Source organism: Ranitomeya imitator, chromosome 2 (assembly GCF_032444005.1).
Source record: "Ranitomeya imitator isolate aRanImi1 chromosome 2, aRanImi1.pri, whole genome shotgun sequence".
NCBI classification, from domain to species: domain Eukaryota; kingdom Metazoa; phylum Chordata; class Amphibia; order Anura; family Dendrobatidae; genus Ranitomeya; species Ranitomeya imitator.
Genome location: NC_091283.1, coordinates 262283097 through 262427275, shown reverse-complemented (window position 1 = coordinate 262427275; position 144179 = coordinate 262283097). Strand labels below are relative to the sequence as shown.

Genomic DNA, 144179 nt, shown 5'->3' with positions numbered 1-144179 from the left:
GCAAAAAAGACCCACCGTGCCGAACTAACGGCACGGCGGTACACCCTTTGCTTCTCAGAGCTACCAGCAAAACAAAAGACAAGCTGGACAGAAAAAAAGCAACAAAATAGCAAAAAAGCACTTAGCTATACAGAGCAGCAGGTCACAGGAACAAGCAGTAGAAGCTCAGATCCAACACTGGAACATTGACAAGGAGCAGGGATAGCAGCATCAGGCGGAGTTAAGTAACGAAGCAGTTAACGAGCTCACCAGAACACCTGAGGGAAGAAGCTCAGAAGCTGCAGTACCACTTGTGACCACAGGAGTGAATTCAGCCACAGAATTCACAACAGTACCCCCCCTTGAGGAGGGGTCACCGAACCCTCACCAGAGCCCCCAGGCCGACCAGGATGAGCCGCATGAAAGGCACGAACAAGATCGGGAGCATGAACATCAGAGGCAAAAACCCAGGAATTATCTTCCTGAGCATAACCCTTCCATTTAACCAGATACTGGAGTTTCCGTCTAGAAACACGAGAATCCAAAATCTTCTCCACAATATACTCCAATTCCCCCTCCACCAAAACCGGGGCAGGAGGCTCAACAGATGGAACCATAGGTGCCACGTATCTCCGCAACAACGACCTATGGAATACATTATGTATGGAAAAGGAGTCTGGGAGGGTCAAACGAAAAGACACAGGATTGAGAACCTCAGAAATCCTATACGGACCAATAAAACGAGGTTTAAATTTAGGAGAGGAAACCTTCACAGGAATATGACGAGAAGATAACCAAACCAGATCCCCAACACGAAGTCGGGGACCCACACGGCGTCTGCGATTAGCGAAAAGTTGAGCCTTCTCCTGGGACAAGGTCAAATTGTCCACTACCTGAGTCCAGATCTGCTGCAACCTGTCCACCACAGAATCCACATCAGGACAGTCCGAAGACTCAACCTGTCCTGAAGAGAAACGAGGATGGAACCCAGAATTGCAAAAAAATGGAGAAACCAAGGTAGCCGAGCTGGCCCGATTATTAAGGGCGAACTCAGCCAACGGCAAAAAGGACACCCAATCATCCTGGTCAGCAGAAACAAAACATCTTAGATATGTTTCCAAGGTCTGATTGGTTCGTTCGGTCTGGCCATTAGTTTGAGTATGGAAAGCCGAGGAAAAGGATAGGTCAATGCCCATCCTACCACAAAAGGCTCGCCAAAACCTTGAAACAAACTGGGAACCTCTGTCAGAAACAATATTCTCAGGAATGCCATGCAACCGAACCACATGCTGAAAGAACAAAGGTACCAAATCAGAGGAGGAAGGCAATTTAGCCAAGGGCACCAGATGGACCATTTTAGAAAAGCGATCACAGACCACCCAAATGACTGACATCTTTTGAGAAACGGGAAGGTCAGAAATGAAATCCATCGAAATATGTGTCCAAGGCCTCCTTGGGACCGGCAAGGGCAAAAGCAACCCACTGGCACGAGAACAGCAGGGCTTAGCCCTAGCACAAATCCCACAGGACTGCACAAAAGTACGTACATCCCGTGACAGAGATGGCCACCAGAAGGATCTAGCCACTAACTCTCTGGTACCAAAGATTCCAGGATGACCAGCCAACACCGAACAATGAAGTTCAGAGATAAGTTTATTAGTCCACCTATCAGGGACGAACAGTTTCTCCGCTGGACAACGATCAGGTTTATTCGCCTGAAATTTTTGCAGCACCCGCCGCAAATCAGGGGAGATGGCAGACACAATGACTCCTTCCTTGAGGATACCCGCTGGCTCAGATAAACCCGGAGAGTCGGGCACAAAACTCCTAGACAGAGCATCCGCCTTCACATTTTTAGAGCCCGGAAGGTACGAAATCACAAAGTCGAAGCGGGCAAAAAATAACGACCAACGGGCCTGTCTAGGATTCAAGCGCTTGGCAGACTCGAGATAAGTCAAGTTCTTATGATCAGTCAATACCACCACGCGATGCTTAGCTCCTTCAAGCCAATGGCGCCATTCCTCGAATGCCCACTTCATGGCCAGCAACTCTCGGTTGCCCACATCATAATTACGCTCAGCGGGCGAAAACTTCCTGGAAAAGAAAGCACATGGTTTCATCACTGAGCAATCAGAACCTCTCTGTGACAAAACCGCCCCTGCTCCAATCTCAGAAGCATCAACCTCGACCTGGAACGGAAGAGAAACATCTGGCTGACACAACACAGGGGCAGAACAAAAACGACGCTTCAATTCCTGAAAAGCTTCCACAGCAGCAGAAGACCAATTAACCAAATCAGCACCCTTCTTGGTCAAATCGGTCAATGGTTTGGCAATGCTAGAAAAATTACAGATGAAGCGACGATAAAAATTAGCAAAGCCCAGGAATTTTTGCAGACTTTTCAGAGATGTCGGCTGAATCCAATCCTGGATGGCTTGGACCTTAACTGGATCCATCTCGATAGTAGAAGGGGTAAAGATGAACCCCAAAAATGAAACTTTCTGCACACCGAAGAGACACTTAGATCCCTTCACAAACAAAGAATTAGCACGCAGGACCTGAAAAACCATTCTGACCTGCTTCACATGAGACTCCCAATCATCTGAGAAGATCAAAATGTCATCCAAGTAAACAATCAGGAATTTATCCAGATACTCACGGAAGATGTCATGCATAAAAGACTGAAACACAGATGGAGCATTGGCAAGTCCGAACGGCATCACTAGATACTCAAAATGACCCTCGGGCGTATTGAATGCAGTTTTCCATTCATCTCCTTGCCTGATTCTCACCAGATTATACGCACCACGAAGATCTATCTTAGTGAACTAACTAGCCCCCTTAATCCGAGCAAACAAGTCAGATAACAATGGCAAGGGATACTGAAATTTAACAGTGATCTTATTAAGAAGGCGGTAATCAATACACGGTCTCAGCGAACCATCCTTCTTGGCTACAAAGAAGAACCCTGCTCCCAGTGGTGATGATGATGGGCGAATATGTCCCTTCTCCAGGGATTCCTTCACATAACTGCGCATAGCGGCGTGTTCGGGCACGGATAAATTAAATAATCGACCTTTAGGGAATTTACTACCAGGAATCAAATTGATAGCACAATCACAATCCCTATGCGGAGGTAGGGCATCGGACTTGGGCTCTTCAAATACATCCTGATAATCAGACAAGAACTCTGGGACCTCAGAAGGGGTGGATGACGAAATCGACAAAAATGGAACATCACCATGTACCCCCTGACAACCCCAGCTGGATACCGACATGGAATTCCAATCCAATACTGGATTATGGGTTTGTAGCCATGGCAACCCCAACACGACCACATCATGCAGATTATGTAGCACCAGAAAGCGAATAACTTCCTGATGTGCAGGAGCCATGCACATGGTCAGCTGGGCCCAGTACTGAGGTTTATTCTTGGCCAAAGGTGTAGCATCAATTCCTCTCAATGGAATAGGACACCGCAAAGGCTCCAAGAAAAACCCACAACGTTTAGCATAATCCAAATCCATCAGATTCAGGGCAGCGCCTGAATCCACAAACGCCATGACAGAAAACGACGACAAAGAGCATATCAAGGTAATGGACAGAAGGAATTTGGACTGTACAGTACCAATGACGGCAGACCTAGCGGACCGCTTAGTGCGCTTAGGACAATCGGAGATAGCATGAGTGGAATCACCACAGTAGAAACACAGCCCATTCAGACGTCTGTATTCCTGCCGTTCAACTCTGGTCATAGTCCTATCGCACTGCATAGGCTCAGGTTTAACCTCAGGCAATACCGCCAAATGGTGCACAGATTTACGCTCGCGCAAGCGTCGACCGATTTGAATGGCCAAAGACAAAGACTCATTCAAACCAGCAGGCATAGGAAAACCCACCATGACATCCTTAAGAGCCTCAGAGAGACCCTTTCTGAACAAAGCTGCCAGCGCAGATTCATTCCACTGAGTGAGTACTGACCATTTCCTAAATTTCTGACAATATACTTCTATATCATCCTGACCCTGGCACAAAGCCAGCAAATTTCTCTCAGCCTGATCCACTGAATTAGGCTCATCGTACAGCAATCCGAGCGCCAGGAAAAACGCATCGACACTACTCAATGCAGGGTCTCCTGGCGCAAGAGAAAATGCCCAGTCTTGAGGGTCGCCGCGCAAAAAAGAAATAACAATCAAAACCTGCTGAATAGGATCACCAGAAGAATGAGGCTTCAAGGCCAGAAATAGCTTACAATTATTTTTGAAACTTAGAAACTTTGTTCTATCTCCAAAAAACAAATCAGGAATAGGAATTCTTGGTTCTAACATATTTTTCCGATCAATAGCATCTTGAATCTTCTGTACATTTAAAACGAGATTATCCATTGAAGAGCACAGACCCTGAATATCCATGTCCACACCTGTGTCCAGAATCACCCAAATGTCTAGGGGAAAAAAAGAAAATGAACACAGAGCAGAGAAAAAAAAAAAAATGATGTCAGAACTTTTTCTTTCCCTCTATTGAGAATCATTAGTTGGCTCCTTGTACTGTTATGTCTGCTAATGAAAGGTGTAATGAAGGCAATCCAGAGACACAGTGTGCCTAGCAATCAGAGCGCACACAGTGATCTGACAAATACCCAAAAACAAAGAACGAGCTCTGAGACGTGGAAACTCTGTAGACTGCACACCTACCTATCCTAAACACAACTAAAAGCGGCTGTGGATTGCGCCTAGCAACTACCTATGCAACTCGGCACAGCCTAAGAAACTAGCTAGCCTGAAGATAGAAAAATAGGCCTGACTTGCCCCCAGAGAAATACCCCAAAGGAAAAGGCAGCCCCCCACATATAATGACTGTGAGTAAGATGAAAAGACAAAACGTAGGGATGAAATAGATTCAGCAAAGTGGGGCCCGATAATCTTAGACAGAGCGAGGATAGTAAAGCGAACTTTGCAGTCTACAAAAAACCCTAAAGCAAAAACCACGCAAAGGGGGCAAAAAAGACCCACCGTGCTGAACTAACGGCACGGCGGTACACCCTTTGCTTCTCAGAGCTACCAGCAAAACAAAAGACAAGCTGGACAGAAAAAAAGCAACAAAATAGCAAAAAAGCACTTAGCTATACAGAGCAGCAGGTCACAGGAACAAGCAGTAGAAGCTCAGATCCAACACTGGAACATTGACAAGGAGCAAGGATAGCAGCATCAGGCAGAGTTAAGTAACGAAGCAGTTAACGAGCTCACCAGAACACCTGAGGGAAGAAGCTCAGAAGCTGCAGTACCACTTGTGACCACAGGAGTGAATTCAGCCACAGAATTCACAACAGAGAAGTGGCTGCTGTTCCATCCGTCATTCATTATTTGGATGATTTTTTGTTCATAGGTCCTCCTGACTCGAATGTGTGCAGGAATATTTTGGCGGCTATGGAGTGGGTAGCGGATCATTTCGGCGTTCCCCTTGCTAGGGAAAAAACTGAGGGCCCTTGTACTGTGTTGAGCTTTCTTGGAATTTTGATAGACTCGGAAAACATGGAATGCAGGCTTCCGGACGATAAATTGTTGGCGCTGAAGCAGGAGGTGGGTCGCGTGGCTAAGCTCAAGAAGGTGACATTGAAGGAATTGCAGTCTCTGCTCGGTCGGTTGAACTTTGCATGTAGGATTATGCCCATGGGGCGCATATTTTGCCGGAGGTTGTCCAGGGCGACGGCGGGAGTGCGGTCCCCGCATCATTTCATTCGACTTGGTCAAGAGCATAAAAACGACTTGTTGGTATGGCACAATTTCTTGGTGCATTATAACGGACGCTCGTTGATGCAGCAGCAGTTGGTGAATAATTTTGATTGCGAGATCTACACGGACGCAGCTGGAAGTGTGGGTTATGGGGCCTATTGCGCAGGCCAATGGAGTGTTGGAGCTTGGCCTGATTGCTGGCACACGAGTGGTTTCACAAAGAATCTTGCCTTGTTGGAGTTGTTTCCCATTGTGTTGGCTGTATTCATTTGGGGGGACGCGTTTGCAAATCGCAGGATTAGATTCCATTGTGACAACATGAGTGTCGTGTCCATGATCAACTCGCTATCGGCATCGTCACCGCCCGTAATAAAGTTGGTGAGAGAACTTGTCTTAAGATGTTTGAAGATCAATACATGGATTTCTGCGGTTCATGTGCCTGGCGTTCAAAATTCGTTAGCGGATGCATTATCTCGTTTACAGTGGGAGCGTTTCCGGGAGTTGGCACCAGAAGCGGACGCAGCAGGAGCAGTATGCCCTTCGCACTTGTGGCAGATACCTATGGAGGAGCGGGACGGTTGATTCGGGCCTCGGTTACGAGTCAGACTTGGGCGACTTATGAAGCTTCCTGGAATGTTTGGCAGAGTTCTTTGGCGCAGTGGGGGGAATTGGTGTCTGACGAAGACAAGTCATTAGCCGTTTTGTTTTTGGTTGGTAGGGCGGCGGATGCAGGTTGGTCGGTTTCGAAAGTAAATAAGTTTGTGACTGGGTTAACTTTTGGTTTTAAGCTTGAGGGCTCAGTAGATGTGACAAAGAATTTTTTGGTGCGGCAAGCATTGAAGGGTTATAGGAGAGATATTAGACGGGTGGATGGGCGCAGGCCTATATCGTTTCAGGTGCTTGAACGTTTGGGTGGTGTTCTGGGTGATATATGCTGCTCTCATTTTGAAGCGGTGTTGTTTCGGTTGGCTTTTTCCTTTGCCTTTTTCGGGGCGTTACGAATAGGTGAGTTGGTGTCACGTAGCAGGGTTCAAGCGGGTGGTTTATTGGCGCAAGATGTGGATTTTTGGTCGGGGGGCATCGTTTTTTGGATACGATGTTCCAAGATGGATCAGACAGGGGTTGGGAAAAGGGTTGTGTTGGGTAGAGTTTCGGGGTCATTGATGTGCCCTGAACAATGTTTACGTGAGTATTGGTCTTTATGGTCGGGTCGTACGGGACCATTGTTGTGCCATCATGACGGGGTCTTCTTGTCCCGTTTCCAATTTATTGCAATTCTTCATAAAAGTTTGAGGGTTTTGGGTTTTTTGCGGGCCGAATTCGGTTCGCATTCCTTTAGGATAGGGGCAGCGTCAGTGGCTGACAGCCTTGGCTTGGGGCCGGATGTTATCAAGCGTATTGGGCGCTGGAGCTCAAGCCGTTATCGGTCATATATCCCACACTAAAATGGTTGGTTTGTGTAATTTAAGTGGCATTATGTTAACGGTTGCTGTTATTGTATATTGCAGGTCGGGATCCGTATCTTGTCTGGATTTTTGGACATGCTTTTGTCTTTTGGGGGGCACAAGGGGTGGATGCCAGGCCGGACGGTAGGCAATTGGGTTTCAGCCGGAAAGAAGCGGTAGTTCGGTGGCTGGGTTTTTGAGGTATGGTTTGGAGCAGGGCGATTCCTTGTTTTTCCCGTGCTGCCCGTTTGGATAGAGCACCAGATATCGTGGTTTTTCATCTAGGTGGGAACGATTTAGTTTCCAAACCGGTGAGGGAGTTGATACGGGACATTCGTTCCGATTTTCTCCGGTTGTGGACGGCCTTCCCCGGTGTTCTAGCTGTATGGTCAGACATTGTTCCTCGTAAGAAGTGGAGGGGTGCGCGGTCAGTCAAGGGCATCAACAGGGCTCGGGTGAAGTTGAACAGGGCAATTGCCAAGTTTGTAGCCAGAAATGGTGGTATATGTGTTCGGCACTTTGATTTAGAGTCGGGTGTTGGTGAATTTTGGAAGGACGACGGGGTGCACCTGAACGAGGTGGGGATTGATTTATGGGCCTTGTCCATTCAGTAGGGAATTGAACAAGCGTTAGTGTCTTTGGGGCACTCGCGGGCCTGAGGTGTTCAGGGCGGCGAGTTTGTGGCGGGGGTGGGGTTCTTGGAGTTTATGCGGATTCAGCGGCAAAGGAATTTGATGGAAATTCCAGACAGTTAAACGGGTTTGGTGTTCTGGCATTTTGGTTACAGGCTCTGGACGGGGTGTTTACCCTGGGAGCTGGTGGTGGTTTAATTGTTCCCAAAACGGGAATTATGGTGCCCCTGAGCTGGTGTTACAGCTGGGGGTAAATTGAGGTGTCTTACGTTTTTTTGGTTTTGCCAAAATAATTTGAAGCCAGAACTTTTTTCCCGGTGGGCTCCAAGAACCCTCCCCTCGAATTATTTGCATAAAATTATGCTAATGTTTATTTAAATGTTTTTTGTTTGTTTGTTAATAAACTGGCCACTGTGGCCATAATTATCCAAAAGAGAATGGAGTTACGTTTTTATTGGGAATGTTGGTTTGCTTATCGCAATGGTGGTTGGGGGGTTTGGAATCATTATTAAGGGAGCCATATTGGCCATACACAGTCAAGAAGGGGGCAGGAATAGGCGAAGCTAACGGGAGGCCCCTCATGACTGTGCTTGCTCATGGGCTCCAGTTTAAATAAAAATTAGCCGCATTGATTGGCCAATAGTGGGGTGGGAGGGGTTGTGAGAGGGGAGGTGGGGGCTATATAGGGAAAAGTGCGGGAAATTGGGCACACTTTTAGCTGGCAGACCAGGAACATAGTCCCACCCGCCCTCCCCCTTTTTTGGTCTTGTTATAGGTGGTTGGTTATAGTTGGGTTGACGGGGGGCGTTTTGATTTAGAGCAAGGTTGTTAGTAGGGCAGGTGTTAGGGTTATTAATATCTTGTCACAGTGGCAGTGGCGGGGGTGGGGTTCTTGGAGTTTATGCGGATTCAGCAGCGAAGGAATTTGATGGAAATTCCGGACAGTTAAACGGGTTTGGTGTTCTGGCATTTTGGTTACAGGCTCTGGACAGGGTGTTTACCCTGGGAGCTGGTGGTGGTTTAATTGTTCCCAAAACAGGAATTATGGTGCCCCTGAGCTGGTGTTACGGCTGGAGGTAAATTGAGGTGTCTTACGTTTTTTGGTTTTGCCAAAATAATTTGAAGCCAGAACATTTTTCCCGGTGGGCTCCAAGAACCCTCCCCTCGAATTATTTGCATAAAATTATGCTAATGTTTATTTAAATGTTTTTTGTTTGTTTGTTAATAAACTGGCCGCTGTGGCCATAATTATCCAAAAGAGAATGGAGTTACGTTTTTATTGGGAATGTTGGTTTGCTTATCGCAATGGTGGTTGGGGGGTTTGGAATCATTATTAAGGGAGCCATATTGGCCATACACGGTCATGAATTTTGGCACCAAATATGAAGAATGGGAGACAGAAGTATAGGCTGTGCTGAATATGTGCTCTAAGTGCCTTTTAATCATCTCAAACACATTGGTTAACAATAACAGAGTGGTCAATTCCCTTAACATAAAAGGTCCATAACACATTCCCACTAAACATTTTGCTATCGAAATCTATTATTCATAAGAGTCATTTAGTGAAATCCTTTGGTCAATTATGAATAAAGTGCAAAATTTAAGTGCAAATAAAACAAGAAACAAACAAACAAACCAAACAAAACAAACATATATAACCAATCAGTACAACGAATATAACATGAGGTCAGAAAAACAATAAAAAAACAGAGTATTGCACACAATCTATGGAACTGAACCATAATAATAAATACGCATTTACAAAAATTTAAGAACAATCAATAGTGCACACCGAGTTAAGAACTGAGCCCCAATCTTAAAAAAGGGGCAATTATAAATATAAGTAAAACAAACACTGTGCTAATAACTGAGGCCTAACATTAAAGGGCCATTCCAATGTGGAGTACAGATAGGTGCAAATCCCATAACTGAAACATTACTAACTGATACGTTACATTTCTCTAATGTTTATGACATTGGGTCAGTAAACCCACAGTCAGGCAAGGCCACTCATCCATAATAGAGGGGAACATAAGTGGCAATAATAGACTAATGTAACATTGTCTACGTTTACATGTGTGGAACAGGCAGTCGTCTTACCTTGTTTTGCAAAATCCGTTATCAGATCTTTAAAATTCAGGCGTCTGGCAAGCTCATGTTCAATTGATAGAAGGGCTAGGCTGTTCAAACGTTGTTCTGTCATTGTAGAACGCAGATAGTTCTTGACCAATGAGAGTTTGCTAAATGCTCTCTCTCTCTTTCTGCTACTGAAAGTGGTAGGGTGAAGAAAATTCTGAGTGCAATACAAACCTCTCCAAATATTCCTTGAAGCTCAAATTTGTAGATGGCATTTAGCAAATCCAGTGAACTCATGTTGTCTGTAAATGTAGCTTCATAAACTTTCCGAAGATGTTGCAGCTCAGAAAGTAACGATGATGTGAAATCTTCAGGGTATGCAGATATCAATTCTTCAGTGGATGCCACCAGATTTTCTTCACTAATTGTCGTCATCTTAACAACTTGCAGATATCTTCCATCGATCTGAAGCGCTGGTGAAGATCAGAAATTATAGTGTCCATTGCCACAAGAAAGACATTAACTTTGAAGTGCTCTTCAGGACTTGCAGCTTCATGATGCTTTGATCTTCTTTGGCGCAATTGTTGAGCATTCAATAGATCCTTCAGAATGCCCATGCAATCTGCAACCAAACTGGCTTCAGAAATCAGAGTGGGTAACTTTTCTCTAAGTAATTTCATCTCTTTAGAGAGAGCTTTAATGTTGGCAGCTCCAACTTCTAAGGAGACATCTAGATTGTAGTATTTGGTTTCTCTCCTCAAAACTGGGAAGAACTTTTACCCAAAATGTAGCCAAAACCGCTGCCCTGAAAGTTGAAAAATAGTCAGAGGGACTTTAGCTTCTGAATGTACATCATTTGTGAGCTTTCCGGAAGAAAAAACTGGAGCACCCCCAGACGCAGGGCCACGGGTTACTCGGTACCGGTCCTCTCTGTCTCAGTTCTAGGGTTGTCACGGTGGCTGGACATGGTCCGTGACCCTGCTAAGGGCCGTCCATTAAAAGGGGTGATGAAAGTCTGCTAAAGTTTTGTGACGCCACCTGTGGTATTCGGTCAGGTCGACCGACGCTGCTTGGGGCCCACTGGGGTGGTGTTATGGCAGCTAGATGGTGTAACTTCCCACAGGTGAAGTATATCCCCAAGGCTTCCCGGTAGTGTAGGTGGCGATGGTGTGAGGCGCAGTTAATAACGAGGACACAGGGTTGCAGTCTCTTTACCTTTTACTGAAGGCTTCGGGATCCTGAATCCAGAGCACTGTCAACTGGGCTGTCTGAGACTGGCCGGTCCGAAGGCACATCCAGAGTTCCCTTTGCAGGTGGAAATCATTGTCTACCACTAGCGCCTGTGTGTTGTAGTTCTTCCCTGCTGAGCATTCGGGATAGTCCTCACAACTTCTGTTCTCGTTCTTTCTCTTTCTCTCTCTCCGTCCCCCAAGTTTATTTGGCTGGGACGCACCCGTTTGATGGGAAGGCTCAGAGCTATTCTGGGACCCTAGAGATGCCCCTCTCCACGCTTGCCCCCTATGTCTGCTTAGGTGATGTATGGTAGACAGCCGACATATAACACTGGTCAACAGCATTTTTGGTGCCAAAGATATTTCATCGAATTTAGGGTAACTTTGGGGTGCTGATTCTGAATATGTCATCAGTTTTGCCAGATTGGCTCAAGTTTTTGAGATTTTTGGTATCTTATTTATAGCACTTGTTGGTAAATGCGACGCATCATCTCATTAATTTCTTTGGATTAGTACTTGAACTGAGCAGTTCTCAATATAGTTTTGTGTTAATTAGTGTTCTAAAAGTTTGTTCATAGCTTGATTTTTGCACTAACTTTATGTTGTTGTCTGTTTTCCAGTGAAAAGCATGAACTCATCAAGAAGAAGTCTTAACGATCCAGACTCATTCTGTTACATTTGTGGTGAATACACACTGCCAAAACATAGAAGAAACATAACAGACTTCGTAAAAAAAGTGTATTTTGCCTATTTTGGGGTTATGCTTGGGGACCAAGACAAGTTTTGGGCACCACACATAGTGTGCAAAGCATGTATCGAATTATTACGAAAATGGAGCAAAGGACAAAGAAAAAGCTTCAAATTTGGTGTTCCAATGGTGTGGAGAGAGCAAAAAAATCATCATGATGACTGTTATTTCTGTGCAGTGCAAGTGCAAGGATTCAATAAGCATAAGAAACGAAAATGGGAGTAACCTAACATGGAATCTGCAAGAAGGCCTGTCCCTCATTGTGAAGATGTGCCTGTACCTGTGTTTACCATGTTACCTGACCTTCCCCCACCTGATGATGATGAAGTGTGTATTGGCAGTGTGTATTCACCACAAATGTAACAGAATGAGTCTGGATCGTTAAGACAACTTCTTCTTGATGAGTTCATGCTTTTCACTGGAAAACAGACAACAACATAAAGTTAGTGCAAAAATCAAGCTATGTACAAACTTTTAGAACAATAATTAACACAAAACTATATTGAGAACTGCTCAGTTCAAGTACTAATCCAAAGAAATTAATGAGATGATGCGTCGCATTTACCAACAAGTGCTATAAATAAGATACCAAAAATCTCAAAAACTTGAGCCAATCTGGCAAAACTGATAGCATATTCAGAATCAGCACCCCAAAAATACCCCAAATTCATTAAAATATTTTGGACACCAGAAAATTTTTTTTTTTTTTGTTGACCTGTGTAATCAACTGTCCTGCGGTATTTGAAGTAAGGCATAAAGTCAGTTACTTCCTCGGTGTTCCGGTCACCGGCTACGCGCCTCAGTAGGAAGTTGCCGTTCTTGGGGCAAGACTCCTACTGTTCTTCAACTATATCAATAGTAAAAGAATAAAAACTGAAAATGTAGGCCCCTTAAAAAATAGTGAGGAAAGAATGGTTGTAGATGACGAGGAAAAAGCTAACATATTAAACACCTTCTTCTCCACGGTATTCACGGTGGAAAATGAAATGCTATGTGAAATCCCAAGAAACAATGAAAACCCTATATTAAGGGTCACCAATCTAACCCAAGAAGAGGTGCTAAACCGGCTAAATAAGATTAAAATAAATAAATCTCCGGGTTCGGATGGCATACACCCACGCGTACTAAGAGAACTAAGTAATGTAATAGATACACCATTATTTCTTATTTTTAGGGACTCTATAGTGACGGGGTCTGTTCCACAGGACTGGCGCATAGCAAATGTGGTGCCAATATTCAAAAAGGGCTCTAAAAGTCAACCTGGAAATTATAGGCCAGTAAGTCTAACCTCTATTGTTGGTAAAATATTTGAAGGGTTTCTGAGGGATGTTATTCTTGATTATCTCAATGAGAATAACTGTTTAACTCCATATCAGCATGGGTTTATGAGAAATCGCTCCTGTCAAACCAATCTAATCAGTTTTTATGAAGAGGTAAGCTATAGGCTGGACCACGGTGAGTCATTGGACGTGGTATATCTTGATATTTCCAAAGCGTTTGATACCGTGCCGCACAAGAGGTTGGTACACAAAATGAGAATGCTTGGTCTGGGGGAAAATGTGTGTAAATGGGTTAGTAACTGGCTTAGTGAGAGAAAGCAGAGGGTGGTTATAAATGGTATAGTCTCTAACTGGGTCGCTGTGACCAGTGGGGTACCGCAGGGGTCGGTATTGGGACCTGTTCTCTTCAACATATTCATTAATGATCTGGTAGAAGGTTTACACAGTAAAATATCGTTATTTGCAGATGATACAAAACTATGTAAAGCAGTTAATACAAGAGAAGATAGTATTCTGCTACAGATGGATCTGGATAAGTTGGAAACTTGGGCTGAAAGGTAGCAGATGAGGTTTAACAATGATAAATGTAAGGTTATACACATGGTAAGAAGGAATAAATATCACCATTACACACTGAACGGGAAACCACTGGGTAAATCTGACAGGGAGAAGGACTTGGGGATCCTAGTTAATGATAAACTTACATGGAGCAGCCAGTGCCAGGCAGCAGCTGCCAAGGCAAACAGGATCATGAGGTGCATTAAAAGAGGTCTGGATACACATGATGAGAGCATTATACTGCCTCTGTACAAATCCCTAGTTAGACCGCACATGGAGTACTGTGTCCAGTTTTGGGCACCGGTGCTCAGGAAGGATATAATGGAACTAGAGAGAGTACAAAGGAGGGCAACAAAATTAATAAAGGGAATGGGAGAACTACAATACCCAGATAGATTAGCGAAATTAGGATTATTTAGTCTAGAAAAAAGACGACTGAGGGGCGATCTAATAACCATGTATAAGTATATAAGGGGACAATACAAATATCTCGCTGAGGATCTGTTTATACCAAGGAAGGTGACAGGCACAAGGGGGCATTCTTTGCGTCTGGAAGAGAGAAGGTTTTTCCACCAACATAGAGGAGGATTCTTTACTGTTAGGGCAGTAAGAATCTGGAATTGCTTGCCTGAGGAGGTGGTGATGGCGAACTCAGTCGAGGGGTTCAAGAGAGGCCTGGATGTCTTCCTAGAGCAGAACAATATTGTATCATACAATTATTAGGTTCTGTAGAAGGACGTAGATCTGGGGATTTGTTATGATGGAATATAGGCTGAACTGGATGGACAAATGTCTTTTTTCGGCCTTACTATGTTACTAAGTTACTGGCTCTCCTTTGTGCTTTGATCTTTTTTCTCACTTTCCACAATATCCTTCTCTTCATGTCCTTTCTTAGGATACCGCTGCAAGGTAGTGCAGGCGCAGTTCCGTTGCTTTCTATTCTTTCTGCTAGGCCCCTGTCAGGAACCCACCCCTGACAGGTCCTCCCTGGACTCTCTCAGGCTGCGTTCTCATCTAACTTCCTATCCGACCCCTAGTTTTACCAGTGTGAGGAGTGGCCTAATACATAGTGCCTTTTGCTCCCCCTAGTGCCCAGAGTGTGAAGTGTAATGTGTGCTTGTGATACCTGGTCAGGTGAACTCCTTTAGTGCAATCAGACATAACATCACTCCCCTTAGTGGCAGAGTGACATTACTGCAACGACCAGGACTCTGGGGCGCTGCACAACTTTATGAAGAGCCTTCAAAATACTTGGTAGACTTTGAGCAATGGGACGTACAGCCTCTATTCTATTCTATCCACGCAAAGACCTTCCAACTACTTCAATCAAGGTGTTCCATCTCTCAGGGCTGTTGCTAAACAGAATATATAGCCGGTTTACACTTCCAAAAAAAGTTTTCATTTCAGGGCAGCTTGCAGCAGCATGAACACACACGAGGTTTAAAGAATGGGCAGCACAAGGAGAAAAGAGAGCTCTTGGAATTTTTTCTAGAATTTTGGCCCTCACACCTTAATCCTACCAGACATGTTTGCCCCATTATAATATCCCTGGCCTCTGCAGTCTTTGTGGTCAATGGCATGCTCATGTCTGCAATTTGTTCTCCCGTCTTCTGAAAAAATAAAAAAATTCCAAAAACCTTTCTAGCACATGCCAAATTCCAGTTTGGGGGTCTCTGGATACATACCTTAAAACTATATCATTCTGTTCAGTGTGTGAGACATCTGGAGTTTCATCACAAATAACAGAAAAATAAATTGCTTCTTTCCTTTCTGAAAGTATGGCATCCAGGCAGGGCCGGCGTAAGCACCCGGCGTACCCGGGCAAGTGCCGGGGCCCTGGCAAGACAGGGGGGCCCATTCAGGGCTGGCGTTAGGGGCAGGCTGCCCGCATGCTGCCCCTGAGGCAGGCATCTGCGGTCCGAGGTGCACGCTAGAAGAGAGGAGGCAGCACGGAGCTCTGGGACTTTTGCAGGCTGCAGCTGCTGGAGAGCCGCCCACAATCCGTCGCCATTGATAGCCAGAGCAGAGTGACTTCCGACCTTCCAGTGCCCGGAGAATGAGCCGAGCGTCGCCAAACAGGAAGTGTGCAGCACCTGCCACCTAGAACAAAGGATTGTGGGGGGATGCAGAGCCTGGCTGGGAGGTCAAGGTATGGGCTCTTATATACTGGTTGGGCTGTGTTATATACGTGGGCTGCTTTATACTACATGGGCTGCTATATACTACGTGGGCTGCTATATACTACGTGGGCTGCTATATACTATGTGGGCTGGGCTGCTATATACTACGTAGGCTGCTATATACTACGTGGGCTGCTATATACTATGTGGGCTGGGCTGCTATATACTACATGGGCTGCTATATACTACATGGGCTGCTATATACTACGTGGGCTGTGTTATACTACGTGGGCTGGGCTGCTATATACTACATGGGCTGCTATATACTACATGGGCTGGGCTGCTATATACTACGTGGGCTGCTATATACTATGTTGGCTGCTATATACTACATGGGCTGCTATATACTTCGTGGGCTGCCATATACTACATGGGCTGCTATATACTACGTGGGCTGCTATATACAACGTGGGCTGCTATATACTACGTTGGCTGCTATATACTACATGGGCTGCTATATACTATGTGGGCTGGGCTGCTATATACTACATGGGCTGCTATATACTATGTGGGCTGGGCTGCTATATACTACGTGGGCTGCTATATACTACGTGGGCTGTGTTATATACTATGTGGGCAGTATTATATACTATGTGGACTGTTATATACTATGTGGGCAGTGCTGTATACTACTATGGGTAGTGCTGTATACTACTATGTGGGCAGTGACGCCTCCTGAAGAAGCGGTGTGAAACGCGCGTTGGGGCAGAGGGACGCAGAGGCTGATCCCCACCAGGCTGACTATAAGGTATATGTCTTACAATATGGATGTTTTGCCTACTTATTAAAACATATAGCCCGCTGGGTAAATTGGAGGATTAGTATATTGCTACCCCGTTATGTTCATATTTACAGCCAGGCAGGCTTGTGTAGTTCTTTAGTCCATCGGTTAAACATTATGACATTATATCCTTATAATATATGATACATTATTACTAGACCAGTCAGTCGATTGTTTAGGGATCACCTATGGCAGAAATGTCCCTTGTTTTGTGGTTCCAGTACCCTGTTCTATTATTATTTATTGTTGTCTTTTAGATTATTTAATAAATATGCTTTTATACTGTACCCTGGTGAGATCAGTTCTTCATGATATGGTCACACCTTCAGTGATATAGTCTATGTGGGCAGTGCAGTATACTACTATGTGGGCAGTGCTGTATACTACTGTGTGGGCTGTGCTATATACTACTGTGTGGGCTGTGCTATATACTACTGTGTGGGCTGTGCTATATACTACTGTGTGGGCAGTGCTGTATACTACTATGTGGGCTGTGCTGTATACTACATGGCTGTTCTATAAACTACGTGGGCCGTGTTATATACTATGTGGCTGTGCTATATACTATATGGGCTGTTATATGATACGTGGGCTGTTATATACTACATGGCTGTGTTATATGCTATGTGGCTGTGCTATATACTACATGGCTGTGTTTCTATGCGATCATGAATCGTGGTATGTGTTAAAGGGGGGGCCCACTGAGACTCTTTCGCCCGGGGCCCTCAAAAACCTGGAGCCGGCCCTGCATCCAGGACATGTGTTCCACAAATATTTATAAATTCGTTTTGTGTTGCCCAAGATAGATAATGAGCTGGCATTTTTTTCCCTTTTCTTGACTAACCTTGACCTTTTCTAGGTGCTCTTTTAGAACACTGTCATATCGGGACAAGATTTCCAATGTTCCAAGAAAATTGCCATTATGTAGGTCTCCAATTCTCTGTGACGTTCCCCTGAAAGCCATGTTTCGTGAAGCTAAATGCAGTGTCACATCCAAAAGTCTTTCTAGAAAAGCCACATGCCTCTCTGCTTCCTTTGCTAAACTTCTTTGCATCTCAAAGGCAACACCATGGCCAACTTGGGACTTTTGGCGTGTTCTCCAACTCCAGTAGTGCTTCCTGTGCAGTGCACTATGTTCATGCTCTGGTAGCTTGAGGTACAGACGATGCCATTTGGAAACCATAGGATTAAAACCTTCTTTCCGGCAAAGGATGCTCTCAGTTTTGATTCTTTTATCATCTGAAAATGCCATACATGTTACACAATACATTACCTTCCTACTTGGGCTCCATCGTAGCCAATCCCTTATAAATTTTTCAAGCCCATTAGATGATTTTGCGTATAGGAGAAAGTCAGTAAAGGAACGGTCATCAACATCCTTAGGCAAAGATTGTACCGTCTGCTTCAATTCTTCTTCATTAGAAAGCCCTGAAAGAACAATCTTCTCCCGCTCCTTATCCTTGATGACATCTGGCCACATTGCTTGGTCTTTCCAATTAATTTCTTCTTCTCCTTCTCCTTTTCCATCTTCTTCTCCTCCTTCTTTTTCTCCTTCTTCTCCTCCTTCTTCTCCTCCTCCTCCTTCTTCTTCTCATCCTTCTTCTTATGTTATCCGAGTGCACTTCTCTGGAGAAAGAGTCTCTGCACTCCGGCCGCAAGATGGTTCTTCATACACATGTTCTAAAATGGAACTTGAACATGAAGGCATTTCCTCTTCTTCCATCTGTATACAAACAGTGGAAGGGAGCATTTTGTGCGAAGGACTGGGAAAAGGTGATGTGGTTGTGGACCTGGACCGTGTTTCTACAGATTCTTCTGTTTCCACATCAGTTGGCATAGTTTCAGCCTCTTCTTGCATTACAGAAGAGGCACCCGGTTCACCAGTGTCATCATCACCTCCTTTGGTGCTTTGTGGCTTTTTAAAGTACTGAGATGAAATGCTTTTCTTTTTAAGCTTTTCCTCCTCTTCATCACGATCCCATTTCTCCATTCTTTTTTGAGAGCCTGATTTATGTTTGTACATCTTTCTTGGTCTATGTACACACAATTACAGTTGCAAGGTAATTTGTAAATGAGGATTACTTAAGTATATAAGAATGCCAAATCAGAATTAGCTTGGAAATTGCAACACTACATCATCATACTGGTTCGGGGATGTCAAATAAGATTTAAATAACAGTCTAAAAGAGACGCTTTGGTTTTTAGAAAAATATTTAGAATTGAGAGTTCTCAGTGGTTGATAACTTTTAATGGCTAACTGAAAAGATGGTAACAAATTGCAAGCTTTCGAGACTACACAGGTCTCTTCATCAGGCAAAGACTAAAACAAATTCTGAAGAATCACATATTTATGCACAACATGGCAAAGAAAAAAAAAGAGGTGGGGTGGGGAAGCCAGGTGACATGAAGCAGAACTACCATGGGTGATAAACAGTTACGTCCATAAATATTGGGCCAGCTCTTAGATAAGGATTTTTTATTGTCCTGTGATTAGGGTCTCTGTTGTGATGACCCCACATGGTCTGAGGGGCAAGTTCCTTAGTTGATGTAAAAAGACATAAATCCTTGCGACACATTTATTCCTGCAGTGTGAGTGTCAAAGGTCGTCATCAGTTTATATTCCCAGACTCTTCTGTCTCTCTGAGATTTGAAGCTACCTTATCACAAGTAATTTCATGTCCATAATGTTATGATTTGGGAGACAGAAATGTATTGCCACAGGTAGATCCATTCTTTTTTCTCTTATTGTATGGCGGTGAGAGTTCATTCTTGTTCTCAGTTTCTGCCCTGTCTCCCCCACATACAGACCCCCAGTTGGACATTTGGTACAAATAATTAGGTACACCACATTAGAAGTGACGCAGCTGAAAGTTCCTGGCATCTTGTAGTCCTGATGTGAATTGGGGATCTTTATCTTGTCCGTGGTCATTATAAATGGACAGGTTTTACATTTTTTCTGGTTGCAAGGAAAGGTTCCTGCAGCTGTTGGAGAGGACAGGGAGCTTCTGACAATGATGCTTCTTAGATTTGGGGGCTGCCTAAAACACAGCAGTGGGGAGGGGGGGGGGGGTTGGGGGTCTGGAAAAATGGATAGTAAGCGGGCATATTTTTGCAGTAAAGGTTATAATTTCCGTGCAGCTCCCCTTAGCACCTCCAGATTTGGATTGTAGGTAACCACTAGAGGCACCCAGTTATTTTCTTCTTTAGCTTTGTAATGTAGCAGGTGATTCCTTGATATTCTGATGGCTCTTGTGATCTGATTTTCAATTGTTCTTGGATGGTAGCCCTGATTCAAAAAGGTCTTTCTGAGGCGACCAAGGTGTTCATCCCTATCCATTGGGTTGGAACATATACAATTGTATCTGATGGCTTGGCTGTAGACAATAGTTTTTTATGTGTTTTGGATGGAAACTGTCCCATTTAAGGTATGTTGGATGATCAATTGGCTTCTGATACAGGGATGTCTCTATTTTATTGTTCTGCAGCTTAATGATGGTGTCCAAAAAGTTAATTTCAGTGCCGGAGTAGTTGAGTGTCAAGTTGATGGTAGGATGAAATTGATTAAACTGTTCATGGAACGTCTTTAGCTGTGGCTCAGACTCCGTCCAGATGATTAAAATATCATCAATGTAGCGGTAGTAGGCCAGAGGCCTGATGGGACATGAGGACAAAAAGTCACTTTCAAGCTTGGCCATGAAAAGATTTGCATACTGTGGGGCCATTTTACTTCCCATTGCTATGCCAGTCTCCTGTAGATAGATCTTCTTGTCAAACACAAAGTAATTGTGGGTGATGAAGAATTTTATAAGTTTCACCACAGAATTTGCATCAGTCCCTGTATTTTTCAGGAAGAATTTGCAGGCATTTAATCCATCCTGGTGTGGGATATTGGAGTACAAAGATTCCACATCCATGGTGGCCAGGATGGTTTCTTCTGGTAGAGGACCTATTGCTGATAGTTTATTCAATAGGTCAGTTGTGTCCTGAATGAAGCTGGGTGTATCTTTTACCAGGGGTTTAAGAATACCCTCTACCCATCCAGATACCTGCTCAGTAAGGGTGCCCACACATGAAATAATTGGTCTTCCTGGGTTTCCAGATTTGTGGATTTTGGGAAGCATGTAGAATGTCCCTGTTCTTGGACTTCCTGGTATCAGGTCATTGGTTCTTATGGATTCGTCAGGCAGACAAGATACCAACTTGTTTAGTTCCTTGTAATAATCCTGTGTAGGATCCGACTCCAATTTTTTGTAGTAGTGTGTGTCCACACCAGTGGTCCCCAACTCCAGGCCTCAAGGGCCGCCAACAGTGCAGGTTTTCAGGATTTCTTTAGTATTGCATCGGTGGTAATGTGATCGTCTGCACAGGTGATGATTCAAACCCCTGTGCAATACTAAGGAAATCCTGAAAACCTGCACTGTTGGCGGCCCTCGAGGCCTGGAGTTGGGGACCACTGGTGTTGTGAATTCTGTTATCGAGCTCCCTCCTGTGGTCATGAATGGTACTTCGGCGAGTTCTATTCATGGACTCCCTCTGGTGGCGGTGAGTGGAGCTGCTGCTTCTGAGGTTCCTTCCACAGGTGACTTTAGTTGTTCTTTAGTTGCTGCTCTATTTAACTCCACCTTGACCGTTACTCCATGCCACCTGTCAATGTTCTAGTACTGGTTTAGTTCGCTCCTGGATCTTTCTGGTGACCTGTCTACTCCAGCAGAAGCTAAGTTCCTGCTAGTTAATTATTTGTTTACTATTTTTCTTGTCCAGCTTGCTATTTTGATTTTGTCTTGCTTGCTGGAAGCTCTGGGATGCAGAGTGGCACCTCCGCACCGTGAGTCGGTGCGGAGGTCCTTTTGCACACTCTGCGTGGTTTTTGTAGTTTTTTTGTGCTGACCGCAAAGATACCTTTCCTATCCTCTGTCTGTTTAGTAAGTCGGGCCTCTCTTTGCTGAAATCTATTTCATCTCTGTGTTTGTGATTTTCATCTTAGCTCACAGTCAATATATGTGGGGGGCTGCCTTTTCCTTTGGGGAATTTCTCTGAGGCAAGGTAGGCTTTATTTTTCTACCTTTAGGGCTAGTTAGCTCTGAGGCTGTGACGAGTTGCATAGGGAGCGTTAGGAGCAATCCACGGCTATTTCTAGTGTGTGTGATAGGTTTAGGGTTTGCGGTCAGCAGAGTTCCCACTTCCCAGAGCTTGTCCTGTATTGTTTTAACTATCAGGTCGTTCCGGGTGCTCTTAACCACTAGGTCCATTACAGTCCTAACCACCAGGTCCATAACAGTACAGGTGGCCCAAAGTATTAATGCATCTCAATAGAGGGATAAGAGAAGTTCTGAGACCATTTTTTTTCCTCTGCAGTGTGTTTTGTCTTTCTTTTCCCCTTAACCCCTGGGTGGTTCAGGACACAGGTGTAGTTATGGACATTCAAGGTCTGTCCTCTTGTGTGGATCATCTCACTGCAAGGGTACAAAACATTCAAGATTTTGTGGTTCAGAATCCGATGTCAGAGCCTAGGATTCCAATTCTTGATTTGTTTTCTGGGGATAGATCTAAGTTCCTGAATTTCAAAAATAATTGTAAACTGTTTCTTGCTTTGAAACCTCGCTCCTCAGGTGACCCTGGTCAACAAGTAAAAATCATTATTTCTTTGTTACGTGGCGACCCTCAAGACTGGGCATTTTCCCTTGCGCCAGGAGATCCTGCATTGCGTGATGTAGATGCGTTTTTTCTGGCGCTTGGATTGCTCTATGATGAACCAAATTCAGTGGATCAGGCAGAGAAAATCTTGCTGGCTTTGTGTCAGGGTCAGGATGAAGCGGAAGTATATTGTCAGAAGTTTAGGAAGTGGTCTGTGCTTACTCAGTGGAATGAGTGTGCCCTGGAGGCAATTTTCAGAAAGGGTCTTTCTGAAGCCCTTAAGGATGTCATGGTGGGATTTCCCATGCCTGCTGGTCTGAATAAGTCTATGTCCTTGGCCATTCAGATCGATCGGCGCTTGCGTGAGCGCAAAGCTGTGCACCATTTGGCGGTATTCTCTGAGAATAGGCCTGAGCCTATGCAATGTGATAGGACTATGACCAGAGCTGAACGGCAAGAACACAGACGTCGGAATGGGCTGTGTTTTTACTGTGGTGATTCCACTCATGCTATCTCCGATTGTCCTAAGCGCACTAAGCGGTTCGCTAGGTCTGCCACCATTGGTACGGTACAGTCTAAATTTCTTTTGTCCGTTACTCTGATTTGCTCTTTGTCATCCTATTCTGATATGGCATTTGTGGATTCAGGCGCTGCCCTGAATTTGATGGACTTGGAGTTTGCTAGGCGCTGTGGTTTTTTCTTGGAGCCCTTGCAGTATCCTATTCCATTGAGAGGAATTGATGCTACGCCTTTGGCCAAGAATAAGCCTCAGTACTGGACCCAATTGACCATGTGCATGGCTCCTGCACATCAGGAGGAGATTCGCTTTTTGGTGTTGCATAATCTGCATGATGTGGTCATTTTGGGGTTGCCATGGCTACAGGTCCATAATCCAGTATTGGGTTGGAAATCTATGTCTGTGTCCAGCTGGGGTTGTCAGGGGGTACATGGTGATGTTCCATTGCTGTCAATTTCGTCTTCCAATTCTTCTGAAGTCCGAGTTTTTGTCGGATTACCGGGATGTATTTGATGAGCCCAAATCCAGTGCCCTACCTCCTCATAGGGATTGCGATTGTGCGATTAATTTGATTCCTGGTAGTAAGTTTCCTAAGGGCTGACTGTTCAATTTATCTGTGCCAGAGCACGCCGCTATGCGGAGTTATATAAAGGAATCCTTGGAGAAAGGTCATATTCGACCGTCGTCATCACCATTGGGAGCAGGGTTCTTTTTTGTGGCCAAGAAGGATGGTTCTTTGAGACCTTGTATTGATTACTGCCTTCTTAATAAGATCACAGTCAAATTTCAGTACCCTTTGCCGCTGCTGTCTGATTTGTTTGCTCGAATTAAGGGGGCTAGTTGGTTCACCAAGATAGATCTTCGAGGGGCGTATAATCTTGTGCGTATTAAACAGGGCGATGAATGGAAAACAGCATTTAATACGCCCGAGGGCCATTTTGGGTACCTGGTTATGCCATTCGGGCTTTCTAATGCTCCATCAGTATTTCAGTCCTTTATGCATGACATCTTCCGAGAGTACCTGGATAGATTCCTGATTGTATATTTGGATGATATTTTGGTCTTTTCGGATGATTGGGAGTCTCATGTAAAGCAGGTCAGAATGGTGTTCCAGGTCCTTCGTTCGAATTCCTTGTTTGTGAAGGGGTCAAAGTGTCTCTTTGGAGTTCAGAAGGTTTCATTTTTGGGTTTCATTTTTTCCCCTTCTACTATCGAGATGGACCCTGTTAAAGTCCAGGCCATTTATGATTGGACTCAGCCGACATCTGTGAAGAGCTTGCAGAAGTTCCTGGGCTTTGCTAATTTTTATCGTCGCTTCATCGCTAATTTTTCTAGTGTTGCTAAACCGTTGACTGATTTGACCAAAAAAGGTGCTGATGTGGTCAATTGGTCATCTGCGGCTGTGGAGGCTTTTCAGGAGTTGAAGCGTCATTTTTCTTCTGCCCCTGTGTTGTGCCAGCCAGATGTTTCGCTTCCGTTTCAGGTCGAGGTTGATGCTTCTGAGATTGGAGCAGGGGCTGTTTTGTCGCAAAGAAGTTCTGATGGCTCGGTGATGAAACCATGTGCCTTCTTTTCTAGAAAGTTCTCGCCTGCTGAGCGCAATTATGATGTTGGCAATCCAGAGTTGTTGGCCATGAAGTGGGCATTCGAGGAGTGGCGACATTGGCTGGAAGGAGCCAAGCATCGCGTGGTGGTCTTGACGGATCACAAGAATTTGACTTATCTCGAGTCTGCCAAACGGTTGAATCCTAGACATGCTCGATGGTCGCTGTTTTTCTCCCGTATTGATTTTGTGGTTTCGTACCTTCCGGGCTCTAAGAATGTGAAGGCTGATGCCCTGTCAAGAAGTTTTGTGCCTGACTCTCCGGGTGTTCCTGAGCTGGCGGGTATTCTCAAGGAGGGGGTGATTTTGTCTGCCATCTCCCCTGATGTGTGGCGGGTGCTGCAGAGGTTTCAGGCTGATAGACCTGACCGTTGTCCAGCGGAGAAACTGTTTGTCCCTGATAGATGGACTAGTAGAGTTATCTCTGAGGTTCATTGTTCGGTGTTGGCTGGTCATCCTGGAATCTTTGGTACCAGAGATTTGGTGGCTAGATCCTTTTGGTGGCCTTCTTTGTCACGGGATGTGCGTTCTTTTGTGCAGTCCTGTGGGACTTGTGCTCGGGCTAAGCCCTGCTGTTCTCGTGCCAGTGGGTTGCTTTTGCCCTTGCCGGTCCCGAAGAGGCCCTGGACGCATATTTCTATGGATTTTATTTCAGATCTCCCTGTTTCTCAAAGGATGTCGGTCATTTGGGTGGTTTGTGATCGCTTCTCTAAGATGGTCCATTTGGTACCCTTGTCTAAGTTGCCTTCCTCCTCTGATTTGGTGCCATTGTTTTTCCAGCATGTGGTTCGTTTGCATGGCATTCCGGAGAACATCGTCTCGGACAGAGGTTCCCAGTTTGTTTCGAGGTTTTGGCGATCCTTTTGTGCTAGGATGGGCATTGATTTGTCTTTTTCTTCGGCTTTCCATCCTCAGACAAATGGCCAAACCGAACGAACTAATCAGACTTTGGAAACATATCCGAGATGCTTTGCTTTTGCTGATCAGGATGATTGGGTGTCCTTTTTGCCTTTGGCTGAGTTCGCCCTTAATAATCGGGCCAGCTCGGCTACTTTGGTTTCGCCTTTTTTCTGTAATTCTGGTTTCCATCCTCGTTTCTCTTCAGGGCAGGTGGAGCCTTCAGACTGTCCTGGTGTGGATACTGTGGTGGACAGGTTGCAGCAGATTTGGACTCAGGTGGTGGACAATTTGACATTGTCCCAGGAGAAGGCTCAACGTTTCGCTAACCGCCGGCGCTGTGTTGGTCCCCGGCTTCGTCTTGGGGATTTGGTTTGGTTGTCGTCTCGTTATGTTCCTATGAAGGTTTCCTCTCCTAAGATTAAGCCTTGTTTCATTGGTCCGTATAAGATTTCTGAAGTTCTCAATCCTGTGTCATTTCGTTTGGCCCTTCCAGCTTCTTTTGCCATCCATAATGTGTTCCATAGGTCGTTATTGCGGAGATACATGGCGCCTATGGTTCCCTCCGTTGATCCTCCTGCCCCGGTGTTGGTCGAGGGGGAGTTGGAATATGTGGTGGAGAAGATTTTGGATTCTCGTATTTCGAGACGGAAACTCCAGTACTTAGTCAAGTGTAAGGGTTATGGTCAGGAAGATAATTTCTGGGTTTTTGCCTCTGATGTTCATGCTGCCGATCTAGTTCGTGCCTTTCATTTGGCTCATCCTGGTCGGCCTGGGGGCTCTGGTGAGGGTTCGGTGACCCCTCCTTAAGAGGGGGGTACTGTTGTGAATTCTGTTATCGAGCTCCCTCCTGTGGTCATGAATGGTACTTCGGCGAGTTCTGTTCATGGACTCCCTCTGGTGGCTGTGAGTGGAGCTGCTGCTTCTGAGGTTCCTTCCACAGGTGACTTTAGTTGTTCTTTAGCTGCTGCTCTATTTAACTCCACCTAGATCGTTACTCCATGGCACCTGTCAATGTTCTAGTACTGGTTTAGTTCGCTCCTGGATCTTTCTGGTGACCTGTCTACTCCAGCAGAAGCTAAGTTCCTGCTAGTTAATTATTTGTTTACTATTTTTCTTGTCCAGCTTGCTATTTTGATTTTATCTTGCTTGCTGGAAGCTCTGGGATGCAGAGTGGCACCTCCGCACCGTGAGTCGGTGCGGAGGTCCTTTTGCACACTCTGCGTGGTTTTTGTAGTTTTTTTGTGCTGACCGCAAAGATACCTTTCCTATCCTCTGTGTTTAGTAAGTCGGGCCTCTCTTTGCTGAAGTCTATTTCATCTCTGTGTTTGTGATTTTCATCTTAACTCACAGTCAATATATGTGGGGGGCTGCCTTTTCCTTTGGGGAATTTCTCTGAGGCAAGGTAGGCTTTATTTTTCTACCTTTAGGGCTAGTTAGCTCTGAGGCTGTGACGAGTTGCATAGGGAGCGTTAGGAGCAATCCACGGCTATTTCTAGTGTGTGTGATAGGTTTAGGGTTTGCGGTCAGCAGAGTTCCCACTTCCCAGAGCTTGTCCTGTATTGTTTTAACTATCAGGTCGTTCCGGGTGCTCCTAACCACTAGGTCCATTACAGTCCTAACCACCAGGTCCATAACACACTGGTCCACACACTACTACACGCTTTGGTTTTTGTCACCATTGACTCAACGGTGACAAGAACAAGCGAAAGTGCTGTTGTTTAACTCCGCTATGCAGTGCAGTCATTTTGACAGGCCAAACAAAAGAAAAGATTTGTGGACCATTTTTTGGGGCTGTCAAAATGAAGAGTCACCTGGATTGATTGCTGCCCTGGTTCCAGGAGAGGGATTCCTGGAGTCAGCAAAGGCCTGTGGCCAGAAGTAAGTGGTAGAGTTGAGCGACTTTTACGATCGAGTCGGGTTTCGCGAGATTGGCCGATTATTGCGAAAAGTCGTGGATCGACCGAAACACGAAACGCAATGTAAGTCAATGGGGAATCAAATTCGGCAGTGAGTGGAGGACAGGAAAACACCTACAGTGCCCATTTTAATGTTAAAAACATCAATTCTTGTTATTTAAGCTTGTCAAACTTAATTTACCTTATAATAATAGTTAGTCATTGAAAATTTGGGGTCATTTGGCTAAAGTTGTGGGGGGGTAGGGCTGGTTCAAGTTTTTCGTGGGCCCAGGAAACGCGGACTACGTCACGGTAGAGGAGCAGGGAGAGGTAAGTATTTAAACTTTGCAAGTGCTGTGATCCTGAGCAAGCGGGGGGCCCACTCATTTGCATTGGCACTGGCACAGGGCCCCTCAAAGTATGGCGGTGTGTTTGACGGCGGGGGCGCCTCCCACCGGCAGAGACACTTTTGCGTACTATGAGGGGCCCTGTGCCAGTGACATCGCCAACGAGTATGCCCCCCCACCTGATGAAGGAACCTACACTTTCATCTGCACCTTCCTCTTTGTCCCCGTGTAAGGTGGTATAGTATGCGGGAAAGGGAACCTGACTTTCAGCAGGGTCAGATTCTGGCTGTGTAGAGTGCATGGGGAATGTAGTGGTCTGGGTCAATGTACCAGCAGACTCATCTAGCAGTGGCTGGGCAATGGGCAGGATGAGGAGGAAACACAGATATAGGCCCAAATAATAAAGTGGGCTAAAAGCATTTCAAAATTGGTAACAGGAATAAACAGGCAGCATTGCTTTGTTCAGTGGAGGACAACTAATGAGTGGCAGACAGTTAGTACATACTTACATAGTTATTAAGGTTGAAGGAAGACTATAAGTCCATCTAGTTCAACCCATAGCCTAACCTAACATGCCCTAACATGTTGATCTAGAGGAAGGCAAAAAAACCCATGTGGCAAAGAGTAAGCTCCACATTGGGGAAAAAAATTCCTTCCCGACTCCACATACGGCAATCAGACTAGTTCCCTGGATCAACGCCCTATCAAGGAATCTAGTGTATATACCCTGTAATATTATACTTTTCCAGAAAGGTATCCAGTCCCCTCTTAAATTTAAGTAATTAATCACTCATTACAACATCATACGGCAGAGAGTTCCATAGTCTCACTGCTCTTACAGTAAAGAATCCGCGTCTGTTATTATGCTTAAACCTTTTTTCCTCCAAACGCAGAGGATGCCCCCTTGTCCCTGTTTCAGGTCTATGATTAAAAAGATCATCAGAAAGGTCTTTGTACTGTCCCCTCATATATTTATACATTAAAATAAGATCACCCCTTAGTCTTCGTTTTTCCAAACTAAATAGCCCCAAGTGTAATAACCTATCTTGGTATTGCAGACCCCCCAGTCCTCTAATAACCTTGGTCGCTCTTCTCTGCACCCGCTCCAGTTCAGCTATGTCTTTCTTATACACCGGAGACCAGAACTGTGCACAGTATTCTAAGTGTGGCCGAACTAGTGACTTGTATAGAGGTAAAATTATGTTCTCCTCATGAGCATCTAAGCCTCTTTTAATGCATCCCATTATTTTATTTGCCTTTGTAGCAGCTGCCTGACACTGGCCACTAAATGTGAGTTTGTCATCCACCCATACACCCAGGTCTTTTTCATTGACGGTTTTGCCCAGAGTTTTAGAATTAAGCACATAATTATACATCTTATTACTTCTACCCAAGTGCATGACCTTACATTTATCCCCATTAAAGCTCATTTGCCATTTATCAGCCCAAGCTTCTAGTTTACATAAATCATCCTGTAATATAATATTGTCCTCCTCTGTATTGATTACCCTGCAGAGTTTAGTGTCATCTGAAAATATTGAAATTCTACTCTGAATGCCCCCTACAAGGTCATTAATAAATATGTTAAAAAGAAGAGGGCCCAATACTGACCCCTGTGGTACCCCACTGCTAACCGCTACCCAGTCCGAGTGTGCTCCATTAATAACCACCCTTTGTTTCCTATCTCTGAGCCAGCTCTCAACCCACTTGCACATTATTTTCCCCTATCCCCATTATTCTCATTTTATGTATCAACCTTTTGTGTGGCACCGTATCAAAAGCTTTTGAAAAGTCCATATACACTACATCCACTGGGTTCCCTTGGTCCAATCCGGAACTTACCTCTTCATAGAAACTGATCAAATTAGTCTGACATGAACGGTCCCTCGTGCTGATACTGGGTCATGAGGTTATTCCTCTTCAGATACTCCAGTATAGCATCCCTTAGAATGCCCTCCAGGATTTTACCCACAGTAGAGGTTAAGCTTACTGGCCTATAATTTCCGAGTTCAGTTTTTGTCCCCTTTTTGAATATTGGCACATTTGCTATACGCCAGTCCTGTGGTACAGACCCTGTTATTATGGAGTCTTTAAAGATTATAAATAATGGTCTATCAATGACTGTACTTAATTCCTGCAGTACTCGGGGGTGTATCCCATCCGGGCCCGGAGATTTGTCAATTTTAGTGATTTTTAGACGCCGCCGCACTTTCTGCTGGGTTAAGCAGGTGACATTTAATGGGGAATTTTTATCACTAGTCATTTTGTCTGCCATGGGATTTTCTTGTGTAAATACTGATGAAAAAAAGTCATTTAGCATATTGGCTTTTTCCTCATCCACCATTTCACCCAGACTATTTTTAAGGGGGCCAACACTATTATTTTTTAGCTTCTTACTATTTATGTAGTTCAAGAATATTTTGGGATTATTTTTACTCTCTCTGGCAATGAGTCTCTCTGTCTCAATCTTTGCAGCCTTGATTTGCTTTTTACAGAATTTATTTAATTTTCTGTATTTATTTAATGCCTCCTCACTACCTACTTCCTTTAATTCTCTAAATGCTTTCTTTTTGTCACTTATTGCGCCCCTTACAGCTTTAGCCATATTGGTTACCTCCTATTTCTAGTATGTTTATTCCCATACGGTATATACTGTGCACAGGTCATATGCAGGATGCTAATAAACGTCTCCCATTTTCTTTGTGTATTTTTGTGCCTCAGGATATCGTCCCAGTTAATTGCACCAAGATCATCTCTCATCCGTTGGAAATTTGTCCTCCTGAAGTTTAGTGTCCTTGTAACCCCACTACTACACATCTTATTAAAGGATACATGAAAACTCATTATTTTGCGATCACTATTCCCCAAGTGACCCCCAACCCTTATATTTTCTATGCAGTCTGGCCTGTTGGTTAATATTTGGTCTAGCAGTGCCCCCCTTCTTGTTGGGTCCTGAACCAGTTGTGAAAGGTAATTGTCTCTCATAATTGTCAGACACCGATTATCTTTGCTGGAACTGCAGGTTTCTGTTCCCCAATCTATTTCAGGGTAGTTGAAGTCCCCCATAATAATGACTTCCCCTTGAGTCGCAGCTTCATCTATTTGCTTTACGAGGATATTCTCCATTGCTTCCATTATTTTTGGAGATTTATAACAAACCCCTATCAGTAATTTATTATTTTCCCCCTCCCCTTATCTCCACCCACAGGGATTCTACGTTTTCATTAGATTCACCTATATTATCACGCCGCATGGGTTTTAAGGATGATTTTAAATATAGACACACCCAACCCCCTCGCTTATCTGTACGGTCATTTCTGAACAGGCTATAGCCCTGCAAGGTAACAGCCCAGTCATGGCTCTCATCCAGCCATGTCTCAGATATCCTCACCATGTCATAATTATGTTCCAACAACATTAGTTCTAATTCGTCCATTTTGTTGGCAAGGCAAAATTAGTCTGGCATTAGTATGCATGCACTTGATGTTCCTATCTGTACCTCTATTCTTTCTTAAATTATTAACTGTTCTAACCCCACCCCCCATGCTACTGCCACCCCAACTTCCTTATTTGTGCCCAGGTCTTTATCTGCACTATCTTCCCCTCCTATAAAAAGAATACCCTCCCCCCAATCCCTAGTTTAAGCGCTCCTCCAACCTTCTAGCCATTTTCTCCCCCAACACAGCTGCACCCTTCCCATTGAGGTGCAGCCCGTCCCTAGCGTAGAGCCTGTAGCCAACTGAGAAGTCGGCCCAGTTCTGCAGGAACCCAAACCCTTCCTTCCTACACCAATTCTTGAGCCACTTATTAACCTCCCTAATCTCCCGTTGCCTCTCTGGCGTGGCACAGGCAGTATTTCGGAAAATACCACGTTGGAGGTCCTTGCTTTCAGCCTAATTCCCTGAAATCATCTTTAAGGACCTTCCACCTACCTCTACCTTTGTAATTTGTGCCAATGTGCACCATGACCGCTGGGTCCTCACCAGCCCCTCCCAGTAATCCTTCCGCACTGTATCCCTCTGCCGCTGTGAGAAATAGCTCCTACTCTCACTTGCGACACTGCTGTGTGGGAAAATTCCCACGCAGCTTTGCCATAAAGTGAGAGCCTGAACTACAGTAACCTCTTCAGTGATACACTGACAGGAGATAATGGCTCCAGCAGTACGTCACTTGAGGCCCTATAGAGCGGTGACATCACCCGATGTCACTGTTCTATAGGGGAGATCGTTGTCGGACACTCGTTATTAATTGGACTGCGTCGGACAGGAAGTATACGGTTGGTTTATTATTTTTACTTTTTTTTTCAGGCGATCGAGTAGTAAGTATGGTGAAATTAAGAATATTAAAATACTTTTTTCTGGCTGTGTCTTTTTTAACTTTCACTACTATAGGATTAATAATGGATAGGCGTCTTAATGATGCCTCTCCATTATTAACCGGGCTTAATGTCACCTTACAATACAAAGGTGACATTAACCCCTTATTACTCCATATCCCACTGCTACATGGGAGTGGGAAGAGAGAGGCTAAGTGTCGGAATTGGTGCATCTTAGAGATGCGCCATTTCTGGGGCGGCTGGGAGCTGGTATTTGTAGCTTGGGGGGGCAAATAACTATGGACCATCTCTAGGCTATGAATATCAGCCCGCAGTTGTCTGCGTAGCCTTTCTGGCTATAAAATATAGGGGGAACCCACGTACTTTTTTGGGGGTCCCCCTATTTTAAGAGCCAGTAAAGGCTATGCAGACAGCTGCGGGCTGACATCATAGCCTGGGAAGGGGCCATGGGTATTACCCCATTCCCAGGCTACAAATATAATGCCCCAGGCCGTTGGCTTCCCCCTCTGGCACAGAAAATTGTGCGGGAGCCTACAACATTTTTTTTCCAAAAATAAAACATTGTTCATTAATAAACATCGGTCTTGCTATTACATATCTATGGATATATCTATAGAGATAGATATGGATAAATCTATCTATCCATAGATCTATCTATAGATATATTTATAGATGGACAGATATATCTATAGATACTTAGATATATCTATCCATATATCTATCCATAGATATATCTATAGATATATGAATAGATCTATCTATCTCATTCCTTCTATCTATCTATCTGTGTATAATAGAGTGTGGGTTGGACAAATCTAAAAGAGGTTGGACAAGAAATTACATCACAAATATATATTTTTTAAATAATTGATCTTTATTTAGCTTTCAAAAACGCATACAAATCAGCATGAAAAAACGCATCAAACACACGGCAAAAACGCAGCAAATCCGCACCTGCGTTTTCTGGCAAGAGAGGGAAGAATCTGCACAGAAAATTCCACAGGCAAATCTGCTATGTGTGCACATACCCTTAGTCCAGGTCTGGGAGGAGAGCCCTCAGGAGACCATCCGCCGCCTCACCAGGAGCATGCCCAGGCGTTGTAGGGAGGTCATACCGGCATGTGGAGGCCACACACACTACTGAGCATCCTTTCCTTGTCTTGAGGTATTTCTACTGAAATTGGATCAGCCTGTAATTTGATTTTCCACTTTGATTTTGACCCATAATTCCAACTCCAGACCTCTGTGGGATATTAGTTGTGATTTACATTGATCATTGTTAGGTTTTACTGTTCTCTGCACATTCCAATATGTAATGAATAAAGATTTAAAATTGGAATATTTGATTCAATGATATCTAGGATGTGCTATTTTAGTGTTCCCTTTATTTTTTGAGCAGTATATATAAATATATATTTATTATACGGGGCTTTGTGTGTGGAGTGAGCATGGCTATGTGGAGTGGGCGTGGCTTCATACATACACACACACATATATATATTTATGTATACACGATTGATTACCACTTCTGTCTCTGTAAAAACAATCCCCTTTAACCCCTTTCCAACATCAGGTGTAAATGTATGCCGATGTCGGACTCCTTTCCTTTGATGTGGGCTCCAGCGCTGAGCCACATTTTTTCTGACACATGTCAGCAAGCGCAACGGAAATCCAGCCCATCAGTGACTCAGTCACATGATCACGGGTCACCGATTGGTTGGCATGACAACCAGAGGTCTCCAGCAGAAGTTTATGGTTGTAACTGCTGGATTGCTATGAGCACCGCCCACCAGCCAAAAACGCAGGGACCAGGGATCGTCTCGCAGAACTCCCGCTCTCCTTTTAACATGGGCAAAACGCTACTCAGGCAACACAGGGTGAGGGTAAAACAGTGTGGCATAGCTTTATTGTACCACAAAACAGGCAGATAACACATAGAACAGTCCCAGCAGTACCCAAGATGGTGCACATTACAGAGTCTCGCCCTTCCACTGACTCTCCGGGATAATAGCAGCTGTGACTTCAGATCATCCAGGGTCGCTAACTCACCTGTGGCACGCACACAGAGAGGAGGTAATGACAAGCATAGGAAGATGACAGTCCATGCAAGGCCAGTTTATCTGAGGATCACAACCTGGCTTCATATTCCAGGGTCGGTTACTCCGTGGCACGCACACAGACAAGAGGTAACGACAAGCGTAGGAAGAATACAGTGCATTGAGTCTATACAAGGTACAAGACCAGTTGATCTGAGGATCACATCCTGGCTTCTCCAAACGTATCCATGGTTCAGCGATGGTCAATGGAGCAGATCTGTATTCTTCCAACCGAGGCTGAAAACCCCTAGGTTGTTTCCTATAGAATGATAGATCTGTGTCCCTCGTAATGGAGCCATGACGTTCCCGCCAGCTCCTGTTCCCAGTGATGCTTTGCAGCAATGACCTGTGATAACGTAGCGGTCTTGCGTGATCCTACGTCATCTGGGGTTATTTTGCCAGGCATCACTGGGAATGGAAGCATCGCAAGGATCAGGAAGGCTATGGGGGCCACCAGAAGGTGAGAATAGCACAATTTTTTATTTTTGTTATTTTTAACATTATATCTTTTTACTATTGATGCTGCATAGGCAGTATCAATAGTAAAAAGTTGATCCCACTTGTCAAAATGGGCCCCCCGTCTCACTAGGGCCCCGGCACTTGCCCGGGTGCTGATGCCGGCCCTGGCATCACATGATGGGAACTTACAGCACAGGCGCCGAGGACGTTAATGAAGGCAGAGGAGGCAGCGCCCAGTAGGGGCCGAGTGATGGCTGGGAGGCGTTTGTGTTCGGGGGGAAAGACATGCCCCCCGCACAGAGGACAGGTATAGCGGGCAAATAAAAAAAAATAATTTTGCAGTGTTGGAAGGGACCCCGAATAAAAGAGCCACCTTGACAAAATGCAGCATCCGTGCTGCACAAGTTGGCTCTTTTAGTTAAAAACGCCCAATCAGCGCTGACGTCACTGTCCCCACCTTCGGACAAATCAAGCATCATGAGGCAGTCAGAGAGCAGCCGCGGCCCTGGCTTCCTGTTCATGTTCAATACGTCCGAAGGAAGGAGCAGTGAAGCTACCGCTGATCGGGTGCAGGGCTCGTGTGATGCAACAACCTCACATAAGCTCCGGGACAGTGAGACTCGACCCCGCTGAAGTGGAGCCGGACGCCAGAGGAGTACGAGTATCTTTATTTTAATGAGGCCAAACATGAGGAAAGAGTTCACTGAGAAAAAAAAAAAAAAAAAAATATATAATAATAATAATAATAATATAATATATATATATATATATATATATATATATATATATATATATATATATACATACACACACACACACTGTATTTTTAGGACTATAAGATGCACCTAGGTTTTAGAGGAGGAAATTAGGCAAATAAAAAGCAAAAAATGTGGTCAATTCTGTACTTAACCCCTTCATGACCCAGCCTATTTTGACCTTAATGACTTGGCCATTTTTTGCAATTCTAACCAGTTGTCCCTTTATGAGGTAATAACTCAGGAACGCTTCAATGGATCCTAGCGATTCTGAGAATGTTTTTTCGTGACATATTGGGTTTCATGTTAGTGGTAAATTTAGATTGATAATTTTTGCGTTTATTTGTGAAAAAATTGGAAATTTGGCGAAAATTTTGAAAATTTAACAATTTTGAATTTTTATTCTGTTAAACCAGAGTTATGTGATAAAATAGTTAATAAATAACATTTCCCACATGTCTACTTTACAACAGCACAATTTTGGAAACAATTTTTTTTTTTTTGTTAGGAAGTTATGAAAGGTTAAAAGTTGACCAGCGATTTCTAATTTTTACAACAAAATTTACAAAACCATTTTTTTTTTTTAGGGACCACCTCACATTTGAAGTGACTTTGGGGGGTCAATATGACAAAATACCCAAAAGTGACACCATTCTAAAAACTGCACCTCTCAAGATGATCAAAACCACATTCAAGAAGTTTATTAACAATTCCGGTGTTTCACAGCAGCAGAAGCAACATGGAAGCAAAAAAGGAACATTTAACTTTTAGTCACATAAAGGATATTTTAGCAACAATTTTTTATTTTCCCAAGGGTAAAAGGAGAAAGTGGACCGCAAAAGTTGTTGTCCAATTTGTCCTGAGTACACCGATACCCCATATGTGGGGGTAAACCACTGTTTAGGTGCACTGCAGGGCTCGGAAGGGAAGGAGCCCCATTTGACTTTTTGAATGGAAAATCAGCTCCAATCTTTAGCGGATACCATGTCGCGTTTGGAGAGCCCCTGTGTGCCTAAACATTGGAGCTCCACAACAAGTGACCCCATTTTGGAAACTAGACCCCCAGAGAACTTTAGATACATAGTGAGCACTTTGAACCCCCAGGTGCTTCACAAATTGATCCATAGAAATGAAAAAGTACTTTTTTTTTTTTTTTCACAAAAATTTTCTTTTAGCCTCAATTTTTTCATTTTTACATCAGCAACAGGATAAAATGGATCATAAAATTTGTTGGCCAATTTCTCCTGAGTACACCGATAACTCATGTGGTCATAAACCACTGATTGCGCGCACGGCAGGGCTTGGAAGGGAAGGAGCGCCATTTGACTTTTTGAATGGAAAATTAGCTCCAATCGTTAGCGGACACCATGTCGCGTATGGAGAGCCCCTGTGTGCCTAAATATTGGAGCTCCCCAACAAGTGATCCCAGGGAACTTATCTAGATGTGTGGTGAGTACTTTGAACCCCCAAACTTCACAGAAGTTTATAACGCAAAGCCGTGGAAATAAAAAATCATTTTTTTTCCTCAAAAATTATTTTTTTTAGCCCGCAATTTTTTATTTTCACAAGGGTAACGGGCAAAATTAGACCCCCAAAGTTGTTGTGCAATTTTTCCTGAATACGCTGATGCCCCATATGTTTGGGTAAACCACTGTTTGGGCGCACGTCGGGGCTCGGAAGTGAGGGAGCAAAATTAGACTTTTTGAATGCAAGTTTGGCTAGAATCAATGGTGGCGCCATGTCGCATTTGGAGAGCCCCTGATGTACCTAAACAGTGGAAACCCCTCAATTCTAACTCCCCCCTATCCCTAATCCGAACCCTAACCATAGCCCTTAACCCCAACACACCCCTAACCACAACCCTAAACTTCAACACACCCCTAACCATTACCCTAACCACAACCCTAATCCCAACCCTAACCCCAACACACCCCTAACCCTAACTCCAACCCTAATTCCAACATAACCCTAACCCTAATTCCAACCTTAACCCTAATTCTAACACTAATTCCAACCATCACCCTAATTCCTACCCTAATTCTAACCCTATCCCTAATTCTAACCCTAACCCTAGTGGAAAAATAGAAATAAATATATTTTCTTTATTTCATTATTTCACCTACCTATTGGGGGTTATAAAGGAAGGGGGGTATTTAATATATTTTTTTTATGTTGATCACTGTGATAAGATTTATCACAGTGATCAAAATGTTCCTGGAATGAATAAATGAATCTGCCGCCATTTTGGAAGATGGCGGCGCCCATAAGGGAAGATGTATATAAAGGCACGGATGATTGACCTCGTGGAGACCAAAACATCCAACACCGCGGAGGCACCATCACGTGTTTCTCAACACAGTGATCCAGAACACTGCCTCCAAATATGCAAATGCATGTAAAGGAGCTGTGGAGACACCATCACGTGTTTCTCAACGCAGGCAGTGAATAGCCAGGCCTTTCCCCGGGAAGGAACAACCAAGGGAAGGGCAGCATCCAATAAAGGAAAACATCCAATAAAGGAAAACCACCTATACCAAGCATGGTATCCATCCACAGACAGCTGTTTTGGGGTTTTTGCCCCTCATCAGTGTGGAGTAGGAAACTGCCTTTATAGACTTTCTACTAGGCACTGCTCCTGATAGCCAGTTTCCTACTCCACACTGATGAGGGGCAAAAACCCCGAAACAGCTGTCTGTGGATGGATACCATGCTTGCCAAAGGTGGTTTTCCTTTATTGGATGCTGCCCTTCCCTTGGTTGTTCCTTCCCGGGCAAAGGCCTGGCTATTCACTGCCTGCGTTGAGAAACACGTGATGGTGTCTCCGCAGCTCCTCTACATGCATAAGGGAAGATGGACGGACATCGGGAGGGACACCGGGACTCGGGAGGTACTGGAGTGTGGGATCGGACCGCGGGGGGCGGAGGACAGGTCAGAGGGGAGAGGAGGGCAGTGGAGGACAAGACGGAGGGGAGGAAAGACTAACGGCGGCGGCAGATCGCTGACGTCAGTCGGTGGTGGGGGGCAGATCAGGGTCTCCAGCATGATATTGCAGCATCGGCCATGGCTGGATTGTAATATTTCACCAAGTTTCATTGGTGAAATATTACAATTACTCTGATTGGCTGTTGAAAGTGAAACAGCCAATTAGAGCGATCGTAGCCACGGGTGGGGGGGAAAGCCACCCCCCTGGGCTCAAGTACAATTCCTCCTGTACCTGCAGGTCAGGTGACATTTGAGTTAACCCTTTCACCCGACCTGCAGGAACACGATCCCACCATGATGTCACATAAGCGTCACAGGTTGGATTGGCACTGACTTTCATGATGCCTACATAGCGTCACAGATCGGGAAGGGATTAATATCCCCTATCCTGATACACATGGCCCCTCATCCTTAGCCTGGTATGCATGTCACCTCATCCCTATCCTGGCAGGAATGATCGCCCTCATCCCTATCCTGGTATGCATGGCCCCATCCCTATCCTGGTATGCATGGCCCTCATCCCTATCCTGGAATGCAGGGCCCTCATCACTATCCTGACAGGAATGATCGCCCTCATCCATATCCTGGTATGCATGGCCCCATCCCTATCCTGGTATGCATGGCCCTCATCACTATCCTGACAGGAATGATCGCCCTCATCCATATCCTGGGATGCATGGCCCCATCCCTATCCTGGTATGCATGGCCCTCATCACTATCCTGACAGGAATGATCGCCCTCATCCATATCCTGGTATGCATGGCCCCATCCCTATCCTGGTATGATTGGCCCCCATCCCGTTCCTGTTATGCATGGCCCAATCCTTATAACTCCCCCCACACCCATCCTGGTCTGCATGGCCCCATCAGAAACCATTAAAAAAAAAAAAGCATTACACTTACCTACCCGGCGCTCCCTTGCAGTGTCCTGCTCCGATGCCAGCAGCTGCTTTATGCTTGTAAGCAGCACATGGCAGGGACGTCACAAGCAGAGCACAGCTGCCAGAGAACTCACAGAGACTGTGCACAGAGAGTGGTGAGTATTCATTGCTCTTCAGTAGTGCGCAGTGTCAGCCACCGGCTTCCTGCTGCTACCGGCGGTCACGTGTGCCGCTACTTAAGAGAAATGAATATTTATTGGATTCATTCATCAGAAGACTATTTAATATTGAACTATATTCAAGCGGGACTAGACGAAGAAAACCCTAAAATCATGTATCATGTTATCCGAAACAGTCAGAAAACCAGCTACATATTGGCAGACCCCAGACCTCAAACTATATACTTCGTAAGTTTATAAGCCACTCCAGTGTCAGGAATAAATATGTGAAAATACAGTATATACCGCTCAGGGAACACTTAATTTCCATATTCATACTAAAGAATGGCACAGATCTTCCAGACACTATGATTGCACACATCCCTTGTCTTTATAACGATATTGCACTCATTCCTTGACAGACCGCAGCATGGCCATTAGTTAAAAGCTGCTATTGATCTTTGGAGCAGCTAAGTTTTCCCTGAGTGGTAGGTACTTTTTGGGCCGTTTGAAAACGGAGTTTAGTCTAGGACAATTTGTCTGCACTACTAATTAACAGCTGTTACAATACTAAACTAGGGCAGTCCCTATAGGAGAAAAACACAAGAATTATACTGTATTTTCACATACTATCTATTCCTGACACTGGAATGGCTTATAAACTTACAAAGTATATAGTTTGAGGTATGGGGTCTGCCAATATGTGGCCGGTTTTCTGACTGTTTCCAATAACATGATACATGATTTTAGTTTTTTTTTTGTCTAGTCTCACTTGAATCTATATTATAGATAATTATAGATATAATTATATTTAATTATATCTATTATTAAATAGTGTCCTGATGAGTCGCCTTTGGTGAGGACGATGAAACCTGTAGAAATGAGAGGCGTGGAGAGTGAGTATGTATACGTCACCTCACCCTATATACTGAACTGTGGGGTACACATTTTTTCTATTAGTCACCTACTAACCTACCTACAGGGGGGGAATTATGGATATAGTTTTACATTTGGAATTAATAAAGTTTAGTTTTATCCTTTTGTCAGCAAACATGAAGAACGACAAGAGACAACCCATTTAGGAAGATTCAATTGTATTTAAAAACTATTCCAACATTATGAACATAAAAAGGCTTCTCCCCTATGTGACTGACATCTCTGATGTTTATTAACAGTTGATTTCCAAGTAAAATATTTCCCACATTAAGAAAATGAAAAAGGCTTCTCCCCTGAGTGACTGCTCTGATGTCTAACAAAAAGCGCTTTCCTGTTAAAACATTTCCCACATTCTGAACAGGAAAAAGGCTTCTCCCCTGTGTGAGTTCTCTGGTGACTAACAAGACTCCCTTTGCAGGTAAAACATTTCCCACATTCTGAACAGGAAAAAGGCTTCTCCCCTGTGTGAGTTCTCTGGTGACTAACAAGATTCCCTTTGTAGGTAAAACATTTCCCACATTCTGAACAGGAAAAAGGCTTCTCTCCTGTGTGGGTTCTTTGGTGTTCATCAAGATTCCCTTTGTAGGTAAAACATTTCCCACATTCTGAACATGAAAAAGACTTCCCTGTATGAGTTCTTTGGTGACTAACAAGATGCCATTTCTGGTTAAAACATTTCCCACATTTTGAACAGGAAAAAGGCTTCTCCCCTGTGTGAGTTCTCTGGTGATTAACAAGATGCCATTTCTGGTTAAATCCTTTCCCACATTCTGAACAGAAAAAAGGCTTCTCTCCTAAGTGAGTTCTCTGGTGGGTAACCAAACATGATTTCTGGTTAAAACATTTCCCACATTCTGAACAGGAAAAAGGCTTCTCCCCTGTGTGAGTTCTCTGGTGACTAACAAGATGCCATTTCTGGTTAAAACATTTCCCACATTCTGAACAGGAAAAAGGCTTCTCTCCTGTGTGAGCTCTCTGATGTCTAACAAGATGCACTTTCCATTTAAAACATTTCTCACATTCTGAACAGGAAAAAGGCTTCTCCCCTGTGTGAGTTCTCTGGTGATTAACAAGATGCCATTTCTGGTTAAAACATTTCCCACATTCTGAACAGGAAAAAAGATTCTCTCCTATGTGAGCTCTCTGGTGAGTAACCAAATATGATTTCTGGTTAAAACATTTCTCACATTCTGAACAGGAAAAAGGCTTCTCCCCTGTGTGAGTTCTCTGGTGAATAACAAGATACCATTTCTGGTTAAAACATTTCCCACATTCTGAACAGAAAAAAGGCTTCTCCCCTGTGTGGGTTCTCTGGTGCTTAACAAAATTCCTTTTGCAGGTAAAACATTTCCCACATTCTGAACATGAAAAAGGCTTCTCTCCTGTGTGAGTTCTTTGGTGTTCATCAAGATTCCCTTTCTGGCTAAAACATTTCCCACATTCTGAACAGGAAAAAGGCTTCTCCCCTGTGTGAGTTCTCTGGTGACTAACAAGATACAATTTCTGGTTAAAACATTTCCCACATTCTGAACAGGAAAAAGGCTTCTCCCCTGTGTGAGTTCTCTGGTGTGCAACAAGATTTCCTTTTTGCGTAAAACATTTTCCACATTCTGAACAGGAAAAAGGCTTCTCCCCTGTGTGAGTCCTATGGTGATAAACCAAATCTGATTTCTTGTTAAAACATTTCCCACATTCTGAACATGAAAATGACTTCTTTGCTTTAGGAGCAGTTTGTTTTTTAATGCCTCTTTTGTGGCTTTGATTTTCCTTAGTAGTCAGTAATGAATCAGAAGATGGGACCTGTTTCATAGGATCAGATGACAGATCTTTGCTGTGAATGGATGATGATATATCTGGAGTAACAGCAATCACTTCAGTTGTATCTTGTAGGATTGAAGATGTCAGCTGTCCCTCTAATCTCCTGGTACAGTCATCTGCTAAGATAAAAAACAATTTTTTTTTTTAATAAAGTATCCTTGAGTTTTATATTTTTGAACATTTTTACTTAAACTGTCCATAAAAATGGCAAGCTATGTAATAAACTTTAATTATTTACCAAGACAATGACAGTTCACAGTCTAATAGAAAACAGTGTTGGATGAGCCAGTAGTGCGTGATGTTTAACTGTTTGTTCATTCTGCCTCCCAAATATAGAATAAAAAGAAACCAATCAATGTTATGTAGGTGAAAATAATAGCACTGGGCGGCCCGCCTGTATGTGCATTAGTAATAGGTTGTAAACCAGATGCTCTGCATTGCATGTGTGAACAATGCCACATACAGACTATTATCTCTTATCTTTTTGTGCACTAATACCAAACAGCCAACACTGGATTGAAAGTGGTTGTTTCATCGGTATTTTTTGCTCCTGTGTTTTTGCCATCATTAATCGGGTCCGCTGCACCCATACAGTGCATTTGTTTGGAGGCTTCAGCAGGTAATCATCTCTGCTTTTTTCTCTGTGACTTTTTTTTAGGCGAAAATAATACCAATTCTCATCTCACAAAAAACAAGTCCCCACTCAGGTCCATCATCTGTCAATGGAAAAACAGAGGTTCCCACAGTATTAGTGGCTCAAAGGCTGTTGAAAAGCAACAGAGTTTCTATAAACCAATCCAGCAAAATCCGCTCTCACTTCTGAGTCTTGCAGTGTGCTCAAACAACATTTAGGCTATATCCACAATTTGCGGATTTGGCTGTGGAATTTTCTGTGCAGATTCTGCATTTCTTGGCAGAAAACACAGGTCAGAATCTGCACGTTTATTCAGCTTTTTTTTGCGCATTTGCTGCGGATTTCAGGTGTTTTTTACCCCTGCAGATTTCTGTTATTGAATGGGTGCAGAAACGCTGCAGATCAGCAAAAAGAATTGACATGGAATCTGCTGTGTTTTCTGTGTCGATTTTTCCACCCCATTAGCACAGCATTTTTTTTCCCATTGATTTACATTGTACTGTAAATCACTTGTGGATCTGCAGCGTTTCTGCATGGAAAAAAATGCTGCGGATCTGCAGGAAATCCACAACATGTGCATATACCAATAAGATCCCTAGATTTAGCAATATTAGAATGATCAGAATCCACTTAATTTGCAGTGTGTGTCTCCCGAAGCACAATCTGGGCACTATGTGCTGGGTAATAAAATGGAAAATATGTAATTTTCACTCTCCAACATCCACTTTGTTTTAATTTCCAGAAAGTGGCTGTGGAGTCAAAATATTCATTCCACCTACAGTACATACGTGGTCAAAATTGTTGGTACCCATCGTTTAATGACAGAAAAACCCACAATGGTCACAGAAATAACTTGAATCTGACAAAAGTAATAATAAAAATGTATGAAAATGAAAGTCAGACATTGCTTTTCAACCATGCTTCCACATTTTTTTTTTTTTAAATAAAAAACTCATGAAATAGGCCTGGAGAGAAATGATGGGACCCTTAACTGCTTCGTGATCGCCAACGGTAGATAAATGTCGGCGCTAGCAGGGCTTTGTGCAGCACCGACATTTCTCTATGGATGGCGGTTTTGTGCTCATCAGGACCCCCATGTACCTTATAACGCTTCCTCTGACTTTATCGAGACCTGATTGGTTCAGGTCCTGATGATGTCAGCATCACAGAAGCCAATGAGACATCACTAGGAAACTTTGTTATAGCAACAAACTTTCCCGGGCGATCTGCCTCATAAAAACGCTGTTTCTCCTCAAATCTCCTGTGAGAGATTAGTGGAGAAACAGTGTTACAAGAGCTGCTGGCAACAGCTGTGTCAGTCAGCGATCTTGTTATAAAGTAAAAAAAAAGATAAGGCAGGTTAGGGTAAGTGCTATAGTTAAGGTACCGTCACATTTAGCGATGCTGCAGCGATATAGACAACGATGCCGATCGCTGCGACGTCGCTGTGTGGTCCCTGGAGAGCTGTCACACAGACAGCTCTCCAGCAACCAACGATGCCGAAGTCCCCGGGTAACCAGGGTAAACATCGGGTTACTAAGCGCAGGGCCGCGCTTAGTAACCCGATATTTATTCTGGTTACCATTGTAAAAGTTAAAAAAAAAACAAAAACAGTACATACTCACATTCCGGTGTCTGTCACGTCCCCCGGCATCAGCTTCCCTGCACTGTGTCAGCGCCGGCCGGCCGTAAAGCAGAGCACAGCGGTGACGTCACCGCTGTGCTCTGCTTTACGGCCGTCCGGCGCTGACAGTCAGTGCAGGGAAGCTGACGCCGGGGGACGTGACAGACACCGGAATGTGAGTATGTACTGTTTTTTTTTTTTTTTTAACTTTTACAATGGTAACCAGAATAAATATCGGGTTACTAAGCGCGGCCCTGCGCTTAGTAACCCGATATTTACCCTGGTTACAAGTGAACACATCCCTGGATCGGCGTCACACACGCCGATCCAGCGATGACAGCGGGTGATCAGCGACCAAAAAAAAGGTCCTGATCATTCCCAGCGACCAACGATCTCCCAGCAGGGGACTGATTGTTGGTCGGTCACGCATAACGATTTCGTTAACGATATCATTGCTACGTCACAAAAAGCAACGATATCGTTAACAAAATCGTTATGTGTGAAGGTACCTTTAGTGTTGGGGCTAAAGCTAGCGTTGCTGTTAGGCTAAAGTTAGCTTTGTTGTTTGTGTAGTAAGTTATCTTTAACCCCTTTCTGACATTAGACGTACTATCCCGTCGAGGTGGGGTGGGCCCCTATGACCACCGACGGGATAGTACGTCATATGCGATCGGCAGTGCTCACGGGGGGGGGAGCCGCCGATCGCAGCCGGGTGTCAGCTGCCTATCGCAGCTGACATCCGACACTATGTGCGAGGAGCGGTCACGGACCACCCCCGGCACATTAACCCCCGGCACACCGCGATCAAAGATGATCGCGATGTGCCGGCGGTACAGGGAAGCATCGCGCAGGGAGGGGGCTCCCTGCGGGCTTCCGTGAGCCCCCCGCAGCAACGCGATGTCATCACGTTGCTGCGAGGGTCTTACCTCCCTCCCTGCCTTCTCCTGCCCCGGATCCAAGATGGCCACGGATCTGGGTCCTGCAGGGAGGGAGGTGGCTTCACAGAGCCTGCTCAGAGCAGGCACTGTGAAGCCTGCAGTGCTGTAAGTCAGATCGGTGATCTGACAGAGTGCTGTGCAAACTGTCAGATCACCGATCCGTGATGTCACCCCCTGGGACAAAATAAAAAAGTAAAAAATTTTTTTTCCAAATGTGTAAAAAAAAAAAAAAATATTCCCATAAATACATTTCTTCATCTAAATAAATATAAAAAAAAAAACAATAAAAGTACACATTTAGTATCGCCACGTCTGTAACGACCCGACCTATAAAACTGTCCCACTAGTTAACCCCTTCAGTAAACAACGTAAGAAAAAAAACGAGGCAAAAAACAACGCTTTATTATCATACCGCCGAACAAAAAGTGGAATAACACGCGATCAAAAAGACAGATATAAATAACCATGGTACCGCTGAAAACGTCATCTTGTCCTGCAAAAAACAAGCCGCCATACAGCATCATCAGCAAAAAAATAAAAAAGTTATAGTCCTGAGAATAAAACGATGCAAAATTATTATTTTTTCTGTAAAATAGTTTTTATCGTATAAAAGCGCCAAAACATAAAAAAATTATACAAAATGAGGTGTCGCTGTAATCGTACTGACCCGAAGAATAAAACGGCTTTATCAATTTTACCAAACGCGGAACGGTATAAACGCCTCCCCCAAAAGAAATGAATGAATAGCTGGTTTTTGGTCCTTCTTCCTCACAAAAATCGGAATAAAAAGCGATCAAAAAATGTCACGTGCCCGAAAATGTTACCAATAAAAATGTCAACTCGTCCCGCAAAAAACAAGACCTCACATGACTCTGTGGACCAAAATATGGAAAAATTATAGCTCTCAAAATGTGGTAACGAAAAAAATATTTTTTTTGCAATAAAAAGCGTCTTTCAGTGTGTGACGGCTGCCAATCATAAAAATCCGCTAAAAATCTCGCTATAAAAGTAAATCAAACCTCCCTTCATCACCCCCTTAGTTAGGGAAAAATAAAAAAAAATGTATTTATTTCCATTTTCCCATTAGGGCTAGGGTTAGGGCTAGGATTAGGGCTAGGGTTAGGGCTAAAGTTAGGGTTAGGGTTTAGATTACATTTACAGTTGGGAATAGGGTTGGGATTAGGGTTAGGGGTGTGTCAGGGTTAGAGGTGTGGTTAGGGTTACCGTTGGAATTAGGGTTAGGGGTATGTTTGGATTAGGGTTTCAGTTATAATTGGGGGTTTCCACTGTTTAGGCACATCAGGGGCTCTCCAAACACGACAAGGCGTCCGATCTCAATTCCAGCCAATTCTGCGTTGAAAAAGTAAAACAGTGCTCTTTCCCTTCCGAGCTCTCCAGTGTGCCCAAACAGGGGTTTACCCCAACATATGGGGCATCAGCGTACTCAGGACAAATAGGACAACTTTTGGGGTCCAATTTCTCCTGTTACCCTTGGGAAAAAAAAACTGGGGGCTAAAAGATAATTTTTGTGGGAAAAAAAAGATTTTTTATTTTCACGGCTCTGCGTTACAAACTGTAGTGAAACACTTGGGGGTTCACAGCTCTAACAACACATCTAGATGAGTTCCTTAGGGTGTCTAGTTTCCAAAATGGTGTCACTTGTGGGGGGTTTCTACTGTTTAGGTACATTAGGGGCTCTGCAAACGCAATGTGACACCTGCAGACCATTCCATCTAAGTCTGCATTCCAAATGGCGCGCCTTCCCTTCGGAGCCCTCCCATGCGCCCAAACAGTGGTTCCCCCCACATATTGTGTATAATCGTACTCAGGACAAATTGGGCAACAAATTTTGGTGTCCAATTTCTCCTGTTACCCTCGGGAAAATACAAAACTGGGGGCTAAAAAATAATTTGTGTGGGAAAAAAATGTTTGTTTTATTTTTACGGCTCTGCATTATAAACTTCTGTGAAGCCCTTGGTGGGTCAAAGCGCTCAAAACACATCTAGATAAGTTCCTTAGGAGGTCTACTTTCCAAAATGGTGTCACTTGTGGGGGGTTTCAATGTTTAGGCACATCAGTGGCTCTCCAAACGCAACATGGCGTCCCATCTCAATTCCTGTCAATTCTGCATTGAAAAGTCAAACGGCGCTCCTTCCCTTCCGAGCTCTGTCATGCGCCCAAACAGTGCTTTACACCCACATATGGGGTATCGGTGTATTCAGGACAAATTGTACAACAACTTTTGGGGTCCATTTTCTCCTGTTACCCTTGGTAAAATAAAACAAATTGGAGCTGAAGTAATTTTTTTGTGAAAAAAAGTTAAAGGTTCATATTTAAACATTCCAAAAATTCCTGTGAAGCACCAGAAGGGTTAATAAACTTCTTGAATGTGGTTTTGAGCACCTTGAGGGGTGCAGTTTTTAGAATGGTGTCACACTTCGGTATTTTCTATCATATAGACCCCTCAAAATGACTTCAAATGAGATGTGGTCCCTAAAAAAAAAAAATGGTGTTGTAAAAATGAGAAATTGCTGGTCAACTTTTAACCCTTATAACTCCATAACAAAAAAAAAATTTTGGTTCCAAAATTGTGTTGATGTAAAGTAGACATGTGAGAAATGTTACTTATTAAGTACAGGTCCTTCTCAAAAAATTAGCATATAGTGTTAAATTTCATTATTTACCATAATGTAATGATTACAATTAAACTTTCATATATTATAGATTCATTATCCACCAACTGAAATTTGTCAGGTCTTTTATTGTTTTAATACTGATGATTTTGGCATACAACTCCTGATAACCCAAAAAACCTGTCTCAATAAATTAGCATATTTCACCCATCCAATCAAATAAAAGTGTTTTTTAATAACAAACAAAAAAACCCATCAAATAATAATGTTCAGTTATGCACTCAATACTTGGTCGGGAATCCTTTGGCAGAAATGACTGCTTCAATGCGGCGTGGCATGGAGGCAATCAGCCTGTGACACTGCTGAGATGTTATGGAGGCCCAGGATGCTTCAATAGCGGCCTTAAGCTCATCCAGAGTGTTGGGTCTTGCGTCTCTCAACTTTCTCTTCACAATATCCCACAGATTCTCTATGGGGTTCAGGTCAGGAGAGTTGGCAGGCCAATTGAGCACAGTAATACCATGGTCAGTAAACCATTTACCAGTGGTTTTGGCACTGTGAGCAGGTGCCAGGTCGTGCTGAAAAATGAAATCTTCATCTCCATAAAGCATTTCAGCCGATGGAAGCATGAAGTGCTCCAAAATCTCCTGATAGCTAGCTGCATTGACCCTGCCCTTGATGAAACACAGTGGACCAACACCAGCAGCTGACATGGCACCCCACACCATCACTGACTGTGGGTACTTGACACTGGACTTCAGGCATTTTGGCATTTCCTTCTCCCCAGTCTTCCTCCAGACTCTGGCACCTTGATTTCCGAATGACATGCAAAATTTGCTTTCATCAGAAAAAAGTACTTGGGACCACTTAGCAACAGTCCAGTGCTGCTTCTCTGTAGCCCAGGTCAGGCGCTTCTGCCGCTGTTTATGGTTCAAAAGTGGCTTTACCTGGGGAATGCGGCACCTGTAGCCCATTTCCTGCACACGCCTGTGCACGGTGGCTCTGGATGTTTCCACACCAGACTCAGTCCACTGCTTCCTCAGGTTCCCCAAGGTCTGGAATCGGTCCTTCTCCACAATCTTCCTCAGGGTCCGGTCTCCTCTTCTCGTTGTACAGCGTTTTCTGCCACATTGTTTCCTTCCAACAGACTTACCATTGAGGTGCCTTGATACAGCACTCTGGGAACAGCCTATTTGTTGAGAAATTTCTTTCGGGGTCTTACCCTCTTGCTTGAGGGTGTCAATGATGGCCTTCTTGACATCTGTCAGGTCGCTAGTCTTACCCATGATGGGGGTTTTGAGTAATGAACCCGGCAGGGAGTTTATATAAGCCTCAGGTATCTTTTGCATGTGTTTAGAGTTAATTAGTTGATTCAGAAGATTAGGGTAATAGGTCGTTTAGAGAACCTTTTCTTGATATGCTAATTTATTGAGACAGGTTTTTTGGGTTATCAGGAGTTGTATGCCAAAATCAGTATTAAAACAATAAAAGACCTGACAAATTTCAGTTGGTGGATAATGAATCTATAATATATGAAAGTTTAATTGTAATCATTACATTATGGTAAATAATGAAATTTAACACTATATGCTAATTTTTTGAGAAGGACCTGTATTTTTTGTGACATATCTCTGTGATTTAATTGCATAAAAATTCAAAGTTGGAAAATTGCGAAATTTTCATAATTTTCGCCAAATTTCCGTTTTTTTCACAAATAAACGCAGGTACTATCAAATAATTTTTACCACTATCATGAAGTACAATATGTCTCGAGAAAACAATGTCAGAATCACTGGGATCCGTTGAAGCGTTCCAGAGTTATAACCTCATAAAGGGACAGTGGTCAGAATTGTAAAAATTGGCCCGGTCATTAACGTGCAAACCACCCTTGGGGGTAAAGGGGTTAATGGTTTCAAACATTACAATTAATTAATACTAATTATTGATATACTGATATGGTTTCAATCAGTTCTAATATTCAGTATATCCTTACTGTATGGAGTTTGCATAAGGTCATTGAAGTTTAAATGTCCAACCAGATGACCCATACATCGTAACATAGTAACATAGTTAGTAAGGCCGAAAAAAGACATTTGTCCATCCAGTTCAGCCTATATTCCATCATAATAAATCCCCAGATCTACGTCCTTCTACAGAACCTAATAATTGTATGATACAATATTGTTCTGTTCCAGGAAGACATCCAGGCCTCTCTTGAACCCCTCGACTGAGTTCGCCATCACCACCTCCTCAGGCAAGCAATTCCAGATTCTCACCGCCCTAACAGTACAGAATCCTCTTCTATGTTGGTAGAAAAACCTTCTCTCTTCCAGACGCAAAGAATGCCCCCTTGTGCCCGTCACCTTCCTTGGTATAAACAGATCCTCAGCGAGATATTTGTATTGTCCCCTTCTAGCAGAAGATCATTTGTTGTTTAGTAACTGACAAGTTAGTTGTTATTAGTGAATGTATTTGTTGTTTGTAACTGACCAGCTACTTGTTGTCAGTAACTGACTGGTTTAACCCCTTCCCGACCTGTGACACAGCGTATGCATCATGAAAGTCGGTGCCAATCCAACCTGTGACGCATATGCTGCGTCACAGAATGATCGTGTCCCTGCAGATCGGGTGAAAGGGTTAACTGTAATTTCACCCAACCAGCAGGGACAGGGGGAGTGGTACTTCGCCCCCTCCTCCCCCCCTGTGGCTACAATCGCTCTGATTGGCTGTTGAAGGTGAAACGATCAGAGCAATCTGTAATATTTCACCAATGAAAATTGGTGAAATATTACAATCCAGCCATGGCCGATGCTGCAATATCGGCCATGGCTGGACACCACGATCTGCCCCCGCCACCGCTCTCCTCCCCTCTGTCCTGTCCTCTGCTCCCCTCCGTCCTCTCCCCCCGCCGTCCAATGTCACCCCCCCATACTTACCGAGTTTCGGTGTCCCTCCCGGTGTCCGTCCGTCTTCTCCATGGGTGCCGCCATCTTCCAAAATGCGCAGTGCGCCCGCCGAATCTGCCGGCCAGCAGATTCATTCCAGGTACATTTTGATCACTGTGATAGAACCTATCACCGAGATCAAAATAAAAAAATAGTATATCACCCCCCCACACTTTATCACCCCCATAGGTAGGGAACATAATAAAATAAAGAAAATATATTTTTTTTTATTTTTCCACTAGGGTTAGTCTTAGGGTTGCAATTAGCGTTCGGTTTGCTATTAGGGTTAGGGTTGCAACTAGGGATAGGGTTAGGGTTAGAACTAGGGTTAGGGTTGCAACTAGGGTTAGAATTAGGCTTAGGGTCAGAATTAGGCTTAGGGTCAGAATTAGGCTTAGGGTCAGAATTAGGCTTAGGGTCAGAATTAGGCTTAGGGTCAGAATTAGGCTTAGGGTCAGAATTAGGCTATGTGCACATGGTGCGGAATTGGCTGCAGATCCGCAGCGGATTGGCCGCTGCGGATTTGTAGCACTTTTTCATCACGTTTACAGGACCATGTAATATCCAGATATAAATCACTGCACTCGTACTATGGAAAATGCTTGTTGCAGGTGAAAAAGTTTATTGAAACCAGTGTTGCAGTAAAATACAGAGGTGAAGCGATAGGCATAAGACATTTCGGCCAGCTCGTGGCCTTGATCACAGTATCGCTGAAATAAATGACATAAAAACAAATGAGTAACTATATACAGATCATATTTACATATATACAATTCGGTGAAACAATGTCAGAAAACCAAGTCAAAAACAAGTTGAAAATGGAACAAATGATGTCAGTGCTCCTAAGATTTGAGGACAAAAGAAACAAACAATCGGGAGGTATGGAGATAGGTATGGCATGCGATGGAGCTAGAGGATGAGACGATAAAGATGCTAAAACATACCCTAGTGGGAAGTTCCTAGTTTACTGCTGCACTACAGTGTTGCTGAGGATATCAGCCAGAAATAAATGTCCTAAAAGAATGATGGGACATGGAAGGTAATGAGAGATAATTAAGAATATCACCAATGGCTACAATGTATCTAGGTGGAAAAAGGCTATAACATACTTGCCAACCTATGTTTTTACTGCTAATCATAAGAGTATAGGGAACCAATTGTCGCCGTATCGTGGAGCATGCATATAGGTGTGGCTGTAGGAATAGATAAAAGTGAGTTATCTGTTAAGTCTGTATGGGGTGGGTGGTAAAAAGTTGGACTGTGTTATACTTGCCAGTTTAGTATTTCCGTTGTACACAGTGTGCCAGGCCAGTCGGCGTAGTATGGAGCGCACATATAAGACTAGCTAAAGGAGATATTTGAAATAGATCTATGAGTTAAATCTATATAGAGTCCATATAGAGTATAACCAGGTAACGAAAATATACTTGCCGATTTGAATGTAGTACTAATCAAGCAAAAATACACCAAATGTCCCCAGAATATGGATGGTGCACATGGATATAGCTGTGGGAACAGACGTATATAGGGTAAGTGGATTGTCAGGTAGGTCTATAGTGGGTAATTTTGTAATGGATGCGCTACCTGCCAGTGTATAGATACAGTCCCAATATAGCTATACAGGTCCAGTATTCTAGATGTAATGAGGGCAGTGGTGTACCAAGATTAAACTGTAAAAGAAACTGGTGTAAAGATATAGTATAATGGGGACGCTGAGTCACTTATCTGATAGATGGTGTTCTCACATCCGCAGTCTGCTGGTAGCGTTCGTGGTTGGGGGGGCCGGCGTTGGTGGCCAAGTGGTAGAAGCAGACACACACCGTGTCTTTGCTAAAGGAGCGGCTGCCATGACAATACTAGCAGCGCTGTATAAAGCCCCGGCCGGTCAGGTGACCGGATGTGATGCAGGACGCCCGCACCTGCGCAGTCGGTGTGGAGAGTCCACAAATGCCGACGCATGCGTAGTGCCTGAAGGACCTGTGTGCACCCACATACGATGCCGACATCAGCGTCTATGCTGTGTGCATCGGACCCGCAAGATGGCGCCCGCGCATGCGCAATGGAGCTGGACAGAAACCCAGTGTAGCAGCGTAGTGAAATGTGTGTTCAAATTCTACCTCTCTAGGTAGAAGGGACGCATAAGCGTTATAGAAAAAGAGAGCGCCTCAGCGTTACTAAAAGACCCATGGAAACTGTATAGGTCTTCTAACTATAACTCTATAGCAGACAGCTAGGAACGCCCCAGCATAACTAAATAGGGAAAGAAGGGAGCGCAACAGCGTTACTTAGAGGACTCTTGTAGGGTGTATAGAGAGATGTGCTGTAATATGCTGTGGGGTGCTGATCCTTAGAAAACACTGCAGATATATAATGCATATATACATTTGTACATACATGGTAGGAGTCCAAACTGAAATAAAAGAAAATAAGAAATAAGGAAAATAATAAAGTAAATAATAACGGAAAAATAAAGGGAAAAGGAAATGAAAGTCCCCTTGGGGAAAAGGAAATACTGGGAAAAATATAATAATAATAATAATAATTGGAAAAAATGAAAAAAATGAAAATAAAAATAAAAATTGAAAAATGATAAAAAAATAAAAATAAAAATTAAAAATAATAATGATAAAAAAAATAGTTGGGGAAGTTCCCTAGTTGGGGAAACCAGAATACAGGAAATGGCCAATAAATTTGAGGCCCGCAATTACCCAACCAATCTCCTCCATATGGAATCATCCCGAGCCATCAGTGACCCTAACGATGGGGCGGTCAGCATTGTAAAAAACCCACGACTCCCCTTTGTGCACAACCATCACCCCACGATGCACAAAATACATAATCTCATTCGTGGACATTGGCCCCTTCTCAGCAAGGCCTACCCCAGTATCCCTATTTTTAGAGATCCACCGCTAATGTGTACCAGAAGACCCAAGAACATACGGGACAAGTTGGTAAGAGCGGACCTAGGGTCACATAAATCACCACTAACCAGGACCCTGACTGATCAAAAAAGAACGGTACCTTTCCTTGCTTGAATTGTATGAGTTGCTCTAATATCATCAAAGGGAACGAGGTAGTGCATCCACGAACTGGGAAATCATATCCCATTAGGGATTACTATACTTGTGCAACGAGCTTTGTGGTATACGTTATAAAGTGCCCATGTGGGCTGTTATACGTGGGTGAGACCACCCAGGCAATTAGGGATCGAATCTCCAGCCACAAATCTACCATCAGGCGTGAGAAATTATGGCTACCGCTACCATCACACTTTAAAGAAGCGAGACACAATATTGCCCAACTGAGGTTTCAAATAGTGGAAAAGGTACCTCGTCCGAGAAGGGGAGGTAATCATATTCAGCTTTTAAAACAAAGGGAAACTTTTTGGATTTATACCCTAGACACCCTCCATCCAAGGGGGTTAAATCGTGAGATTGACTGGCTAACATAAACCTGTTTTTTTTCTAGACGAATTGACCCACTGCACTAGTAGCCTCAACCGCATGCACTTTCGAGACGGTAAGCTTTATACCCTCTGGTTCCTTAACCAGCTTCCCGTTTTTTATTTTTATTGTTTATTTTTTTTATCATTATTTTTTTTAATTTTAATTTTTTTATCATTTTTCAATTTTTATTTTCATTTTTTTCATTTTTTCCAATTATTATTATTATATTTTTCCCAGTATTTCCTTTTCCCCAAGGGGACTTTCATTTCCATTCATTTCCTTTTCCCTTTATTTTTCCGTTATTATTTACTTTATTATTTTCCTTATTTCTTATTTTCTTTTATTTCAGTTTGGACTCCTACCATGTATGTACAAATGTATATATGCATTATATATCTGCAGTGTTTTCTAAGGATCAGCACCCCACAGCATATTACAGCACATCTCTCTATACACCCTACAAGAGTCCTCTAAGTAACGCCGTTGCGCTCCCTTCTTTCCCTATTTAGTTATGCTGGGGCGTTCCTAGCTGTCTGCTATAGAGTTATAGTTAGAAGACCTATACAGTTTCCATGGGTCTTTTAGTAACGCTGAGGCGCTCTCTTTTTCTATAACGCTTATGCGTCCCTTCTACCTAGAGAGGTAGAATTTGAACACACATTTCACTACGCTGCTACGCTGGGTATCTGTCCAGCTCCATTGCGCATGCGCGGGCGCCATCTTGCGGGTCCGATGCACACAGCATAGACGCTGATGTCTGCATCGTATGTGGGCGCACACAGGTCCTTCAGGCACTACGCATGCGTCGGCATTTGTGGACTCCACACCGACTGCGCAGGTGCGGGCGTCCTGCATCACATCCGGTCACCTGACCGGCCGGGGCTTTATACAGCGCTGCTAGTATTGTCATGGCAGCCGCTCCTTTAGCAAAGACACGGTGTGTGTCTGCTTCTACCACTTGGCCACCAACGCCGGCCCCCCAACCACGAACGCTACCAGCAGACTGCAGATGTGAGAACACCATCTATCAGATAAGTGACTCAGCGTCCCCATTATACTATATCTGTACACCAGTTTCTTTTACAGTTTAACCTTGGTACACCACTGCCCTCATTACATCTAGAATACTGGACCTGTATAGCTATATTGGGACTGTATCTACACACTGGCAGGTAGCGCATCCATTACAAAATTACCCACTATAGACCTACCTGACAATCCACTTACCCTATATACGTCTGTTCCCACAGCTATATCCATGTGCACCATCCATATTCTGGGGACATTTGGTGTATTTTTGCTTGATTAGTACTACATTCAAATCGGCAAGTATATTTTCGTTACCTGGTTATACTCTATATGGACTCTATATAGATTTAACTCATAGATCTATTTCAAATATCTCCTTTAGCTAGTCTTATATGTGCGCTCCATACTACGCCGACTGGCCTGGCACACTGTGTACAACGGAAATACTAAACTGGCAAGTATAACACAGTCCAACTTTTTACCACCCACCCCATACAGACTTAACAGATAACTCACTTTTATCTATTCCTACAGCCACACCTATATGCATGCTCCACGATACGGCGACAATTGGTTCCCTATACTCTTATGATTAGCAGTAAAAACATAGGTTGGCAAGTATGTTGTAGCCTTTTTCCACCTAGATACATTGTAGCCATTGGTGATATTCTTAATTATCTCTCATTACCTTCCATGTCCCATCATTCTTTTAGGACATTTATTTCTGGCTGATATCCTCAGCAACACTGTAGTGCAGCAGTAAACTAGGAACTTCCCACTAGGGTATGTTTTAGCATCTTTATCGTCTCATCCTCTAGCTCCATCGCATGCCATACCTATCTCCATACCTCCCGATTGTTTGTTTCTTTTGTCCTCAAATCTTAGGAGCACTGACATCATTTGTTCCATTTTCAACTTGTTTTTGACTTGGTTTTCTGACATTGTTTCACCGAATTGTATATATGTAAATATGATCTGTATATAGTTACTCATTTGTTTTTATGTCATTTATTTCAGCGATACTGTGATCAAGGCCACGAGCTGGCCGAAACGTCTTATGCCTATCGCTTCACCTCTGTATTTTACTGCAACACTGGTTTCAATAAACTTTTTCACCTGCAACAAGCATTTTCCATAGTACGAGTGCAGTGATTTATATATGGATATTGCATGGGACTATTGGTTCCGTTCACTTGCACCGTCATACCCACAAATAGTCGAGTGCTAGCCTTCGTATTCTCTACAGGACCATGTAAACCTATGGAAAACCAAATCCGCTGTGCCCATGGTGAGGAAAATACCGCTCGGTATTTTCCGCAGCATGTCAATTCTTTGTGTGGATTCCGCAGAGTTTTACACCTGTTCCTGTATAGGAATCCGCAGGTGAAATCCGCACAAAAAACACTTTCAAAAACGGTGCGAAAAATCCGCAACGTGGGCACATAGCCTTAGGGTTGGAATTAGACTTAGGGTTGGAATTAGGGTTAAGATTAGGGTTAGAGGTGTGTTGGAGTTAGGGTTAGGCTTGTGGTTAGGGTTATGGTTGGGATTAGGTTTAGGGGTGTGTTGGGGTTAGGGTTGTGGTTAGGGTTGTGATTAGGGTTAGGGGTGTGTTTGGGTTAGGGTTGTGGTTAGCGGTGTGTTGGGGTTAGGGTTGTGATTAGGGTCATGGTTAGAGTTGGGATTAGCGTTAGGGGTGTGTTGGGGTTAGTGTTGGAGTTAGAATTGAGGGGTTTCCACTGTTTAGGCACATCAGGGGGTCTCCAAACGTGACATGGCGCCACCATTGATTCCAGCCAATCTTGCGTTCAAGAAGTCAAATGGTGTTCCCTCCCTTCCCCGATGTGTACCCAAACAGTGGTTTACTCCCACATATGGGGTATCAGTATACTCAGGACAAACTGGACAACAACTTTTGGGGTCCAATTTCTCCTGTTACCCTTGTGAAAATAAAAAATTGTGGGCTAAAAAAATAATTTTTGAGGAAAGAAATTATTTTTAATTTTCGCGGCTCTGCGTTATAAACTTATGTGAAGCACTTGGGGGTTTAAAGTGCTCACCACACATCTAGATAAGTTCGTTTGGGGGTCTAGTTTCCAAAATGGAGTCACTTGTGGGGGGCTTCTACTGTTTAGGCACATCAGCGGCTCTGCAAACGCAACGTGACGCCCACAGACCATTCCATCAAAGACTGCATTTCAAAACGTCACTACTTCCCTTCCGAGCCCCGACGTGTGCCCAAACAGTGGCTTACCCCCTACGTGTCAGCGTACTCAGGACAAACTGGACAACTTTTGGGGTCCACTTTCTCCTCTTACCCTTGTGAAAACAAAAAAAATTGTGGGCTAAAAAGTCATTTTTGAGGAAAGAAAAATTATTTTTTATTTTCACGGCTCTGCGTTATAAACTTCTGTGAAGTACTTGGGGGTTCAAAGTGCTCACTACACATCTAGATTAGTTCCTTGGGAGGTCTAGTTTCCAAACTGGGGTCCCTTGTGGGGGAGCTCCAATGTTTAGGCACACTTGGGCTCTCCAAACGCAACATGATGTCAGCGAACGATTGGAGCTAATTTTCCATTCAAAAAGTCAAATGGCGCTCCTTCCCTTCCGAGCCCTGTCATGCGCCCAAACAGTGGTTTACCCCCCATGTGAGGTATCGGTGTGCTCAGAAGAAATTGCCCAACAAATCCATATTATCCTGTTGCCCATGTGAAAATGAAAAAATTGAGGCTAAAAGAAAATTTTTGTGAGAAAAAAGTACTTTTTTCATTTTTACGGATCAATTTGTGAAGCAAATTTAAAGTGCTCACTATGCATCTAGATAAATTCCTTGGGGGGTCTAGTTTCCAAAATGGGGTCACTTGTGGGGGAGCTCCACTGTTTAGGCACACAGGGGCTCTCCAAACGCGACATGGTGTCCGCTAATGATTGGAGCCAATTTTTCATTCAAAAAGTCAAATGGTGCTCCTTCCCTTCCAAGCCCTGTCGTGCACCCAAACAGTGGTTCCCCCCCAAATGGGGTATCGACATACTCAGGACAAATTGGACAACAACTATCGTGGTCCAGTCTCTCCTTTTACCCTCGAGAAAATAACAAAAATTGTTGCTAAAAGATCATTTTTGTGACTTAAAAAGTTAAATTTTATTTTTTCCTTCCATGTTGCTTCTGTGAAAAACCTGAAGAGTTAATGAACTTCTTGAATGTGGTTTTGAGCACCTTGAGGGGTGCAGTTTTTAGAATGGTGTCTCTTTTGGGTATTTTCAGCCATATAGACCCCCTTAAACTGACTTCAAATGTAATTTTGCTGTAAAAATGAGAAATCGCTGGTCAACTTTTAACACTTATAACTTCCTAGCAAAAAAAATGTTTTTTTCCAAAATTGTGCTGATGTAAAGTAAACATGTGGTAAATGTTATTCCAGGTGGCATTAACCCTTTATTACCCCATATCCCACCGCTACACGGGAATGGGAAGAGAGTGGCCAAGTGCCAGAATAGGCGCATCTTCCAGATGTGCCTTTTCTGGGGTGGCTGGGGGCAGATGTTTTTAGCCGGGGGGGGGGGGGGCAATAACCATGGGCCCTCTCCAGGCTATTAATATCTGCCCTCAGTCACTGGCTTTACTACTCTGGCGGAGAAAATTGTGCGTGAGCCGACGCCAATTTTTTCCGCCATTTAACCCTTTATTTTAATAGTTAGAACGGCCAAATTTTGCACATACACACTACTAACAATAGTGGTGTGGAATATGCAAAAAAAATGGTGATATGAGATGGTTTACTGTATGTAAACCATGTCTCATATCATGTCGGGTTTAGGAAGGAGAAAGCAAAAGCCGGTAATTGAATTACCGGCTTTTCTCTCTAACAGCGCTGCGTATTCCTCGCAAGTCACACTGCTGGTCCGTGTGTAATCCGTATTTTTGGGGCTTCCATAGACTTTCATTGATGTTTTATTTGCACAATACGGTGACAAACGCAGCATGCTGCGATTTTCTACGGCCGTAGAAAGCCGTATAATACTGATCAGTTTAATACGGCAGATAGGAGCAGGGGCATAGAGAATAATTGTGCCGTATTTTTTGCGAGTTTTACGGACGTAGTTTCTGCGCTTTTACGTCCGTAAAACTCGCAAGTGTGACGCCGGCCTTATAGTGCAGAGGAGGCTTATGCACTTTTTTTTTTTTCTGACAGCGAAGAAAGTGCAGTGCCAGATGGCGATGTGGATTTCGAGGGCTTTAGTAGCAGCGACAGTGATAGCTCAGAAATGAGCAGTGATTCTGGTCCATCCTCACACACAAGGACCAGTACAACAAGAAGGATAAATAGCGCTTCTGGAGAAATGTCTCCAACTCAGGGAACAATGCCCAGTACTAGCGCTGTCCCTAGTGCTCGTGAATTGGCGCACACCAATGTCCAAGGGGTTTTGCCTCTTGATGTAGCATTTCTCAGATGGGAGGCTTTGGATTCGGCTACTCCATTTATCCTTAATTTTAATGCCATTCCTGGTATAAATGTGGAGGTGGAAAATTTTGGACCAGCTAATTTTTTTAATTTGTTTTTTGACAGATAGCTTGCTAGAGCAAATTGTCCTACAAACAAATTTATATATGTCCCAATTCATCAGCTAGAATCCACGATCCTATTATGTTAGGTCAAATTTATGGACACCAACTAATGTCCTAGAAAAGAAATATCGCTTCTCCTTGCGGAGATAGACATGCTAAGCATGCCGAGATGAGGAGACTTAAAGCCGCAATTCTCCTCTGGGTAATATGCTAATTATGCAAATTGTCTCTTCAGAGAGGAAGAGCTCAAACTCTAGTGCCACCTATTGGAAGGCAGCAATCCTACAAGTCAATGTTGACCCTTTAATGAGCCTTGTGTTAGGGCTGGCGGAACGCACAGAGTAAATATAATGATAGTAAAGGTGCGTTCGCAGCCCAGGGTCCACCGTGCAGGAGTGGGACCTGCTGCTAGTAAATGGCGGCGCTATATGGTGGTACTACGCCAGAATAGACACGGGTTCAGTCATCCTGTCTGTATAGGAGCAAACTCTGTTGCTTCACAGAGTCGCCGGGAATAAAGGTAATGCTGTGCCTTGTTAGCAGACACAGGGTGCAGCAAATGGATACTAGTGGGATCCCTGCAATTCACCCTCACTATGCTGCTGGTTGATCCCGCTCTGCTCCTCGGTGGCTTTTGAGCCTGCGCCTGAGGACGCCCAGAGTCAGATGCTGGGATCAAGCGGGAGTTCCCACCCTACACTGACGGTTTGTCACGAGCAACAGGAGATAGCCGCACAGAGTGCATACAGCACTGCACTGGTGGACACTGCTGGTTAGACTCAGTATAGATAGTGCCATCCAGCACCAAGCACAATCTGGCGCTAGACAGCTCCAACATTCGCAAACATTCGTCAACTCTAGGGATGGAAATGATTTGGAGCTTTCACCAGAACAGGCATACATCCACACACACAAACAAGTACTGATTTATACTAGCGCATGGCCGAGCAGCCATGTGAGCCGTTTATAGATGTAGCCTTCCAGGACAATGCTAGTGGTCCAATTGGAGCCGCTACAGGCTACCTGAGCATGTGACCTCCGAACTCCAATGAGAGGTCGTCCCATGGGCATGCACAGTAGATGAAAAGCAGGACTTACTCCCTGGAACGTCTGCTCGCCGCTGATCAATGCTGGTTACAAAGGCTGAACCTGGGGCGGCAGCTGTAACCAGCTGCACAGTATCAGCTTGAGCCAGATGCTGGGACCGACGTCTCTGCTGAGCAGGCTCCACTGCAGCTGGAGAAGAATGGGAGACCGCAGTGGAGGTGGTTCAAGATTCCCCCTGTGCATTACTCCCCTCTCCTTGGACCTCGCTACGCTCGAAGGCAGCAATGAGCTGCGGAGCCCGAATGTGCTCAGCAGGCTCCCAGGACCTTTCCTTTGGGCCATTACCCTTCCAATCCACCAAATAGAATTTTTTGCCACGTACCACCTTATAATCAACAATAGCATTCACCTCGTACTCTTCCATGGACGAGCTCGATGTCCCAGCAGATGACTCAGAAAACCGGGACATGTTAACGGGTTTTAGGAGGGACACATGAAAGGTGTCAGTGATACCTAGGCATGGAGGAAGGGCCAACCGATAGACCACAGGGTTGACTTGTTCCAGGACCTTGAAGGAACCAATGTGTAGAGGCGCAAATTTAGTGGACTCAACTCGCAGCCTGATGTTACAGGCGGAGAGCCACACTAAGTCGCCAGGAGCAAAGGTCGGAGAGGGGCGCCGATGTGCATCGGCGGAGACCCTCATTCTCTCCTTGGAGGCGCAGATGGCATCCTTTGTGGGGTCCAAAATGTCACGTGCCTTCACCACCCAGTCTGCCACCCTAGAATCGGTGGATGACATGGGCATGGGCAAAGGGACACATGGATGCTGGCCGTAGTTAAGGAGAAATGGAGTCTGACCAGTGGAGTCGGCTACGGCGTTGTTCAGTGCAAACTCTGCCCATGGTAGCAAGGATGCCCAGTTATCCTGCCTGGCCGAAACAAAATGTCGCAGGTATGTGACCAGAGTCTGGTTGGCCCTCTCTACCAACCCATTCATCTCGGGATGATACGCTCAAGAGAGATTCAGCTCAATGCTGAGTAGACGCAAACTGGAGACCCCGGTCACTGACAATTTTGTCTGGCATACCATGTAGGCAGAAAACATGCTTAATAAACAACACCGCCAAGGCCCATGCAGAAGGTAGCCGTGGAAGAAGCACCAAGTGCATCATTTTGGAAAAATGATCGGTGACTACCCAGATAATGCTGCAGCTACGAGACTTGGGTAAGCCCACCACAAAGTCCATCCCGACCATTTCCCAGGGCCTGTCTGCCACCGGAAGGGGGTAAAGTAGCCCAGCAGGCCATTGCCGAGACCGATTCTTGGCGCCGGAGATACACGCCCAAATATAGTCTCCGACGTCACGGGCCAAATGCGGCAACCAGTACGTCCCCGCCAGGTCCCAAAATGTCCACCCACCCTGGAGGAGTGGGCCCAAGAGAACCTATGGTCGCAAATTAGGTGGAACAAAAGTCTTGCCTGGAGGAACAGACTCTAGCGAAACCGGGGCCACAGTTCTCAGGCTCTCTGAAGGGACAATAAGCCAAGGCTCCTCCTCCTCTGATGACAATAAGAAGCGGGAGAGAGCATCGGCACGAGTGTTCTTCTCCCCGGAGAGAAAATGGAGGGTGAAGTGGAATTGGGAAAAGAACAGGGACCATCTGGCCTGGCGAGAGTTTAGCCGCTGGGCGGTTTGTAAATATACCAAATTTTTGTGGTCAGTGAATACTTGGAAGGGATAGCGAGCCCCCTCCAGGAGGTGTCTCCACTCCGAAAAGGCCAACTTCATGGCTAGCAACTCCCTGTCCCCGATGCGATAATTCCTCTCCGCCGGTGAGAAGGTCTTGGAGAAGAAGAAGGATGCTTCCGACCTTCAGCATCCTTCTGGAAGAGGACTGCTCCAGCACCGACAGAAGAGGCATCCACCTCCATGATAAATGGTTTATCGACATCGGGGCGATGCAAAATGGGAGCGCTAGCAAAGTGTGACTTGATAGAGAGGAAGGCCTTGGAGACCTCCTCTGACCACAATTTGGGATTAGCTCCCTTCTTGGTGAGGGCAACCATGGGAGCTACCAAGGTTGAGAATTGGGGAATGAACTGGCGATAATAGTTGATGAACCCCATAAAGCGCTGCACCGCTTTGAGAGAATGGGGCTCCTGCCAGTCCATCACAGCCTGTAGCTTGGCAGGATCCATGGCCAACCCCCGGGCGGAGATGATATAGCCCAGGAAAGGCAAGGACTCGTGCTCAAACACACACTTCTCCAACTTGGCATAGAGGGGAGGGGCATAAGAGGTCAAAGACTTTGCAAACATCTCTCCGGTGGGAGTCTATATCTGGAGAGCAGATGAGAATATCATCCAGATAGACTACGACCGAGGTGGAAAGCATATCCCGGAAGATATCGTTCACAAAGTTTTGGAAAACGGCAGGAGCATTACAGAGCCTGAAGGGCATCACCAGGTATTCATAGTGCCCGTCCCTGGTGTTAAATGCCGTCTTCCATTCGTCCCCCTCACGGATGCAAATCAGGATGTAAGCACCCCGCAGATCAAGCTTAGTAAATACCCTTGCCCCCCCACAACCTATCGAAGAGCTCAGATATAAGCGGCAGAGGGTACTTATTCTTAACGGTTATGGCATTAAGACCCCTGTAGTCTATGCAGGGACGTAATTCTCCATTCTTCTGCACGAAGAAGAACCAAGCCCCTGCGGGTGACACTGACATCCTAATGAATCCTCTTGCCAGATTCTTCTGGATGTATTGAGACATTGTCTCCGTCTCCGGGAGAGATAACGGGTAGACTCAACCCCGGGGAAACTCAGCACCAGGCAAGAGGTCAATAGGACAGTCATAGGGGCGGTGAGGTGGAAGGGTCTCCGCAGCCCTCTTGGAGAACATGTCCGCATAGGGCCAATAGTACTTGGGGAGAGAGGAAAGATCTGTGGGTACCTCAGTAGTAGCAACCTGAATGCACTCCCTCTGACATCTACCCTCACAAGACTCACTCCATCCCAAAATTCTCCCGGTGGACCACTCAATATGAGGGGAGTGGAACCGTAGCCAAGGTATCCCTAACAGGACCTCATCAATTCCCTTGGGAATGACAAGTAAAGAGATAATCTCCTGATGGGATGGCGACATAGAAAGAGTAAGCAGGATGGTCTGGTGTGTTATCAGTGAGGGCAGTGGCGACCCATTCACCACTCGTACGGTCACTGGTTTGGCGAGCATCACCAGGGGTATTGCGTGCCGTTGGGTGAAGGCAGAAGACATGAAGTTGCCCTCCGCCCCGGAATCCACGCAAAGCTCTACCGTATGAGTGGATGGGCCTATGGTAATTGTCCCCTTAAAGGACAATTTGGAGGAAAATGTCGCCGTGTCTAGTGTACCTCCTCCTACAACCACTAGATGCTGACGTTCTCCGAACCGCTGGGGACATTTTTTGGCATAATGTCCCGACTGCTGGCAGACAGGACAGACCTTGAGTGCACGAGCGGTCCGGGACTTAGACCTCGCTCGTGTCACCTCCATGGTCTTATGTGGCTCAGACGCCTGGACTGGGGATTCCAGAGGTTTGGTGAAGGTGGGAGCCAGCCGAAACCTCTGCCTACACTGGGCTCGTTCCAACCTTCGCTCGTTAAAACGGAGGTCAATGCGGGTAGATATTGCTATTAGCTCCTCCAGTGTGGCAGGAATCTCCCTAGTGGCCAAGGTGTCCTTCACATGGTTAGCTAGTCCCCTCCAGAATACAAGGATGAGCACTTCATCTGGCCACTCCAGCTCAGATGCCAAAGTCCGGAAGTGGACAGCAAAATGGCTGACCATGGACGAACCCCGAGTCAATGCCAGCAGTTGGAGCGCCATATCATTGGTGACACGACGTCCCAAAAAGACCTGTTTCAGAGTGCTCAAGAACCGCGGAGCACTCTGCACAACATGATCGTCGCGCTCCCACAGCAGCGTAGCACACTTCAACGCCCTGTCCGACAGGAGGGATATAATAAATCCCACCTTAGCCCACTCTGTGGGAAAACGTGCAGCCAGGAACTCAAGATGTATTGCACACTGGCTCACGAATCCCTGATACAGCTTACTGTCACCAGCAAACTTGTCTGGCAAAGGGAGACGGGATAATATGAGGAGGGGTGTCAGTGGACAAACTAGATGCAGCCAAGCTAGCAGCCTGAACAGCAACTGCGGTAACATCCACAGCTGAGGTTGTGCGCTCGAGAGCCGCCAACCTGCCCTCCAGCTGCTGGATGTACCACTGCAGTCGCTGTTCGTCCGCCATTACTAACCAGACCCTGGCGCTAGTATACTGTTAGGGCTGGCGGAATGCACCGAGTAAATATAATGATAGTAAAGGTGCGTTCGCAGCCCGGGGTCCACCGTGCAGGAGTGGGACCTGCTGCTAGTAAATGGCGGAACTATATGGCGGTACTACGCCAGAATAGACACGGGTTCAGTCACCCGGTCTGTATAGGAGCGAACTCTGTTGCTTCACAGAGTCGCCGAGAAAAAAAGGTAGTGCTGTGCCCTGTTAGCAGACACAGGGTGCAGCAAATGGATACTAGTGGGATCCCTGCAATTCACCCCCACTATGCTGCTGGTTGATCCCGCTCTGACCTTCGGTGGCTTTTGAGCCTGCGCCTGAGGACGCCCAGAGTCAGATGCTGGGACCAAGCGGGAATTCCCACCCTACACTGACGGTTGTCAGGAGCAACAGGAGATAGCTGCACAGAGTGCGTACAGCCGATGGGAATGATTCGTAGCTTTCACCAGAACAGGCATACATCCACACACACACACACAAGTACTGATTTATACTAGCGCAGGGCCGAGCTGCCCTGCGAGCCTTTTATAGATGTAGCCTTCCAGAACCTTCCTAGTGGTCCAATCGGAGCCGCTACAGGACCTGAGCATGTGACCTCCGAACTCCAATGAGAGATCGTCCCATGGGCATGCTCAGTAGATGAAAAGCAGGACTTAGTCCCTGGAACGTCTGCTTGCCGCTGATCAATGCTGGTTACAAAGGCTGAACCTGGGGCGGCAGCTGTAACCAGCCGCACAGTATCAGCTTGAACCACGGACGGACATCTCTGCTGAGCAGGCTCCACTGCGGCTGGAGAAGAATGGGACACCACAGCGGAGGTGGTTAGAGATTCCCCCTGTGCAGAGGCGGGAACTCGACACCTAACACCTTGTCACGTGACTTAGGATAATAGCCAAACCAGAATCTCAATTTGCAGACACTGTTTCGGGGTACTGCCCCTCATCAGTGCAAAGCAGAGATCTGGTTTGGCTATGCGAGAGGAGTCAGAGCATTGCGGCTTTAAGTCTCCTCATCTCGGCATGTTTAGCATCTCGATCTCCGCAAGGAGAAACGATACTTATTGGATAACTGTCTGACGCCTCTCGCACAGCCAAACCAGATCTCCGCTTTGCACTCACGAGGGGTAGTACCCCGAAATGCAGTGTCTGCAAATTGAGATTCTGGTTTGGCTATGACAGAAAAGTTTTTAAAGCTTTACACCCCAACAGAAAACATCTCCATTGAGGAGTCCCTTGTAAAATTCAAAGGAAGACTGCACCTCAAGCAAATTATTCCTTCTAAGAGGGCAAGGTTTGGAATAAAGCTCTATAAAATGTGCGAGAGTTCAACCGGATACACATCAGCTTTTCGCATTTATGATGGGAAAGATAGCCAACTAAACCGACCAGGATGTCCTACTTAGCTGGGGACATCTGAAAAAATCATTTGGAAGCTAATAACTCCATTTTTACAAAAAGGCTACAATCTGTATGTTGACAACTACTACACCAGCATGCCCCCATTTAAAAGTCTGGTTGAACATAACATGGGGGCTTATGGGACCATTCACAAAAACCATCAGGGGTTTCCACAATCATTGGTCAATGAAAAGTTCCGAAAGGGGCAGTCAGGAGCTTTACGCAATGGAGAGCTGCTTGCCCTTAAAGGGACACTGTCACCTGAATTTGGAGGGAACAATCTTCAGCCATGGAGGCGGGGTTTTGGGGTTTTTGATTCACCCTTTCCTTACCCGCTGGCTGCATGCTGGCTGCAATATTGGATTGAAGTTCATTCTCTGTCCTCTGTAGTACAAGCCTGGGCAAGGCAATCTTGCCTTGCGCAGGCGTGTACTATGAAGGACAGAGAATGAACTTCAATCCAATATTGCAGCCAGCATGCAGCCAGCGGGTAAGGAAAGGGTGCATCAAAAACCCAAAAACCCCGCCTCCATGGCTGAAGATTGTTCCCTCCAAATTCAGGTGACAGTGTCCCTTTAAGAATAAGGATTAAGATATTTTTATCCTGAGCTCGATCCACACAGATGCAACAAGGGTCACTGCGGACAACAGGGATCCACTACTCCAAAACCTGTTGTCGGTCATTGACTACAACAAATATATGGGGGGTGTGGATCTCGCAGATTAGGTTCTACAGCCATACCAGGTATCAATAAAATCATATACCTGGTAAAAAAAATTGTGTCATTTTTCAGGTGGCCTCATATAATTCTTTTGTGTTACAGGAAAAAGCCGGAAATGCAGATACTTTCCTTGATTATCAAGAAAAGGTCATTGAAAATCTTGTTTTTGAAAATGTCCCCGTCAATCCTTTACAATCTGAAGATGTCAGAAGACTCACTAAGCGACATTTTATTGCACTCTTTCCAGCAACTGAAACAAGAAAGAACCCCCAGAGAAGATGTCGTGTACGTTCCAAGAGAGGAATGAGGCATGATACCCGCTATTATTGCCCACAATGCCCATCATTGCCGGCCTTATGCCTCCATGACTGGTTTATAATCTTCCATACAGAGCCACGTTTTTACACTGTTTTGACATTCAAGTATTTGGTTTATTTAGTGACAGACACATGTGAGTAGAGCTGACTTAATTCCGGGGGTAGACGGGGGGATGTCTCCAGAGACACAAGCTGGGCACAATATATTGGGCACTACAATGACAATTTTTGTTCTAAAACTTCCACTACATGTTTCTGGAAATCATCCATGTAGTGAAAATGGTCAATATATCCATAGATGAATAACCAGAGGGGTGTCATTTCAGGGGCATTCTGTTGTTCCGGCACTTAGCGGCTCTCCAAAGTGCCATAACAGCAGAATCCCCCCTGAAGTGACCCCATTTTGGAAATGACACCCCTCTGGGAATTGGAAATGACACCTCTCTGCGAATTCATCTATGGGTGTAGTGACATTTACATATCTACCTGTTTACCAATGTAAATTCTGTGGTTAAAACAACATCTTAGTGGTAAAAATTTAATTATTTTTTCTTCACTGCCCAATGGTGTAATTTTCTATGGAACAGCTGTGGTGTCAGTATGCTCACTGCACCACTAGAAGAATTCATTCAGGGAAGTATTTTGTAAAATGCAGTCACTTTTGGGGGCTTATGCTGTTCTGGCACCTCGGGCTCTTACAATGTGACATGTCGCCCACAGATAATTCCAGCAAAATCTGCTCTCCAATATGGCGCTCCTTCCCTTCCGAGCTGTGCCATGCGCCAAAACAGTGGTTTACCCCCACATATGGGGTGTCAGCATACTCAGGACAAATTGCACAACAACTTTTGGGGTCCAATTTCTCCCGTTACCCTTGTGAAAGTAAAAAAAAAAAAAATTAGGTCTAAATGAAAATTTTTGTGAAAGAAAAGTAAATGTTTATTTTTTCCTTCCGCATACTATTCATTCCTGTGAAGCACCTGAAGGGTTCATAAAGTTCTTGAATGTGGTTATGAGCACCTTGAGGGGTGCAGTTTTTAGAATGGTGTCACTTTTGGGCATTTTCTGTCATATTGACCCCTCAAACTCACTTCAAATGTGAGGTGGTCACTAAACAAAATGGTTTTGTAAATTTTGTTGTAAAAATCAGAAATTGCTGGTCAAATTTTAACCCTTATAGCTTCCTAACCCAAAAAAATGATTTCCAAAATTGTGCTGATGTAGAGTAGACATGTGAGAATTGTTATTTATTAACTATTGTGTGCCAAGACTTTCTGATTTAAGATTATAAAAATTAAAATGTTGAAAATTGTGAAATGTTCAAAATTTTCGCCAAATTTCCATTTTTTTAACGAATAAACGCAAGTTATATCAGAGAAACTTTACCACAATCATAAAGAAAAATATGTCAAAAGAAAACAGTCTCAGAATCACCAGGATTCATTGAACTGTTTTAGAGTTATAACCTCAAAGTGACACTGGTCAGAATTAAAAAAATGTGCAAAAACAGGCCCAAGTGTGAAAGGGTTAATATTTTGCTGCACAACCTTTTGAGGTAATCACTGCAATCAAACGATTCCTGTAACTGTCAATGAGACTTCGGTACATCTCGACAGGTATTTTGGCCACTACTCAAGAGCAAACTGCTCCAGTTGTCTCGTGTCTGAAGGTTGCCTTTTCCAGACGGCATGTTTCAGCTCTTTCCAAAGATGCTCAATAGGATTTAGGTCAGGGCTCACAGAAGGCCACTTCAGAATAGTCCAATGTTTCCCTCTTAGCCGTTCTTGGGTGATTTTAGCTGTGTGTTTTGGGTCATTATCCTGTTGCAAGACCCATGACCAGCGACTGAGACCAAGCTTTCTGACACTGGGCAGCACATTTCTCTCTAGAATCCCCTTATAGTCTTGAGATTTCATTGTACCCTGCACAGATTCTAGACACCCTGTGCCAGATGCAGGAAAGCAGCCCCAGAACATAATAGAGCCTCCTCCATGTTTCACAGTAGGGGCAGTGTTCTTTTCTTGATCTGCTTCATTTTTTCCATCTGTGAACAAAGAGCTGATGTGCCTTGCCAAAATGTTCAATTTTTATCTCATCTGGCCATAGGACATTCTCCCAGAAACTTTGTGGCTTGTCAACATGTAGTTTGGCAAATTCCGGTCTGGCTTTTTTATTATTATTTTTCAACAATGGTGTCCTCCTTGGTCGTCTCCCATGAAGTCCACTTTGACTCATACAACGATGGATGGTGCGATCTGACTCTGATGTTCCTTGAAGTAGAGAATGACAAGGCACTCAACAAAAAATGACTTGTGGATGGTGCTCAAGTAGGGTATCAACCCGTAATCTAAGCAAAAATAAACTTGACATTCAAAATGATGAAGTCCTCCTGTCCAGCTCCCAGGACCTCCACACACGCAGTACTTTAAAGCAGCGACCAGCCTCACATGGATGCGCTGCACATAATCTGATCTACATATACAGCAACCAGCACTTGGTCATGGCGATAGTAATTACCTATAAAGGACATACTGAACTGAATTCTGATTCCCCACGCAGCATCCAGTACTCTACCACAGCGACGGCAGTCGCTATTTATGGACGTGCTACATTTAATTTAGCCACATTTAATTTTGCGCCTTAGGCTATGTGCACACGTTCAGGAATTCATTCAGAAAATTCCTGTGGAAATCCGGATATTTCTGCCAGATTTCTGCAAGAAATCTGCATGCGTTTTTTTGCGCGTTTTTTTCCGAACATTTCCCAATGCATTAGACAGTGGGAAATTCAGGAAAAAAACGCAAAATTAATGAACATGTTCATTACACAGGTCAACAAAAAAAAAAAATTTTTTCTGGTGTCCAAAATATTTTAATGAATTTGGGGTATTTTTGGGGTGCTGATTCTGAATATGCTATCAGTTTTGCCAGATTGGCTCAAGTTTTTGAGATTTTTGGTATCTTATTTATAGCACTTGTTGGTAAATGCGACGCATCATCTCATTAATTTCTTTGGATTAGTACTTGAACTGAGCAGTTCTCAATATAGTTTTGTGTTAGTGTTCTAAAAGTTTGTTCATAGCTTGATTTTTGCACTAACTTTATGTTGTTGTCTGTTTTCCAGTGAAAAGCATGAACTCAAAGAAGAAGTTGTCTTAACGATCCAGACTCATTCTGTTACATTTGTGGTGAATACACACTGCCAATACACACTTCATCATCATCAGGTGGGGGAAGGTCAGGTAACATGGTAAACACAGGTACAGGCACATCTTCACAATGAGGGACAGGCCTTCTTGCAGATTCCATGTTAGGTTACTCCCATTTTCGTTTCTTATGCTTATTGAATCCTTGCACTTGCACTGCACAGAAATAACAGTCATCATGATGATTTTTTTTGCTCTCTCCACACCATTGGAACACCAAATTTGAAGCTTTTTCTTTGTCCTTTGCTCCATTTTCGTAATAATTCGATACATGCTTTGCACACTATGTGTGGTGCCCAAAACTTGTCTTGGTCCCCAAGCATAACCCCAAAATAGGCAAAATACACTTTTTTTTACGAAGTCTGTTATGTTTCTTCTATGTTTTGGCAGTGTGTATTCACCACAAATGTAACAGAATGAGTCTGGATCGTTAAGACAACTTCTTCTTGATGAGTTCATGCTTTTCACTGGAAAACAGACAACAACAAAGTTAGTGCAAAAATCAAGCTATGAACAAACTTTTAGAACACTAATTAACACAAAACTATATTGAGAACTGCTCAGTTCAAGTACTAATCCAAAGAAATTAATGAGATGATGCGTCGCATTTACCAACAAGTGCTATAAATAAGATACCAAAAATCTCAAAAACTTGAGCCAATCTGGCAAAACTGATGACATATTCAGAATCAGCACCCCAAAGTTACCCTAAATTCGATGAAATATCTTTGGCACCAAAAATGCTGTTGACCAGTGTTATTTTTCCGCAATGCGTTTTTAGTGCGGAAAAAATGCACATCCTGTGCACAAAAATTGCGGATTCCATTATAAATGATGGGATGCTTAATGTATGCTCATTATTTGCGGTTTTATAGCGTTTTTATAGCGCAAAAACGCTAAAAAACCACAAATAATCTGCAACGTGTGCACATAGCCTCAAACAGCATTCAAGCATTTTCCTCTTATCATCCTTCAAGCTTATTTGAAGCACACTGTCTTATCTTGCTGAACCAGCAAGATGCTCTGATGAAGGTCCAATGTGAGACCGAAAACGTTCAGTTATTTCTTCTGTTTTTGTCTGGATGCAAAATAAATGAAATTTCCTAATCTTTCATCATTCTGAGTGCCAAGTTTATTTTTGCACTGATGTTCCTTGAGCTTGAAGTTCACCTTTAATCTGTTTAGAAGTTTTTCTGGGCTCTTTTGTTACCATTCGTATTATCCATCTCTTTGATTTGTCATTAAAATTCCTCCTGCGGCCACGTCCAGGGAGATTGGCTACAGTCCCATGGATCTTACATTTCTGAATAATATGTGCAACTGTAGTCACAGGAACATCAAGCTGCTGGGAGATGGTCTTATAACCTTTACCTTTAACGTGTTTGTCTATAATTTTCTTTCTAACCTCCTCAGCCCTATATACCGGCCCCTCACTGATTCCAAGACTGTAGACCCCTGTGATGCTACTTAGTGGACACACCACAATTTATCATGTCCCTTTTGTTACATTATTTTCAGGGGTACCATCATTTATGTCCAGGCCTATTTCATGTGTTTGCTTTTCAACCATGCTTCCACAGAATTTCCTAAAAATAAATGTCTGACTTTCATTTGTTCATTTTCATAGATCTTTTATTTCTTATTACTTTTGTCAGATTCAAGTTATTTTTGTGACCATTGTGCGTTTTTCTGTCATTAAACGAGGGGTACCAACAATTTTGATCACATATGTATAGATTATAACCCTCAGTGAATTAATTTATAAAATGGAATCACTTTATGAGGATTTCGACTCTTCTGGTTTTCTGTCATTTAGTCATATTAGGGCTTCTGCATATGGTGTGTCCAATCTTATCTGGGATCTGTTCCTGCTGTCCAGCTGGAGTAATCTGCTCCCTACTTCAGCCAATTGGAAAGTACCACACCCTACTAAAGCTCAAAGCACATGGCCGGAATCTGCCAGAAACAGCGTTGTTCTCCTCTGGTTCACTCCTCTGTGCTCAGCTTGCGGCTTGTGTATTTGTTTCCTGGTGTGACCGTGGCCCGTTTACGGACTACTCGTGTCTTCTGATTCTGTATTCTGTCCTTCTGGTTCTGACCCAGCTACCTGACTATTCTTCTTGCCATCTAATACCACAGAATAGCAGGTAACACCACGGTCCAAGCCCAGGGGTCCCAGTGTAAGTCCAGATCCATGTAATGGTGATAAAGGGCGATGAGCAAGGCGATCCTTGGGATATGGAAAGTAGAGAAGATAGTGCCAAGCATGTTCATGGTGGAGATCTTTTGAGCTGCCAGTTGACCACAAACATTGCTCCCAATACATTGTGTCTGCAAACTATTCCAGCTAGATCTGCATTAAAACAGCTAAATGGCGCTCCTTCCCTTCTGAACACGGCCGTGTGCCCAGAGAGTAGTGTACAATCGTATGTAGGGTATTGTGAGAAGCTGGAAAATAATTTGTAAGATCCATTTGTTTTCTATTATCCTTTGTGAATAACTCCAAAGTTATCACCACATAAAGTGACACACGTCAGATTGTAAAAATGGGGCCTGATTAAGAACACAAAACTGGGGGGGCGTGGCCTGAACGTCCATGTGAACGGACGTGTGGCAGAGCGCTCCCGCTACTAACGCTGTAATTATCCTCATAAGCCGCAGCTGAGCGGCGATTCAAGGCGCTTACCGGCTGCAGGAGAGTCCCGGGAGTGCGGCGGTGAACAGCGGCGGCCCCGAGGTCGGCAAATATGACCAGGAGGAGGCAGAGAGACGCAGGAGCCGGCGAGGCTGGGACCGGCCAAGATGGCGCCGACGCCAGGGAGAAGGCGGAAAAGGACAACGCGGCATGCCAGAAGAGAATGGCGGCGGCGGCAAAGCTCCAGCAGTTTGCTAGAGTGGAGGCCGCAGGGAGCGCAGAAAAAGCAGAGGAGGACGCCGGAGCAGACACAGACACAGAAGGAGAGGAGGAAAGCCCAGCAGAGGAGCAGGAGGTACAACAGGGGAGCAGGGATGGTGACATGGCGGTGGTAGTAGGGAGATCTGAAGATAAGGAGCCAGGAGCAGAGCCCACCCTTAAGGCCCCTTCACATTAAGCGACGCTGCAGCGATACCGACAACGATCCGGATTGCTGCAGCGTCGCTGTTTGGTCGCTGGAGAGCTGTCACACAGACCGCTCTCCAGCGACCAACGATGCTGGTAACCAGGGTAAACATCGGGTAACTAAGCGCAGGGCCATGCTTAGTAACCCGATGTTTACCCTGGTTACCATCCTAAAAGTAAAAAAAACAAACAGTACATACTTGCCTACCGCTGTCTGTCCCCGGCGCTCTGCTTCTCTGCACTCCTCCTGTACTGTCTGTGTGAGCACAGCGGCCGGAAAGCAGAGCGGTGACGTCACCGCTCTGCTTTCCGGCTGACCGACGCTCACAGCCAGTGCAGGAGGAGTGCAGAGCACAGCGCCGGGGACAGACAGCGGTAGGTAAGTATGTAGTGTTTGTTTTTTTTTACTTTTAGGATGGTAACCAGGGTAAACATCGGGTTACTAAGAGCGGCCCTGCGCTTAGTTACCCGATGTTTACCCTGGTTACCAGTGAAGACATCGCTGGATCGGTGTCACACACGCCGATCCAGCGATGTCCGCGGGAGATCCAGCGACGAAATAAAGTTCTGGACTTTCTTCAGCGACCAACGATCTCCCAGCAGGGGCCTGATCGTTGGTCGCTGTCACACATAACGATTTCATTAACGATATCGTTGCTACGTCACAAAATGCAACGATATCGTTAACAATATCGTTATGTGTGAAGGTACCTTTAGAGACGTTTTTGCACTGGTGTCATCATGCAAACAATCCCTGACCCAGCAGTTACAGGAGGTCAAGGGGGATACAGCCCAGATAAATGCAGCCCTGCAAAAGATTGACAAACGTGTGGGGGCTGTGGAGGAAAGAGTGAGCACGGCAGAGGACCATATAGTGCAGCTGCAGAAAGCGGAGAGGAAGTTTACTCAAGCAATATCGGAGCTAGCTGCAAAAAATGAGGATCTGGAAAATAGGTCCAGAAGAAATAACATTCGTATAGTGGGTATCCCTGAAAAAACTGAGGGGAGGAATCCCACGGAGTATATTGAAAGCTAGCTCCTTGAGACTTTTGGTGATGCAGCACTGACAAAAGTATTTGCGGTAGAAAGAGCCCACAGGGTCCCACCGAAACCACCTGTCCCTGGAGCAAGTCCCCGTACCATGCTTGCCAAAATCCTAAACTACAGAGACAGAGACATTATCCTGAGGAAGGCTAGAGACATGACGGATCTGACAATTGGAGGTCAAAGAATCGCTATCTACCCTGACTATTCCGCCCTGGTACAGAAACAACGGATGATGTTCACGGGCATCAAGGAACGGCTGAGGGAACTGGGAGTGCAATACTCCATGATGTTTCCGGCACGACTGAGAGTGGTAGCGTTGGATAAGATTCATTTTTTCCAGACGCCGGAGGACGCTACCCAGTGGATAGATCTTAATGCTAAAAGGCTTAAAGGGAAAGGAGATTGAAAATACGGGGTGGGTCGGTCGGGAGGTACTTTACTGTCTTTAAAAAGGGGAAAAAGAGATTGACTGACAGTACATTGGTAATTGAGATGTGAAGGTTTGAGGGTGGAGCTGGGCATTACGCAGGGAACGCCCTGGGAGTGCTGATGCGGCGGAGAAGTACGAGGGAGGAAGGGTGTGCAGCGTACTAAAAGTTTATTTAGTTTCTTGCAGTTGTAAGTTAATACATGTTGAAATATTTTCTTCCTTTAAGAACTGCGCCGAATTCTATTATAAACGGTAGCGGGAGGCGGAAGGAGAAGGTTACGTTAACAAGAGTGTTCGCAATGGGTGATGGTGCCCCACTCTTGATAAGAGGCAGAATGTGAGAGGTCTGGCGGATAAGTCTAGGAGAGCTGCGAGCTTGCAGTATGCGAAGGATCAACGGGCCTCTATTATATGTTTGCTAGAGACGCACTTGATACAGGAGAAGGTGGACGTACTAAATAGACGATGGATTCAGAAGGGGTATCACTCTACCTTTTCGACGTACTCAAGGGGTGTGTCAGTGTTGGTGCCGGTGGGAGTGCTGTATGAAGAGGTGAAGGTATGCGTGGATGCTGAGGGTCAGTATGTGGTGATACAATGTATATTGTATGGAGTGAGAGTGTGTGTTGCGGCAATGTATATTCCACCCCCATATTCAAGTAAGAAGATCAGGGAGGTGTTGGAGAAGGTGGAACGATGGGGACCGCTACCACTTTTAATTATTGGGGATTTGAACAATATTTGTGACGACTTTTGGGATAAAAATAAGAACACCCAGAACAGGTCGGAGGGGCACACTACAACATTTGGTACCTATGTGCGTGAAATAGGCATGATTGATCTATGGAGAGTTAGACATGTTGGGGAGAGAGGGTACTCGTGCTACTCGCCGGCTCATGCTACGTTATCCAGAATTGATATGGCGCTGGGTAACCGCCTGTTAGACACAATGGTGGGGGAGGTCTGTTATCTGCCGAGGGCCCTTTCGGATCACAGTCCAATTGAGGTGGAGGTCAGGTTGTTGGGGACACGGACCGCAAGCGGGAGAGAATGGAAGATCCATCCTAACTGGTTACAGAGTATTGACTTGGAGGGTATAGGGAAGGAGGTGACGGAATTCTTTGCTTTAAATGATGGGAGTACAGATGCCCTAACTGTTTGGGATGCAATGAAAGCGTACCTGAGAGGGCTACTATTTAGAGACATTAGTAGGTGTAAGCGGAAGACAAGGGAGGCAGAGAGAGTGGCGGTGGAGGAGCTGAAGGCTGCAGAGGACGAGATGGTAGTGTTGGGGACCTCCGAGGCAGAGAAAAGGTTGAGAACAGCGAAAACTCATATGGAAAAGATTTTGCTGGGAAAAGCTGAAAGGAAGCGGGAGTTTCAAAGGGTGACTTATTTTCAGGAGGGAGAAACAGTGGGACACATGCTATCGGTGGTAGCTTCTGCTCAGCGTAGTACCTCGTATGTACATTCGTTGGTTTCAGATGGGGGGAGCAGGATATCTGAAACACCTGAAATTATAAAGGTCTTTGCGGACTTTTGCGCGGACTTATATTCCTCCAGGGTCAATGAGTCAGTCGGAGATACGGAGACTTTCCTGGAGAGTCTGGGTCTCCCGAAATTGAGTGAGGAGGATAGGGTGAGCCTCGATGCCCCTATCACCGAGGAGGAACTGAGTCGGGCGCTGAAGTCTATGGCCAATGGGAAGGCACCTGGAGTGGATGGGTTACCAGCCGAAATCTATAAAAGCTTGGGGGAAGTGTTGATTCCCAGATTAAAGTTAGTACTGGAGGAGGCTGGATGCCAAGGGTATCTCCCAGCATCTATGAGGGAGGCTATTATAGTGGTTATTCCGAAGGAGGACAAGGATCTGGGGAAACCTGAGTCATATCGCCCAATCTCTCTGTTAACCATCGATGTCAAGCTCTTGGCCAGGGTGTTAGCCTCCCGTCTGTCCAGTGTCATTACTAACCTTGTACATCCGGATCAGTCCGGCTTTATGCCTGACAGGTCTACAGCGGTTAATCTGCGGAGGCTGTATATGAATCTGCAGCTGAGGTCTGACAACTGTGGCCGAAGGGTCATTGCATCCTTGGATGCCCATAAGGCGTTTGACAGTGTGGAGTGGGGATATCTCTGGCGGGTGTTGAAGTGTATGGGTATTGGACCGCAATTTGTGTCGTGGATTCAACTGTTATATTCATTACCAACAGCTAGAATCAGAGTGAATGGGGAACTTTCTCAGCCTATAAAGTTGGCCAGAGGTACGAGGCAGGGATGCCCACTGTCACCCCTTCTGTTTGCTTTAGCTGTGGAGCCACTGGCCGCCAAGATCCGACAGTCGGATGAGGTCCCTGGGTTCAGATATGGGAGTGTTGAGGAGAAGATTGCGTTATATGCAGACGACATTTTACTGTTCCTGGCGGACCCGGACGACGCCTTGAAAGGGGCCATCGAGATCATTAAAAATTTGGAGCCTTGTCGGGACTGAGGATAAATTGGGATAAATCGGTCCTCTTTAAGGTGGACGGGGTGGAGGAGAGTGGAAGTGAGCCATTGGGAGAGGGGGGTGGCTTAAGGTGGCATCCCTTTTCAAATACCTGGGAATATGGATCTCGATGCCAGTTACAGAGTTTTTGTATAGGAATTTGACTCCTCTCATGGGCGTCCTTAAGGCAAAAGTAGATGCGTGGAATAAATTACACCTATCGGTGGTGGGTAGGGTTAATCTTATTAAAATGGTTTTGATGCCCAAAATACTCTACGTCCTACATAACGCGCCAGTTTGGATTCCACATGGGAAGTTCCGGCAGATTAATGCTCTTTTTAGAAGCCTGATATGGGGGAGGCAGCACCCATGTATTGGCCTGGAGACGCTTCAGCGACCCAAGGAAGATGGAGGGTTGGCTTTGCCCAACCCTGAGTTATATTTTCTTGCAGCCCAGAGTCAGCATCTGAAGGGCTGGGCGCGGGAGGCGTCCTCCAGTGCGGTACAACACTTGATGGAGGGGGTGACAAACCGACGACCGATGGTGCAGTGTTTGGAGGATGGCTCCTTGGGCGTATTGGGGAAATTGTATCCAACTATGTTTTTGATACATAAACTATGGACCAGACTGCGACAGATTCAGGGGGTTAAGGGACTGACTAAATTTACACTGGTATGGCTCAATAATAATTTGGTTGAGTTTGCGGCTCTTGGAGTGCTGACAGAGTGGCAGGCCAAAGGAATCCATTTGGTTGCTCAGATAATTCAACAGCGAGTGTTTAAGTCCTTTTCGCAGCTGCAGGGGGAGTTCAGACTGAGACCGACTGGGGAGTATCAATATGCCCAGATGAAACACGCTTTTAAAGCTCAAAACAAGGGCGATGGTATAGAGATTCAAGAGGATATAGTCCTGGAATACGTGTGTGGGGAAGGGTCCACAAGGGGAGTCATTTCCACCCTTTATAAGGACCTACTGCATGCATATTTGCTGGATTTCCCTCTAAAAGCGAAAGCTAAATGGGAAAGAGACTTAGGCCCAATGGAGAATGAAACCTGGGAGTCGGTGTTGGAGTGGGTTCCACGAGTGTCACTAAGTGAGCCATATAGATTATCGCAGCTGTACATCTTGCACAGAGTCTATAAATCACCGGAAGTGTTGCACAGAGCGGGGTTGCGTGCTGACTCTGAATGCCCGAGATGTAGGACTGAGAATGCAGGAATATATCACATGATGTGGACATGCCCAAGACTGGTTGCCTTTTGGCTGGTGGTACTGAGCCGTGTGGAAGGGGCGTATAAATGCAGAGTGCCGAGAGATCCGATGGTGTGCCTACTGGGATATGTGGAGGAAATTAGAGTGGATAACACCTGGAAGATAGCAATAGCTAGGCTATTACATATGGCTAGGAAGGTGATAGCAAGGAACTGGATCAAGGAGGAGCCGCCTACGAGGGGTGAATTCCTGAAATATGTTAAACATGGTCTCAGTCTGGAAAAGGGGGTCTACAAAAGACGTGGGAAAGCAGAAATGTTTGACAAAATGTGGTCTCCGTGGCTCGAGCTGGGATAAGTAGGTATGGGAAATGGGAGGATGAAGACCTTTGAAGGGAGGAGATTGCTAGAGGAATAAGCGGTCATAAGTGAGTCAAGCGGCTCAAAGAGCCATCAATACTGGTAATAAAAGTATAATTGGGAAGGAGCTGTCATGGGAGGGGGAGGTTTGGGGTTTGTTGGGATTGTTGGGGGTTTGGAAAATGAAGAAACTTTGTAATATACTGGAAAATGCATAAAATGTAATGTTCATGTTTACTTTCAATAAAAATCTATTTAAATAAAAAAAAAGAACACAAAACTGGAAGAGGTTAAATCAGAGGATTCTGGACACTACTGTAATCAAAAACTGAGTTTTTTTTGCATAACAACCAGATGTCTCCTGAAGACCTCTATGGTTGTTGATGCCAGATTGCTGTGAGCGCCACCCTGTGGTCGGGGCTAATAGGAATACTGTAATTGAGATACATAGAGGTGATCTGAGCATCGCTCCTATGTAGCAGAGCAGCTCAGGCTAAGCCAGCTTCTAGTCTCCCATGGAGGCTATTGAAGCATGGCAAAAGAAAAAAAAAATTAAATATGAAAAAAAAAATAAATAAAAAGTTCAAATCACCCCCCTTTCCCCCCATTCAAAATAAAACAAACAAACAAAAAAAAAAATCAAACCTACACATATTTGGTATCACCGCGTTCAGAATCGCCTGATCTATCAAAAAAAAAAAAATTAACCTGATCGCTAAACGGCGTAGCGAGAAAAAAAAAATCCAAAAGCCAGTAATACTTTTTTTGGTCACTGCGACATTGCATTAAAATGCAATAACGGGAGATCAAAAGAACGTATCTTCACCAAAATGGTATCATTAAAAACGTCAGCGCGGCACGCAGAAAATAAGCCCTCACCCAACCCGAGATCACAAAAAATGGAGACACTACAGGTCTCTTCTAAAAAAAAAAAAAAAAGAAAAAATTGCGCAATTTTCAAAGTTTGGAATTTTTTTTTTTACCAATTACATTAAAACCAGACATGTTTGGTGTCTATGAACTCGTAATGACCTGGAGAATCATAATGAAAGTCAGCATTAGCATTTAGTGAGCCTACCAAAAAAGGCAAACAAAAAACAAGTGTGGGATTGAAATATTTGACAATTTCACCGCACTTGAAATATTTTTTTCCTGTTTTCGGGTACAAGACATGGTAAAACCAATGATGTCGTTCAAAAGTACAACTTGTCCCGCAAAAAATAAGCCCTCACATGGCCATATTGATGGAAAAATAAAAAAGTTATGGCTCTGGGAAAGAGGGGAGAACGAAAAAAGCTCCAGGGGTTAAGGGGTTAAAACTGGGACCTGATTAAGAGCACAAAACTGGCTGCAGGAAGAGGATAAATCAGAGTATTATGGACTCTATTGTAATCAAAAACTGACTATAGACAATAACATCTACTGAAATGCTCCAACTGAACAGTCTACATCAGTAATAAATGAGCAGCTAGTGGTGAAACCTCTCTGGAGGAATTAGAGCACGGGGCTCGGTGACTTCACAATCTAAACTATCGGAAGCTCCAATATTTTCTGTCAGATGAGTTTCAAGAAGAAATATTACACATTTAAAGAGAACTGTGTATAATAGTGCAGAGCGGAGAAGTCTTAAAGGGAACCTGTCAGCAGGATTGTGCTCAGTAACTACAGACACTGTCAGGTCGGTGCCGTTATACTGATTACACTGATACCTGGTGATGAAATCCGTCTTGTGGTTGTTGTTTAATCTGTATTTGTAGTTTTCAGTTAGAGATTCTTGTGCTCTGGGGTGGTGCTGTGGGAGGAGCTTTGTGGTGCTCTGGGGCGGGGCTGTGGGTGGGGCTTTATGTGGTGCTCTGGGGCGGGGCTTTATGTGATGCTCGGATTACATATTCATCTGTATTGGCTTATAACAGATCATAAGGTCAATGGCGGTGCCTGCGCAGTAGCATCTGTAAATAAGAGAGTAACCACCGATTGACCAAACCCCTACATGACCAGCTCTATCCTCGCCTACTGTATCCTCACCCACCCCTTGTAGATTGTGAGCCTTCGCGGGCAGGGTCCTCTCTCCTCCTGTACCAGTTATGACTTGTATTGTTTAAGATTATTGTACTTGTTTTTATTATGTATACCCCTCACATGTAAGGCACCATGGAATAAATGGCGCTATAATAATAAATATTATTATTATTATTATTAAGAGATAAATGCTACTGGACAGGCGCCGCTGGTGCCATTTTGCTGCATGTAATTTTTTTTCTAAGCCTCACAATAGCCACAATATTATAGGTTTTATCAACAATAATTCAACACTATTATATGTATTATGTAAAAATGGGGGCAGGTCAGTGAGGGATCAGCGACCTGTCATAGACCAATACAGATGAATATGTAATCAGAGCAGCACATAAAGCCCCGCCCACAGCCCCGCCCCAGAGCACGAGAATCTCTAACTGAAAACTACAAATACAGATTACACAGCAGTAAATCAGAGTTGCATTCATTTATGGTGGACCATTGGAGCTACTATGAGTCCTGACCAGAAGATTAGAGGAAATAATATTGTTCCCCATTTTGAGGAGAGATTGTGCAGTAATCTGAATTTCTTAGGATAAAACAATGTAATTTATGAGGTGGAGTGAATCCATGAAACCAGGGCTGGAGCCAACACATCTCCTGCAGGCGGGAATAACTGTATATTACAGCCATCAGCCACACACAGTGTAACATAATATCCCTTAAAAATATAGTTTTAATCAGATAATATTAAAAATACCACTTCCCAGTGAAAACAACAAAATGAACAACAGAATCTATTTGTGCACCTGGCCTACTAAAATAACCCTACGCTTGCCTGCTATCCCTTCCTAACAGTGGAGGTTGGCACCCTGATAGATTATTTGGCGCCCCCACTCCGCGGCGGCTGTCACCTGCTCACCCTAGTGAGTAACTATCAAACTATAGGAGGGAAAACAATAAGCAATTAAAAGAGATGAAGGAAGACGTAAAGAAAAAAAGACTATGGTGCACAAATATAATATATCAACCTCCTGCAATGGAATCCCGTGTAGGACAGAAAAAAACACTAGAAAATTTTTTAAATAAATGAGCAGAAAAAAAAAAGGTTTATATGCTCATAGCGTTTTTATATATAACAGTCCTCCTGCACACCTAAAAATACAACTGTGTGCATAGATTAACGAGATAATGATAGCAAGGGAGATATATATAAATAGATGACCTGGTTTTGTTTCAGATAAACCTTGTGCATGGCAGCACCCCCCAGATAACAATAGGCAATAGTCATTATCAGTGTATCAAAATATTACACAATCTTAACCATCTCAGTGTAGCCACTGGCATCTTATACGCACACATAAGTTCATAGTGCCAAAAAGAAATAGTATACGTAAGCAATAACAGGTGGACACTGATGACTAATGGTAGGTGGTTGTACTCATGCAAAATCAAGTGGACACAGATACATAGTTCCACAGACAGCAAACAAGAGGGGGTGTTAACCCCAAAAAGGACACTTAGCTGTCAGTAAACGCCCCGACGCGTTTCCCCGTCATACGGATCTTCAGGGGGCAAGAGTGATAAACCGGAGGTCAAAAGATGCAGGTGCCCTGATGCCTGGGCAGACCTGATTAGATCCCAAGGAAGGCGCTTATATAATAGAATGTACTACCTACTGACCAATAGAGCCAAGAGGCAGGAAGCCACCCCCCTAAATTACCGGAAGTACCGGGTGCAGTAAACAAAAACCATAGTCCAAAGGTGCGGACTAATAGATAAATACATGTCCATAGTAGTGTGGGGTTCCCACCCCCCAAAGACAATAAAGGATCATCGGTTGAGAGTCAGATGTAACACATACCGCAACGAAGACACATCCACGAAACAATACGCCGCCGCATGGCGTATACTGGGCGCCGCCATATTGGATAGAAAATGCCCAACTGCGCGTGCGCCAGAGACCGCAGCCAAGATCGAGGGCCGGCGCGCGCACTACCCACTAGATAGATAGAGAACCAGTGCGCACGCACAACCCACCAAAGGGCAAAACAGCAGTGCGCTTACACTCAAAATAACATAGATAGCCGCACGCACACGCCCCCCACCCAGAGGGGCAAGGGCAGCGAGACCAAAGGAGGGCACATGGGTTAGATAGTGAAAAGAAAGAAAAATGGCCATTATAGCAGGGCGCTCATATAATGAACATATGTAAAGCACGCCCTAAAGTGGCGGGCAGACCCCCCCCATACAAATAAGCATATGAGAGAACCATTTGGCTGATGAATGATATTTTTGGAAGGATAGACTCCCTAGGGAAGAACCACTATGATAAACCACTATAGATACAGAATAATAAAGAATGATAAAAATATTCTTATATCAAACACGGTGCGGTTTACGGGGGGTATTGTTATGGCTGGCAATCAGGCAACACAGCGTGCAGTAATCAGCGCACATACAGAGATCTGGCAAAAACCCAAAACAATAGGACGAGCTCTGAGACGTGGAATCTCTGTAGACTGCAGTACCTGAACTGTCCTCACACAACTGGAAGCAGCAGTGGATTGCGCCTATCACTACCTATGCAACTCGGCACTGCCTGAGGAGCTGACTAGCCTGAAGATAGAAATACAAGCCTGACTTACCTCAGAGAAATACCCCAAAGGAATAGGCAGCCCCCACATATAATGACTGTTAGCAAGATGAAAAGACAAACGTAGGAATGAAATAGATTCAGCAAAGTGAGGCCCGATATTCTAGACAGAGCGAGGATAGCAAAGAGAACTATGCAGTCTACAAAAAACCCTAAAACGAAAACCACGCAAAGGGGCAAAAAAGACCCACCGTGCCGAACTAACAGCACGGCGGTGCACCCCTTTGCTTCTCAGAGCTTCCAGCAAAAGATAATAACAAGCTGGACAGAAAAAACAGAAAACAAACTAGAAGCACTTATCTAGCAGAGCAGCAGGCCCAAGGAAAGATGCAGTAGCTCAGATCCAACACTGGAACATTGACAAGGAGCAAGGAAGACAGACTCAGGTGGAGCTAAATAGCAAGGCAGCCAACGAGCTCACCAAAACACCTGAGGGAGGACGCCCAGAGACTGCAATACCACTTGTGACCACAGAATTCACAACAGTACCCCCCCCTTGAGGAGGGGTCACCGAACCCTCACCAGAACCCCCAGGCCGACCAGGATGAACCACATGAAAGGCACGAACAAGATCTGGGGCATGGACATCAGAGGCAAAAACCCAGGAATTATCTTCCTGAGCATAACCCTTCCATTTGACCAGATACTGGAGTTTCCGTCTAGAGACACGAGAATCCAAAATCTTCTCCACAATATACTCCAATTCCCCCTCCACCAAAACAGGGGCAGGAGGCTCCACAGATGGAACCATAGGTGCCACGTATCTCCTCAACAACGACCTATGGAATACATTATGTATGGAAAAGGAGTCTGGGAGGGTCAGACGAAAAGACACCGGATTGAGAATCTCAGAAATCCTATACGGACCAATAAAACGAGGTTTAAATTTAGGAGAGGAAACCTTCATAGGTATATGACGAGAAGATAACCAAACCAGATCCCCAACACGAAGTCGGGGTCCCACACGGCGTCTGCGATTAGCGAAAAGCTGAGCCTTCTCCTGGGACAAGGTCAAATTGTCCACTACCTGAGTCCAGATCTGCTGCAACCTGTCCACCACATAATCCACACCAGGACAGTCCGAAGACTCAACCTGTCCTGAAGAGAAACGAGGATGGAACCCAGAATTGCAGAAAAATGGAGATACCAAGGTAGCCGAGCTGGCCCGATTATTAAGGGCGAACTCAGCCAACGGCAAAAATGACACCCAATCATCCTGGTCAGCGGAAACAAAACATCTCAGATATGTTTCCAAGGTCTGATTGGTTCGTTCGGTCTGGCCATTAGTCTGAGGATGGAAGGCCGAGGAAAAAGATAGGTCAATGCCCATCCTACCACAAAAGGCTCGCCAGAACCTTGAGACAAACTGGGAACCTCTGTCAGAAACAATATTCTCAGGAATGCCATGTAAACGAACCACATGCTGGAAGAACAAAGGCACCAAATCAGAGGAGGAAGGCAATTTAACCAAGGGCACCAGATGGACCATTTTAGAAAAGCGATCACAGACCACCCAAATGACAGACATCTTTTGAGAAACGGGAAGGTCAGAAATGAAATCCATCGAAATATGTGTCCAAGGCCTCTTCGGGACCGGCAAGGGCAAAAGCAACCCACTGGCACGTGAACAGCAGGGCTTAGCCCTAGCACAAATTCCACAGGACTGCACAAAAGCACGCACATCCCGCGACAGAGACGGCCACCAAAAGGATCTAGCAACCAACTCCCTGGTACCAAAGATTCCTGGATGACCGGCCAGCACCGAACAATGAAGTTCAGAGATAACTTTACTAGTCCACCTATCAGGGACGAACAGTTTCTCGGCCGGACAACGATCAGGTTTATTAGCCTGAAATTTCTGCAACACTCTCCGCAAATCAGGGGAGATGGCAGACACAATGACTCCTTCCTTGAGGATACTCGCCGGCTCAGATAACCCCGGAGAGTCGGGCACAAAACTCCTAGACAGAGCATCCGCCTTCACATTTTTAGAGCCCGGAAGGTATGAAATCACAAAATCAAAACGAGCAAAAAATAACGACCAACGGGCCTGTCTAGGATTCAAGCGCTTGGCAGACTCAAGATAAGTAAGGTTCTTATGATCAGTCAAAACCACCACGCGATGCTTAGCACCCTCAAGCCAATGACGCCACTCCTCGAATGCCCACTTCATGGCCAGCAACTCTCGGTTGCCCACATCATAATTACGCTCAGCAGCAGAAAATTTCCTGGAAAAGAAAGCACATGGTTTGAACACTGAGCAACCAGAACCTCTCTGTGACAAAACCGCCCCTGCACCAATCTCAGAAGCATCAACCTCGACCTGGAACGGAAGAGAAACATCAGGTTGACACAACACAGGGGCACAGCAAAAACGACGCTTCAACTCCTGAAAAGCTTCCACGGCAGCAGAAGACCAATTAACCAAATCAGCACCCTTCTTGGTCAAATCGGTCAATGGTCTGGCAATGCTAGAAAAATTACAGATGAAGCGACGATAAAAATTAGCAAAGCCCAGGAATTTCTGCAAACTTTTTAGAGATGTCGGCTGAGTCCAATCCTGGATGGCCTGAACCTTAACCGGATCCATCTCGATAGTAGAAGGGGAAAAGATGAACCCCAAAAATGAAACTTTCTGCACACCGAAGAGACACTTTGATCCCTTCACAAACAAGGAATTAGCACGCAGTACCTGGAAAACCATTCTGACTTGCTCCACATGAGACTCCCAATCATCTGAGAAGATCAAAATGTCATCCAAGTAAACAATCAAGAATTTATCCAGATACTCACGAAAAATGTCATGCATAAAAGACTGAAAAACAGATGGAGCATTGGCAAGTCCGAACGGCATCACCAGATACTCAAAATGACCCTCGGGCGTATTAAATGCCGTTTTCCATTCATCTCCCTGCCTGATTCTCACCAGATTATACGCACCACGAAGATCAATCTTAGTAAACCAACTAGCCCCCTTAATCCGAGCAAACAAGTCAGAAATCAATGGCAAGAGATACTGAAACTTAACAGTGATCTTATTAAGAAGGCGGTAATCAATACACGGTCTTAGCGAACCATCCTTCTTGGCTACAAAAAAGAACCCTGCTCCCAATGGTGACGACGATGGGCGAATATGTCCCTTCTCCAGGGACTCCTTCACATAACTGCGCATAGCGGTGTGTTCAGGTACGGACAAATTAAATAAACGACCCTTAGGGAATTTACTACCAGGAATCAAATCGATAGCACAATCACAATTCCTATGCGGAGGAAGGGCATCAGACTTGGACTCTTCAAATACATCCTGAAAGTCCGACAAGAACTCTGGGATGTCAGAAGGAATGGATGACGAAATAGACAAAAATGGAACATCACCATGTACTCCCTGACAACCCCAGCTGGTTACCGACATAGAGTTCCAATCCAATACTGGATTATGGGTTTGTAGCCATGGCAACCCCAACACGACCACATCATGCAAATTATGCAGTACCAAAAAGCGAATAACTTCCTGATGTGCAGGAGCCATGCACATGGTCAGCTGGGCCCAGTACTGAGGCTTATTCTTGGCCAGAGGTGTAGCATCAATTCCTCTCAACGGAATAGGACACCGCAAAGGCTCCAAGAAAAATCCACAACGTTTAGCATAATCCAAATCCATCAGATTCAGGGCAGCGCCTGAATCCACAAACGCCATGACAGAATATGATGACAAAGAGCACATTAAGGTAATGGACAAAAGGAATTTGGACTGTACAGTACCAATAACGGCAGAGCTATCGAACCGCCTAGTGCGTTTAGGACAATTAGAAATAGCATGAGTAGAATCACCACAATAGAAACACAGTCTGTTCAGACGTCTGTGTTCTTGCCGTTCTACTTTAGTCATAGTCCTGTTGCACTGCATAGGCTCAGGCTTACTCTCAGACAATACCGCCAGATGGTGCACAGATTTACGCTCGCGCAAGCGACGACCGATCTGAATGGCCAAGGACATAGACTCATTCAAACCAGCAGGCATAGGAAATCCCACCATTACATCCTTAAGAGCTTCAGAGAGACCCTTTCTGAACAAAGCCGCTAGTGCAGATTCATTCCACAGAGTGAGTACTGACCATTTTCTAAATTTCTGACAATATAGTTCTACATCATCCTGACCCTGGCATAAAGCCAGCAGATTTTTCTCAGCTTGATCCACTGAATTAGGCTCATCGTAAAGCAATCCCAGCGCCTGGAAAAATGCATCAATATTACTCAATGCAGAATCTCCTGGTGCAAGAGAAAACGCCCAGTCCTGTGGGTCGCCGCGCAAAAAAGAAATAATAATCAAAACCTGTTGAATAGGATTACCAGAAGAATGAGGTTTCAAGGCCAAAAATAGCTTACAATTATTTCTGAAGCTCAGGAACTTAGTTCTGTCACCAAAAAACAAATCAGGAATCGGAATTCTTGGTTCTAGCATCGATTTCTGATCAATAGTATCTTGAATCTTTTGTACATTTACAACGAGATTATCCATTGAGGAGCACAGAGCCTGAATATCCATGTCCACAGCTGTGTCCTGAAGCACTCTAATGTCTAGGGGAAAAAAAAGACTGAAGACAGAGCTAAGAAAAAAAAATGATGTCAGGATTTCTTTTTTCCCTCTATTGGAAATCATTGAATAGGCTCCTTGTACTGTTATGGCTGGCAATCAGGCAACACAGCGTGCAGTAATCAGCGCACATACAGAGATCTGGCAAAAACCCAAAACAATAGGACGAGCTCTGAGACGTGGAATCTCTGTAGACTGCAGTACCTGAACTGTCCTCACACAACTGGAAGCAGCAGTGGATTGCGCCTATCACTACCTATGCAACTCGGCACTGCCTGAGGAGCTGACTAGCCTGAAGATAGAAATACAAGCCTGACTTACCTCAGAGAAATACCCCAAAGGAATAGGCAGCCCCCACATATAATGACTGTTAGCAAGATGAAAAGACAAACGTAGGAATGAAATAGATTCAGCAAAGTGAGGCCCGATATTCTAGACAGAGCGAGGATAGCAAAGAGAACTATGCAGTCTACAAAAAACCCTAAAACGAAAACCACGCAAAGGGGCAAAAAAGACCCACCGTGCCGAACTAACAGCACGGCGGTGCACCCCTTTGCTTCTCAGAGCTTCCAGCAAAAGATAATAACAAGCTGGACAGAAAAAACAGAAAACAAACTAGAAGCACTTATCTAGCAGAGCAGCAGGCCCAAGGAAAGATGCAGTAGCTCAGATCCAACACTGGAACATTGACAAGGAGCAAGGAAGACAGACTCAGGTGGAGCTAAATAGCAAGGCAGCCAACGAGCTCACCAAAACACCTGAGGGAGGACGCCCAGAGACTGCAATACCACTTGTGACCACAGAATTCACAACAGGGTATATCCGTGCGGTATCCAATATAGGGAAATACTCAATATACAAAATGCAGGTCACAATCGACATCTACAAAAATATGTAGAATTTGGCATGACGGCTCCAAAATTAGGCACCCCATTTATCGATGTAAGCTGAGACAGGGGCAAAACACAGTTTTAAAATGTATAACAGGTAAATGAATATGCTATGTTACAAAAAGCATGTATATGTCAATGATTCATTCAGTCCTCGTGGTGATACGGACTGCATGCGGAAAATCCATTCAGCTTCTCGTTGTAGGAGGGCCTTATCAAAGTCACCTCCTTTTATCTTTGGTTTAAACAATTCAATCAATCATACAGAATGTGATCCCATCCAGGGCACCCCCGTGCACCTGATTGATGTGCCGGGCAACCGGGGTGTCCCTGTTATGCCTAATGTCCCCGAGGTGCTCACCAAATCTTGTTCTAAGCTCCCTTGTGGTTTTGCCTATTTAATCAAGGGGACAAGGGCAGGTAATCTTATACACCACTCCTGATGACTTACAGTTACCAAAATCTCTAATGTCGAAGCATCTGCCATTCGCCGCACTCCTGAATTGTTTAGTCTGTCTGACATATTGGCACTTCGAACAGTTGCCACACCTGAAGAAACCAAGGGGTCTTCTCTCAAGCCACGTACCTGCTCCCTGTGGTCTCTGATATAGGCTATGTACCAACCTATCCCCAATTGATCTCCCCCTTCTATAGGTGATACTGGGTGTAGGGGAGATAAAATCTTTTAGGCCCGGATCCGCCCGGAGGACCCCCCAGTGTTTTCTCATAATCTGATATATCCTATCAGATTGATTATCAAAAGTCCCTATAAGTCTGACCAGGTCAGAAGTATCCCTGGATTTTTCTCAAGTTCTAAGGCTGGGTTCCCATTGCGTTAATGGGACCGCGGTAACGGACAGCGTTGCACGGCGAAATTAACGCCGTGCAACGCGTCCGTTAGCGCGCCCATTCACGGCAATGGGAACGCGCTTCACTAGCGCGTGCCATGTTCGGCACGCGCTAGCAAAGCGCCGGTGTTTTCTGGCGCGCCGCGGACGCTGCTTGCAGCGTCCGAGGCGCGCCCGCGGTCCGTTCCCCGCTCTCGCAGATCGGAGATCTGCGAGAGCGGGGACGTTACCGCGACCCCTTTATATCACATTGCGTTAGCGCAATCCGCTAGCGCTAGGCGCTAAACGGATTGCACTAACGCAATCTGAACCTAGCCTAAGTAACACAGACCTGTCACTCTCGAGTGCCTCCCTATAGGACTTAGTGAGAATCTCTGGGGGGTAACCTCTCTCCCTAAAACGACGACGTAGCTCACTGGCCTGATGTTTAAAAGTGTCTACCTCAGAGCAGTTTCTACGAATACGCAGAAACTGCCCTTTTGGTATCCCCCGTTTCAGGGGGGTGGGATGGTGGCTCTGCCACTGGAGCAGGCTATTCGTTGCAGTTGGTTTACGGTAGGTATGTGTGCTAATGCCCCCATCGCTGTTTTTTGAGATTGTGAGGTCTAGGAATGCAATGGTGTGTTCCTGATATTCGGACGTGAATCTCATTCCGATATCGTTAACATTAATTTCCTTCACAAACCTCTCAAAATCTGCCCCTGGGCCAGACCACAAAATCAGATCATCATCAATATATCTGGCCCAGAAGCAGATATGGGGCTGCCACCATCTCTCATCCTCCGGGAAAAATATAAGTTTCCTCCCACCAGCCCAGGAACAAATTTGCATACGTGGGGGCACAAGGGCTCCCCATCGCTGTGCCCCTGAGCTGGTGGAAGTACTTACCATTAAAGATAAAAAAATTCCGGGTAAGAGTAAAAAAGAGAAGTTGTTTAACAAGATTGTTATGCTCGACGCATTCGACCGCTCGCGTCCTCAAAAAGTGGTCAACCGCCTTCATGCCAAAATTGTGGGGGATGCTGCTGTAGAGCGCCTCCACATCAATGGAGGCAAGTATAACATGGGGCTCCACAGCGACATCCTCCAACATACCCAAAAGGTGAGATGTATCCCTAACATACGAGGGAAGTGATAGTACAAAAGGCCTCAAGATATGATATATATATATACCAACGTTTTGAGTAATTGAATCAATTCCTGCCACAATCGGGCGGCCTTTTAACGGGACAAAGCCCTTATGCACCTTCGGGAGGGCATAGAACGTTGGCACAGTGGGTGTAGTTGGAGCAAGGAACGTGTACTCGTTCTTAGATATGAGTCTACTGTCTACAGCCCTAGCCAGTATATCCATAAGCTCATCAGAGTAGGCCCTGGTAGGGTCTCCTGGTAAGATTTCATAAGTTTGGTTGTCGTTGAGGAGTAGGTTACACATCTCAAGGTACTTAGGATGATCTAAAATGACAAGATTCCCACATTTGTCAGATGATTTAAAAATCAAGTTGGTATTCTTTTCTAACCTCTTTAGAGCTAGTGACTCATTAGTTGACAGATTATGGTCACTACCAAGATGGTTATTAGAAATTTTGCATAGATCTGCTTCAACCAGTTTGACAAAAATGTCCTCACTAGTGACATCACTAATAGGTGGCATCTTTTTACTCCTCTTCCTCAGAGATGTAAAAGGTCCTTCCCCCTACCTCTCTCATTCTCTCGCAGGAGACCAACCAGGGCATTATACCCCTCAAAATCTTCCTCGCTCAAACCCAGATCTCTACACTTCTCCCAATCGTTTTCAGCCACGCACAGCTCAGAGATATATCATGGCACCGGTGTGATGGGTTTATGGAGATTATCACAATCCTCATGGAAGTTAGTCGGTTTTAATACAAATTGAAAAGTCCGGATAAAGGGAAACTCTGTTATTGTCCAGAAATTCACACTTGGCCTCACTGCACATTTAATGTTGTGGATCATAAAAGCAAAGTTTGGCCAGAAAGACGGGACCTGGTCTTGTAGGGACCATATGATCACATTCAGCAGCACAGAAGGGAGAGAAGGGAGATTCATCCGATAAGATCTCAGGGTTCTAGGAAGCCAACAGCATCATTACCCTCCGCTTTCTCTTACAGGCCCATCAGAATATTTTTCATCAAGTGATTTTCTATCTTGTCAGCACATTCTACGTACGCTGTCATTTGGCTTTGTAGTTTTCAGATCTGGGCAGGTAACAGCGTCTCCTAAACCCAGGGGGTAGGTGGATCTACCAGGCTGTAAGTTGTATAGAAAAGGGCTTTCAATGCCCAAAGTTACCGTATTTGAACATTTTTTTGGTGGAGAATGTTGTGGTCTAGAGGCAAAATGGTGATCATGGTAATACGGCCGGACTACACCACCGATAAAGCAGTCACAGCCGGTGATGAGAAGAATCTGTGACTTCTCTGCATTTAGTGGTCACTACTCACCTGGGTAGTCATATGTGGGAATCTCCTCTTTACACCACTCATCCCCCCTCACATATGTCTCTGTAGTATTAATATGGGTCAGATCTTCACCCTGAAACAAATAATGTAAAAGTCACCGACAGATGGAGAAGTCACATCTATGATCAGCTCTAATCCTGCCATCTCCACCGTTCACATTACACAAGTATAAAACATAGAATACTGGTGGATAAAACAAGACTGAGCACAAGACCTTCACCGGCGTCTACACATCATAGGGGAGATCTCCTGACACCTTCTCTCCATCTACCTGATGATCCTGAGGAGCATTGGGATCTTCTTGGTTACAGTCCTGTGGAAGAAGAGGACGGGGACATCTCTCTGGTGTTGTCCTCTTACTGGATAGATCTGGAGGAAACACATACAGGGAGTGAATTCATTCTTTACATACAGATAATTATAGGCCGTGTGTATTTAGTCCTGTCTATTACCTGGAGATGTGAGGGGCTGGGGAACCTCCATTATGACGTTCTTGTACAGATCTCTGTGTCCTTCTAAATACTCCCACTCCTCCATGGAGAAATAGACAGCGACATCCTGACACCTTATAGGAACCTGACACATACAATGATAGCGTCATCCCCCGATCCCTTCATAGTGTTACTGTATAATGTCCCAGCATTCCCAGCAGTGTCACCTCTCCAGTCAGCAGCTCAATTATCTTGTAGATGAGTTCTAGAATCTTCTGGTCATTGATGTCCTCATGGATCAGGGGGTGAGGTGGAGGCCCCGTGATTGGGCTCAGGGGTCTTTCCCATCCCTCAGACATAGGGTCCTGACAGCGATCACTAGAGGTCTTCTTCACCACTGTGTAATCCTGGTAATGGAGAGACACATTAATAAATCTCACTACAGACATTGCCAGAGTCCTCACCTCTCCAGTTCTGTCCATCTGTTATTCCCATAGATAAGAATGATGTAATGTGACGTCATCAGAATCTCTCACCTCTCCAGTAAGCCGGAAGAGGATCTCTAGGGTGAGGTGTAATATCCTCTCTGCCATCTTGTCTCTGTCCATTTCCATCTTTGATGGGTAAATCAGGAAAATGTTCTTTGTAGAAGATCTTCACTGAGAGGATCCGATATTGTAGAGACCTGAATGAGAAGATGAGCCGATGTAACATCATAAGAATCCTGTGTAATAATACAATTACTGGAGATAATAAGGGAAACATATGAGGAGATTTATTATTTTACAGTATTTAGTTTCCTTCTTTACATCTACTAATAAATCCTATATATTTAGGCCACAGACAACAAGCAGTTTCTTCCTCGGAGTCGACAGCTGAATACGTTTCTCATAGACTCATCTTCCATAACGCTAATTCTCGTCTCATTTACCGACCCTGGAATCGGCATTAGCAATACTGCAGGAGATATTCATTACATGCGACATGAGAAATAACTACTTCATGATGAGGACGACATCATCTTCTACTACGGCTCTAGAGACAGATTTGGCCAGAGTCGGTCACTGACTCCATCACCACCGGCCTCTATATGAAGGTTTCCCGTCTTCCCCGCACTGTAATCTTCTATCTATAGGGACATTACTAATATATTGGGCATATAGGGGACATTTCTAATCTATGGGGGCACACGGAGTCCAGCAGTAATATATGGAGGCACACGGGGGCCAGCAGTAATATGTGGGGGCACACGGGGGCCAGCAGTAATATATGGGGGCACACGGGGGCCAGCAGTAATATATGGAGGCACATGGGGGCCAGCAGTCATATATGGGGGCACACAGGGGCCAGCAGTAATATATGGGGGCACACGGGGGCCAGCAGTAATATATGGAGGCACATGGGGGCCAGCAGTCATATATGGGGGCACACAGGGGCCAGTAGTAATATATAGGGGGGGTACACAGGGGCCAGTAGTAATATATGGGGGGGGCACACAGGGGCCAGTAGTAATATATGGGGGCCAGTAGTAATATATGAGGGCAAACAGGGGCCAGTAGTGATATATGGGGGCACACAGGGGCCAGTAGTGATATATGGGGGCACATGGGGGCTCACGGGTGCCAGTAGTAATATATGGGGGCACATAGGGTCCAGTAGTAATATATGGGGGCACACAGGGGCCAGTAGTAATATATGGGGGGCACACAGGGGCCAGTAGTAATATATGGGGGCACACAGGGGCCAGAAGTAATATATGGGGGCACACAGGGGCCAGTAGTAATATATGGGGGCACACAGGGGCCAGTAGTAATATATGCGGGTGCAGCCCCTAACCAGGAGCCCCAATGTTATATACAGGCTCCCAATACACTGTAACATAGGGCACAAGCCCTTCTAGTGCGGCCGCTCACTGTATGAAAGCACAGCAGGCAGAGTCTACATTATGTCTGCATACTGTTCCCATACAGCACATCCCTTGCTTCTGAGCATGCTCAGTCCCACACAACGGATCCCTGCACATGGAAGCACACGTGTTGCCCTGGATCCGTGCTCCATAGAGCTCCATGGTAATTCCGGACATGTAGCCACGGATCCGTCCGTGTCCCTGTGCTTGCGTTTTTCAGATGACACGAAACTGCAACAAGTTGCATTTTTGTGCATCAGGTAAAACATGCAGACACACGGATCTGTGGGAAAACTGTGATAACTGGATGCACACGCAGGACCCATCTGTCACCACTGAAAGTCAATGGAGACAAAAATGGATCTGTGTGCAGCCATTGTCACACAGATTGCAGAATATGCAAGTGTGAAACCAGCGTAACTCTATATGATTGGAGCTGTACTAGATCTCACCACAGGTTCCGCCTAAAATCACTTAATATTACCCAAAGCAGCAACAACTGATCAATCCTCCTCCCTGTATGTTCCTGTCCAGGACTAACACTATGTTACCAACCTGCTGAGTCCTCCTCCTACACACACCATATACAGTATAGGTCATGGATGAGGCCAGTGTATCTTTATTTTGGACTAAGTTAACTCACATCCTGACTCCAGCACTGAAGCACGGTGTAACATTAATGCCTGCAGTCTGGGGGCACTGAAGGGTTAACACTAGGAAGCCCTTGTTTCTCTTCCCATCCACCCAGTCCTGTGCTTGTCTGCACCATTTCTACAGTCCTCACCTGCATTTACTGACAGTCCACCTCTCTCCTCACTGCTCCTCCCAGTCAGTCACTACCCCGAGTCTGATAAGCTGCAGGCCCCAGCGGTCACTCACACAGCAGAATCCTACCAGTCACAGTCACTACCCCGAGTATGAGAAGCTGAAGGCCCCAGCGGCCACTCACAATGCAGACTCCTCCCAGTCACTACCCCGAGGCTGAGAAGCTGCAGGCCCCAGCGGCAACTCACACTGCAGACTCCTCCCAGTCACAGTCACTACCCCGAGTCTGAGAAGCTGCAGGCCCCAGCGATCACTCACACTGCAGACTCTTCTCAGTTACAGTCACTACCCCGAGTCTGAGAAGCTGCAGGCCCCAGCGGCCACTCACAATGCAGACTCCTCCCAGTCACAGTCACTACCCTGAGTCTGTGAAGCTGCAGGCCCCAGCGGTCACTCACAATGCAGACTCCTCCCAGTCACAGTCACTACCCCGAGTCTGAGAAACTGCAGGCCCAGTAGTCATTCACACTGCAGACTCCACCCAGTCACAACCTAAAGTCTGTGAAGCTGCAGGCCCCAGCAGTGGTTTCACACTTGCGTTTTTGTCTGCAGCGTTTTTTGCAAAAAAAAACCGCATGCTTTTTTTCCTATATTTAACATTGAAAACGCATGCGTTTTTTTGGTGTACGCATTTGCATGCGTTTTTGAATGCATGCGTTTTTTTACTGCATGCGTTCATTTTCAGAAATGCAACTTGTAGTATTTTTGAGAGGCGTTTTTTGGACCAAAAAAAACGCATGCGTTTTCATGCGTTTTTTTGGGGTCAAAAAATACATTGGAGTCAATGGGGACGCATGCGTTTTTTTGTGCATGCGTTTTTTTGCGTTAAAAACGCATGCGGTTTTCTATTAAAAAACCAGAAAACACACTGATATGCCACCCCCCAACATAAAGGTGATAAAGGGATCCTAAACCTACCCCTAAGGGATCCTAACCCTAACCCTACCCCTAACCCTAAGGGATACTAACCCTACCCCTACAGGATCCTAACCATAACCCTACCCCTACCCCTAATCCCTTTAGGGTTAGGGGTAGGATCCCTTAGGGTTAGAGGTAGGGTTAGGATCCCTTAGGGTTAGAGGTAGGGTTAGGGTTAGGATCCCTTAGGGTTAGGGGTAGGGTTAGGATCCCTTAGGGTTAGAGGTAGGGTTAGGGGTAGGGTTAGGATCCCTTAGGGTTAGGGTTAGCGGTAGGGTTAGGGTCCCTTTAGGGTTAGGGTTATGATCCCTACCCCTAACTATTTCTGTTTATAGTGGGTTTTTTACTTTATTTTGATGATTGGCAGCTGTCACACATTTCTCAGCATGCGTTTAAAAAACGCAAACGCATGAAAAAACGCATGGAAACGCGTCAAAACGCCGCGTTTTTTTCACCACATGCAAAAACGCATGCGTCAAAAAAACTCCGCGTTTGCACGCGTTTACATGCGGTTTTTGCATTTTTTACCGCAAAAACGCACACAAAAAAAAACGCAAATGTGAAACCAGCCTAACTCAAACTGCAGACTCCTCCCAGTCACAGTCACTATGAGTCTGAGAAGCTGCAGGCCCCATCAGTTACTCACACTGCAGACTCCTTCCAGTCACAGTCACTACCCCGAGACAGAGAAACTGCAGGCCCCAGCGGCCAATCACAACGCAGACTCCTCCCAGTCATAGTCACTACCCCCCGAGTCAAAAAAGCTGCAGGCTCTAGCGGTCACTCACACCGCAGACTCCTCCCAGTCACAGTCACTACCCCGAGACAGAGAAACTGCAGGCCCAGCGGCCAATCACACTGCAGACTCCTTCCAGTCACAGTCACTACCCAGAGTCAAAAAAGCTGCAGGCTCTAGCGGTCACTCACACCGCAGACTCCTCCCAGTCACAGTCACTACCCCGAGTCTGAGAAGCTGCAGGCCCCAACGCCCACTCACAATGCAGACTCCTCCCAGTCACAGTTACTACCCCGAGTCTGAGAAACTGCAGGCCCAGTGGTCATTCACACTGCAGACTCCTCCCAGTCACAGTCACTACCTGGAGTCTGAAGGCCCCAGCGGTGACTCCCACCGCAGACTCCTCCCAGTCACAGTCACTACCCAGAGTCTGAAGGCCCCAGCGGTGACTCCCACCGCAGACTACCCTCAGTTACAGTCAATACCCCGAGTCTGGGAAGCTGCAGGCCCCAGTGGTCACTCACAATGCAGACTCCTCCCAGTCACAGCCACTACCCCGAGTCAGAAAAGCAGCAGGCTCCAGCGGTCACTCACACCGCAGACTCCTCCCAGTCACTACCCCAAGTCTGAGAGGCTGCAGGCCCCAGCGGTCACTCACACCGCAGACTCCTCCCAGTCACTACCCCGAGTCTGAGAAGCTGCAGGCCTCAGCGGTCTCTCACAACGCCGACTAATCCCAGTCACAATCACTACCCCGAGTCTGAGAAGCTGCAGGCCCCAGTGGTCACTCACACTGCTGACTACTCCCAGTCACTACCCCGAGTCTGAGAAGCTGCAGGCACCAGCGGCCGCTCACACCGCAGACTCCTCCCAGTCACAGTCACTACCCCGAGTCTGAGAAGCTGCAGGCCCCAGCGACCACTCACACAGCAGACTCCTTCCAGTCACAGTCACTACCCCAAGTCTGAGAAGCTGCAGGCCCCAGCGGCCACTCACACAGCAGACTCCTCCCAGTCACAGTCACTACCCTGAGTCTGAGAAGCTGCAAGCCCCAGCGGTCACTCATACTGCAGACTCCACCCAGTCACTACCCTGAGTCTGAGAATCTGCAGGCCCCGGCGGTCACTTACCCTGCAGACTCCTCTCAGTCACAGTCACTATCCCGAGTCTGAGAAGCTGCAGGCCCTAGCGGCCACTCACACCGCAGACTCCTCCCAGTCACAGTCACTACCCTGAGTCTGAGAAACTGCAGGCCCCAGCGGCCACTCACAATGCAGACTCCTCCCAGTCACAGTCACTAACCCGAGTCTGAGAAGCTGCAGGCCCCAGCGGCCACTCACAATGCAGACTCCTCCCAGTCACAGTCACTAACAAGAGTCTGAGAAGCTGCAGGCCCCAGCGATCACTCACACCGCAGACTCCTCCCAGTCACAGCCACTACCCCGAGTCAGAAAAGCTGCAGGCTCTAGCGGTCACTCACACCGCAGACTCCTCCCAGTCACAGTCACTATCCCGAGTCTGAGAAGCTGCAGGCCCCAGCGGCCACTCACAATGCAGACTCCTCCCAGTCACAGTCACTACCCCGAGTCTAAGAAGCTGCAGGCCCCAACAGTCACTCACCGCAGACTACTCTCAGTTACAGCCACTATTCGAGTCTGAGAAGCTGCAGGCCCCAGCGGTCACTCACACCTCAGACTCTTCCCAGTCACAATCACTACCCAGAGTCTGAGAAACTGCAGGACCCAGCAGCCACTCACACTGCAGACTCCTCCCAGTCACTACCCCAAGTCTGAGAAGCTGAAGGCCTCAGCGGCCACTCACACTGCAGACTCCTCCCAGTCACAGGCACTACCCTGTTATGAAGGCAATCCAGTGACACAGTGTGCCAGAAGTCAGAGCACATACAGTGATCTGACAAAACCCAAAAACAATAGAACTAGCTCTGAGACGTGGAATCTCTGTAGACTGCAAACCTGAACCTATCCTAAACACAACTAAAGGTGGCTGTGGATTGCGCCTGAAACTACCTATGCAACTCGGCACAGCCTGAGGAGCTGACTAGCCTGAAGATAGAAAAACAAGCCTGACTTGCCTCAGAGAAATACCCCAAAGGAAAAGGCAGCCCCCCACATATAATGACTGTTAGCAAGATGAAAAGACAAACGTAGGGATGAAATAGATTCAGCAAAGTGCGGCCCGATATTCTAGATAGAGCGAGGATAGCAAAGAGAACTTTGCAGTCTACAAAAAACCCTAAAGCAAAAACCACGCAAAGGGGGTAAAAAGACCCACCGTGCCGAACTAACGGCACGGCGGTACACCCTTTGCGTCTCAGAGCTTCCAGCAAAACGAATTTACAAGCTGGACAGAAAAAGTAGCAACAAAAGCAAAGAAGCACTTATCTAAGCAGAGCAGCAGGCCACAGGAAAGATCCAGAAGCACAGATCCAACACTGGAACATTGACCAGGAGCAAGGAAGACAGAATCAGGCGGAGTTAAATAACAAAGCAGCCAACGAGCTCACCAGAACACCTGAGGGTGGAAGCTCAGAAGCTGCAGTACCACTTGTGACCACAGGAGTGAATTCATCCACAGAATTCACAACAGTACCCCCCCCTTGAGGAGGGGTCACCGAACCCTCACCAGAGCCCCCAGGCCGACCAGGATGAGCCACATGAAAGGCACGAACAAGATCTGGAGCATGGACATCAGAGGCAAAAACCCAGGAATTATCTTCCTGAGCATAACCCTTCCATTTAACCAGATACTGGAGTTTCCGTCTAGAAACACGAGAATCCAAAATTTTCTCCACAATATACTCCAATTCCCCCTCCACCAAAACCGGGGCAGGATGCTCAACAGATGGAACCATAGGTGCCACGTATCTCCGCAACAACGACCTATGGAATACATTATGTATGGAAAAGGAGTCTGGGAGGGTCAGACGAAAAGACACAGGATTGAGAATCTCAGAAATCCTATACGGACCAATAAAACGAGGTTTAAATTTAGGAGAGGAAACCTTCATAGGAATATGACGAGAAGATAACCAAACCAGATCCCCAACACGAAGTCAGGGACCCACACGGCGTCTGCGATTAGCGAAAAGTTGTGCCTTCTCCTGGGACAAGGTCAAGTTGTCCACTACCTGAGTCCAGATCTGCTGCAACCTGTCCACCACAGAATCCACACCAGGACAGTCCGAAGACTCAACCTGTCCTGAAGAGAAACGAGGATGGAACCCAGAATTGCAGAAAAATGGAGATACCAAGGTAGCCGAGCTGGCCCGATTATTAAGGGCGAACTCAGCCAACGGCAAAAAGGACACCCAATCATCCTGGTCAGCAGAAACAAAACATCTCAGATATGTTTCCAAGGTCTGATTGGTTCGTTCGGTCTGGCCATTAGTCTGAGGATGGAAAGCCGAGGAAAAAGATAGGTCAATGCCCATCCTACCACAAAAAGCTCGCCAAAACCTAGAAACAAACTGGGAACCTCTGTCAGAAACAATATTCTCAGGAATGCCATGCAAACGAACCACATGCTGGAAGAACAAAGGCACCAAATCAGAGGAGGAAGGCAATTTAACCAAGGGCACCAGATGGACCATTTTAGAAAAGCGATCACAGACCACCCAAATGACTGACATCTTTTGAGAAACGGGAAGGTCAGAAATGAAATCCATCGAAATATGTGTCCAAGGCCTCTTTGGGACCAGCAAGGGCAAAAGCAACCCACTGGCACGTGAACAGCAGGGCTTAGCCCTAGCACAAATCCCACAGGACTGCACAAAAGTACGTACATCCCGTGACAGAGATGGCCACCAGAAGGATCTAGCCACTAACTCTCTGGTACCAAAGATTCCAGGATGACCAGCCAACACCGAACAATGAAGTTCAGAGATAACTTTACTAGTCCACCTATCAGGGACGAACAGTTTCTCCGCCGGACAACTATCAGGTTTATTCGCCTGAAATTTTTGCAACACTCGCCGCAAATCAGGGGAGATGGCAGACACAATGACTCCTTCCTTGAGGATACTCGCCGGCTCAGATGAACCCGGAGAGTCGGGCACAAAACTCCTAGACAGAGCATCCGCCTTCACATTTTTAGAGCCCGGAAGGTACGAAATCACAAAATCGAAGCGGGCAAAAAATAACGACCAACGGGCCTGTCTAGGATTCAAGCGCTTGGCAGACTCGAGATAAGTAAGGTTCTTATGATCAGTCAATACCACCACGCGATGCTTAGCTCCTTCAAGCCAATGACGCCATTCCTCGAATGCCCACTTCATGGCCAGCAACTCTCGGTTGCCCACATCATAATTACGCTCAGCAGCCAAAAACTTCCTGGAAAAGAAAGCACATGGTTTCAGCACTGAGCAACCAGAACCTCTCTGTGACAAAACCGCCCCTGCTCCAATCTCAGAAGCATCAACCTCGACCTGGAACGGAAGAGAAACATCTGGCTGACACAACACAGGGGCAGAACAAAAACGATGCTTCAACTCTTGAAAAGCTTCCACAGCAGCAGAAGACCAATTAACCAAATCAGCACCCTTCTTGGTCAAATCGGTCAATGGTTTGGCAATGCTAGAAAAATTACAGATGAAGCGACGATAAAAATTAGCAAAGCCCAGGAATTTTTGCAGACTTTTCAGAGATGTCGGCTGAGTCCAATCCTGGATGGCTTGGACCTTAACCGGATCCATCTCGATAGTAGAAGGGGAAAAGATGAACCCCAAAAATGAAACTTTCTGCACACCGAAGAGACACTTTGATCCCTTCACAAACAAAGAATTAGCACGCAGGACCTGGAAAACCATTCTGACCTGCTTCACATGAGAGTCCCAATCATCTGAGAAGATCAAAATGTCATCCAAGTAAACAATCAGAAATTTATCCAGATACTCACGGAAGATGTCATGCATAAAAGACTGAAACACAGATGGAGCATTGGCAAGTCCGAACGGCATCACTAGATACTCAAAATGACCCTCGGGCGTATTAAATGCAGTTTTCCATTCATCTCCTTGCCTGATTCTCACCAGATTATACGCACCACGAAGATCTATCTTAGTGAACCAACTAGCCCCCTTAATCCGAGCAAACAAGTCAGATAACAATGGCAAGGGATACTGAAATTTAACAGTGATCTTATTAAGAAGGCGGTAATCAATACATGGTCTCTGCGAACCATCCTTCTTGTCTACAAAAAAAGAACCCTGCTCCCAGTGGTGATGATAATGGGCAAATATGTCCCTTCTCCAGGGATTCCTTCACATAACTGCGCATAGCGGCGTGTTCAGGCACTGATAAATTAAATAATCGACCTTTAGGGAATTTACTACCAGGAATCAAATTGATAGCACAATCACAATCCCTATGCGGAGGTAGGGCATCGGACTTGGGCTCTTCAAATACATCCTGATAATCAGACAAGAACTCCGGGACCTCAGAAGGAGTGGATGCCGAAATTGACACAAATGGAACATCACCATGTACCCCCTGACAACCCCAGCTGGATACCGACATAGAGTTCCAATCCAAAACTGGATTATGGGTTTGCAGCCATGGCAACCCCAACACGACCACATCATGCAGATTATGTAGCACCAGAAAGCGAATAACTTCCTGATGTGCAGGAGCCATGCACATGGTCAGCTGGGTCCAGTATTGAGGCTTATTCTTGGCCAAAGGTGTAGCATCAATTCCTCTCAAGGGAATAGGACACCGCAAAGGCTCCAAGAAAAACCCACAACGTTTAGCATAATCCAAATCCATCAGATTCAGGGCAGCGCCTGAATCCACAAACGCCATGAGAGAATACGATGACAAAGAGCATATCAAGGTAATGGACAGAAGGAATTTGGATTGTACAGTACCAATGACGGCAGACCTATCGAACCGCTTAGTGCGCTTAGGACAATCAGAAATAGCATGAGTGGAATCACCACAGTAGAAACACAGACCATTCAGACGTCTGTGTTCTTGCCGTTCAACTCTGGTCATAGTCCTATCGCACTGCATAGGCTCAGGTTTAATCTCAGACAATACCGCCAAATGGTGCACAGATTTACGCTCGCGCAAGCGTCGACCGATCTGAATGGCCAAAGACATAGACTCATTCAAACCAGCAGGTATAGGAAAACCCACCATGACATCCCTAAGAGCCTCAGAGAGACCCTTTCTGAACAAAGCTGCCAGCGCAGATTCATTCCACAGAGTGAGTACTGACCACTTCCTAAATTTCTGACAATATACTTATATATCATCCTGACCCTGGCACAAAGCCAGCAAATTCTTTTCAGCCTGATCCACTGAATTAGGCTCATCGTAAAGTAATCCGAGCGCCAGGAAAAACGCGTTGACATTACTCAATGCAGGGTCTCCTGGCGCAAGAGAAAATGCCCAGTCCTGAGGGTCGCCGCGCAAAAAAGAAATAATAATCAAAACCTGTTGAACAGGATTACCAGAAGAATGAGGTTTCAAGGCCAGAAATAGCTTACAATTATTTTTGAAATTAAGAAACTTAGTTCTATCACCAAAAAACAAATCAGGAATAGGAATTCTTGGTTCTAGCATAGATTTCTGATCAATAGTATCTTGAATCTTTTGTACATTTATAACGAGATTATCCATTGAAGAGCACAGACTCTGAATATCCATGTCCACACCTGTGTCCTGAAACACCCAAATGTCTAGGGGAAAAAAAAAAATGAACACAGAGCTGAGGAAAAAAAAATGATGTCAGAACTTCTTTTTTCCCTCTATTGAGAATCATTAGTTTGGATCCTGGTACTGTTATGAAGGCAATCCAGTGACACAGTGTGCCAGAAGTCAGAGCACATACAGTGATCTGACAAAACCCAAAAACAATAGAACTAGCTCTGAGACGTGGAATCTCTGTAGACTGCAAACCTGAACCTATCCTAAACACAACTAAAGGTGGCTGTGGATTGCGCCTGAAACTACCTATGCAACTCGGCACAGCCTGAGGAGCTGACTAGCCTGAAGATAGAAAAACAAGCCTGACTTGCCTCAGAGAAATACCCCAAAGGAAAAGGCAGCCCCCCACATATAATGACTGTTAGCAAGATGAAAAGACAAACGTAGGGATGAAATAGATTCAGCAAAGTGAGGCCCGATATTCTAGATAGAGCGAGGATAGCAAAGAGAACTTTGCAGTCTACAAAAAACCCTAAAGCAAAAACCACGCAAAGGGGGTAAAAAGACCCACCGTGCCGAACTAACGGCACGGCGGTACACCCTTTGCGTCTCAGAGCTTCCAGCAAAACGAATTGACAAGCTGGACAGAAAAAGTAGCAACAAAAGCAAAGAAGCACTTATCTAAGCAGAGCAGCAGGCCACAGGAAAGATCCAGAAGCACAGATCCAACACTGGAACATTGACCAGGAGCAAGGAAGACAGAATCAGGCGGAGTTAAATAACAAAGCAGCCAACGAGCTCACCAGAACACATGAGGGAGGAAGCTCAGAAGCTGCAGTACCACTTGTGACCACAGGAGTGAATTCATCCACAGAATTCACAACACTACCCCGAGTGTGAAAAGCTGCAGCCCCAGCGGTCACTCACACTGCAGATTCCTCTCAGTCACTACCCCGAGTCTGGGAAGCTGCAGGCCCCATTGGTCACTCACACTGCTGACTACTCCCAGTCACTACCCCGAGTCTGAGAAGCTGCAGGCCCCAGCGGCCGCTCACACCGCAGACTCTTCCCAGTCACAGGCACTACTCCGAGTCTGAGAAGCTGAAGCCCCAGCAGTCACTCACACTGCAGACTCCTCTCAGTCACAGTCACTACCCCGAGTCTGAGAAGCTGCGGGCTCCAGCGGTCATTCACACTGCAGACTCCTCCCAGTCACAGTCACTATCCCGGGTCTGAGAAGCTGCAGGCCCCAGCGATCACTCACACTGCAGACTCCTCTCAGTCACAGTCACTACCCAGAGTCTGAGAAGCTGCAGGCACCAGCGGCCGCTCACACCGCAGACTCCTCCCAGTCACAGTCACTACCCCGAGTCTGAGAAGCTGCAGGCACCAGCGGCCGCGCACACCGCAGACTCCTCCCAGTCACAGGCACTACCCCGAGGGTGAAAAGCTGCAGCCCCAGCGGTCACTCACATTGCAGACTCCTCCCAGTAACAGCCACTACCACGAGTCTGAGAACCTGCAGGCCCAACGGTCACTCACACTGCCGACTACTCCCACTCACAATCACTACCCTGAGTCTGAGAAGCTGCAGGCCCCAGCGACCACTCACACAGCAGACTCCATCCAGTCACAGTCACTACCCCAAGTCTGAGAAGCTGCAGGCCCCAGCGGCCACTCACACAGGAGACTCCTCCCAGTCACAGTCACTACCCTGAGTCTGAGAAGCTGCAAGCCCCAGCGGTCACTCATACTGCAGACTCCACCCAGTCACTACCCTGAGTCTGAGAATCTGCAGGCCCCGGCGGTCACTTACCCTGCAGACTCCTCTCAGTCACAGTCACTATCCCGAGTCTGAGAAGCTGAAGGCCCTAGCGGCCACTCACACCGCAGACTCCTCCCAGTCACAGTCACTACCCCGAGTCTGAGAAGCTGCAGGCCCCAGCGGTCACTCACACCGCAGACTCCTCCCAGTCACAGTCACTACCCCGAGTCTGAGAAGCTGCAGGCCCCAGCGGCCACTCACAATGCAGACTCCTCCCAGTCACAGTCACTAACCCGAGTCTGAGAAGCTGCAAGCCCCAGCGGTCACTCATACTGCAGACTCCACCCAGTCACTACCCTGAGTCTGAGAATCTGCAGGCCCCGGCGGTCACTTACCCTGCAGACTCCTCTCAGTCACAGTCACTATCCCGAGTCTGAGAAGCTGAAGGCCCTAGCGGCCACTCACACTGCAGACTCCTCCCAGTCACAGTCACTACCCCGAGTCTGAGAAGCTGCAGGCCCCAGCGGTCACTCACACCGCAGACTTCTCCCAGTCACAGTCACTACCCCGAGTCTGAGAAGCTGCAGGCCCCAGCGGCCACTCACAATGCAGACTCCTCCCAGTCACAGTCACTAACCCGAGTCTGAGAAGCTGCAGGCCCCAGCGATCACTCACACCGCAGACTCCTCCCAGTCACAGCCACTACCCCGAGTCAGAAAAGCTGCAGGCTCTAGCGGTCACTCACACCGCAGACTCCTCCCAGTCACAGTCACTATCCCGAGTCTGAGAAGCTGCAGGCCCCAGCGGCCACTCACAATGCAGACTCCTCCCAGTCACAGTCACTACCCCGAGTCTAAGAAGCTGCAGGCCCCAACAGTCACTCACCGCAGACTACTCTCAGTTACAGCCACTATCCCGAGTCTGAGAAGCTGCAGGCCCCAGCGGTCACTCACACCGCAGACTCCTCTCAATCACAGTCACTACCCCGAGTCTGAGAAACTGCAGGCCCCAGCGCTCACTCACACCGCAGACTCTTCCCAGTCACAATCACTACCCCGAGTCTGAGAAACTGCAGGACCCAGCAGCCACTCACACTGCAGACTCCTCCCAGTCACTACCACGAGTCTGAGAAGCTGAAGGCCTCAGCGGCCACTCACACTGCCGACTCCTCCCAGTCACAGGCACTACCCCGAGTGTGAAAAGCTGCAGCCCCAGCGGTCACTCACACTGCAGATTCCTCTCAGTCACAGTCACTACCCCGAGTCTGGGAAGCTGCAGGCCCCATTGGTCACTCACACTGCTGACTACTCCCAGTCACTACCCCGAGTCTGAGAAGCTGCAGGCCCCAGCGGCCGCTCACACCGCAGACTCCTCCCAGTCACAGGCACTACCCCGAGTCTGAGAAGCTGAAGCCCCAGCGGTCACTCACACTGCAGACTCCTCTCAGTCACAGTCACTACCCCGAGTCTGAGAAGCTGCGGGCTCCAGCGGTCATTCACACTGCAGACTCCTCCCAGTCACAGTCACTATCCCGGGTCTGAGAAGCTGCAGGCCCCAGCGATCACTCACACTGCAGAATCCTCTCAGTCACAGTCACTACCCAGAGTCTGAGAAGCTGCAGGCCCCAGCGGTCACTTACACAGCAGACTCCTCCCAGTCAGTCACTACCCCAAGTATGAGAAGCTGCAGGCCCCAGCGGTCACTCAGATGGCAGACTCCTCCCAGTCACAGTCACTACCCCGAGTCTGAGAAGCCGCAGGCCCAAGCGGTCACTCACACCGCAGACTCCTCCCAGTCACTACCCCAAGTCTGAGAAGCTGCAGACCCCAGCGGTCACTCACACTGCAGATTCCTCCCAGTCACAGTCACTACCCCAAGTCTGAGAAGCTGCATGCCCAGTGGTCATTCAGACTGCAGACTCCACCCAGTCACTACCCCAAGTCTGAGAAGCTGCAGACCCAGTGGTCACTCACACCGCAGACTCCTCCCAGTCACAGTCACTACCCCGAGTCTGAGAAGCTGCAGGCTCCAGCGGTCACTCACACCGCAGACTCCCCCCAGTCACTACCCCAAGTCTGAGAAGCTGCAGGTCCCAGCGGTCACTCACACTGCAGACTCCTACCAGTCACAGTCACTACCCCGAGTCTGAGAAGCTGCAGGCCCCAGTGGTCATTCACACTGCAGACTCCTCCCAGTCATTACCCCGAGTCTGAGAAGCTGCAGGCCCCAGCGGCCACTCACACAGGAGACTCCTCCCAGTCACAGTCACTACCCTGAGTCTGAGAAGCTGCAAGCCCCAGCGGTCACTCATACTGCAGACTCCACCCAGTCACTACCCTGAGTCTGAGAATCTGCAGGCCCCGGCGGTCACTTACCCTGCAGACTCCTCTCAGTCACAGTCACTATCCCGAGTCTGAGAAGCTGAAGGCCCTAGCGGCCACTCACACCGCAGACTCCTCCCAGTCACAGTCACTACCCCGAGTCTGAGAAGCTGCAGGCCCCAGCGGTCACTCACACCGCAGACTCCTCCCAGTCACAGTCACTACCCCGAGTCTGAGAAGCTGCAGGCCCCAGCGGCCACTCACAATGCAGACTCCTCCCAGTCACAGTCACTAACCCGAGTCTGAGAAGCTGCAAGCCCCAGCGGTCACTCATACTGCAGACTCCACCCAGTCACTACCCTGAGTCTGAGAATCTGCAGGCCCCGGCGGTCACTTACCCTGCAGACTCCTCTCAGTCACAGTCACTATCCCGAGTCTGAGAAGCTGAAGGCCCTAGCGGCCACTCACACTGCAGACTCCTCCCAGTCACAGTCACTACCCCGAGTCTGAGAAGCTGCAGGCCCCAGCGGTCACTCACACCGCAGACTCCTCCCAGTCACAGTCACTACCCCGAGTCTGAGAAGCTGCAGGCCCCAGCGGCCACTCACAATGCAGACTCCTCCCAGTCACAGTCACTAACCCGAGTCTGAGAAGCTGCAGGCCCCAGCGATCACTCACACCGCAGACTCCTCCCAGTCACAGCCACTACCCCGAGTCAGAAAAGCTGCAGGCTCTAGCGGTCACTCACACCGCAGACTCCTCCCAGTCACAGTCACTATCCCGAGTCTGAGAAGCTGCAGGCCCCAGCGGCCACTCACAATGCAGACTCCTCCCAGTCACAGTCACTACCCCGAGTCTAAGAAGCTGCAGGCCCCAACAGTCACTCACCGCAGACTACTCTCAGTTACAGCCACTATCCCGAGTCTGAGAAGCTGCAGGCCCCAGCGGTCACTCACACCGCAGACTCCTCTCAATCACAGTCACTACCCCGAGTCTGAGAAACTGCAGGCCCCAGCGCTCACTCACACCGCAGACTCTTCCCAGTCACAATCACTACCCCGAGTCTGAGAAACTGCAGGACCCAGCAGCCACTCACACTGCAGACTCCTCCCAGTCACTACCACGAGTCTGAGAAGCTGAAGGCCTCAGCGGCCACTCACACTGCCGACTCCTCCCAGTCACAGGCACTACCCCGAGTGTGAAAAGCTGCAGCCCCAGCGGTCACTCACACTGCAGATTCCTCTCAGTCACAGTCACTACCCCGAGTCTGGGAAGCTGCAGGCCCCATTGGTCACTCACACTGCTGACTACTCCCAGTCACTACCCCGAGTCTGAGAAGCTGCAGGCCCCAGCGGCCGCTCACACCGCAGACTCCTCCCAGTCACAGGCACTACCCCGAGTCTGAGAAGCTGAAGCCCCAGCGGTCACTCACACTGCAGACTCCTCTCAGTCACAGTCACTACCCCGAGTCTGAGAAGCTGCGGGCTCCAGCGGTCATTCACACTGCAGACTCCTCCCAGTCACAGTCACTATCCCGGGTCTGAGAAGCTGCAGGCCCCAGCGATCACTCACACTGCAGACTCCTCTCAGTCACAGTCACTACCCAGAGTCTGAGAAGCTGCAGGCCCCAGCGGTCACTTACACAGCAGACTCCTCCCAGTCAGTCACTACCCCAAGTATGAGAAGCTGCAGGCCCCAGCGGTCACTCAGATGGCAGACTCCTCCCAGTCACAGTCACTACCCCGAGTCTGAGAAGCCGCAGGCCCAAGCGGTCACTCACACCGCAGACTCCTCCCAGTCACTACCCCAAGTCTGAGAAGCTGCAGACCCCAGCGGTCACTCACACTGCAGATTCCTCCCAGTCACAGTCACTACCCCAAGTCTGAGAAGCTGCATGCCCAGTGGTCATTCAGACTGCAGACTCCACCCAGTCACTACCCCAAGTCTGAGAAGCTGCAGACCCAGTGGTCACTCACACCGCAGACTCCTCCCAGTCACAGTCACTACCCCGAGTCTGAGAAGCTGCAGGCTCCAGCGGTCACTCACACCGCAGACTCCCCCCAGTCACTACCCCAAGTCTGAGAAGCTGCAGGTCCCAGCGGTCACTCACACTGCAGACTCCTACCAGTCACAGTCACTACCCCGAGTCTGAGAAGCTGCAGGCCCCAGTGGTCATTCACACTGCAGACTCCTCCCAGTCATTACCCCGAGTCTGAGAAGCTGCAGGCCGAGCGGTCACTCACACCGCAGACTCCTTCCAGTCAGTCCCTACCCCGAGTCTGAGAAGCTGCAGGCCCCAGCGGCCACTCACACCGCAGACTCCTCCCAGTCACAGTCACTACCCCAGTCTGAGAAACTGCAGGCCCCAGCGGTGACTCACACTGCAGACTCCTCCCAGTCAGTCACTACCCCAGTCTGAGAAGCTGCAGGCCCCAGCGGCCACTCACACCGCAGACTCCTCCCAGTCACAGTCACTACCCCGAGTCTGAGAAGCTGCAGGCCCCAGCGGCCACTCACACTGCAGACTCCTCTCAGTCACAGTCACTACCCCGAGTCTGAGAAGCTGCGGCCCCAGGGGTCACTCACACTGCAGACTCCTCCCAGTCACTACCCCGAGTCTGAGAAGCTGCAGGCCCCAGCGGTCACTCACACCGCAGACTCCTCCCAGTCACTACCCTGAGTCTGAGACGCTGCAGGCCCCAGCAGTCAGTCACACTGCAGACTCCTCCCAGTTACAGTCACTACCCCGAGTTTGAGAAGCTGCACGGCCCAGCGGTCACTCACACCGCAGACTCCTTCCAGTCACAGTCACTACCCCGAGTCTGAGAAGCTGCAGGCCCCAGCGGTCATTCACACTGTAGACTCCTCCCAGTCACAGTCACTACGAGTCTGAGAAGCTGCAGGCCCCAGCAGGCACTCACACCGCAGACTCCTCCCAGTCACAGTCACTACCCCAGTCTGAGAAGCTGCAGGCCCAGCGGTCACTCACACCGCAGACTCCTCTCGGTCCCTGTCACTACCCCGAGTCTGAGAAGCTGCAGGCCCCAGCGGCCACTCACAATGCTGACTCCTCCCTGTCACAGTCACTACCCAGAGTCTGAGAAGCTGCAGGCCCCAGCGGTGACTCACCGCAGACTACCCTCAGTTACAGTCACTACCCTGAGTCTGGGAAGCTGCAGGCCCAAGCGGTCACTCACACTGCAGACTCCTCTCGGTCCAATTCACTACTCCGAATGAGAAGCTGCAGGCCTCAGCGGTCACTCACACTGCAGACTCCTCTCGATCCCAGTCACTACTCCAAGTCTGAGAAGCTGCAGGCCCCAGTGGTCATTCACACCGCAGACTCCTCCCAGTCAGTCACTACCCCAGTCTGAGAAGCTGCAGGCCCCAGTGGTCATTCACACTGTAGACTCCTCCCAGTCACAGTCACTACCCCAGTCTGAGAAAATGCAGGCCCCAGCGGTCATTCACACTGCAGACTCCTCCCAGTCACAGTCGCTACCCCAGTCTGAGAAGCTGCAGGCCCCAGCGGCCACTCACACCGCAGACTCCTCCCAGTCACAGTCACTACCCCAGTCTGAGAAGCTGCAGGCCTCAGCGGTCACTCACACTGCAGACTACTCTCAGTCACTAGCCCGAGTCTGAGAAGCTGCAGGCCCCAGCGGTCACTCACACTGCTGACTCCTCTCGGTCCCCGTCACTACCCCGAGTCTGAGAAGCTGCAGGCCCCAGCGGTCACTCACACTGCAGACTCCTCCCAGTCACAGTCACTACTCCGAGTCTGAGAAGCTGCAGGCCCCAGCGGTCACTCACACTGCAGACTCCTGCCAGTCACTACCCCGAGTCTGCGAAGCTGCAGGCCCAGCGGTCACTCACACCGCAGACTCCTCTCGGTCCCCGTCACTACCCCGAGTCGGAGAAGCGGCAGGCCCAGCGGTCACTCACACCGCAGACTCCTCTCGGTCCCCGTCACTACCCCCAGTCTGAGAAGCTGCAGGCCCCAGCGGCCACTCACACCGCAGACTCCTCCCAGCCACAGTCACTACCCTGAGTCTGAGAAGCTGCAGGCCCCAGCGGTCACTCACACCACAGACTCCTTCCAGTCACAGTCACTACCCCAGTCTGAGAAGCTGCAGGCCCCAGTGGTCACTCACACCGCAGACTCCTCCCAGTCACTACCCCGAGTCTGAGAAGCTGTAGGCCCCAGCAGCCACTCACACCGCAGACTCCTCCCAGTCACTACCCCGAGTCTGAGAAGCTGCAGGCCCAGCGGTCACTCACACCGCAGACTCCTCCCAGTCACTACCCCGAGTCTGAGAAGCTGCAGGCCCAGCGGTCACTCACACCGCAGACTACTCTGTCACTACCCCGAGTCTGAGAAGCTGCAGGCCCCAGCGGTCACTCACACTGCAGACTACTCTCAGTCACAGTCACTACCCCAGTCTGAGAAGCTGCAGGCCCCAGCGGCCACTCACACCGCAGACTCCTCCCAGTCACAGTCACTACCCCGAGTCTGAGAAGCTGCAGGCCCCAGCGGTCACTCACACCACAGACTCCTTCCAGTCACAGTCACTACCCCAGTCTGAGAAGCTGCAGGCCCCAGCGGTCACTAACACCACAGACTCCTCCCAGTCACTACCCCGAGTCTGAGAAGCTGCAGGCCCCAGCGGCCACTCACACCGCAGACTCCTCCCAGTCACTACCCCGAGTCTGAGAAGCTGCAGGCCCAGCGGTCACTCACACTGCAGACTCCTCCCAGTCACTACCCCGAGTTTGAGAAGCTGCAGGCCCAGCGGTCACTCACACCGCAGACTCCTCCCAGTCACTACCCTGAGTCTGAGAAGCTGCAGGCCCAGCGGTCACTCACACCGCAGACTCCTCCCAGTCACAGTCACTACCCCGAGTCTGAGAAGCTGCAGGCCTAGCAGTCACTCACACCGCAGACTCCTCCCAGTCACGACCCCGAGTCTGAGAAGCTGCAGGCCCAGCGGTCACTCACACTGCTGACTCCTCCCAGTCACGACCCCGAGTCTGAGAAGCTGCAGGCCCAGCGGTCACTCACACTGCTGACTCCTCTCGGTCCCCGTCACTACCTCGAGTCTGAGAAGCTGCAGGCCCAGCGGTCACTCACACCGCAGACTCCTCTCGGTCCCTGTCACTACCCCCAGTCTGAGAAGCTGCAGGCCCCAGCGGCCACTCACACCGCAGACTCCTCCCAGTCACAGTCACTACCCCGAGTCTGAGAAGCTACAGGCCCCAGCGGTCACTCACACTGCAGACTCCTCCCAGTCACTACCCCGAGTCTGCGAAGCTGCAGGCCCCAGCGGTCTCTCACACCGCAGACTCCTCCCAGCCACAGTCACTACCCCCAGTCTGAGAAGCTGCAGGCCCCAGCGGCCACTCACACCGCAGACTACTCTGTCACTACCCCAGTCTGAGAAGCAGCAGGCCCCAGCGGCCACTCACACCGCTGACTCCTCCCAGTCACAGTCACTACCCCGAGTCTGAGAAGCTGCAGGCCCCAGCGGTCACTCACACCACAGACTCCTTCCAGTCACAGTCACTACCCCAGTCTGAGAAGCTGCAGGCCCCAGCGGTCACTAACACCACAGACTCCTCCCAGTCACTACCCCGAGTCTGAGAAGCTGCAGGCCCCAGCGGCCACTCACACCGCAGACTCCTCCCAGTCACTACCCCGAGTCTGAGAAGCTGCAGGCCCAGCGGTCACTCACACTGCAGACTCCTCCCAGTCACTACCCCGAGTCTGAGAAGCTGCAGGCCCAGCGGTCACTCACACCGCAGACTCCTCCCAGTCACTACCCCGAGTCTGAGAAGCTGCAGGCCCCAGCGGTCACTCACACCGCAGACTCCTCCCAGTCACTACCCTGAGTCTGAGAAGCTGCAGACCCAGCGGTCACTCACACCGCAGACTCCTCCCAGTCACAGTCACTACCCCGAGTCTGAGAAGCTGCAGGCCCAGCGGTCACTCACACCGCAGACTCCTCCCAGTCACTACCCCGAGTCTGAGAAGCTGCAGGCCCCAGTGGTCACTCACACTGCAGACTCCTCCCAGTCAGAGGCGTAGCTAGAGCTTTTGCCGCCCGGGGCTGTTCCCGAGTTTGACGCCTCCCCCCCCCCCCCTCCAGCTCAATACACACAAAGGTTACCAAAATTGTTTTTCCTGTTTTGTAGAACTTAAACTGGGCCTAATGGTGTCACCCCCACATGCCAAACCTGTGACTTAATACCACCACACCATGACCAGACCACATAGTGACCGAATAATACTACATACAAGGGACAAATACCACAACACCATTTCCAGACCACATATTACCACCACATAGTGACTGAATACTACAATACTGATCAGTAATAAAAAAAAACAACACAATACTATCACCATAAGTGCCAGTATTCACAGGAGATCTGTACTTCGTATGCAGTGTCTGTGTAGAGGTAATACAGAGATCACTGGTAGTATTACACACAGGAACTCTGTATATAATGTACAGATAATACAGTGATCACTGGTGACATTGTACACAGGAGCTCTGTATATAGTATACAGTGTATAGTGTCAGTGCATAGGTAACAGTGACTCACCAGTGATGTCTCTAGGTGAAGTCCTTCATCTTTCATCCAGCACAGACCGTCGTCATTCCTTCCAGCCAGGACTCGTTTCTGCAGGAAATAACAGTTTTCTCGAGCTCCGCTTGCAGAACGCATTACTTAATTTTTCACAACTAATACATTACACCACATGAAGAAAAAAGGTGATATAGTGTCACTCTGCACAGTAACAGGACCGCCCCCTCATTTAAAACAGTATACTCAAAAAATAAAATAAATACATCACTGCAGTAATAATATCCCTTAATTGGCCCCTATGGTAATACTATTCCCCACCCTGGCCCCGTTTATCTCATTCCTGCCTCCAGCCATATGTTCTCGCATCCTGCCCTCATGAGTATCCATTCTACCCCATATGATCTCCCCATCCTGTCCCACCAGCCTCCATCGTATCCGTCCTGCCCCATGATCCAATCCTGCCCCGTGTCTCCAATCATGCCCCGTATCTACATTCTGCCCATGCCTCAAGTCCTGCCCCCAGTGTGTCCAGCAATCTGCCCCAGTGTGTCCAGCATATTACCCCCATGTTGTCCAGCATTGCCCCAGTTTGTCCAGCATATTACCCCCAGTGTGTCCAGCAATCTGCCCCAGTGTCCAGCATTGCCCCAGTGTCCAGAAATCTGCCCCAGGGTCTCCAGCATTGCCACAGTGTGCACAGCAATCTGCCACAGTGTGCACAGCAATCTGCCACAGTGTGCACAGCAATCTGCCACAGTGTGCACAGCAATCTGCCACAGTGTGCACAGCAATCTGCCACAGTGTGCACAGCAATCTGCCACAGTGTGCACAGCAATCTGCCACAGTGTGCACAGCAATCTGCCACAGTGTGCACAGCAATCTGCCACAGTGTGCACAGCAATCTGCCACAGTGTGCACAGCAATCTGCCACAGTGTGCACAGCATTGCCCCAGCGTGTCCAGCAATCTGCCCCAGTGTCCAGAAATCTGCCCCAGGGTCTCCAGCATTGTCCCAGTATATCCAGAAATCTGCCCCAGGGTCTCCAGCATTGCCTCAATGTGTCCAGAAATCTGCCCCAGGGTCTCCAGTATTGCCCCAGTGTGTCCAGCATTGCCCCCAGTGTGTCCAGCATTGCCCCCAGTGTGTCCAGCATTGCCCCCAGTGTGTCCAGCAATCTGCCCCAGTGTGTCCAGCATTGCCCCAGTGTGTCCAGCAATCTGCCCCATGGTCTCCAGTATTGCCCCAGTGTGTCCAGCAATCTGCCCCATGGTCTCCAGTATTGCCCCAGTGTGTCCAGCATTCTGCCCCATGGTCTCCAGTATTGCCCCGGTGTGTCCAGCATTGCCCCCAGACAGTCAGACATAAAGAAAAAAAAAAGTTAAATCCTCACCTCTCCCGTTCCTAGCGCAGGTCCGGTGCAGCCAGTCAGCGTCTCTCCGGCTCTGCAACGCTCAGGACAGAGAGGCTGAGCGGTGCGCACAGTGATGACGTCATCGCGCCCTCTGCCCTGAGACGTCGCAGAGTCAGAGGGTGCTGAAGACGCTGCAGCTGCCGCAGGAACCAGGAGAGGTGAGTATTAGAGCGGGGGCCGGGGGTGGGGGAGCCTGGTCTCGGCGGCGGACGGCGCCGCCCGAAGATTTAAAGGGCCCGCGCCTTTTTTTTTTTTTTCTTCCTCCTCCTGCAGCGCCGGCCGCCCCCCGCATTGTGCCGCCCGGGGGGGGGGGGATTTCCCCCCCTCCCCTTCCTACGCCACTGCTCCCGCCCCCCCCCTTCCTACGCCACTGCTCCTAGTCACAGTCACTACCCCGAGTCTGAGAAGCTGCAGGCCCAGCAGTCACTCACACCGCAGACTCCTCTCGGTCCCAGCAGGGGGCGGCTCCGTCACTACCAGCATTGAACCCACAGCTCCGCACTGCAGGAAGCTACTGAGGGAGCAGCGCCCGGTCACAGGACGTGCTGCGGCCCTGACCTGAAATCACCGGGCCAGGTGTGAATAGCGCTATAGTGAGGGGGCGGAGTATGGAGGCGATATAGGAGGAGGAGGAATCCCCCACATTGAGGATGACGAGGACTGCGCAGACTCCACCTGCAGGGCCGCACGCGAGTATTGAATTCGCAGGTTGAATGTGTTGTGGGCGTGTCAGGGGAGTGGCAGTCTCTGCGAGCTGCAGCGCTGAATGGTTCATCAGGGTCTTTGTGAGCTGCAGCGCTGATTGGTTCATCAAGGCATGGAAGGCGGTGCGTTTAGGAGCGCGCTCTGTTCCCGAGACGACAGGCTTGCAATATGGAAGGAGCACTTTCAGGAGCGCGCATTTATGCCTTTCGGCGCGCATTTCGAATGTAAGGAAGCGCGCATTCAGGATAGCGGATCCCTAGTCTGCCTATAGTAATCTGTTGCGTTTATTCCCAGCAGATCCGTATTCTGCCTATAGTAATCTGTTGCCTTTATTCCCAGCGGATCCGTATTCTGCCTGTAGTAACCTGTTGCGTTTATTCCCAGCGGATCCGTATTCTGCTTGTAGTAATCTGTTGCGTTTATTCCCAGCGGATCCGTATTCTGCCTGTAGTAATCTGTTGCGTTTATTCCCAGCGGATCCGTATTCTGCCTGTAGTAATCTGTTGCCTTTATTCCCAGCGGATCCGTATTCTGCTTGTAGTAATCTGTTGCCTTTATTCCCAGCAGATCCGTATTCTGCCTGTAGTAATCTGTTGCCTTTATTCCCAGCAGATCCGTATTCTGCTTGTAGTAATCTGTTGCGTTTATTCCCAGCGGATCCGTATTCTGCTTGTAGTAATCTGTTGCGTTTATTCCCAGCGGATCCGTATTCTGCTTGTAGTAATCTGTTGCGTTTATTCCCAGCGGATCCGTATTCTGCTTGTAGTAATCTGTTGCCTTTATTCCCAGCGGATCCGTATTCTGCCTGTAGTGAGCTGTTGCCTTTATTCCCAGCGGATCCGTATTCTGCCTGTAGTAAGCTGTTGCGTTTATTCCCAGCGGATCCATAATCTGCTTGACAAGCGTTGGACACCACGTCATCCTTGTCTTCCCTTCAACCATCACGGATCTTCCCGGATCCGACCAGAAGGGGTCACTACTCAATACATGAGAATGAAAAAGTTGGCGTGTGCACAGCCATAAAGTGGTGCAAGAGTAGGTTCCCACACCGTAGTATATAGCAAAAACTCAGCACTGAACTTAACGCAAGACAGGTGATTTAATGACGTCTACAAAATAACAAGCATTTCGGTCCTACATCCGGACCTTCATCAGTTACTACCCGGTATGAACTAATTTAAGAAACATTTAATTCCACAGGGGTTACTTATCCAAATGTTCCCTTCCTTTCCTGTGACTGATGATATTTTTTCCTCCAAATGGCAGGAGGTTTGTACTAAAGATTAATTTCAATTTATGGAACTGCTCATTGATCTTAATAAATCGGTCTCTCTGTTGGAAACCGAAATTGATTGTCTTTACCTTGATTTTAAGAAGTTGGCTACTACGGAAGGTCTTACAGCTTTTAACAACATGATGGATAAAAATTCTGCAGAGTGGGAGACACAGATTCAAATCATTCACGCTAAAAAAAAATTCCGTGACAGCACTGACTTCCAACGCAAACCAATCTATAGGTGGAGACGGCCATTTAACACAAATAGGAATCACAGATCCCCTTCGGTTTCTTCATTTTCCTCTTCTGGGGAAGCATCAGACACTTCCCAACGATCTATGCAAACTCATTTTGGTAACTCTGGAATGAGCAAGTGGGACCAAAAGCCGTCTAATAATAAACGTGGACCCGCCAACGTACAGAAAATGGATACCCTTAAAGGGGAACCTGTCACCCTCCTTAGGCGTTTGTAACTAAAAGAGCCACCTTGTGCAGCACTAATGCTGCATTCTGACAAGGTGGCTTTTTAGTTACAAATGCCTGTACACGCTGAAATAAACACTTATAAAAAGTGCAACCACATACCCTGAATCCGTCCCGGGGCATTTATTATGATCATGTTCTTAGCCCCGATGAGATTTCCCTGCCTTCTAACGGCTTAACATTTTACCCCAGCATGCAATTTGATCCATTTATTACCTTAAGAGACCTACATATGCTTGCACGGTCCCTCCTTTTAAAAAAATGGCACCATAGTGAAGATATTCAGCAGGCTTTCACTTTACCTTAAGAGCAATTGGCCTTGCAAACTCCGTAGGTGCTGGCATATGAACACACCAACCCCACCTTGGGTAGGTAACCATTCTGTCTGCGTCCTAGGTCCACCAATTTCCCGCCCTTGTTGTGCCCTACTGTGGAGATCTTTGTCAAGCTTGTTTCTAACGAATTTGATAGGATCTCCACTTCTTTTTTCGGTAACAATCTGTCTAGGACAGAATTAACAGGTCTTAAAAGACTAAAACAACTTAAAGGGACACTGTCACCTGAATTTGGAGGGAACAATCTTTAGCCATGGAGGCGGGGTTTTGGGGTTTTTGATTCACCCTTTCCTTACCCGCTGGCTGCATGCTGGCTGCAATATTGGATTGAAGTTCATTCTCTGTCCTTCATAGTACACGCCTGCGCAAGGCAAGATTGCCTTGTGCAGGCATGTACTACGGAGGACAGAGAATGAACTTCAATCCAATATTGCAGCCAGCATGCAGCCAGCGGGTAAGGAAAGGGTGAATCAAAAACCCCAAAACCCCGCCTCCATGGCTAAAGATTGTTGCCTCCAAATTCAGGTGACAGTGTCCCTTTAAGTTGTTGGATGGAACTTGTCAGTCCCTGCGCTGCACAGCTCCGCCGACAGACGTACTGTACCCGACCTTGGACTCCGGTGACGCCGCTGTGCTGTGGGTGTCGGTGACTGAGCAGCTCCAGCTGACACCAGGGAAGAGCTAACAGCCAAGATGGCGGGTGTAACCAGTGGTAAAGACAGGCCATCAATGTTAACCCCTTATTGACCAAGGCAATTTTTAAATTTCTGACCACTGTCCCTTTGTGGTTATAGCTCTGGAGCCTCAAAGGATCCCGCTGATGACACTGTTTTTTCGTGACATATTATACTTTGATAGCGGTAAAATTTATTCGATATGACTTGCGTTTATTTCTGAAACAAACCAGAAATTTTGCAAAAATTTAAATTTTACAGTTTTCAAACTTAGAATTTTTGTGCCCTTAAATCAGTAAAATCCGACCCGAATCATGTTCCCTGGAGATTTGCTGATGCTGGGGGCCTACACAATTATTTCTTAGTGCCGTTAAAGTCCTGGACAACCGCTTTAAAGGGAAGGTGAGGAGTCAGAGTATCATGGCAATCTTGCCTTGCGCAGGCGTGTACTATGAAGGACAGAGAATGAACTTCAATCCAATATTGCAGCCAGCATGCAGCCAGCGGGTAAGGAAAGGGTGCATCAAAAACCCCAAAACCCCGCCTCCATGGCTAAAGATTGTTCCCTCCAAATTCAGGTGACAGTGTCCCTTTAAGTACTACTTTCGGCAGATATGCCGGATCTGGTCTGAGCACTACTCTGTCATCCAATATCTGCGTGTAAGGAGGGGAGATAGACAGGGCTTGCAAGTCACTCACCCTACGGGCTGATGTCAACGCTACCAGAAGTACTGTCTTAAGCGTAAGTATTTTTATTGATGACTCCTGCAAGGGTTCAAACGGATTACTAGTCAGAGCTTCTAACACCAGATTCAGATCCCATGGAGGAACCCTCTGAATTACCACTGGTCTAGACCTACTACATGATTTTATAAAGCGGGACACCCATCTATTGGAGGCCAGATTACAGTTATACAAGGCTCCTAATGCCGACACTTGTACCTTGAGCGTATTAGTCGCTAACCCTAGTTGCAACCCCGCCTGTAAAGATTCTAAAATGGTACCCACAGGAGCTCTGTCCCCCAAAGGTTGCCCCGAAAAATCTAGAAACTTTTTCCATGTTCTGCCATATAGCCTTGATGTAACTGGTTTTCTACTTTTCAACAGGGTGGAGACTAACCCTGGTGAAAAACCCTGCCTACTTAGTAATGCCCTCTTAAATTCCAGGCTGCAAGATGGAAGCCCTTCACTTGAGAGTGGCATATTGGACCCTGAGTAAGCAGGTCTGAAATTTCTGGCAGAATCCATGGATCGGTCACTGACATTTGTCTCAGGAGGGAGAACCAAGGTCTCTTTGGCCAGAATGGAGCAATCAAAATTACTCTCGCCCGCTCCATTCTGATCTTTCTTACCACTGTCGGAATCATCGCTATTGGTGGAAACACATACGCGAGACTGAAATTCCATTGTATTTGGAGCGCATCTACCGCGAATGGTCTTTCTCTTGGGTCTAATGAACAGAAGCCCTCTACCTTCCTGTTGTTTAGGGTGGCAAATAAATCTATCACAGGTAAGCCCCAGGCCTGCACTATTTGTTGAAACACCTGGGGATTCAAAGACCACTCTCCTTGTTTCAGTGTTTTGCGACTTAGGTAGTCTGCTTTCGTATTCTCGACTCCCTTTATGTGGAGAGCCGAGAGGGATAGTAGGTGGCGCTCCGCTAGTTGTAGGAGGACAGACGCTGACTTCATCAGGGAAGGGGATCTCGTCCCCCCTTGGTGATTGATATATGCAACTACTGCGTGATTGTCTGACATGACCCTGGTATGATGGCCCTGAAGGATGGGAAGGAAATGTTTTACAGCTCTCTCTACAGCCCATAACTCTCTTAGGTTTGATGCCTGTTGAGATTCCAATTGGGACCAAGATCCCTGAACTGAGAGTGTCCCCAAATGAGCTCCCCATCCTGAACCGCTTGCATCTGTGGTGATGATCTGATCTATCAGAGTTATCCACTGGACCCCTGATGTCAAATGATCTCTCACGGCCCACCATTTTAGGGAATCTGTTATCTCTAATGAAAGGCGTAGCTTCCCCTCTAAATGCCCTTTTAACCACCTCTGCGCTGACAGGACCTCCCATTGTAACTGTCTTAGATGGAACTGTGCCCATCTTACTGCGGGTATACAGGACGTCAGAGAACCCAACAGGGACATTGCCTTCCTCAACGTCATTACGGGGTGATGAACTGCCGACTCTACAAGATTTTGAATTTTGACCAGCTTGTTTTCTGGTAGAAGAGAAAGCTGACGCCTGGAGTCCAGAACTAAACCCAGAAAAGATTGCACTAGCTCCGGCGTCTACCTTGACTTGGCAAGATTTATTTTCCACCCCAACCGCTCTAGCGTCGCTATGACTTCTTTTATTTTTGTCAGGCAATGTGGTGCCGAGTTCCCTATTATAAGGAAGTCGTCCAGATACGGAACAATAACTACATTCTGAGAGTGGAGGAAGGACATAACCTCTGACATCAGTTTTGTAAAAATTCTCGGTGCTATTGATAGGCCGAATGGTAGGGCAGCATATTGATAGTGCCTGAGACAACCTTGGAGATAAACCGTCACTCTTAGGAATTTTTGGTAGTCTTGATGAATTGGGACGTGGTAGTAGGCGTCCTTTAAGTCTATGGCTGCCATGAAGCAACCTGGGAACAAAAGTTTTATTGCCGTATTCACCGACTCCATTTTGAAGGAGCAGTTTACTACTGACCGATTTAGATTTTTTAAATTGACAATGGTTTTCAAAGACCCGTCCGGTTTTCGTACCAAAAAAAAGAGGGGAGTAAAAATCTTTTCCCTGCTCTTCCCCCGGGACCTCCACTAGAACCCGTTTTGACACGAGCTCCAGTACTTCTGCCTCCAAGGCTAGCTGCTCCTCCGGGGTTTTTCTTTGGGGCGTTAAAACAAAAGTTTGTCGCGGTGGAAAAACAAAATCTATTTTTAGGCCATGTTCGATGACCTTTAGAGTTCAATGACTGGGGGAGATGTCTACCCATGCTGGGAAAAAAGATGAAAGCCTTCCCCCCACCTCCGGCCTGGCGTCATTGGGAGGGCTTTTTTGCCGATGTTGAGGGACCTTTAAACATATATCCAGATCCCCTCCTGTCTCTGGAGTCCCAATTTCTTCTATCTCCCGGGGGGCGGCCCCTACTAAATTTGCCCCTCCGAAAATAAGGCCTTCTGAAGTCCACAGGAAAACGAGGAAACCCCTTTTTCCTATCTCCTGCTTTCTCTAAAATGTCTTCCAACTTTTGACCGAAGAGGAAATGGCCGTCACATGGTACAGAACAAAGTCTAGTTTTTGAAGGTAAATCACCCGGGCACCCCTTCAACCAGAGAGCACGTCTAGCCGCGTTGGATAATCTTGCGGCCCTAGCTGCCAGCCTTACGGAGTCTGCTGAGGAATCTGCTACGAAGGCAGCTGCACCTTTAGCCAAAGTTACATTCGTTAGAATTTCATCTCTCGGGGTTTTAGACTTCAGTTGCTCCTCTATCTGCTGCAGCCAGACGATAAAGGAGCGAGAGACACAGGTCCCTGCGATTGCTGGTTTCAAGCCCCCTGCGGTTGCTTCCCAGGTGTGTCTCAGGAACCCATCCGCTTTTTTATCTAAGGGATCCCTTAATACCCCAGAGTCTTCTAAGGGAAGGGACAACTTTTTAGACGATCTAGCAACCGCACCATCGATTTTCGGAACCTTATCCCAAGTCTCTGAATCTTTGTCCTCAAAGGGGTAACGTCTTTTAGAAGCTGAGGGAAGATTATCCGATTTTTCTGGCTTCCTCCACTCTTTTTCTATAAGGGCCTTTATTCTGGAATTCACTGGAAAGGTGCTCTTTCTCTTTTCCTCTAAACCCCCAAACATTATGTCCTCCAGGGACTTGGCCGCTTTCTTATCTTTAAGGCCCATTGAAGCTCTAACAGCTTTTACTAGCTTGTCCGTGTTCTCAGTAAGAAAGCACGGACGGCCCCCCACATCACTATCAGAAGAGGAGCCAGGGGACTTAGAGGAAGAGGAGCAGGGAGATAACGGTTTCTCTTGATATTCCTCCTCAGAAGGAGATACCTCAGAAGCTGAAACTGGTTCAGGGTGTCTACTACCCTTTTTCTTAAGGGCTGCTTTAACAGAGTCCTGAACTTCGGCTCTGATTATTGCTCTTAGACTAGAGGCAAAGTCAGGGGTCTCTTCCTGGATAGTCTTTTGAATGCAATCTACACAAAGACTTTTCTGCCACTGGACTGCCAATGGAACTTTACAGAGGGCACATTCCTTATTCTTTGTCTTGGAGCTAGCCTTCCTCGGCGCCTGCCAAGTAAACAGAAAATGTAGCCCATTACCACCAGGGTGACATTCACGTAGATCACTCACCACCCGCTGACCATAAAGGGTACCGGATTCCGAGGCGGACTGGGAGCACGGGGAACATTCCTCCTGGATGCTGAAGAGTCGTGAGACGTCCGACGATTGCTGCTCTTTCCCCCTGAGCGGCTGTTTTTCTTAGCATGATGGTGAGCAGGTGTATCGCCTGATAAGGGCTCTTGCTGCTGCTGCTGCTGTAATAACTGCTGCTGCTCCATATCCACCATCTCTGGATTGTATGGAAATGAGCAGCGATCTTGTGTAGCCCCCCCCTTAATAAGGGGTCTTTCCACAGCACTCCCCGCCTCTTCCGGTACCAATTTCGCTCCTCTCCCCCTCCAGAATACCGCCGGAAAGCTTACATTATTACTGGCGTTTTCAATCCATGGGCGCTGCCATCTTGGATCCATCGCGCCTCTCTGACGTCACGCAGGCACGCCCATTCCCAGCGTGCTCTGCGCTGAACGCCAGCCGCGCACCCGGAAGTCGCCCAGCAGAGGCGGAGAGAGCGGCGTGGCAGCCGCAGAATGGCTCCAGAGATCCGGACTGTGCTGGACCGACGCACGCACGTGCGCGAGAGCCCGAAGGATCTGCGGACGGCGCTACCAGCATCCCGAAGGCCGACATACAGGCGTCCTGCCTGCGCTTCAAGTGCCGGTACCGCCGTGATTCAGCACAAGGGTTCCCATCAGGACAGGAAACCCAACTGAAACGAGGGAGAGGTACCGCCCTAATATTTAAGTAGGTTTCCTGTCCCGACTGGGCGGATCCCACTCTCAGGTGTGCTGTCATGGGAGACGGGAAAAATACGGTAGTCACGGCTCGGGGGGAGTGTGCACTGTGGGGGGACATTATATATAATCACAGCTCGGGGGAAGCGGGCACTGTGGGGGGACATCTATATATAATCACGGCTCGGGGGGAGCGGGCACTGTGGGGGACATCTATATATATCCACGGCTCGGGTGGAGCAGGCACTGTGGGGGGACATCTATATATAATCACGGCTCGGGGGGAGCGGGCACTGTGGGGGACATCTATATATATCCACGGCTCGGGTGGAGCAGGCACTGTGGGGGACATCTATATATATCCACGGCTCGGGGGGAGCGGGCACTGTGCGGGGACATCTATATATAATCACGGCTCGGGGGAGCGGGCACTGTGGGGGGACATCTATATATAATCACGGCTCGGGGGGAGCGGGCACTGTGGGGGACATCTATATATAATCACGGCTCGGGGGGAGCGGGCACTGTGGGGGACATCTATATATAATCACGGCTCGGGGGGAGCGGGCACTGTGGGGGACATCTATATATAAATCATGGCTCGGGGGGAGCGGTCACTGTGGCTTCCTCCTGCTGTCACCGTCACTCTACAGACAGACGGAATGAGAGGACACGTGTTCTATGGGACACATATATCCACGGCTCATAGGAGTGGGGAGCGGTCACTGTGGCCTCCTCCTGCTGTCACCCTCACACTCTACAGACAGACGGAATGAGAGAACACGTGCTCCATGGGGCACATATATTCACAGCTCATAGGAGGGGAGCGGTCACTGTGGCCTCCTCCTGCTGTCACCGTCACTCTACAGACAGACGGAATGAGAGAACACGTGCTCTATGGGACACATATATCCACGGCTCATAGGAGGGGGGAGCGGGCACTGTGGCCTCCTCCTGCTGTCACCGTCACTCTACAGACAGACGGAATGAGAGGACACGTGCTCTATGGGACACATATATCCACGGCTCATAGGAGGGGGAGCGGTCACTGTGGCCTCCTCCTGCTGTCACCGTCACTCTACAGACAGACGGAATGAGAGGACACGTGCTCTATGGGGCACATATATCCACGGCTCATAGGAGGGGGGAGCGGGCACTGTGGCCTCCTCCTGCTGTCACCGTCACTCTACAGACAGACGGAATGAGAGGACACGTGCTCTATGGGACACATATATCCACGGCTCATAGGAGGGGGGAGCGGTCACTGTGGCCTCCTCCTGCTGTCACCGTCACTCTACAGACAGACGGAATGAGAGAACACGTGCTCTATGGGGCACATATATCCACAGCTCATAGGAGGGGAGCGGTCACTGTGGCCTCCACCTGCTGTCACCGTCACTCTACAGACAGACGGAATGAGAGGACACGTGCTCTATGGGACACATATATCCACGGCTCATAGGAGGGGGGATCGGTCACCGTGGCCTCCTCCTGCTGTCACCGTCACTCTACAGACAGACGGAATGAGAGAACACGTGCTCTATGGGACACATATATCCACGGCTCATAGTAGGGGGAGCGGTCACTGTGGCCTCCTCCTGCTGTCACCGTCACTCTACAGACAGACGGAATGAGAGAACTCGTGCTCTATGGGGCACATATATCCACAGCTCATAGGAGGGGAGCGGTCACTGGCCTCCTCCTGCTGTCACCGTCACTCTCTACAGACAGACGGAACGAGAGAACACGTGCTCTATGGGACATATATATCCATGGCTCATAGGAGGGGGGAGCGGTCACTGTGGCCTCCTCCTGCTGTCACCGTCACTCTACAGAAAGACGGAATGAGAGAACACGTGCTCTATGGGACACATATATCCACGGCTCATAGGAGGGGGGAGCAGTCACTCTGGCCTCCTCCTGCTGTCACCGTCACTCTACAGACAGACGGAATGAGAGGACACGTGCTCTATGTGACACATATATCCACGGCTCATAGGAGGGGGGAGCGGTCACTGTGACCTCCTCCTGCTGTCACCGTCACTCTACAGAAAGACGGAATGAGAGAACACGTGCTCTATGGGACACATATATCCACGGCTCATAGGAGGGGGGAGCGGTCACTGTGGCCTCCTCCTGCTGTCACCGTCACTCTACAGACAGACGGAATGAGAGAACACGTGCTCTATGGGACACATATATCCACGGCTCATAGGAGGGGAGCGGTCACTGTGGCCTCCTCCTGCTGTCACCGTCACTCTACAGACAGACGGAATGAGAGAACACGTGCTCTATGGGACATATATATCCACGGCTCATAGGAGGGGGGAGCGGTCACTGTGACCTCCTCCTGCTGTCACCGTCACTCTCTACAGACAGACGGATTGAGAGGACATGTGCTCTATGGGACACATATATCCACGGCTCATAGGAGGGGAGCGGTCACTGTGGCCTCCTCCTGCTGTCACCGTCACTCTACAGACAGACGGAATGAGAGAACACGTGCTCTATGGGACATATATATCCACGGCTCATAGGAGGGGAGCGGTCACTGTGGCCTCCTCCTGCTGTCACCGTCACTCTACAGACAGACGGAATGAGAGAACACGTGCTCTATGGGACACATATATCCACGGCTCATAGGAGGGGAGCGGTCACTGTGGCCTCCTCCTGCTGTCTCCGTCACTCTACAGACAGACGGAATGAGAGGACACGTGCTCTATGGGACACGTATATCCACAGCTCATAGGAGGGGGGAGCGGGCACTGTGGCCTCCTCCTGCTATCACCGTCACTCTACAGACAGACGGAATGAGAGAACACGTGCTCTATGGGACACATATATCCACGGCTCATAGGAGGGGGGAGCGTGTTGTGAATTCTGTGGCAGAGTTCACTCCTGTGGTCACAAGTGGTACTTCGGCTGATTCTCTCTGGGAGCTTCCGTTTGTGGAGGAAAGTGGTACTGCAGCTTCTGAGTTTCCTCCCTCAGGTGATCTGGTGAGCTCGTTAGCTGCTTCTCTACTTAACTCCACCTAATGCTTTGATCCATGCTTCCTGTCAATGTTCCAGTGTTGGACTTGTGTATCTCTGGATCATTCCTGTGGCCTGCTGCTCTGCATAGCTAAGTGCTTCTTTGCTATTTGTTGCTATTTTTTCTGTACAGCTTGTCTATTTGTTTTGCTGGAAGCTCTGGGACGCAAGGGCTGTACCTCAGTGCCGTTAGTTCGGTATGGAGGGTCTTTTGGTCCCCTTTGCGTGGTTTTCTTTAGGGTTTTGTGTAGACCGCAAAGTTATCTTTCCTATCCTCGTTCTGTCTAGAATATCGGGCCTCACTTTGCTGAATCCATTTCATCCCTACGTTTGTCTTTTCATCTTACTCACAGTCATTATATGTGGGGGGCTGCCTTTTCCTTTGGGGTATTTCTCTGAGGCAAGGTAGGCTTATTTTTCTATCTTCAGGCTAGTTAGTTTCTCAGGCTGTGCCGAGTTGCATAGGGAGCGTTAGGCGCAATCCACAGCTGCCTCTAGTTGTGTTTGGAGAGGATCAGGGATTGCGGTCTGCAGAGTTCCCACGTCTCAGAGCTCGTTCTATTATTTTGGGTTATTGTCAGATCACTGTATGTGCTCTGATCGCTATGTACATTGTGTTACTGAATTGCCTATCACAACAGGAGCGGGCACTGTGGCCTCCTCCTGCTGTCACCGTCACTCTACAGACAGACGGAATGAGAGAACACGTGCTCTATGGGACATATATATCCACGGCTCATAGGAGGGGGGGAGCGGTCACTGTGGCCTCCTCCTGCTGTCACCGTCACTCTACAGACAGACGGAATGAGAGAACACGTGCTCTATGGGACACATATATCCACGGCTCATAGGAGGGGAGCGGTCACTGTGGCCTCCTCCTGCTGTCACAGTCACTCTACAGACAGACGGAATGAGAGAACACGTGCTCTATGGGACACATATATCCACGGCTCATAGGAGGGGGGAGCGGTCACTGTGGCCTCCTCCTGCTGTCACCGTCACTCTACAGACAGACGGAATGAGAAGACACGTGCTCTATGGGACACATATATCCACGGCTCATAGGAGGGGGGAGCGGTCACTGTGGCCTCCTCCTGCTGTCACCGTCACTCTACAGACAGACGGAATGAGAAGACACGTGCTCTATGGGACACATATATCCACGGCTCATAGGAGGGGGGAGCGGTCACTGTGGCCTCCTCCTGCTGTCACCGTCACTCTACAGACAGGCGGAATGAGAAGACACGTGCTCTATGGGACACATATATCCACGGCTCATAGGAGGGGGAGCGGTCACTGTGGCCTCCTCCTGCTGTCACCATCACTCTACAGATAGACGGAATGAGAGGACACGTGCTCTATGGGACACATATATCCACGGCTCATAGGAGGGGGAGCGGTCACTGTGGCCTCCTCCTGCTGTCACCATCACTCTACAGATAGACGGAATGAGAGGACACGTGCTCTATGGGACACATATATCCACGGCTCATAGGAGGGGGAGCGGTCACTGTGGCCTCCTCCTGCTGTCACCATCACTCTACAGATAGACGGAATGAGAGGACACGTGCTCTATGGGACACATATATCCACGGCTCATAGGAGGGGGGAGCGGTCACTGTGGCCTCCTCCTGCTGTCACAGTCACTCTACAGACAGACGGAATGAGAGAACACGTGCTCTATGGGACACATATATCCACGGCTCATAGGAGGGGAGCGGTCACTGTGGCCTCCTCCTGCTGTCACCGTCACTCTACAGACAGAAGGAATGAGAGAACACATGCTCTATGGGACATATACTGTATATCCACGGCTCATAGGAGGGGGGAGCAGTCACTGTGGCCTCCTCCTGCTGTCACCTTCACTCTACAGACAGACGGAATGAGAGGACACGTGCTCTATGGGACACATATATCCACAGCTCATAGGAGGGGGGAGCGGTCACTGTGGCCTCCTCCTGCTGTCACCGTCACTCTACAGACAGACGGAATGAGAGGACACGTGCTCTATGGGACACATATATCCACGGCTCATAGGAGGGGGGAGCGGTCACTGTGGCCTCCTCCTGCTGTCACCGTCACTCTACAGACAGACGGAATGAGAGGACACGTGCTCTATGGGACATATATATCCACGGCTCATAGGAGGGGGGAGCGGTCACTGTGGCCTCCTCCTGCTGTCACCGTCACTCTACAGACAGACGGAATGAGAGGACACGTGCTCTATGGGACACATATATCCACGGCTCATAGGAGGGGGGAGCGGTCACTGTGGCCTCCTCCTGCTGTCACCGTCACTCTACAGACAGACGGAATGAGAGGACACGTGCTCTATGGGACACATATCCACGGCTCATAGGAGGGGGGAGCGGTCACTGTGGCCTCCTCCTGCTGTCACCGTCACTCTACAGACAGACGGAATGAGAGAACACGTGCTCTATGGGACACATATATCCACGGCTCATAGGAGGGGGGAGCGGTCACTGTGGCCTCCTCCTGCTGTCTCCGTCACTCTACAGACAGACGGAATGAGAGGACACGTGCTCTATGGGACACATATATCCACGGCTCATAGGAGGGGAGCGGTCACTGTGGCCTCCTCCTGCTGTCACCGTCACTCTACAGAATGGACAGCTGGTGGCTGAAGACTTCTACCATCCTCCATCACAGGGACAGACGGAATGGACAGCTGGTCGCCATGTGCTTATGAAGACGTCCACCATCCTGACAGGGACAGACGCCATTTACCATTCAGAATCTCAGGAAAGTTGGGGAACAGACATGAGATGGACGATCTCTGTGGAACTACTTCACCTATTTTATGCTTTGCTGCAATCTGGGTGTAAACATTTTTATGAAAATATCAGGACATTTTAAGAATATCGCATCTGGTAGAGTCCTGATGGAACATAAGAAAAAAGCCAAAATAACACAGCCAGCGTCACCCGCACACACCCGGTGTCCCCGCACCCCCCGCACGGTCACTCACCGACTCAGCTGCCGCTCAGTGACAGGAGCCGCTGGATACTCACTGGGCATAAAAAAATCCCGACGTTCACCAGGCATAACCCCGCCCACTCGCGCAACACTCCACCCACTCATCCATTTGATTGGTTACTAGCAAGTGGGTGGGGCTTTTGTCCTAGGTGGGCGGACTTTCGGATGCATAACATAAACACGCGATCACATAGTGTGGCCTCATATTTATCAGGGAGTCACTCTGTGCCGCGCTCAGTGTCATGTGCGCCTGCGCAGTGCCCGTCCTCCCCTCACACAGCAGCACCGGGAGCGAGTATTGAATTCGCAGGTTGAATGTGTTGTGGGCGTGTCAGGGGAGTGGCAGTGTCTGTGAGCTGCAGCGCTGATTGGTTCATCAGGGTCTTTGTGAGCTGCAGCGCTGATTGGTTCATCAGGGCATGGAAGGCGGTGCATTTAGGAGCGCGCTCTGTTCCTGAGACGACAGGCTTGCAATATGGAAGGAGCACTTTCAGGAGCGCGCATTTATGCCTTTCGGCCGCGGCGCGCATTTCGAATGTAAGGAAGCGCGCATTCAGGATCGGAGGATCCGTATTCTGCCTATAGTAATCTGTTGCGTTTATTCCCAGCGGATCCGTATTCTGCCTATAGTAATCTGTTGCGTTTATTCCCAGCGGATCCGTATTCTGCTTGTAGTAATCTGTTGCGTTTATTCCCAGCGGATCCGTATTCTGCTTGTAGTAATCTGTTGCGTTTATTCCCAGCGGATCCGTATTTTGCCTGTAGTAATCTGTTGCGTTTATTCCCAGCGGATCCGTATTCTGCCTGTAGTAATCTGTTGCGTTTATTCCCAGCGGATCCGTATTCTGCTTGTAATAATCTGTTGCGTTTATTCCCAGCGGATCCGTATTCTGCCTATAGTAATCTGTTGCGTTTATTCCCAGCGGATCCGTATTCTGCCTGTAGTAATCTGTTGCGTTTATTCCCAGCGGATCCGTATTTTGCCTGTAGTAATCTGTTGCGTTTATTCCCAGCGGATCCGTATTTTGCCTCTAGTAATCTGTTGCGTTTATTCCCAGCGGATCCGTATTCTGCCTGTAGTAATCTGTTGCGTTTATTCCCAGCGGATCCGTATTCTGCCTATAGTAATCTGTTGCGTTTATTCCCAGCGGATCCGTATTCTGCCTATAGTAATCTGTTGCGTTTATTCCCAGCGGATCCGTATTCTGCTTGTAGTAATCTGTTGCGTTTATTCCCAGCGGATCCGTATTCTGCTTGTAGTAATCTGTTGCGTTTATTCCCAGCGGATCCGTATTTTGCCTGTAGTAATCTGTTGCGTTTATTCCCAGCGGATCCGTATTCTGCCTGTAGTAATCTGTTGCGTTTATTCCCAGCGGATCCGTATTCTGCTTGTAATAATCTGTTGCGTTTATTCCCAGCGGATCCGTATTCTGCCTATAGTAATCTGTTGCGTTTATTCCCAGCGGATCCGTATTCTGCCTGTAGTAATCTGTTGCGTTTATTCCCAGCGGATCCGTATTTTGCCTGTAGTAATCTGTTGCGTTTATTCCCAGCGGATCCGTATTTTGCCTCTAGTAATCTGTTGCGTTTATTCCCAGCGGATCCGTATTCTGCCTGTAGTAATCTGTTGCGTTTATTCCCAGCGGATCCGTATTCTGCCTATAGTAATCTGTTGCGTTTATTCCCAGCGGATCCGTATTCTGCCTATAGTAATCTGTTGCGTTTATTCCCAGCGGATCCGTATTCTGCCTATAGTAATCTGTTGCGTTTATTCCCAGCGGATCCGTATTCTGCTTGTAATAATCTGTTGCGTTTATTCCCAGCGGATCCGTATTCTGCCTGTAGTAATCTGTTGCGTTTATTCCCAGCAGATCCGTATTCTGCCTATAGTAATCTGTTGCGTTTATTCCCAGCGGATCCGTATTCTGCCTGTAATAATCTGTTGCGTTTATTCCCAGCAGATCCGTATTCTGCCTATAGTAATCTGTTGCGTTTATTCCCAGCGGATCCGTAATCTGCTTGTAATAATCTGTTACGTTTATTCCCAGCTGATCCGTATTCTGCCTATAGTAATCTGTTGCGTTTATTCCCAGCAGATCCGTATTCTGCCTGTAATAAGCTGTTGCGTTTATTCCCAGCGGATCCGTATTCTACCTGTAGTAATCTGTTGCGTTTATTCCCAGCGGATCCGTATTCTGCCTGTAATAATCTGATGCGTTTATTCCCAGCGGATCCGTATTCTGCCTGTAGTAATCTGTTGCGTTTATTACCAGCGGATCCGTATTCTACCTGTAGTAATCTGTTGCGTTTATTCCCAGCGGATCCGTATTCTGCCTGTAATAATCTGATGCGTTTATTCCCAGCGGATCCGTATTCTGCCTGTAGTAATCTGTTGCGTTTATTCCCAGCGGATCCGTATTCTGCCTGTAGTAATCTGTTGCGTTTATTACCAGCGGATCCGTATTCTGCCTGTAGTAAGCTGTTGCGTTTATTACCAGCGGATCCGTATTCTGCCTGTAATAATCTGTTGCGTTTATTCCCAGCGGATCCGTATTCTGCCTGTAGTGAGCTGTTGCGTTTATTCCCAGCGGATCCGTATTCTACCTATAGTAATCTGTTGCGTTTATTCCCAGCAGATCCGTATTCTGCCTGTAATAATCTGTTGCGTTTATTCCCAGCGGATCCGTATTCTGCCTGTAGTGAGCTGTTGCGTTTATTCCCAGCGGATCCGTATTCTACCTATAGTAATCTGTTGCGTTTATTCCCAGCGGATCCGTATTCTGCCTGTAATAATCTGTTGCGTTTATTCCCAGCAGATCCGTATTCTGCTTGTAGTAAACTGTTGCGTTTATTCCCAGCGGATCCGTATTCTGCCTGTAGTAATCTGTTGCGTTTATTCCCAGCGGATCCGTATTCTGCCTGTAATAATCTGATGTGTTTATTCCCAGCGGATCCGTATTCTGCCTATAGTAATCTGTTGCGTTTATTCCCAGCAGATCCGTATTCTGCTTATAGTAAGCTGTTGCGTTTATTCCCAGCGGATCCGTATTCTACCTGTAGTAATCTGTTGCGTTTATTCCCAGCGGATCCGTATTCTGCCTGTAGTAATCTGTTGCGTTTATTCCCAGCGGTTCCGTATTCTGCCTGTAATAATCTGATGCGTTTATTCCCAGCGGTTCCGTATTCTGCCTGTAATAATCTGATGCGTTTATTCCCAGCGGATCCGTATTCTGCCTGTAATAATCTGATGCGTTTATTCCCAGCGGATCCGTATTCTGCCTGTAGTAATCTGTTGCGTTTATTACCAGCGGATCCGTATTCTACCTGTAGTAATCTGTTGCGTTTATTCCCAGCGGTTCCGTATTCTGCCTGTAATAATCTGATGCGTTTATTCCCAGCGGATCCGTATTCTGCCTGTAGTAATCTGTTGCGTTTATTACCAGCGGATCCGTATTCTGCCTATAGTAATCTGTTGCGTTTATTCCCAGCGGTTCCGTATTCTGCCTGTAATAATCTGTTGCGTTTATTCCCAGCGGTTCCGTATTCTGCCTGTAATAATCTGATGCGTTTATTCCCAGCGGATCCGTATTCTGCCTGTAGTAATCTGTTGCGTTTATTACCAGCGGATCCGTATTCTACCTGTAGTAATCTGTTGCGTTTATTACCAGCGGATCCGTATTCTGCCTGTAGTAAGCTGTTGCGTTTATTACCAGCGGATCCGTATTCTGCCTGTAATAATCTGTTGCGTTTATTCCCAGCGGATCCGTATTCTGCCTGTAGTGAGCTGTTGCGTTTATTCCCAGCGGATCCGTATTCTACCTGTAGTAATCTGTTGCGTTTATTCCCAGCGGATCCGTATTCTGCCTGTAATAATCTGATGCGTTTATTCCCAGCGGATCCGTATTCTGCCTGTAGTAATCTGTTGCGTTTATTACCAGCGGATCCATATTCTACCTGTAGTAATCTGTTGCGTTTATTCCCAGCGGATCCGTATTCTGCCTGTAATAATCTGATGCGTTTATTCCCAGCGGATCCGTATTCTGCCTGTAGTAATCTGTTGCGTTTATTACCAGCGGATCCGTATTCTACCTGTAGTAATCTGTTGCGTTTATTCCCAGCGGATCCGTATTCTGCCTGTAGTAATCTGTTGCGTTTATTACCAGCGGATCCGTATTCTGCCTGTAATAATCTGTTGCGTTTATTCCCAGCGGATCCGTATTCTGCCTGTAATAATCTGATGCGTTTATTCCCAGCGGATCCGTATTCTGCCTGTAGTAATCTGTTGCGTTTATTACCAGCGGATCCGTATTCTGCCTGTAGTAAGCTGTTGCGTTTATTCCCAGCGGATCCGTATTCTACCTGTAGTAATCTGTTGCGTTTATTCCCAGCGGATCCGTATTCTGCCTGTAATAATCTGATGCGTTTATTCCCAGCGGATCCGTATTCTGCCTGTAGTAATCTGTTGCGTTTATTCCCAGCGGATCCGTATTCTGCCTGTAATAATCTGATGCGTTTATTCCCAGCGGATCCGTATTCTGCCTGTAGTAATCTGTTGCGTTTATTACCAGCGGATCCGTATTCTGCCTGTAATAATCTGTTGCGTTTATTCCCAGCGGATCCGTATTCTACCTGTAGTAATCTGTTGCGTTTATTCCCAGCGGATCCGTATTCTGCCTGTAATAATCTGATGCGTTTATTCCCAGCGGATCCGTATTCTGCCTGTAGTAATCTGTTGCGTTTATTCCCAGCGGATCCGTATTCTGCCTGTAGTATCTGTTGCGTTTATTACCAGCGGATCCGTATTCTGCCTGTAATAATCTGTTGCGTTTATTACCAGCGGATCCGTATTCTGCCTGTAGTAAGCTGTTGCGTTTATTCCCAGCGGATCCATATTCTGCCTGTAGTAATCTGTTGCGTTTATTCCCAGCGGATCCGTATTCTGCTTGTAGTAAGCTGTTGCGTTTATTCCCAGCGGATCCGTATTCTGCCTGTAGTAAGCTGTTGCGTTTATTCCCAGCGGATCCGTATTCTGCCTGTAATAATCTGTTGCGTTTATTCCCAGCGGATCCGTATTCTGCTTGTAGTAATCTGTTGCGTTTATTCCCAGCGGATCCGTATTCTGCCTGTAGTAAGCTGTTGCGTTTATTCCCAGCGGATCCGTATTCTGCTTGTAGTAAGCTGTTGCGTTTATTCCCAGCGGATCCGTATTCTGCCTGTAGTAAGCTGTTGCGTTTATTCCCAGCGGATCCGTATTCTGCTTGTAGTAATCTGTTGCGTTTATTCCCAGCGGATCCGTATTCTGCCTGTAGTAAGCTGTTGCGTTTATTCCCAGCGGATCCGTATTCTGCCTGTAATAATCTGTTGCGTTTATTCCCAGCGGATCCGTATTCTGCTTGTAGTAAGCTGTTGCGTTTATTCCCAGCGGATCCGTATTCTGCCTGTAGTAAGCTGTTGCGTTTATTCCCAGCGGATCCGTATTCTGCCTGTAGTAAGCTGTTGCGTTTATTCCCAGCGGATCCGTATTCTGCCTGTAATAATCTGTTGCGTTTATTAGCAGCGGATGCGTATTCTACCTGTAGTAAGCTGTTGCGTTTATTCCCAGCGGATCCGTATTCTGCCTGTAATAATCTGTTGCGTTTATTCCCAGCGGATCCGTATTCTGCCTGTAATAATCTGTTGCGTTTATTCCCAGCGGATCCGTAGTGCAGTGCACAGTAAATTACAGCAGTGCGCAGGTGCCTAGAAAAGTCAGAGAGGCCCAGCGCCTGCAGTACTTTGCTGTGCCCTCAAGAGGGCAGATCAGTACGGCTGCGCAGGAGACACGACACGAAGCAAGGAAGAGGACGTCATCGTATGAAGATGGGAGGCTCTGGACCGCGATGCCCATCGAATGGGACAGCCCCCCCCTCCCGGGTGAGTATAATCTTGTTTTTCTTCTATTTCAGGTTTGATCGGAGGCTTATCTACAGCATTACCGCTAGGTCTTCTGGGTTATTGCCGCAATGCATTACTGGCAACGCTAGCTGCCGGGAGCATCGGTAACGCTGCACGGGACGCCGGAAGGTAAGAATATTGCTATCTTTTTTTTAATTATTTTCTTTTTTCTTTTCTTTTTTTCTCCTGGGTGAAAAAAGCGGGAAACTGCTGCGAAGACGCATACACAACAGGTGCACATAGCCTCGACGGGTCTGTCAGGAAAACGGGCCCAATGCACACGTTTTCCACAATCTGCACAGGATCCGTCATTTCAACTTCTTGACGGATCCTGTGCAGATTTGGAAGACGGAAGTGTGAAAGAAGCCTTACAGGGCGAAAACGACGTGACAGGTTCCCTTTAACCATCACTTAGCCAGAGTAGGTGCCCAGTTACACGCTGCGGTCAGGAGTGCTGGAATATTAGGGGCTGGTTGTTTCCTCATCCCCCCTTTTTGCAGACAGCTGGTCATCATCCTGTGTGAACGTTCACAGCTCCATGAACCTGTGGAATTCCCTTACGTGAATTTACAGTGAGGTGAGCGTCGCCCGGCCGGAGCCATCGTCTTCTTACCGAGCCGGCTGTATATCGCTGCTGTGTCTCCCTCAGGTTGTGAGCATCATTGAAGCTCGGGCTCGAGCCGCGGATCTGCTGACCCATAATATGTTTTCCATATTCATCGGCACAACTGTCCGAAAGGTATCGGGGGTTTTACTCTTCTGATCTTATCTCTAGTAAGAGATTGTATTACAAATTCTGGAGCCGCTAATTTTAGTACTGTACATTCCTCCTGGACATTATGTGAAGCCCCTCCATTTGTCTTTGCACACAGAGGGGGGGAGGGCACACTCGGGGGTCAGGTAGTTATCCGTCATATTTGAGATTGTCCCCTCTAGTGATCTCTCCATTCCTCTTTTGATTTCCGTCTCTGCTGAATGTCGTTGTCTCCTTCCTTAGCCGGCACCGTGATGTTTGTGTACAGGATGCATCTCAGCAGAGAGGTCCGAACCCATAAAGGTCTTCAGAAGCAAGTGAATGCGTACCTGGTGTGTCTGACCTGTCTGCAGCTTATACGGCCCGAATACTCCTGGATTGTGCAGCCGGCGTCGGGGGCAGAGGGAAAGAAATGTCTAGTTACAGGGGTTTTCCTGTCCTGGGGTGGATTCTCGTCTCAGGCGTTCACGGTAAAATCTGTCAGTCAGCACAAGTGTTTGCCATTTATTATTACAGCGCCATTTTTTTTTATTACAGCACCATTTATTGCAGGACGCTATAATACGCCATTTACCAAACTCTTCATTAAGAGTCACAGAACCGGTGCAGCACACCCATATCCGTAGCTTCAACCCTTAGACTTATATTAGGGTCCAAGCCGTGAACGAACTCCGTCTATGCGCTGGTCGGAGCTGTGGAAATGTCTGAGCTGGTCGTGCAATGCCATGTCTGTAAGTGGATGGGCTCCAGCCGATGTGTCTGAAACTCTGAACACTTGACATGTTCCCATCAGTGAGTGAGAGAAGAAAGTCCCTTTTATTTACCCCACATAACCAGAGCAATTTAGTTTGCATGATCCAGATTGATAAACTTCTCCGTCTAGAAACTTCTGTTATAAATTTTTATTCTTTGCGATCCAGTATACTTCTCACCAGTGGCCTCTGTCCGCCTTGTCTCCTTTGGGTTGGCTGCTGTATTCGTCCATTGATCACCTTCTGCAAGCGCTGGAAGAAAATAACAGTCGGCTAAACCACGAGGAAAGAGCCGCAGTCACCGTCACACATGCGTGTGGTGTTCGGAGGGCTTGGTATATGCTCCAATTATAGGACTTGTCCTCCATGAGTCGCTGCACATTCTGCCGCCATACTTACCGGATGCCACAGGAGACCCCATTCTAAGTCTGTGCTGCCTGGTGCTGCTGGGATGATTTACATGTAAGGCTTCATACCCATTTGTGCGAGAAACAGACGAGTGCAATCCGATAAAAAATCAGATTGCACTCGGACCAATGTTATTCAATAGGGGACATCTCATTAGCGAGATTTTTCTCATCCTAAATAGGACTGATTAAAAAAAAAAAGCACCATGCGAGTGCTCTCCGATTATTTCACGCACCGGTGTCCTTTGAAAAGCTGGTAATTCATGTGCGGTGTACAGGAAAATCACACTGACAGGTTAGAATAGAATACCGTATATACTCGAGTATAAGCCCAGATTTTAAGCCCAAATTTTGGGGCTGAAAGTGCCCCTCTCAGCTTATACTCAAGTCACAGTGGGTGGCGGGTGAGGGTGACAGAGGGCTGAGGCATACTCACCTAGTCCCGGCGATCCTGGCACTGTCCCTGCCGTCCCACAGTCTTCGGGTGCCGCAGTTCTTCCCCTGTTCAGCGGTCACGTGGGACCGCTCATTAGAGAAATGAATATGGAGTCCACTCCTATAGGGGTGGAGCTGCATATTCATTTCTCTAATGAGCGGTAACGGTGACCGCTGATAGAGGAAGAGGCTGCGGCACCGAAGACCAGCTGTACGGGGGAAGGAGCGGGACGCCGGGAGCAGGTAAGTATTGCATATTTACCTGTCCCCGTTCCATACGCCGGGCGCCGCTCTATCTTCCCGGCGTCGCTCCATCTTCCCGGCGTCTCTCCGCACTGACTGTGCAGGTCAGAGGGCGCGATGACGCATATAGTGTGTGCGCCGCCCTCTGCCTGATCAGTCATTGCGGAGAGACGCCGGGACGAGACGCTGGGAGCTGCAAGCAAGAGAGGTGAGTATGGCATTTTTTTTTTTTTATTGCAGCAGCCGCAGGCAGCATTATATATACCGGTAGCAGAGCTTTATAAGGAACATCTATGGGGCACAAATGAACGGTGCAGAGCACTATATGGCACAGCTTTATAAGGAGCATCTATGGGACCATAATGAACGGTGCAGAGCATTATATGTGGCACAGCTTTATATGGAGCATCTATGGGACCATAATGAACGGTGCAGAGCATTCTATATGGCACAGCTTTATATGGAGCATCTATGGGGCAATAATGAACAATATGCAGCATTATATGGGGCACAGCTTTATATGGAGCATCTATGGGGCAATAATGAACGGTATGGAGCATCTATTTTTATTTTTGAAATTCACCGGTAGCTGCTGCATTTTCCACCCTAGGCTTATACTCAAGTCAATAAGTTTTCCCAGTTTTTTGTGGCAAAAGTAGGGGGGTCGGCTTATACTCGGGTCGGCTTATACTCGAGTATATACGGTAGATATCTATATACATAGAATATGTATATATGTGTATATATATATATCTCTTAGGCTACGTTCACATTAGCGTTTCGAAACGCAGCGGCGACGCACACGCGTCATGCGCCCCTATGTTTAACATGGGGGACGCATGCGTTTTTCGCGTTGCGTTTTCCGACACGTGCGTCGTTTTTGACGCTAGCGTCGGACGCAAGAAAATGCAACAAGTTGCATTTTTCTTGCGTCCGATTTTCGTCAAAAAACGACGCACGCGTCGCAAAACGCAGCGTTTTTGCGTGCGTTTGCACGCATTTTTGCGTGCGTCGTGCGTTGCGTCGCCGACGCAGCGGCGCGCAACGCTAATGTGAACGTAGCCTTACTATTTCATAGATAGATAGCAGAAAAGCTGGTAATTCAATTGACGGCTTCTGCATAATCATTACAGAAGCCGACGGGATATGAGACGTGATTTACATACAGTGAACCATTGCATATCCGTTAGATTTTTATATGCCCCTCACTAATAATGTTAGTAGTGTGTGTGTGTGTGTGTGTGTAAAATTTTGGAGCTGTAGGTGTTAAATTAGGCTACTTTCACACTAGCGTCGTACCGACGCATACTGTGAAATAGAAGCACTAGGGCAGCGGATGCAGTTTTTCAACGCATCCGCTGCCCCATTGTAATGTTCGGGGAGGAGGGGGCAGAGTTCCGGCCGTGCATGTGCGGTCAGAAATGGCGCACACGACGCACAAAAAAATGTTACATGTAACGTTTTTTGTGCCGACGCATCCGTCGCATGATGGATGCGACGTGTGGCAATGTGTCGCTAATGCAAGCCTATGGAGGAAAAAACGCATCCTTTGCAGGATGCCATTTTTTCTCCAAAACGACGCATTGCGACGTGCGTTGTACGATGCTAGTGTGAAAGCTGCCTTAAAGGATTAATACACACAACAGTATCACGGACCTGCCTGTTGTGTTCCTTGGTCTTCATGATGATGACTGATGACTATCTGAGACTATCACAGAGCAGGCGCATTTATATGGAGACTTGATTACACACAGGTGGATTATATTTATCATCATTAGGCATTTAGGACGACATTGGATCATTCAGAGATCCACAATGAACTTCTGCACTGAACGTAAAGGGGCCGAATAATATTGCACGCCCCACTTTTCAGTTTTTGAATTTCCAGAAAAATTGTGAATAACCAATACATTTCGTTCAACTTCACAATTGTGTTCCACTTGTTGTTGATTCTTCACAAAAAATTTACATTTGGTATCTTTATGTTTGAAGCATATGTGGGAAAAGGTTGAAAAGTTCCAGGGGGCGAATACTATCGCAGGGCACTATATATATATATATATATATATATACCTATACTATGTGTATATTTCTGTTCTATCTATTGTATTGTAACCTGTCAGTGTGATTATACTGTAGGCGCACAGGAATTGCCGGCTGTTCTATCTATCACACATATATATATATATATGCATATGTGTGTTTTGATAAATATGTAGTATTAAAATGATGTGTAAATGACAGAGAACTGCCGTATGTAAAAGCTCAGGCTCAAATCGCATTGCACACGGATGTTGCGATAAAAAATCGCATTGACCTCGCATGACACTCGCATATGTTTCTTTCTTTTTTTCTGTCCGGAAATCGGACCGTTTTTGTTTTATCGCAAATGGGTCTGAAGCCTAAGGATGAGAAGCGGCAAAGCCAAAGCTTGTCCTCCGCATGCGCCTGGACTCCCTGACCGTTTATGGTAAGAATTCACATCACATGACCGTCGTGACTAATGGTGATGTCATTCATGGTGACGTAATGCCACACTCAGAAACTGTGAGGGATTAGAGCCATGGCAGCCGGGCTCAGACCATGTGTGCACCATTAATATCTTCCTCCATTTCCTTTACAGCTGCTGGAGAAGCTCAGTGAGAACTCGACTACTACTTTCGGAAGTTGGGAGACTCCACGTCGCATCTGCTCCGTTGGAGAAGCGAGCGCCGCTATGTGCTTCATGGTTTTCTCCTTTATATCTGTATTTAGTCATTTTTGTATGATAAAATTTTATATTTTCTATGTTTTTGCGATACTGAGTCGCTTGTTTCTCGGTAATGGGCCGTGTCCTCAGCGTTAGATAATTTACATCAAGTTTATGGCTTAATTAATTAAACCGCTAGCAGACTCCGCCCCTCCCACTTAGCCCTTCCCACTTTTTAGAACTGTGTCATAAAGGTGGGCCCAGCTGGCAGACCGTAAGTAATGGCTCTTTGTAGCTGCTTGCAAGCAGTTAATTGAAACATATCCGTTCTTGCATTTTCATAACTGCCACGATATAAACACGAGCGGCTCGTGGTCCTCGTCCTCACGGGTCTCTTGTGTACAGATGTCATCAGTACGGCCGACGATGTGGTGCTGATCTGCTGCAGCAGCGTTGGAGGCGCTGCCATGGTGGGCATGAGCTTTCATCCCTTGAACTGTTCTCTTTTTAAAGGGGTTGTCCATGACCGTGACATTGATGGTCTCATTAGAGTATGTCATCTGTGTGTGATCTGTGGGGGTGCGACACCGGCACCTCCGCCTTTTAAAGGGACACTGTCACCTGAATTTGGAGGGAACAATCTTTAGCCATGGAGGCGGGGTTTTGGGGTTTTTGATTCACCCTTTCCTTACCCGCTGGCTGCATTCTGGCTGCAATATTGGATTGAAGTTCATTCTCTGTCCTTCATAGTACACGCCTGCGCAAGGCAAGATTGCCTTGTGCAGGCATGTACTACGGAGGACAGAGAATGAACTTCAATCCAATATTGCAGCCAGCGGATAAGTCTTTAGAAATACCCTGGTTTAGGGAAAGAGGGGAAAAAAAAAAAAAAGAGACAAGTGCGGCGCTTCCTCTGAGCGTAATACGTTTTTACCAACAAGTTAAAAACATTTCTTTTATTTGTAGTTATGCTCACCTTCTATCGGTAAGAAATGCACGTTGAGATTCTCAAGGAATCAATTCTTTAGGCAACTCTTCTTCGTATGTTGTATAATCCAATAAGGTGTGCAGCTCACTTTGGAGAACTATGTGTTGATCCTGCTTCAGATCCACATAGGTGGCAATTTCAAAGAGAAAAAAAAAAAAAACCCCAAGTAAATGTGGCGCTAAGCACCTACGGATTTTTTGAATTCATCCACTTCAAGTGAAAAATGTTAAAAAATTCATTTATTTTCTCAAAATAAAATATATTTGTAAATTTTTTTAAAAAACAGTACAACGCGTTTCGGCTGCTATTTTTACAGTGCAGCCTTCATCAGGTAGTAAAAAAACAAAAAGAACAAACAATACAATAAGCACTATAAAATGATGTTACAACCTCCAAGTTCTCTTATTTATGAGGGTTCCTAGAAGGGATTAGCAGGGCGGGACCGGGGATCAGGTTCTCCTTTCCTGATGACTAACTACATGGTAGCCTCTAAAGAGACACATTTATCCTATATATATAAAAGAGCAGTTTAGTACTTCTATTCTATCCAAAATGAGCTTTTAAATACATGGTATTACACTGTTACGAACAAACACAACATTAAAAATATAGGTATATACACAATCATAAATATGATTCATTCCAATACCTCATCAATATATTTAAAAAAAATATATATAAAAAAAAGGGTATATTTTAAAAAAAGATGTGATTCTTGGGAAAATGCTTCCAAGGGAACCGGGAGTAACCTTTAGGAGAGGGGCGACAGTGAAAAATATTGTAGCTCAGAGTAAATTAAGAGAGGTTCCAAAAATAAAAAACATGATAGGAAACAATACCAATGTGAATGGAGGGAAGATGAACACAGGAGTATATAGATGCT

At 46.9% G+C, this 144179-nt stretch overlaps 1 protein-coding gene and 1 long non-coding RNA gene across 2 annotated transcripts; one reads left to right on the top strand and one right to left on the bottom strand.

Moving 5' to 3' along the window:
- Positions 1–40282: 40282 nt before the first annotated feature.
- On the bottom strand, positions 40283–131127 carry LOC138663023 (zinc finger protein 605-like). The gene is made up of 7 exons (XM_069749075.1): positions 131087–131127; positions 93900–94048; positions 93591–93770; positions 93385–93508; positions 93204–93301; positions 92915–93005; positions 40283–42078 (listed from the first exon to the last, which is right to left on the bottom strand). The coding sequence occupies exons 2-7, from the start codon at positions 93975–93977 to the stop codon at positions 40409–40411; spliced, it is 2241 nt and encodes a 746-aa protein (XP_069605176.1). The 5' UTR covers positions 93978–94048; positions 131087–131127; the 3' UTR covers positions 40283–40408.
- A 6109-nt stretch (positions 131128–137236) lies between these two features.
- On the top strand, positions 137237–142405 carry LOC138663016 (uncharacterized). Its single transcript, XR_011318107.1, has 3 exons — positions 137237–138996; positions 142021–142089; positions 142243–142405. It is a non-coding gene; the product is annotated as an uncharacterized lncRNA (long non-coding RNA).
- Positions 142406–144179: the final 1774 nt, after the last annotated feature.

Coding starts and splice junctions, on each gene's coding strand:
- LOC138663023 (XM_069749075.1), bottom strand. CDS start 93,977: ATGGAAATGGACAGAGACAAGATGGCAGAGAGGATATTACACCTCACC. Junction 93,302..93,384: donor CCAGCCCCTCACATCTCCAG/GTAATAGACAGG, acceptor TGTTTCCTCCAG/ATCTATCCAGTAAGAGGACA. Junction 93,006..93,203: donor ATGCTCCTCAGGATCATCAG/GTAGATGGAGAG, acceptor TATTTGTTTCAG/GGTGAAGATCTGACCCATAT.